The 130,174-nt window shown below is 44.9% G+C and overlaps 1 protein-coding gene and 1 long non-coding RNA gene across 2 annotated transcripts; one reads left to right on the top strand and one right to left on the bottom strand.

The window, feature by feature from the left end:
• The first annotated feature begins 9,612 nt into the window (after positions 1-9,612).
• CREB3L2 (cAMP responsive element binding protein 3 like 2) lies at positions 9,613-115,261 on the top strand. Its single transcript, XM_077828003.1, has 12 exons — positions 9,613-9,752; positions 69,956-70,172; positions 94,404-94,570; positions 96,295-96,382; positions 97,529-97,710; positions 98,414-98,560; positions 99,573-99,631; positions 101,720-101,788; positions 110,107-110,206; positions 111,464-111,590; positions 112,652-112,886; positions 115,115-115,261. The coding sequence occupies exons 1-12, from the start codon at positions 9,651-9,653 to the stop codon at positions 115,188-115,190; spliced, it is 1,569 nt and encodes a 522-aa protein (XP_077684129.1). The 5' UTR covers positions 9,613-9,650; the 3' UTR covers positions 115,191-115,261.
• Positions 77,458-82,494, bottom strand: LOC144270994 (uncharacterized). Its single transcript, XR_013347290.1, has 3 exons — positions 82,405-82,494; positions 80,758-80,973; positions 77,458-78,636 (listed from the first exon to the last, which is right to left on the bottom strand). It is a non-coding gene; the product is annotated as an uncharacterized LOC144270994 (long non-coding RNA).
• Positions 115,262-130,174: the final 14,913 nt, after the last annotated feature.

Here is a 130,174-nt window from a genome sequence, read left to right as displayed (position 1 = left end):
GATGATGATGAGGAGGAGGTTGTAGATAGCTCACAGCAAGCAAGCGGAGAAACCGGTTTTCCCGACAGCCAGGAACTGTTTCTCACCCTGGACCTGGAGCCAGTACCCCCCGAACCCACCCAAGGCTGCCTCCTGGACCCGGCAGACGGAGAAGGGGCCTCCGGTGAGTGTACCTTTTAAAATACTATACATGGTTTAAAAGCAAGCATGTGAAAGGATTAATTTGCCCTGGCATTCGCGGCTCTCCTGGATGTACACCCAAAGCTTTTGCAAAAGGTTTCTGGGGAGGGCAGCCTTATTGCGTCCTCCATGGTAGGACACTTTACCACTCCAGGCCAGTAACACGTACTCGGGAATCATTGTACAACAAAGACTGCAGTGTATGTTTGCTGGCGTTCAAACAACATCCATTCTTTATCTCTCTGTGTTATCCTCAGGAGAGTGAGATATCATTCATGGTCACCTGGTTGAAATAGGGTGCTTTTCTTCAGGGGATACTCAGAGGTGCCCGTTCCTGCTGGGCTGTTTGTCTGTGGCTGAACAGAAATGTTCCCTGTTGTTAGCCACGGGGAGGGGGGAGGGTTGAGGGGGTAGCCATGCGGAGGGGGGAGGCAAAATGTGACCTTGTAATGAAAGCACATGTGCTATGTATGTAATGTTAACAGCAAGGTTTACCCTGAAACAGTGTAGCCACTGTTTTATAAAATGTGTCTTTTTAAATACTGCTGTCCCTTTTTTTTTCTCCACCAGCTGCATGTGTTTCAGCGATCACAGGATCTTCTCCTTCCCAGAGGCTAGTGAAGATTAGAAAGGAAAAAAAAAAACGCACTCGTGATGAAATGTTCTCTGAGCTCATGCTGTCCTCCCACAGTGACAGAGCACAGATGAATGCGCGGAGGCAAATAATGTCAGAGTGCAGGAAAGCACAAAATGACCGGGAGGAGAGGTGGCGGGCTGAAGAGAGTAAGTGGTGGGCTGAAGAGAGTAAGTGGCGGGCTGAAGACATGGTTGAAGCTCAAATGTGGCGGCAGCGTGATGAGAGGAGGCAGGATTCAATGCTGAGGCTGCTGGAGGACCAAACCAGTATGCTCCAGTGTATGGCTGAGCTGCAGCAACGTGTAACCAACCGCCCTCCTCCCCAAGTTCCATAGCCTCCACACCCAGATGCCCAAGGATGCGTTGGGGGGGCCTCCGGCCAACCAACCACTCCACCACAGAGGATTGCCCAAAAAACAGAAGGCTGGCATTCAATAAATTTTAAAGTTGTAAACTTTTAAAGTGCTGTGTGGCATTTTCCTTCCCTCCTCCACCACCCCTCCTGGGCTACCTTGGTAGTCATCCCCCTATTTGTGTGATGAATGAATAAAGAATGCATGAATGTGAAGCAACAATGACTTTATTGCCTCTGCAAGCGGTGATCGAAGGAGGAGGGGAGGGTGGTTAGCTTACAGGGAAGTAGAGTGAACCAAGGGGCGGGGGGTTTCATCAAGGAGAAACAAGCAGAACTTTCACACCGTAGCCTGGCCAGTCATGAAACTGGTTTTCAAAGCTTCTCTGATGCATACCGCGCCCTCCTGTGCTCTTCTAACCGCCCTGGTGTCTGGCTGTGCGTAACCAGCAGCCAGGCGATTTGACTCAACCTCCCACCCCGCCATAAACGTCTCCCCCTTACTCTCACAGATGTTGTGGCATGCACAGCAAGCAGTAATAACAGTGGGAATATTGGTTTCGCTGAGGTCTAAGCGAGTCAGTAAACTGCGCCAGCGCGCCTTTAAACGTCCAAATGCACATTCTACCACCATTCTGCACTTTCTCAGCCTGTAGTTGAACAGCTCCTGATTACTGTGCAGGCTGCCTGTGTACGGCTTCATGAGCCATGGCATTAAGGGGTAGGCTGGGTCCCCAAGGATACATATAGGCATTTCAACATCCCCAACAGTTATTTTCTGGTCTTGGAATAAAGTCCCTTCCTGCAGCTTTTGAAACAGACCAGAGTTCCTGAAGATGCGAGTGTCATGTACCTTTCCTGGCCATCCCACACTGATGTTGGCGATCACCAGAGCTTGCAGCACTATTGAAAAGTACCCCTTGCGGTTTATGTACTCGGCGGCTTGGTGCTCCGGTGCCAAGATAGGGATATGGGTTCCGTCTATGGCCCCACCACAGTTAGGGAATCCCATTGCAGCAAAGCCATCCACTATGACCTGCACATTTCCCAGGGTCACTACCCTTGATATCAGCAGATCTTTGATTGTGTTGGCTACTTGCACCACAGCAGCCCCCACAGTAGATTTGCCCACTCCAAATTGATTCCCAACTGACCGGTAGCTGTCTGGCGTTGCAAGCTTCCACAGGGCTATCGCCACTCGCTTCTCAACTGTGAGGGCTGCTCTCATCTTGGTAGTCATGCGCTTCAGGGCAGGGGAAAGCAAGTCACAAAGTTCCATGAAAGTGCCCTTACGCATGCAAAAGTTTCGCAGCCCCTGGGAATCGTCCCAGACCTGCAACACTTTGCGGTCCCACCAGTCTGTGCTTGTTTCCCGAGCCCAGAATCGGCGTTCCACAGCATGAACCTGTCCCATTAGCACCATGATGCATGCATTGGCAGGGCCCATGCTTTCAGAGAAATCTGTGTCCATGTCCTGATCACTCATGTGACCGCACTGACGTCGCCTCCTCACCTGGTATCGCTCTGCCAGGTTCTGGTGCTGCATATACTGCTGGATAATGCATGTGGTGTTTAATGTGCTCCTAATTGCCAAAGTGAGCTGAGCAGCCTCCATGCTTGCCTTGGTATGGCGTCCACACAGAAAAAAGGCGTGGAACGATTGTCTGCCGTTGCTCTGACGGAGGGAGGGGCAACTGACGACACGGCTTACAGGGTTGGCTTCAGTGAGCTAAAATCAACAAAGGGGGTGGCTTTACATCAAGAAGTATTTCAGGCAGGACTTCACAGAGGGTTCCAATAAGAAATGGTGCACCTAAGTAATTGTTCTTATTGGAACAAGCAGGTTGGTCTGGCCTCTGATTGATACATGGCTAGATTTACTTCGCTGCACCTTTTCTGTGAGTGACTGCAGTGTGACCTAGAGGAATCAGTCCCTTAGATGGGGGAGGGGGGAAGCAAATGAGTACAAAACAAATCTGGTCTATTTCTTGTTTTGATCCACTCCATCTATCTTTGGCTGGCAGCAGACGGTGCAGAAGGACTGCAAGCCATCCACATCTCATGGCTGCTCAGCAGAAGATGGTACAATAGGACTGCTAGCAATCCGTATCGTCTGCCTGCTCACCATGAGATGGTTCAATAGGACTGACTGCAGGACTAAAGAGAATGACCTGGTCAAGTCACTTCTAATGTAGTCCCTGCACCCATGTCTGCCCAGGCGCTCCTGGCTGATGTGGCCAGGAGCACCTCGGACATGACGATGACGGCTACCAGTCCTATTGTACCGTCTGCTGCCACAAGGCAATGGGTTGCTGCTGCTGTGTAGCAATGCAGTACCACGTCTGCCAGCACCCAGGAGACATACGGTGATGGTTACCTGAGCGGGCTCCATGCTTGCCGTGGTATGGCGTCTGCACAGATAACTCAAGAAAAAAGGAGCGAAACGATTGTCTGCTGCTGCTTTCACGGAGGGAGGGAGGGAGGGAGGGAACGGGGGCCTGACGATATGTACCCAGAACCACCCGCGACAATGTTTTAGCCCCATCAGGCATTGGGATCTCAACCCAGAATTCCAATGGGCAGCGGAGACTGCAGGAACTGTGGGATAGCTACCCACAGTGCAACACTCCGGAAGTCGACGCTTGCCTCGGTACTGTGGAAGCACTCCGCCGAGTTAATGCACTTAATGCACTTAGAGCATTTTCTGTGGGGACACACACACTCGAATATATAAAACCGATTTCTAAAAAAAGACTTCTATAAATTCGACCTAATTTCGTAGTGTAGACATACCCTTAGACCTGAGCCTACAGAAATAAGAGGCTAGTGAATAACTAATCCACTGCTCCACCTAGCATTTCAGTTTTTGTGCAGCTAATTCAACTTAACCTTTACATGACTGAAATGTGCTTTATTATTTTTGTATTATCATCATGCCGAGAACACCAACCAGGGATCCCATTGTGCTAGGTGCTGTACAAATACAACAGAAAGACAGTCCTTGCCCCATTGGGCTTATACTCTAAGTATAAAATGAGACAGATGGATACAGAAATATGATTTAGACTAAATACTGAGTCAGATGTTTTTCTCTACTTCTGTCAGAAAATTCTTAATTTCTATACGTTGATAGGCTAAGGCAGTGGTTTTCAATCTTTTTTCATTTGTGGGCCCCTAAAATATTTCAAATGGAGGTGCGGACCCCTTTGGAAATCTTAGTCTGCAGACACCCAGGTTGAAAGACACTGTTCTATGGTAATGACAACCTTGTGTGGACCCCTTAGACAGTCTGTGGACCCTCAGGTTGAAAACCGCTGGGCTAAGTGTACACTAATGAGCAACTAATTGCATGCCTAGTTGCTGTTAAATAGTAGATATCATTTAATTAGAAACATTTGGTATCAACATCTGACACAATAGCCATTTTTGTTCTAGGCTTCACTTGCTGTGTAATCTGTTGATAATGGGCAATTGAAAAGTTGCTCATTTTATAGTGTCCTACTTTCACTTTTTAAAAAGTGAAATAATTTTGGTGAAAAATGACAGATTGGATAATCTAATCCATCTCTAAATTCTATGACTCAGTCTCTAGGCCAGTGCAGAAATATTCCCTATAGAACAGGGGTAGGCAACCTGTGGCACACGAGATGATTTTCAGTGGCACTCACACTGCCCAGGTCCTGGCCACCGGTCCGGGGGGGCTCTGCATTTTAATTTAATTTTAAATGAAGTTTCTTAAACATTTTTTAAAACCTTATTTACTTTACATACAACAATAGTTTAGTTCTATATTATAGACTTATAGAAAGAGACCATCTAAAAACGTTAAAATGTATTATTGGCACGCGAAACCTTAAATTAGAGTGAATAAATGAAGACTTGGCACACCACTTCTGACAGGTTGCTGACCCCTGCTATAGAACATAGTCCTCTGATGTTCTGCCCACAGGACAGGTATGGTACAAGCAGTGGCAGTGCAAATTCACCCATATGTCCCCTCTTATTGTGCTTCAGCTTTGTTCTCGGGAGTTAGTTCAACTGCTAGGCTCATTCAGTTCTTGGCCTCTCTCTGGCTACCAACTAGGATCAATAAATAGGATTGAAATAATCAATGAATTTCATGCAGGCCACAGAACAATTGTCAGATGCCAATGACTCAGTCTCTACCACCTTTGCCCTAGAGGAAGACTGCTTCCTATTATTACCAGTGCTGTAAAACAAACTGCCTCCACTTTGACCTCTACTTCAGATCCCTTTTGTTTTTCATACGATATCACCAAAACTTCATAGTTTAACTGTATTTATACCTCCTACTGTATTTTCCACTCCATGTATCTGAGGAAGTGGGTTTTAGCCCACAAGAGCTTATGCTCAAATAAATTTGTTAGTCTCTAAGGTGCCACAAGGACTCCTCATTGTTTTTGCTGATACAGACTAACATGGCTACCCCTCTGAAACAGTTTAACTTGTCACTGCTCTGTGTAGCTGCTTATGTCACAGAACTCCCTCCTGATGTACAGGACTTATGTTTTATATTCCAGGGATTTATAATTCACCCATCAGTACTCTCCTTTTCTCTCATGCAACAGTATTTGCTTTTGCTATTAAATGCAGAAAGCGTCATCTGTACTCTGAGGTAAATCACTAAGCTAACAGCCAAGACAGTATGCCTAAATAAACAGTCATCTGTTAATGTAAAGGCTGCTCTCATTCTTAAACTTAATTTATTTGTTTTCCTTCTTCCCCTCCCAGTGCTATTTGCTGGGTGGAGTATGAATGTGGGAGATCCTGGGGCATAATTGCCCATAAGGATCTCTGACAGGAAGAAAAGTAATTTATTGGTTTGTTACTGCAAACACTCTTCAGTTCATGCCTTAAGCCATTTTGCGTTTGGGTGACAGTGAAAATTTAGGTTCATGACATCAATTATAAAATACCACCCAGGTGTGTGTGCACGAGAGAAGGGAAGAGAAAGGCAGGGATCTTGAAGTCTAGAGATGTAAGTTTAGCAGAAGTACCAGCTGCTGCTGCAAGACAGGAGTTAAAGTTAGTATACAAGGTGGGGGTAATTGAAGTGCTACAGGACAGTGTATTTCTACATTTCATATTTATAGGGCAGTAGCATGCAGAAACTCATGAGGATCAGGCCACATTGTGTTTGGTACTGTACAAATGCAAAGCCAATCACTTACCTGACCAGTTTGCAACTGAAGATGAGTGACACATGAAAGGTGTCAGGGGAGGGATACAATAAAATGTAAGCAGGTTATATATACACACATTTATGATTTTAAAAAAAATCAAAGTGCTTCATGCCCTCAACCTAGCAAACATTAATTATCTAATTTCTTATAGACTTCATGACAGAGGGTGGGCTGTGGAGGAGGGAAAGTGGCGGGCAGGGGGCTTATGGATCAGTGCAGAGAGGATGTTTTGTGTGGAAGAAAACCTCAGACCATGTGTATGAGAAGCTGACAGATGAGGTTGGCATCTCTAATGGCTGGGGTTAAGGAGAAGTAGTACTCCGGAGGTTGGGGGTGGGGAATTCTGCACACAATATTTTAAAATTCTGCATATTTTATTTGTCAAAACAACAATATAATCATGCCAGTTTTAATTATGTTGGTAATTTATTTCAAAATACCTGTCAGCAAGTAATACCTGTAACAATGCGGACAACAAAAAATGTTCAGGAAATGTTTTTGACAAATAGATTCCTTACTAGACATATTAATACAGAACTTTGAGTAATAAGTCATTTAAACTACAATACAGATACTTATTTTCCACACCCCTCAGAAACAGGGCAAAGGCTTGGGGGAGTCAGAGGTAATGGAGGAGCTGAGGGAGAGGGAAGTAATTGGTGGGAGTGAACTTGGAGGGTGGTTGGGGGTGGAGGGGAGAAGTATGGATCAGGTTTTTTGGGGGGAATTGTTAGCGAGTTGGGAAGCCTCCCCCATGCAGACCCTGGCTGACCCCTAGCCTCTCCCATTCAGTCAGGAATATTTGTCCAGTCCCTGTCTTTCCCAGCATCCCCTCCTCCTCTCCTCATATGTCCCTGCACCCCCTCCCATTCAGCTCCTGGCTCAATGCTGTTGCCCCATTAGTTCCTGTGCCACCACCCCAGTTTGTCCCCCTCAATAGCCTTTCTGAACCCCAGTCTACATGACTCCCCTCAGCAGCCCAATATGCCTCACTCTGTCCATCCCCCCTATATACGCCATCCCCCCCTCACCTGGCCCCACAAGCAGGATACTGTGAGAAAAAGCAGCCTACGGTCTCCCTCTCTGTGGCAGGCCACCTTCGCTTTTGGCACTACAGCAGCCCCTGCTGGGCAAACAGTGTAATTGCACCACCTCTCCAATAGAATGTATTTTTCTGCAGAGAAAAAAATATCTGCAGGGGGATATGAATGCTGCACAGGTGCATAATTCCCTCAGGAGTAGAACAGACACAGTGACAAACGGCCCTGCACATAAAGGCAAATACTATAAACTAGTTTGCCTGTAGAGCTGGTTAGAAATGGCATCTCTGCTCTGCAGCAAACTTTGGCATTTCAAAACTTGCCATTCCACAGCTGAATGAAAAGTCTAGATTTCCCACAACTTGAAATGTTTGAAATATTTTATTTTAGAAATCTTGAAACTATCTTTTTGAACTGTTTTGACTTTTACATTACTTTATAAATTATATTATAACAAAGTTGTAACTTCCCCTTAAATGTTATGAAATCAATACCTTTCCACAGAAAAATCTGATTTAGCTGATTCAGCATTTTTCCACTAGGAGACTGTTTCATCAGAAACTTTTTGACCAGCTCCAGTTGTATGCTGGTGGACCAACTCACTGGCCTAGGAGCAATCGATGCCACACAGTAGAGTCTGTTTTAGGCTATTATCTCAAAGCACAATTTATTGGTTAAACAGAAAACATAAGCAAAGTAAAGGAGCTCCTCTGCCTACCATGGAGCCACAATTCCCCAGAGGCTTTGCCCTCACCTTTCTCAGCCCCTCTGGGTCCTTGACCCAACTGTATGAGTCTACCTAGTCCCTGCAGTGCTTGCTCTCCAGCAAGTTTGCTTAAGAGTCTCTAAATAGCCAAGTTCTTTCCACTAGTTCAGCTTCTACCACAAACCCTCCTAATAGTTCTCCAGCCCAATTGGCCACTTGCTGGCCTTTATAAGAGCCAAGTGCTCTTCAGTCTATCACTTGACATCTAGCCCCATAGCCTCACCTGGGACACAGCTGATCAGACACAGGTGGGGCTGGCCCATGTCCTCTTAAAGGGGCCAGTCACCCTGTGAAATGTAATTTCACATCATTTGAATGTTTAAAAACTTATAGCAAATCTGGGATTTAGGGTTCTATCTTACAAAGTGCAGAGCACCCTGCCGGCCCTGACCCAGCACAGCACTAAAGCATGGGCTTAGTTTTAAGCACGTGAGTAATCCCAGTGTGACCTGTGCCAGTACCTGGCAGATTAGAAAGCAGGGCAATCAATCAGAGCAAGGGATTGGGACTACATAAACAGTTTCAACCTAGCCTTTCAGAGCAAAATAGTTGTGACAACTGGAAGGAGATTGCAGGTGCCTCATGGAAGCGCACAGCAAACTCTTGTGTGTTGTAAGATGGCTTTAGGCTAACTGCGGAATGAGACACAGAACTGCCAGGTCCGGGGAAGGCCTCCAGCCTGCCTGTTTCCCCAGCTGTGTGTATTCTCACTGCACTCACTGTTTTGATTTTCGCTTCTTAAGCGCGGGCGGGGCTTTCCCCAGGCTGTATTCTTGTCGCTATTGCATTGGCTAAAGCAACTGTCAGTCCCACAGTTTTGCTGGGCCAGCGGCGCAGCTGGGAGGGTGGGGGCAGGTTCTATTGGCCAAAGGAAAGCAAATCCATAGGCCACGGTGGGGCATGGGAGGGGCCTCCCCACTGGTGGAAGCAGGCCAGGGAACCCCCGCCCACATTCCACAGCTGGAGAGGTGTGGGAAATAGTGCAGTCCGGAGGCTAGTTCCTTAATTCTGATTGGGCAGAGTCTTTGAAACCAGCCAGCTTCCCTTCAGTGATTGGCAGTTTTCATGGAGGGGGAGCCAGCATCTGAAGCGGGTGGGGAAGAAAGGCTGCTGGTGTCAGTCTGAGTCTCGACTCTGAGCAGCTGTGGGGAGGGTCTCCAGCTGATAGAGGAAACTCACTACCTATTAAACACACACACATTCTAATGCAGAGCAACTGTGTGCAAACAATACGGGTATTGCAGCTCTGAGCACTGGAGAAAAGAGAGTAGGGCTTGTTCTAGAAATTTGTCTCAACTTAAATTGATATAGTTATAGCGTTTGAGGGATTATTAAGTACAAAGAGAGTGAGGAGAAGGAGAGCTTTGGTCATATGGAATAAGGCTGCTGCGTGTGAGCAGAGTACCAATAGTGAAGTGTGCCCAAATACACATACCCTATCTCCCTTGGCTTTATTGTGGTTCTAATTGATCATGGAAGTATTGGAAAATGGGGAGCAGAACCTGTTGCACTGGGATCGAAAGCTGAGTGAGCTGTCAGAACTGGTGGACTCCGATTCCCTGCTAAACAATACGGTGAGAAACAGCAGTGTTGGGCTGTTTGTCTGTCTTCTGTACGGACACTAACGTGTGTTCGTCTTGTCAAAGCGGGAGGGTGTGTAGTAATTCTAATGTGGGGGACAGCCCCTCTCTTTGGGGGTGGAGGAGCAGGAGTTGGGCTAGCACCCATCTGCCTGGAGTTAAGCTGCTGTGTTATCAGGAGTTCTTGTGAATACTCCGTGTAGGAGGTGTTCAGAAGTCTTCTTTATGAAATTATGAATGTGCCTGAAAAGTATGAGTCATACCCTTTTCCTTCCCTTTAAGCCTAGCTTTTCTTTGTCATTCCAGCTGGGTGGCTGAAGAAACCCAGAGTAGAGCTGGGCCCCATTTGGGTTATGTATTTGGGGGAAGCCCTAAAATGGCTTTACAGTTAATAATGAAGGGGGGAGGGAGTCTGGCGTTTGGAATTTTAATTGGGGTGGTAACTAGAAAAATAGATGCAACCAGGACATTACTGAAATGCATTTTCATTTCTTCACATCCTTCCAAATGAGAGTGACTGTGAGCATACAGAGAGAACCCTTAGAGTGCATTAAGGTGCTGTTGGATCCTAAGCCATTTTAAAAATGACTGAAATTTCATATTTGATTTAAACTGTAGGGGCAGCCATGGGTGTGTAACTTTGTAGTTTGCATTCCTCCTCTTCCCCTCCCCCCCCCCCCCCGTGTAAATTTAAGAGGTTTGTAAAGGTTTAACTTAAAGTATCAGTAAGAAAATAACAGACTTCAGGACTTTACCATAGTGGGTTTATTCTGCAATTGGATGAAATCCAAGACTTTGAAATTCTGAGGAACTGGTTCCTGTGTTTCTGCAGTCTACCACCATCATTAGAGGTTATGCTTGAAAGGGAGTTGGAGCCCTACCTCCTACAAGATTTTTGTGGTGGATTGGGGGTATAAGGAGAGAAAGAACACTTCATCCCCATCTGAAAAATGCACTAACTGTTATCAAAGGCACAGCTGCAGCCAGATGTATGATTTACTGCAGTGTGCAAAAAAAGCCACTACACCCAAAATAAGGCCAAAAGTGGGTTTTCCCAGGGCATCACGCGAAAGGGGGGAAATGAAGTTCCTCCAGGCAAACAATGCAGAATACTATGCAGTCTTCCATAGCCAGGTCAGAGGAAAAAGTATATTCTACTGAAGATCTTAATTTTTTATAGTGGCTGACAACTCTTGTTGGTGGAAATGGGCCAACCTTTGACTGAATTCTACAAAATATTGAAGAAAAATTGGTTTGTGTGTTTAGTGTACCAAGTGATTGAATTCTACCATGGTGCAGATTACATTATTTTACTAGTTGCTGTAAAGCTGAGAATTTGGAATTGACTCTCTGTTTAGTAGGCTTTTAGTTTATTGGGATGCAGAGTTGTGGCTGTGTTGGTCCTAGGATATTTGAGAGACAAGGTGGGTGAAATAATATATTTTATTGGACCACTACAAAAAAGTTTATTTGGACATAGGATAGGGAGGCATATAAATAACTGTTCAGTGCAACAGTTCATAGCTTCTGGCTACAGAAACCCTCACTATAAGCATGCGTCTAACCCTGGCATGTGAAATGCTTTACAGGGACTTTCCTATGGCATGGCTAAGCGATCCCTCTGGTAAGTTCTTCCTCATAGGCTGTCTGTCTTAAGGGGGGAAAAAGGTGTGTTAATTGGCATGTTAAAACTACAATTACACTAAAATCCCTATGTAAACAAGGTATTAAAATCCTAATGTAGACAAAGATAGTGGTAGTACTAGTGTGCTAGTTAACCCATCTTTTTTCCCTGGTGTGAACATGGCCTTTGATTAGTTTAAAATTGAACTTGAATCCTCAGATTCCAGTTTACTTGCTTTTGGTAGCAGCTGTTGGTGAAGCTGTAGGCATGTTTGTCTCTGTTCTTCCCTGGAAGTACATTGTATAATCTCTGGACTGAAGTCATGAGCCCCACTCTTCACCACTGCCTACCGTAACAGTTATGGCAACTTTATTTTTGGCTGGGGCTCCCTTTCCCTTTGGAGACCATCAGTGGGGCTTAACATATCAAAGGGGCTGTGGTTCTGTCGCAAGGATCTTTTGTCTTTCTCCCCTCCAACTCTGATCTTGTCCTGCAAAGGCAAAATGTTTGATCACTTCCTATCAGTCCTGGCAACCTGAGATGAAGATCATTAGCTGTACTCTTTTTTTTCTCTTCCATGGAAATGCAGAGTCCCAGCATTAGGTTACCATGCTGGTTTCCAATATTAACCGCCTTTCTATGGTGGGAAATTACTGTTGCAGCTATCTTATGCCTTTAAAAAACAAAGATGCAAAGTCCTCGGGGGAATAGCTATAAAGGGCCAACAAATATCTGAAATTTAACTCTATTTGCCAACCTCTGTCTCTTTCTACCACCTATCTTAAAAACAACAAAAAGCAAAACAAGAAGAAAAGAAAACCCCAGCCTCAACCAAACCAGTGTTAGGCCTCCAGCTGTTACTTGTCTCTAACACAGGAGGTGTTTTGTGGGCATGGGCTGGCCTTTCAGGCCTGCAGACCTTAGTCTCTGATCTCAAGAAAACATTACTCATTTTCACCTAAGTGTGTGGGTGGAGAGGGTGCATTCAAGTCCAATGTGTGTGCACAGCGTAAAGTAATAACAGTTGACAATGGTGAATCTCTGCTCAGGAGAAGTCCAAGATTGTAATTCCAGGGACTACTGGAGGTGAGGGGTGAGGTGTGCTGGCAGAGCTGTATGAGGAAGCTTGCTCAGCATTTACCTGTGCTATGCCTGGCTCAGTTTAGGCAGTCTTATCTGTGCCTCACTTTTGTGAGTACTAATATACCCAGGTAAATAAATAAAGGGAATAAAAGGTTTTCATCTGTGAACTTTGACATACCATAGTGCCCCTGTGCAGTGTCATAATTCTGCATCATAGCAAAGATCTTGTGTTAATCTATGTGCAGAAACATGAATAACCATATAAGGCCTAACTTGCTGTGTGCTGGGCAGTGTGGTCTTAGGGTCCTAGGAAGCATGCCTGTTGCAAGTTCCGAAGTTTAATGCAACTAGAAGGCAGGCTGTCAGTTACATACTGTAACTGTGTTTCTTTAACTATCCCGTTTAACTGCTTTGTCATTGAAATTTCTTATGCCTTGCACAATTTATATCTTCAGATAGCTCTGGGGGGAAAGCAATCCTATGTTAGATTTCTTTAATGAGCTGGTAGGAGCTTTAGTGACAGGAAGCTCTGCACTGTTCTGTTGAAGGGTGCGCACACGCTCGCATGCTCTGTTTTTAAAAAAAAAAAAAAATTAAAAGAAATGTCCCTTGTTTCAATCAGAACCCCTCTGAGAATATTCTGTTGGATTTTATAGCTGTGTTTGGGATGTTACTTCCAGTTACTGTTTGGATCTTCATCGGTGACAAAGGTTGAATTGCCATTCTAATTCATACTGTCAACCAGAAGTATTTCCCTAATTAAAGCCCAGAGCTTGGGTGAGAAATTGTGGCCACCCAACATACATGTGTTTTTCCCAGTAGGGTGACCAGATGTCCTGATTTTATAGGGACAGTCTTGATATTCAGGGCTTTTTCTTATATAGGCGTCTATCCCTCCTCTCCCCCCCCCCCCCCAGTCCTGAATTTTCACACTTTGCTATCTTTGGTCACCCTATTTCCGAATCCAGTTACTGGCTACTTGAAATGTATATAGCTTGCAAAATAAATGACATTCTGGAGGCCCAGTGGTCAGAAACAGTGCTCCTGCGTCTGCTGTGTTGTGTGGCAACTAATCCTACTTAGGCATTGACTCTTAGGAGCATGTAGGAAGAGGCCTTTGAAGGGACCCAAACAGAGGCAAGAAATTGATATGTTTGTTTGGAAGAATTCTGAGTGAAGCCACCAATAGAAGGAGAAACAAAAGCGACCAATAGTATGAATGATGAAGTTGGTTTATTTCAAAAAGAGAGGATGGTATGATTATTTTTGACTATTTATATTTTGCACAGTAATCCCTCACAGGGAAAGAAAAACATCTATTCCTACAGTCGCCCGCACTATTTGCAAAGTACAGTTTCTGTGGAGGAATATGTTGTGCCTGCTGTAATGAAGTACAAACTCCCCAACTACCTTTCACAGAGCTTCTCAACTGAGTAAAAAAATTAGCTTTTCCCTGGTTCAGACTTCAGATTCTGTAGGATTCATTCGCTTAGCTGCTTCTGCAAGTTTTTTTGCTTGGTGTGTCCGTAAATAGCAACGGGAGTGCACAGTGAGGAGTCTGTAGTGCCCCTGTAGACCTGCGGCTGTCAGATTTACATGCTTTCAGCTGTTTGTCTGCTTAGTGGGATGATCACCACAGATATATTTGCTTGATCACTTCTCTCTCAAATGATATGCTGACCCTCCCATGTTCCCTAGTGAAGTGCTAGTGTCATGTCACTGTCTTGTTGGCAGCCAATGGCATGCAGATTGAGTCTTCCTCTGGGTTTTGCCTATTCTTGTCTGGGCACATAGCTGTGATTTAAATGTAAAAAAGCTGGTAATACAGTCCCATTAGAGCCATCTCAGAAGATGGACATGCACCATTATAAAAGCTTCTTATAAATCCCAATCTTCAGCAGACACCTCTGTGCTAGTGAAACTGGTATCCCACCTTGTGAATAGGCATCCTGTCCTCTAAGCAGAAAGACATATGTATGCATTTAGGAAAGATGTGAACAGCCTTTGTGCCTATTCAAAACCCCTCTCAATCTTCTATTAATGTGTAATAGACAAAATAAAAAAACTGATAGGAAAACTTATGGGCAGGAGGAAGGATCTACTTTCCTTCCGCAGTCAAATATGTGGTGTATGTATATATAAAAAAACGAAATTTGTCACTGAAATATTGCCTGAGACAGCTGCCTTTATATAGTTAAAAATGCTTTAACCATACGCCCCCAAAGCAGTTCAAGATTCAAATTATTAATTGGAGCTGTGTAGACAAAGCGTAATTGTACAAATACATTTAAACACATAACTATTTAAAATCAAGGCTCTACTGTAGTTAAATTGCCCATGGCCAGATTCAGCTCCCTGGGACTTCTGTGGTTTTTTTTCTTCTTGTCATAGCTGGAGATCTCAGCAGTGCCTAAAGCACCATAAGGAACGCTGTTCCCCACTCCACTGTATCTGTTGGTGACATCCTCTGAAACAGAGCCCTGAGGAGCTGCATGCAGGTCTTGGTGGGCAGCAGATCTTTTAGGTAACTGTTCAAAAGACAGTGTAACAGTGGAATTCAAGTCTGCATAAGCTGACCTGCAGTTGATGCCACCCCAGCAGGGCTGTGTGCCTCCGTGACAAATACCAGGTCCTGATACAGATGGATAAATCTGTTGACGAAATGCTCTGTCAGATGCCAACTACCTGTTCCATTTCTAGAAGGCAGTCAAAAGGCAAATGGTTCTTTGTAAAGAACTTTTAAATGTCAAAAGCGTATCCAATTCCGATGAGGCAATCTCGTTCCCATTTTGTTGTTTTTACCTATTTATTACTTGATTCTGCTTCTGTATGGCAGCAGAATGCAGCTGGATTTAATATCAGTATTGATCTAGAACATCAGCGTTCTAAAGGTGATGCATGGGGAGCAGAATTGGAGGTGTGTTTGGCCATTTGGAGAAGGTATGTTGGACATAGTTTACTTAAATATTTTAGGCCTAAATTTTCAGAAGTGACCAGTGAATTTGGGTATCTGAATTCTTGAGTACTCAACTTGAGACACTTCAGAGGGGCCCAATTTCTGAAAGTGCTGAGTATTTGCCTTCTGAAAATGGAGGCTTTGAAAGGGCTGCAAGTTGGGCATCTAAAAATTTGAAATGGTCCAAATCTCTAGCCATTTCTGAAAATTTAGGCCTGAATGTAGGCTTCAGCATACCATTTGCATGAGCTATGTAAATCCATGAGGACACTACAGTTGATGCCATGGATGCTTCAAGTTCTGAACACCTGCAGAGTGTGGGCCTGTAGGGTGTATGCAGTCAGTTTGCATGTGCAAAGGATTGTATTGTCCGCTCTGGAGTCTCAACAGGATGATCATGCTTTCCTTGTTTGATGCACCTGAACAAAAATAAAACCAAACTTAAAGTTCAATGATGTCAGAGTTCAGAAGTGTCCCCTAAGAAGAGTTGGGGAAACTTTGAGCTGTTCTTATCTCTTCAGATAAATTGTCCATTACAGGCTAATGAATCTCACCAGGAATTTGCAGTGACTCATTTTCTCTGTCTCACAAACACCCTGATGGCTGTCATCTGCTTAGTATTCTGTTGACTTCTGTAGAAAGAGTACATCTGAATGGGCTTTCTTGGATTGCCTGTGTTTTTCAATGTGTGGCACTTGGGGCTATATTTCATTTGTTAATTATATCTGATATGATGCTTAATTTTACATACACACTGCAAAATTCAATGTTTCCACAGCATGTGTACCTGGGCCTGGAGTGTGCTTTGTTGATTTAATATATTTTTTGGCAGGGTAGCCAAGTTATGGTTTCTGTGAAAAACATAACTGTGTTGTCTTAAATGCCTGTAAAATCCTGGGTTAATGTAACCTTTTATTTAATTTTTTTTTGATTTTTTGAGAGTGCTCGTACATTTATTTAAAAGTGCAATTCACCATATTGCACATTTAGTTTTAACTCTGCCTGCTTAAGGAGTTGACTAAAGACTCATCTGTCATTGCTTCTCATCTGTAACTGGGCATGGAAGGCAATTCTGCAGCTTTGTAGCCTAATGTGACATCACTAATCAGGTCATCTAAAGAATTGGCCCATGCTCCCCAGTAAGGAGAAAAGTGAAGATATACATTTAAATAAACAACTTGGAGACAGTCTTTATAAATTATGAAGGAGCTGAATAACTTTTGAAACAAACAAACTACTTATGCTCTACACTTCCCATTTAAAGCCATGTTTTTGTTAAAAAAAAAAAAGAGGAACACAGTTATTTACAAGAGATTTGCTGAATATTTGAACTATCTCTGATCTAAAAGATGACTGAGAGAAGCACATGGTGCTTTGAAACTTTACCCTTACCATCATATTTCCTGCCAGTTAAATTTAGAAAAATAAGGGTATTGGATTTTCTCCAGCTGGGCTGCTTTTGACTGACGTGTAACTGTACATTTTAAGGTGCTGAATCTGTGGTGATGATTGAGGTAGAGAAGAGCGATCTGTTCTGAGAATGACATTGGGACATGTGTGATAGCAAGTGTGCCCATGTAGCACAGAAAACACAATTTTTGGTACCTTGTGGAAGCCTGTAGTCAACAATATTCCAGCTAAATGTTTCTCAAGACTTAGAAGGATCCTGTTGACAATATGTAAAAGTATATTGCTAATCAAGGAAGTGGGTAGTGTGTGATAGTCTGGACAAATGAATGTATCATTCATGTTGTTACTCAAACTGGGTTGTCCTACAGCTGGGAACCGAGAGCTTTTCATTTGGCTAAGCTGTGGGAAGAGAGTACAGTCTTAAAATTCCTCACAGATCTCTATACCATACTTTAAAGAGATCTTTTCAGGCCTAGCCTAGAAAAGGTGGCAACTGTGCAAGCCTTGTACTATCCTTTTCAAATAGATTTTTGGAATAAAACTGGGTTCTTCTCAATCTTTCTTTTTATGAGCATCAATATCTTCCATAGCAGTAACGATAGGCTACCAGGCAGATGACAGTCCCCAACCCACATTTGGGATAGTTTAACTTCATTCTGCTGTTTTCTGGCTGTCACTTCCTCATTGATATTCTTGCAGCAGTTATATTCTGTCTGTCTCCTCTTCCTCTCCAAATAGAGCCTCCTAGCTCTTGATTATCTTGTCTAGGATTTCTTTGGCTTCAGACAAGCAAAAAAGTTTACCGTTGTTCTCAAGATATTAAAATAGGGCCTGTGACCAAATCCCTCTTGCCTCCTCCTTGTCTTTTAGCTTCTCTTGTTTGCCTGCTGCAACCTGATGGCAGCACAACTCACTGGGATAGGACTCCTGTGCCCAAGCCCATTGACCAAGACTTTGGAAGTGGAGTAACTTATTCTGGAATAGAATCCCTTTTATTCCAGAATAGCATATCCACACGGGTGTTACACCAGCATAGCTAATAGAATATTCTGCCATAGCTATACTGGGAAATTTCCCTGTGTAGATAAGTGCTTACACTTCTCATGAGCTAAACTAGATGAGGCATTCTCAGTTTAACTTAAGCAAGAGAAAGGAAAGTGAAGAGCTTGCATGCCATGAAGGCAGTCGTCCTTTCTGACTACCTTAGTCAGCCTGTTAGCATCACACATCGGTTAGATACCAATTCAGCTTGTGCTTCCAGAGATCTTTTATTGGGGCCTGCTTCCCACCCTGGATCCAGGGCCATAATCTCCACTTTTCAAATCTGACTTCTCCTGTTACCTGAACACACTAGGATATGGATTTGCTGCTTTCCCTAGGAGGGCAAAAGGCCCTTTAATGGTTAATAGCCACCTTTCAAAGGCTTAACCTGGCTCCAATATCAACTCCTTGGCTGCTATTATCTAGTTTGTAAGGCCCAGTGTTAAAATCCCATAAACAATTAGTCCTTTGCCAAGAAATGTGAATAATGAACTGGTCCCCAGGGCTTCTGTCACAACATAGCTCTGGACAAGCTTTCACAATTCAGGGGAGAAAGCCCTGTCTTTGCCTTCCCTCTGGGGCCTCTCTCTCATTCATTACCATGTAGAAGAGTGAAACAGAAGTCAGTCTCTCTAGACAGAGACCCCTTTACTGGCAGAGGTAACCATGACACTCCGAGTAGCAGGGACTGAGAAAATCAGCTTAAGTCTTTCAGTGATAGGGGCTTTTGATTGTCTCTTGCAGTCTCAGATCTCATTTAGAGCTGCCTTAGTCTTCCAAATATATATATTGGGAACTTAGGTCCTGTACTATGGCTCTAGTTCTCTATTGGGAAAGGCTTCCTCCATAGCACCTCACTACTTTGTGGGAGGCAGGTGGCATGCAGTGGAGAGAGTCCAGGTGACCTACTGGTTGCCCCCTGTAACTGCTCTAAAGTAAATGCTGTTGTATTGAAATTGCAAGTTGAGAGAGAGAAAATATAGCGGAAGGGTAGGTTTCCGAGTAGCAGCCGTGTTAGTCTGTATCCGCAAAAAGAAAAGGGGTACTTGAGGCACCTTAGAGACTAACAAATTTGTTTGAGTATAGTGGAAGAGTGTAAACAGCATTCCTCCTTGGTTAGGAGCAAATTATTAAATACTATTGGGGTTAGGCATGTTCTGTTTAAGCTGCAGATGAGGGACTGAGGCAAATATACGGGATGCATAATAATAGATTTAGTCTTGTGGAGCCTTTTTTTGGCAGCAAACCTTACCTTTTTGCAGTTGATTCAACATTTCTGACCTAAGTAATGCACAATAACGAAGGCTGGAGGAAAAAGATCAGATGGTAAATACATAAAATATAGCAAATGAATGTAAAATATATTTTTGTTCTCTTCCCTTCCCCCAGCTTTTGTGTGTTGCTTGTTGTCTTAAACCCTACATCCTTTAGGGTAGAGACTATATTTGCTTCTGTGTCTGTACGGTGACTAACAGCATGAAGCCCTGATTCAACCAGGAGCCTCTGGGCTATACTAAATACAAACATTAAACATGAGGGGAATGGAGGCTAACGTCCCTCTAGAATGAGGGACACTGTTCATCAGGAGGCCAAGTTGAGGGGTTGGAAAGGCACTGAGAGGAAAGAAACAGCATAAATAAAGGATGGGATATCCGATGAAGTGAGCTGTAGCTCACGAAAGCTTATGCTCAAATTTGTTAGTCTCTAAGGTGCCACAAGTACTGCTTTTCTTTTAGCTAGATAGGATGGACTTATGTAAATAGAGCAGTCTCTGCAGCTGCCTTGATCCAAGTGAGTTACTGTGAAGATGCCGGTGACCAACCTGAGCCTGAGAAGGAGCCAGAATTTACCAGTGTACATTGCCAAAGAGCCACAGTATACATCAGGAGCCCCATCAGCCCCCCCGCCCCAGCACCTCCTGCCCACCGGCAGCCCTGCCTATCAGCCTCTCCCTCTCTCTCCCCGTGCCTCCTGCCCACCGCAATCAGCTGTTTCGCAGTATATGGGAGACTCTGGGATGGAGGGGGGAGGAACAAGGATGCAACAGGCTCAGGGGAGGGGGCAGGAAGGGGCGGGAGCCTTGGGGTAAGGGGTGGAGTGGGAGCAGAGCCTGGAGTTGAGCAGTGGAAAGTTGGCACCTGTAGCTTCAGCTCCAGAGTCAGCACCTATGCAAGGAGCTGCATATTAACTTCTGAAGAGCTGCATGTGGCTCTGCATTGGGCAGGGCAGGGGCAAACTAACATGCCTAGCAGGTGGCTGTTGAGGGGTCATGGCACGTGTCTGTGCTGCTGGCCCTCTTCTCCTCCTCCTCGCACTCTTCCTGTGGCTGGGCTTGAGCTGCGGTACATGCCCTGCGGCGAACCGCAGTCTGTCTGTCGCTCCATTGCTGGCACCCAGGAGTTGGAGGTATGTGTATTCCCATGTCTGAGTGCTGGGAATGCCCCCATCCCAGCCTTATACCCCTTGTAGCTCTCTCCCACCCATCCTCTCCACCTCCCAGAGCTGCCACCCTCATGTCCTTCACTCCCTGCACCCCATTCACCTCCATACACTGCTGCACTTCCATTATGTCCATATACACGCCTGTGCCTCCTGCCTCTCCCTGAATCTCCATCCACCCTACGTACCACCCCACCCCTCCTCTCTCCTTCACTGCCCCCTCTCTCACCCCCACCCTGCTCTCATCCTTGGCCTCTTTCCTCCTCCCTCCTTGGCTGGGTGTGCCTGTGTAGGCAAGTATGTGCATACATGCATTGTATGTGTGTAAGAGACTGTGTATCTTTGTGTAGGGAGGTGTGCATATACCTGTATGAATAAAATTTGGAGTCTAACTCTGACTTATTCCTCTTTCTGTCTTACACACAAAAAACTTGATGACCTAAAAGGTGTGTTCATATTGTAACAAATCTTTAAAAGAAAAGGGAACTCTAAAAGAATGTATTATTTCTTAAAAAGTGAATATTGTTGACTAGTAATTGAAGAAGAGCCAATGTATCATACATTTTCCCCCACCTTTGTGTAGCTACATTATCAGCTCTTTGTTGCAGGCTCTCTTTATGTATCTGTCCAGCACCTACCACCTTGGAGCCCTGATCTTAGCTGGGGTCCCGAGGCAATAAACAACAATTGTAAAAATAAATAATGTGGAAGTATATGTGTTTGTGCATGCTAGATGTGTACACATGGATATATGTGTGTATCTGCATGTAGGTGTGGGAGTCCGTTTCTACAGATTTATTTATATAGGTATAGGGACAGGTGTGCATTTCTGTGGTTGTGCTCTATGGATTTCTATTTGGGCTTCAGGAGTGGGCCTTTAGCGGACCCATTGCAGCTGGGATAACGTATGGTCCTTATTCCCCGCACAAAATTACAGTAACTTTAGTGAACAAAAAACATGGAGCTGATTATGAAAAATGGGAGGAGGGGCGGGAAAGAATCATGAAAATCTTTCTTTGAAATTTTTTTTTAATTACCCTTTTGGACTATTTTGCTGCCAGCTCTAGTGTCCTGTAACAAATAAAACCTGAAATTGGCATAATACATCTGTCAAAACAATAAATATGCCTGTTTGGGCCTTGCAGTGAAAATGAGCACGAGAACGAGGGTGGAGGAGAGCAAGCGATGGAGGGAGGGAGGATGGAGTGAGTGGGGCCGGGGGCTTGGGAAGGGGTGGGGCAGTGGGCGGGACAAGGGTGTTCAGTTTTCTGGAACTGGAAAGTTGGCATTCCTAGTTCAGGTGTATATCCTGGACTTTTTCCTCTTCCAAGATCCTTGGATACCCATTCTAAACCACAGGCACTGCTTCTGAACTAGCCAATAATGCAGAATGCTAGAAGTTTGGCAGATGTTAGCTAATGCACTTCATGACCATTTTCATTTTAATTTGGTAGCCTTTTGAGATTCCCTAGCGGTGGTCTCTTATTCTTTATAGAAACCACATGATCAGGCACTAAATTCCTTGAGTCTCACATTGGTTGTAACTCTTGCTGACCTTGGTAGGACTGATGATGAAATCCAAATAGAATCCTGGTTAGTCTTCCTACTCAGGGGTGTTTGGAAGCTGCAATGGAAGGCCTCATAGGAGAGGAGAGAGCAAAAAGGAGAACAGTAGTACAGGATTCAGCGGATCTTGTCTGTTTTGGCCTCATTTTGGACAGATGTGGGTGTGGAAAACGCTTTCTCTGTAGTCATTTTCATCTCAGGAGTTTTCAGTGCCCAGTGAAAAATTGATTTAATTTTCAATATTTTTTTTGTCTACACACAGAACTAAAACTAAGCAAGTTCAAGAAAACAATGGCTGATTAGGAGCTCTACTCCTACTTGAGAACAGAAGTAATCACTGCGTGTGATATATGAAAATTACTCTGGAGAGGATAGTGACATACATTACAGGCAGGATTATAACTTCATGTGAGGAACTGGCATTAGGAAGGAGACACTTTTAAAGCACCTGGCTTTCATGCAGATGTTCTTACTAATACAGAATGAAGGCAGGGGAAATTGACTTCTGTATTGTACATTTTTCAGTGAGAAGTTACTCTATAGGAGACAGTTGCTGGCTTCCTGCCGAATATATGTCCCTCATCTTGATAATTCTGGCTGGCTGGGCTAGTCACAAGTATTGATTGTATATCTCTCTTTCAGTTTCTTACAGCTAGAGTTTCCTTCATCTGCCCCCGCCCCCTTCCTCCTTGCAATTCTCTCACACAGCTGTGTTGAGTGATTCTGGCTCTTACATTTTTGGGGTGTGTGTGTTTAGGGGTGGGGGTTGTAAGCTTAGTTTTTTCAGACCATAGAAAGACTTCTGTATAAAATGTAGGGCTGGTGGCTAATCTCTCTTCTGCTTTCTTTGTGAAAGATCGAAGTGGGTAGGAAGAACTATGTTAAGGATGTATGTTTTTAGTGGCTGTATTCCATTTACCCTTCCCCCCTCAATGTCACTCATGGAAACAAACTCTTCTCTCAAACTCTTGAGAACAAAGCTTGCATTTCCTCTGGCCCTTCTCATTCCAGTTGCTCCCTATCCCTTAAGGGAGAAGAACATCAGAAACAGATTCGAAGGGTTCATGAGCACAGTTAACAAATGACAAAGACACTTTAGTTGAGCAAGAGAGGGAGCGAGCTGGAGCCTGCAGAAGGCCTGCAGATGTGAGATTTCATTATGTGTTAACCCTGCCCCTGGGATGCCCAGCCAGCTCACTTTGCTGATAGCTGGCAGGCTTTGCTCCTTCATAACTCCCTAAAGGAAAAACCACTGCAGAAAGTAACTTTGGCATTTTGTTAGAAAATGAATGGGGAATTTGTCTTGCTGCTTTGGAATTTTGTTCATATTCCATCCTATTGTTCCTTGCTTCCTTCAATGGATGCTTAATGCTGAAGCAGATAGGATGATGTGTGCACCCAGAACTAGGAAAAGAAACGAAGTAAATTTACCTTCATCCTAATGCTGTATGACTTGTACATATTCCTTCTACTGAATAGCTCTTCCAGCTGAAAGAGCTCTTAGGGCATCTGCTAGTCAGTTTCCCCTGTTTGTATGGATCTTTCACACAGTGCCAGGGGAGAGAGAAACATTAGACTATTTTTTAAATAAGAAAATGTGACTATGAAACCTGAAAAAGTGCCAGGGCCAATATAGTACCTAAACTTTTTTTTAACTCCTTTATAGAAATTAACTAGATTTAAAATCAAGAGTGTCCCTTTAACTCTTTGTTTAAAGATCTGGAAGACAGGTATGGGGGGAAAGAAATCAGCACACTAATTACATTTACAGATACCCTGAGGGCAAAAAAGTTCAGAATAAGGCAAGAAATAAGAGATGAATTGTGGAAAACTTGCAATGCTTAAGGCAACAGAAGGAAAAATAATTGAAATAGTTATTCTGTGAGAGAGACTTGGAAAGCCGAAGGTGATTCAAAAGAAAAGCCAGAGGTGATTGTGGATGGCAAATTAAACATGCAGTTGCAATGGCAAAAAGTACAGTTTTGGGGAAGCATACACAAAGGTCATGGGCTTGAAGGCTTGCTAATCCCACTTGGTGCTGCTGTGACTGCACTTCGAGTATGTGTTTTGATTTTGGCACCTGAACACCTGTGAGAGATTAACTTGAGGCAATTCAAAGAGGAGCAACAAAAATGAAGTGGTTGGAGGGACTGGTTTATGAGGAAAGTTTAAAGCATTCAACATGCATTGCTTTGGCAGGTATTTTGAAGGGGGTGTGGAGATGACATGATCATAACTGCTTGTGTTTTTTTTTTTTTTTTCTAAACACTATGGTGATGAGCTGGAAGGCTTTTTCTCAGTTTCATGTTAATTATAATTTTTTTTTCAGTATTGATACAAGAATAGACAGTCTGAGGCATTGCTGAAACTCTGGTTTCTTCTGCAGTCTTTATAATATTACAAAGAGAACAAATGATTCATATTTACAATAAAACATAAATCTTTGAATTAGTCTTTTAACAATTGCCATTTTAATCTCTAATGAATCTTGAATACTAGCACCATCCCACATATAGAAAATATTGTCACTGCTCATGAAGAGGCTTTTGAATCCAGAGGACCAATTTTTGACTGTCTTCAGAAAAATAAGTTCTCCCTTCTGATAGCCGTAACCCAAGTAGAGAATAGCACTTGTGGGAGGAAAAAAGGGGAAATGGATAGCAGTCAATATAAATTAGAAGTTATAAGGTGCAGGAAAAACAAGGGAAGTTAAAGACCTCAAGGGAAAATCCAGGGCTAAGGACAATCAGGGGTTTAAGTGCATTAGGAACAAAAGAAATCGTAGCAATGGTATAGGCCCATTACTGGATGGAGATGATTAAAATTTGTAATGATGCACAAAAGGCAGAAGTGTTCAATAAATATTTTTGTTCTGTATTTGGAAAGAAGCAGGATGATGCACTTGTATCATAGTTAACACAAATAAGTACTTTCCTCTCCACTAGTAACCAATGAGGATGTCACACATCATCTTCTAGGGATGAAAACTTCTAAATCAGCAGCCCCTGGTAACTTGCACCCAAGAGTCCTGTTGCATTAGCTGAGGAGAATTTCACTTGCTAATGTTAGATTTTTAATCAATCTCAGAATATTGGGGAAATTCCAAGAGATTGGAAAAGTGAAGATGTTGTGCCAGTATTTAAAAAGGGCATACAGGATGACCCAGGTAACTATATAGGCCAGTTGGTTTGACATCAATCCAGGATAAAATAATTGAAAAATAGATACAGGAGTCACTTAATAAAGGATTAAAGATGGAAATACAATTAATATCAGTCAGTGTAGTTTTATGAAAATAGCTCTTGTTGAAGAAACCTGATTTCATTCTTTGAGACTGCAGATTTGGTTGATAAAGGTAACTGAATAGATGTAATACACTTAGGCTTAAGTAAGGCGTTTGATTTAATAGCACATGACATTGTGATAAAATGAGTACTATACAATTTCAATAAAACCCATTAAATGGACTGAGAATTACCTAAATGACATCTCACAGTAGTAGTCAATGGGTATGTTTCTGTTGGGCTTTCACAGGGATTGGTACTGAGTCTGGTGCTATTCAACATTTTTATCAACGATTTGGAAGTACATGTAAAATCACTGCAGATAAAACTTGCAGATTGCACAAAGATTGGCAGATTGGTAATTACCAATGAGGTTAGGGAAGTCATACAGAGCAGGCTGGATTGTCTGGTAATCTGGGCCCATTCAGTTTTATTAAAATATTTTGTTTGTGTCATACAGGAAGTCAGAAGTTGATCTAATGGTCCCTTCTGGCCTTAAACTTTCTGAATTTGCTCCTGCACCTGGTGGTTCCTTAATAGGCCTGCTAGGGCAGTGGAGTGAAACTAACTAACTAGGGATTTAAGCAACTCCTTAAATCTACACCTGTTCAGAAAAGCAATTAAACATGCACTTAAGACGCATTGATTCAATGTGTAATCAGGTGCTTAAGTTCTTTGATGAACTGGAGTCTGGGATTATATTCATGGAGAGAGAATTCATATACACAATGCTGGAAGGTTGCAATGTAACTATACATTATTTCTTAAAATTCAGAACCTTAACACACACAAACTCCAAAACAGAGAAAAAGAAAGCAGGCTGCTCCCTATGGGAGCAAGGAACAACTCTCTCCAGTTTATTTTAAACTGGCTCTTTCCAGACTGAGTCAGATTACATACTTTGCTACCAGCTCCCTGCTGCAAGCAGGACCAGGAATCTCAGTACCCTCCCTCCCTCCCCAGTGCTTAAAGTGATAGAGGATATTCTTGTGGCATATTCAAGTTGTTTCAATCTGCTGCTGTTCTTGTTGCTACCTCTGAGCACATGCACAACACTGTTATGTGGCAATAAGTGGGGAAGCAGACACAAAGAGAAGAGGAAATGGAGAGGGTAAGACTAGAAGCATTAGGGGACTGGCCCTGCAATATAAAGACAGTATAACTGAGTTCAGAGCCAAGTTTGGTAGGTTCTGCACTGTACATTGATGTCTGGGAGAAATGCCAAGCATGCTCTGCCTCCGGGGTGACAAGTACTGCATTGATCTTCAGCAACTGATTAGAGTAGAGTAGCATCAACAGTCCCTAGTGAGAGCAACCACCAGATATCCTCAGCTAGAGGACCATGTGCTGCAACATGAGCTAGAGGAGGAGGAAGAGAAGAATGCAGATACAACTTTAAAATGAGGGATGAGAAAAGCAAAAAGTGAGTGGCGGGGGGTGTGTGTGTAATATGGGGGAAGGAGGTGGGAGAAGTGGCCTGCTTTAATATCAGGATAAGGGAGATTGTTTTTGTTTTACTCCTTTGTTACCAGTCTAGTCGACTCGCTCAGAAATTGAACCATCTTCCCCACCCCAATTTTACAACAATATGAGCTTCTCCTCTTCTTTCCTCGCCCTCAAATGACACTAAACCTCTGAGACGGTGCCTTGCACCATGAACACCTACAGCACGCTGCTCCGCACTCCACTGCTTGTCATAGGCCATTGCACTTGCTGTTCGTTCGTTCTCTCTCTCTCTCTCTCTCTCTCTGGTTATGTACACACTACAGCTTAAGTCGGTATAAGTTACATCGCTCAGAAGTGTGAATAAACCACCCCCTGAGTGATGTAAGTTATACTGACCTAAGCGCTGGTGTGCACAGTGCTATGTTAGCAGGAGAGCTTTTCCCACCGACATAGCTACCTCCTCTGGCGTGAGCTGGAGTAGCTAAGCCCTCTCCTGCTGCTATAGAGTGTCTGCTGCTGCATTGGTGCCCTTTTTTTGGTAACCTAGATTCAGCCACTGTGTAGCCCATATGGGGGACAACCTGTATGGCAAAGCGTGACTGGGGTTAGAGAGAGAAAGGGACGTGTGCACTGGAGATGAGAAGTAGAACGTTGACATTCAGGAAGGAAGGGTACTTTCTTTTCTTGACATGCTTCATATTCAGGAGCTGGTCAGATAAGTAACTTCCTCCCCACCCCCAACTCCGAGTCTCTGAAGGAAGAATACTTTGAAGTTTAAGCTTCCTTGGACAGCATAGCCGAAGGGATGGGTGCTGAATCTGTATACAGCTCAGAAGTGCTCATAATCTGTTTTAAACCATTTATATTTCATGTGGAGAGGGGGTGATTTGAGGTATCTGCTGCAGCTGCATCAAATGAGTTCACAGGTGGTTAATACCATTCCATGTTCTGCTGTAGGTATCCTAATAATTTTTTGGGGGTTATGGTAGATACAGAGTAATTCTGCCATCTACTCAGTGTCTGTCCTGAGGAAACTGTCTTTTGAGACTTTTCTCTAAATCTTCTTTCCGCACCCCCTGCACCCCAAACAGTGACCCTGGGTCAGACCAAAGATCCATCTAGCCCAGTATCCTGCCTTCCAACAGTGGCCAGTGCCAGGTGCCCCAGAGGGAATGAACAGAACAGGTAATCATCAAGTGATCCATCTCCTGTCGCCCATTTCCCAGCTTCTGGCAAACGGAGCCTAGGGACACCATTCCTGTCCAATCTGGCTAATAGCTATTGATGGACGTATCCTCCATATTTAGTTCTTCTTTGAACCCTGTTATAGTCTTGGCCTTCACAATATACCCTGGCAAGGAGTTCCACAGGCTGACACTGCATTGTGTGAAGAAATACTTCCTTTTGTTTGTTTTTAAACCTGCTGCCTATTAATTTCATTTGGTGACCCCTAGTTCTTGTGTTAGTAGTAAATAACGCTTCCTTATTTACTTTCTGCACACCAGTCATGATTTTTTAGACCTCTACCATATCCCTCCTTAGTCGTCTCTATTCCTGCCCTTTGTTTCCTATCTTTTAACTAGTTAAAATCCATGAGAGGACCATCCATCTTATCCCATGACCGCTTACTTTGCTTAAGAGTCTTTGAGGGACCTTGTCAAAGGCTTTCTGAAAATCTAAGTACACCTTCTATTGTCTGGGGTCCCCTGCTTCTTAGCTACTTTAACAAATAAGCATGAGTGCACACTTAGGACATATGCTGAATATGTGAATCTTAGAAAAGAGAAGACTTGGCCTTGTCTGTTTGAGGGTCAACATGCTTCCACCAGCTGTACAAAGAGGAAATTTTCTTTGCAGTGTGTGCATTTTAAATTTCTCTCAATTGTTTTTATCCCTGGAAATTTGTTGTGGGCAGAAAGATGGCTTCCTTTTAAGTGATGTGCCTAATGCAGGCTAGAACATGAGACATGTTACTTGAAAGATGCTCTGAAAGCTCTTTTGAAAGCGGCAGTTCCAAAAGGCATATTCAGCCGCTCTAAAGCAAAGCTCCTCCTTTGTGCTGTTTGAGACCCTCATTGTTGAGTGCTTGGGGTATGTGCACCATGCTGGTGTGTGGGAGATCTACATTCAGGAACTTGTCTCATTATCCCACCCTGCCCTCAACACCCTCAAAGCTGCATACAGCGTACTCTAGAAGTAATTGAGACAGGCCTTAGTGAGTTGGTTGGGATTCAAGCTGTTTAAATTGCTGCTCCCTGTAGCTGAGTTGTGATTGACATGCAGTAGGCACACATTCCTGGAAAGCTTCCTCATCGTTAACCTCATTTCTGTCTATAATATCTGGGTAGCTGAGCATCTCACAATCTTCAGCGTACTTACCCTCACAAACTAAGTAGCATTGTCCTCAATGTGCAGCTGAGGAACTGAGGCACAAAGAGGGTAAGTGACTTGCCCAAGGTCTCATAGGAAGTTTGTGGTGGAGCAGGGGCTTGGACTCAGGTTTCCTTTGTCCTAGATTTGTGCCTTAGTCTCCAGACCATCCTTCTCAAAAGGGAACTGATGCCCCCACAGTGGCAATGGAAACTGTAGGATTGGGGAATCCAATATAAAAGTAGAAGGAAAAAGACAAATATTAAGATTTTTCAAAAGTAGATAGTCATTTCAGATATCCAACTTGAAACACCTTAAAGGGGCCCTGTTTTCAGAAGGTGAGTACTTGGTTTCAGAAAATCGGGCCCCTTTAAGATGTTTCAAGCTGGACATCCAAAATTAAGGCCCTCCAAAATCACTAGTTACTTTAGAAAGTCAGGCCAGATGTAGAAGCCTAAATAAGGACTTAAAAACTGAACTTTTGACAAGCAGTCTTATGTCTTAGCCACATAGACTAAACAAGGCAGTTTAGTCTAGCAGTGGTAGCAGAATGTGTGTCAAAGCCCATGCAGAGGTAAGGAAACAGATGTCCGAGAAGATGAGACAAACAGGGATGTGAAGAATCCTAGATAGAAATGAGGCACAGAAGTCTGGATGCCTACCTGAGGAAAGGCTTCCATGCTTTAGATTTGCAAAAATACAGAAAATAACTTTCTCTGCGCAAAAAGAAAAGGAGTACTTGTGGCACGGTAGAGACTAACCAATTAAATTGGTTAGTCTCTAGGGTTCCACAATTTACTCCTTTTTCTTTTTGCGAATACAGACTAACACGGCTGCTACTCTGAAACCTCTCTGTGCAGTGATGCTCAAAACTCTAAGCTGGTCCCAGAATTCAGACTCCAATAGACTCTGAAATGACTGTGAGCTGGAAGCACGCAGTGTAGTTGTAGCTCTGTTGGTCCCAGGATATTAGAGACAAGGTGGGTGAGGTAATATCTTTCATTGGGCCAACTTCTGCTGGTGAGAGAGCCAAGCTTTTGAGCCACACACAGAGCTCTTCTTCAGGTCTGGGAAAGGTACTCCCCGTGTCACAGATAAATTCAAGGTGGAACAGATTGTTTAGCATAAGTAGTTAGCACATGTTCTAAGGGATCATTCAAGGTAGAGTGGCCTGTTAACACTTCTGTGGTCCTAGGACGAAAAAATGGTGGGGAGGGCTTCAACAATTATACCTCATTAACCCTAGTGGATTACCTTTCCCAAACCTGAAGAGCTCTGTGTACCTCTAAAAGCTTGTTTCTGTCACCAACAGAAGTTGATGCAATTAAAGAGATTACCTCACCCACTATGTCTCTGGGTATGTCTACGATACCCGCCAGATTGGCGGGCAGCGCTTGATCCAGTGAGGGTCAACTTACCGCATCTAGTCTAGATGCAATAAATCGACCTCCGAGCGCTCTCCTGTCGACTCCTGTACTCCAGCTCTGCGAGAGGCACAGGCGGAGTCAACGGGGGAGCGGCAGCACAGTGAAGACACCACGGTAAGTCGATCTAAGTACGTCAACTTCAGCTACGTTATTCACATACCTGAAGTTGCGTAATTTAGATCGATTTCTCCCCTGCAGTGTAGACCAGGCCTCTCTTGTGAGCCATGGAAGAGCTTTTAGGGTATTAATATTAATACAAGCTGACCAAAATCAAATTGCTTCAAAATTCCTGTCTGGCACTGTTGCAAGTAGCAGCTCTCAAACTGGAGCAGGGTTTATTTGGGTCAGGTACACACCTCTGGACATATTTCTCCCTGTTGGGGCTCATTGGCTCGGTGAAGTGATAGGACTTGGGTTCAGATAAAGCTAGGTGTATTGACTCAGATCAATAAAATAAAGCTAAACTTGATCTATTTGGTGATGTGATATCACTGGTTGTCTTAAGTTTTTTAAAAAAGAAGCTGCTAACCCTCTAACCATAGACCCAAGCGATCGCTGCTGTGATCCAAAGAAACATCCAGGCCCCAGCTTTGAGGACAAATGATTTCACTTTGGCCAGAACACGTTGCCGGTTAGGTCAATCAAGGATACTGTAACTTAGAATCATTCCTTGATTTTCTTTTCCTTTTTTTTTTTGGGTGCAGGGCATGTGATTGCATCACTCATCCAAGTATTTTCTTGGAAACTGCATGCAAAACCCTGTTTCCAGTTAGTGATGCAATTCTTTGGGGAGACTGGGCCAAGCCAAACAGAAGTGTTTTCTTCCTTTGTGGTGGATGCGCGGAGTCCCTGGACAGTGACCTTGAAAGCAATATAGGCATATACATTTGATCTTTTCAGAAACTTTAATTTACTTTTAAAAACAAGCGGTACTGCTCTTTTGGTGGGCGGTGTTCATTTAAAAAGTGAACTTTTCCATGTATCTGTGCCAATAATGGAAAGCAAGGACAAAATGTAGAGCTCTACTGCATTATGTGAGGTGCAGCTGGGGCCCCTTTTCTATTTCCTCCTCCTTCCCTTTCCTCACTGCTTTTAAAGTACAGCCTCTGAAAACTGTGATCAGGCTTGTTCAGAAATGGCCAAGTGTAAGAGCTCCAGAGATTTTATTATATTTAAGTTGGCAGTGGGGAGGCTCTGATAACAGACTCCTTACCAGCTGGCCCTGTGCAGTGGTTGTGTTGGAGCATAGTAATCTTATCTCACGATTTGGTGCTGAATCCAGCTTGCCTTACTTATGTGAGCAGTCCCAGCAAAGCCAAGGGAACTTCCGATAGTGTGAATAAGATACACAACGCACAGTCAACCTGTGGAACTCTTTGCCAAAGGATGTTGTGAAGGTTAAGAGTATAACTGGGTTCAAAAAAGAATTAGATAAATTCACAGAGGATAGGTTCATCAATAGCTATTAACCAAGCTGGGCAGGGATGGTGTCTCTAGCCTCTGTTTGCCAGAGGCCCTGCCCTTGGGGGAGGGGTTGGAGTGCAGGCAGGGCCTGGGGCAGAGCTGGGGGTCGAGCATCCCCCAGCATGTTGGAAAGTCTGCACCTGTGTTAATTAGCCAGGGTAATAAATGCATTAAAGAGAGAAAATAAGAGGGCCTAGAAAATCCAGGCTTGACTTTCCCAGAGGCTTTGAAAAGTTTCTCTAATTTCTCCACAGGTTTCTGTTTCTGATCACTAATGGCCTACGCTTTTTGTGTTCAGTGTCTTGTAGCAACAGTGCACCTCCATCTAGGGTCCCTGGCCTTCCGAGGCCCTGTGCTTTCAATAAGCCTGTTGCATTACAGGTCTCCAGAATGCTGGAGGGTCCCAATTAGCTGGAAATTCTAATAGCATCTTCCATTAGAAAAAACTGACCAGTGACCAGGCTATATAACAGAGTTCAAAAAAGAACTCGGTAAGTTCATGGAGGATAGGTCCATCAATGGTTATTAGCCAGGATGGACAGGGATGGTGCCCTAACCTCTGTTTGCCAGAAGCTGGGATTGGGCAACAGGGAACGAATCACTTGATGATTACCTGTTCTGTTCATTCCCTCTGGGACACCTGGCATTAGCCACTGTCGGAACACAGGATGCTGGGCTAGATAGGCCTTTGGTCTGACCCAGTATGGCCTTTCTTATGTTCTTATTACATTTGCTCTTGTTTATTAAAATGTATGTATAATCTGACCCATCCATATTTGCAAAGTATATACTTGCTACCATCTGAAATGTTTAAATAGTGCAACACCTTCCATCTGCATATGCTGACCTGGGAGAGCTTTATAGATGGGACAAAACTAGGGGGAGGAGAGCATTTAAAATTTTATTTGAAGGAAGGAAAAATTAGCCTGTATGAATAGTTTATAAATAAAAATTCAAGTACAATTAATTGGGCCGTTCAGGAGGAGTGAGAGGACGCAGAGTGGATGACTGGAATCTTGTAGCATGGGGTGCCAGAACCAGTGAGCGAGGCCAGACTCCTGTTTCCAGGGGTAAGTATTATGAAGTAACAACTGTGACACCATAGTAAAAGTTATACTGGGCTTTTCACACCAAGCTCTATTTGTAAATTGCATTTCCCCTTTTCTCTCTCCTTTTGCAAACTTCATGCAGTTGTACATATAGGTGCCATTTTGGAAAGTGTGACCTACCTGTAATACTGGGGGAGGCAGCCTGAGCAACATGCCTTCCTTTGTTTGGTCAATGATTAGCTGATAAAATTTAACCCAAACTGGCTCAGCCAGTTATTCTGGTTAAGAAGCTGTCTAGTGGGGGATGAAAAGGATTAGGACATATAAGGGAAGATAGGAGTGCCCTTGCCATCCTGGCCTAAAAGTGATGTGAACAGCAGAGCAGACATGCAGAGACTATTTGGTGTATTCTTGGAGGGTTCAGGAACTGAACACACCCATCAATCACTAGAAATCTTGCTCTGTCAGTTTTTGGAACCATGGGAAAAACTGGTATGTTTAGCTATCTTTTTTTTTTTTTTTTTTTTTTTTTTTGAAGTTCATTTGTGTAACAGGATAGGGGAGGTGGCCCAAGGCAAAACATCATTTGAGTGTGTTTTACTGTTGAATAAAAAAAATAGATAACGAAGAACTGTTTAAAATGGTATTTTACATTGCTTTAGGAAACAGCAAGAGTAGCAAAGGAGATGCATCTTCGGGTGGTAGTGTAGCACACGAAGGACACAACAGCACAGACTGAATTTTGAGATTATTGACATCAGAGCTTTTTTTGTTCCCCTAAGAAAATGCCTACTGAGGTTTTCAAGTGAATCTTTTCTGTTGCCCATGTCACCTTTGGCTTGTTTGGTGTAATACTGTTGTCTGATGATATGTCTAACTTGTTTGTTTTTAAGTTTTAGTGTCATTTGATGCCAGATGAGTGGGCAGATTTGGTGTTTATGCATTGCCTTCCCCCTTGAGGGACTTGTGCATAAGAATGAGTGAAGATAGGCAGCCTTACTAAAGGGACAAAAATTAGCACATTGTGGGGTCCCACTAAATGGAACTTCTTATGAACAGGAAGAGAAGGATGTGGAAATGTTTAAAGGTCTGGGATTTCTCTATATATACTCCTGTAAAATACTTAATACAAGGTGAAAAAGCTTTTTTTTCCTTTTCTAAGATTTACATTCCCCAGTCTTGGTTAACAGAAGTCGCAAACTAGCTCCTTCATTCTAACATTAATGCTGACGTGTAAGTGCACTGCTGTCCAATGTTAGCTGGAATCTACACTGCTTGTCTGTGCTTTCCAAGATCTCTGTTGCTAGCAGAGGTTTCCTTTTTAGCTCAAGAGGAAGAGATCTCTGTTTTGGAGCAGGAGGACCTGAGTTCTAAGTGAGCTGTGTGGCTGTGAAGGTCCATGCTGTGGGAATGCTGTGCACCAGAGTGACAGCACTTGCTGTGCAAATAATGAGAAAAATGACTTGTGACTACTGGAAGTACTTGCAGTTGGGGTTGTTACAGACATGATTGCTGTGCACGGAGAGGCTCACAGAGTATTGTATGTTATGATCAGAACTGTGTCTTACGGGAGATTAAGAAAAAACTGGACTAGTCAGGCTACCTGGCAAGAGAACTCCTACCCTTCTTTTCAACACCCTCAGGATGTCTGGAAGCACTGTGATGCGTCACTTCTGGAGCACGAAATGTGCCAGGTGCTATCTGGGTGGCCTATGGCAAACTGGAGACTAGTAGGCCACTAGCCCTTCCCCTTCACAGATGTCTGATGTGTGTTTTTTTTTTATTAAGTGTCTGCTTAAGTGTACATGCTAGGAGCATGGACTAAAAGCATATGGTCCCCACAGCAGCAGGACTTGAGTGCCCTCTGCTTTTGGAAGGAGAACCATAAGTGCCCTCTTTCTAAGGCTCAGGAGTGGTGGCTTAAGGGAGGACAGGCAACAGCATTACACTCATGGAAAGTGAGAGACAGTCTAGAACAAAGCATAATGTAGCCGGGTCTATACAAGTATCTTCACTCAGCTCAGGCAAGGTTTCTTAATTCTGACCTGCAATACTCTCTTCTAGTCAGCCCTAGGACTTCTCTAGAGCAGACAGAGTCTTAGACATGTACAATGTCCACCTCCAGTATGGAGCACTGAACCCACATGGCAAAGCTCAAGCCAATTTTCCCTTGGAATGTAGAAGGAATTCTTCCATAGTGGGGATCTTCACATTTCTATTCTTGCACTGCCAGCTTTGCTATTTCTTCTCAGGCTAAGGGAGGGGGGAGGCTAGTTTGGTGATGTGAACCAGCCCTGGCAAAGCCTTCCCAAAAGTGTGTGGGACAGGGCAGGGGCCCCTGTCCCTTCTGCCTGAAACCCTGCACCCAGCCAAGCTGGAAGCCGGAGCAGGCTGGGAGTCATGGATCCACCACCTGCCTGGGCTGGGGGGGCCAAGAGCAGCCCCTGGCCCATTTCCCCAACCCTTGGGACCCTGCCCAGAGTAGGTGGAGGATTTGTGGCTCCCCGCAGCAGCTTGTGCGGCTCTTACCCCGACCTCGCTCCAGCGTGGGGATGGGGGCCTTGGAGCCGCAGCCCGGCTATGGTAAGAGCCATGAGGCCAGGCAGCTGTGAGGAGCCATGGACCCTCCATCTGCCCTGGTTGGGGGACCCAGGGGTGGGGAAATGGGCATGGGGCTGCCCTCAGGTCTCCCACCATCCCAGGCAGGTGTGGGGTCCGTGGCGCAGCGCCCCCCACTGCCTGGGCTCCCTGGCTGGGCTCCAGCCACCAACCTGGCTCAGGGGCAGGGGGGAAAGGTGGGGCCTTGGGGGAAGAGAAGGGGGGCCTGTGGCAAGGGCCATGGTCCCCTTGTGCACGCTCCCCTCCCTCCCCCCTTTTTCTGGCACCATTGATCCTGGGAACCAGGAATTCTTTAATTCTAGTTTTGCTTCTGATACCAACTCCCACTGTAGCTTTGATTCCTAGATTATAAGGCCACAAGAGACCATTGTGATCATCTCATCTGCCTTATGTATAACTATGTTCCAGACTATGGAACATCCCTGAATTAACTTGTGTGAACTAGAGCATCCATACGTTGTGCAAAGCACTGTACTATAGAGTCACATCACAATGAATAGTAAACACAACACACAAGTCATTGGCCAGCAATCTTTCTCCCCGTTTGAGGTCTTCACACAGCCTTGAGAAGCACTTCGTATATCATCCTGCCCTGTCAGTCACCTTGTCAAAACTCATTTGCCATGAGTGCTTCCTGTCCATAACAGCTGGCACCCATACCTGCAAAACTTACTTCAGCAATCTCCCTCCATTCATCCTCCCACATCACTCTTAGGGGAATTCTGCACCAAAAAATTAAAATTCTGTGTACAATATTTCAAAATTCTGCAAATTTTATTTTCCAAAATAACACTATATAATCATGCAAATTTCAATTATTATTTTGGTAATTTATTTCAAAATATCTGCCAGCAAGTATGTCTATAATACTACAGACACAAAACCAAAAATCCCCCTAGGAGTAGGGAGTTAAAGAAACCCCTAGGTCAGCCTGGTTCCTACTTCTCTGCCCCCTCCCATTCAGAGCCCAGGTGGGGGGCCAGACACTCACATCCTCTACCCCTCAGGGATCTAGAGGGAGAAACAGCCTAACGCTGCATCCCAGGCTTGCACAGTTTCCTGCGCGCCGCCACCTCTCTCTTTCAGGGTGTGCTGGGAACTGCAGCTGCCGGAAATGCTCCAGCTCCTTCCCCCTCCCTCTGGCAGTGTCTTCTGTTTGTGAGTTGGGCTCTGATGGGTCCTGCAGTTCCTAGTGGTGGCTGCTAACATTTCTGCAGCCCGTTTCTGGGGGAGGAGAAAGGAAATTCTGCATGCACAACGTTAATTTATACAAAATTCTGCATTGCTCAGTGGTGCAGAATTCACCTAGGAGTACCATATATCCAGCAAACTCAAGTTTTCTTCATCTGATTGTTTTGATATCCGATTATGCTGTAGACTCAGGCAATCCCTTCCAAATTAGTCATGACAAGACAAATAGTAGAGGACTGAGACTCATGCAGTTCGTGATTTGAAATGACTTCATATTAAACAGTATCTTGTTCAAGCACTAATTGTCAAGGCAATTGACTCGGACTTTCCAGATTTGCAGACTCGCAGTCAGTCTGACTCCTTCATGATCTCAAAGAGATGGTGTTCTAATATGATGGTGAGTTGATCCTTCATGAAGGCTGACATAGTAGCCAATCAGAACTTAGTAATAGCCAACATAAAGGCCAAACTGTGAAACAAGAAATGACCAGCAAGTAACTTTAGAATCTGTTACAAAGTCAACTGAAAGTCTGTGAAACACAAGTGAAAGTCAAGAAGACGATTGAACAAAAGTTGCAAGCTCCTGACCTCTCCATGGGGAGCGTAGATCAAATAGAGTACAAAATCTCTGGCTACATTAGAGAGACCATAGATGAACTCCTGTGCAAACGTATCCTAAAGAAGAAACCTTGGATCATGAAGATTATCGAGTTATGTGAAGGAAGCTGAGAGCACAAAGGAAGATGGATGAAACCCCAAGAGAGCTATATTCCTGTGTGACACAAGAAATAGAAGCCTTGATTAAAGTGGGAAAAGAAGATTGGCTTGAACAATAGTGCATCAATACACACACTCTTTTGCAGCAAATTTCACTAATAAGGCCTACCAAACCATCAAGACTTTCAAAAGGTTTCTCTGGCAGGAAAAATACCATTTCACCCAACACTTTGGGTAAGTATTGCCGAGAAATGAATTACTAGCTGGACCTGAAGGAGGCAGAGGAGGTCTAGAAGCTCAACATTTCCTGGTGAACCATCACATATGGTCGATGGAGTTGAGGATGCAAAACGGACTCTGAAAAGTTTAGTCTCTGGAGTGGATAACGTAGAAGCAGAACGACTTAAGAGGTCGAGAGAGACTCATTTGGGCATGCCATTAGCTTGTCAATTAGAGCATAATTTTTAGAAACATCTAATCTTTGACTGAAAAATTTCCAACGATGGAGAATACACCTCAACTCTTTAAGTTGTTCCAATGCGTTAATTACTCTCATGTTCAAAATGTATCCCCTTATTTCTAGTCTGAATTTGTTTAACTTCAGCTGTTGGTTCTTGCTATACCTTGTTTGCTACACTGAAGAGACCTCTATTATCAAATTTCTTTTCCCCGTGTATTTAGACTGTGATCAAGTCCGCGTTTAACTTTCTCTCTGTTAAACCGCTTGAGTAAGTCAACCTCTGATTCATTTTCCCCCTCTGGAAAATAGGGATAATACTTACATGCCTCATGGGTATGTTTGTGTGGATTAATTATTGAAGATACAAAGGCCTAGTAGTGTTACAATGGAGTTTCTGCTACAGTATGTGTCTCATAGCTTTTGTTTTTATTGGCTGTGGAAAAACCAACACAAATGAAATTTAATGGAGGCCCATATAACTGTGCCTGGCCAGGATGAATTAAGTGTTGCTGTAATGGGAAATTCGGCACCATTTATAGAACAAACAAAGGGAAAAGGATTATGCACAATGTGTTTGTTATAACTCTAGTCACTGTTGTAGATACAGAATTAAAGTAATTGCTACTGGGTGGGGAGCTGCTATGAGATTCCTCCCCCTCTGCTAATTTTATGGCACCTATTCTGTGACTTAAATGTTCACCTTGCAAATAATGCTGTAATGAGTGGATCCCTGAGTTGGCGGATGGCAAAGATTGAATAGACTGACCTGCCACTCCCTAGATGAAGAAAGCCTCGTCTGGTTAGAAAGCTGGGTGCAGAAAGGAAGCTCACGCTGCCAGTCTGTGCTATATTTGGTTTGTTTGTGAATCAAGCTTCAGTTTTCCATGCTTCCCATCCAACGCTTGAACATGTTTTACCCATCTCAGTGTTTGCTTGTGTTTGCAGCACTCTCTGTGGAAGCGCCGCACTTTTGTGATTGCAATATGCAGGGATCTGGAAGCTTTCCCACTATATTTATCGGGAAATTTGTAGGTGCCGAAGTCTGGAGGGGCATTGCAGCTGAAGTGGAAACTTCAGATGCAATTGTAGTGCGAGAGCCAGTCTCTGGCGAAAAGGCCGTTCGGAAACAATCCAGTTGTGGTTTTTTTGTTTTTTTTTTTTTAATTTAAAAGAGAGAAGATCTAGAGAGGGGCATTGGAGGACATGAAGCTTCAATTTCCCCTGCAAAGTTGGTTTTTGGTTTTTAATCCACTTTAACACCGCCCCTCCACCCCCGCAAGGCTGCAGAACAGCTGGAAGGAAGTGATGGAACCACATAGGGTACATCGTTTGGTTCCTTAAACAGAGTATGTCCTGATTGACTATAAAGGCCAGAGATGCAGTGCAAAGGCTATCCCTGAGGGGAAAAGCAAGCAAGCAAGAACTATAACAAAAGCTATATCTATACTAGGGAATTTTACCCCAAAGTTCCTATCAGTGCACTAGCTGTGCTAATTATAGCACCATCGAGGATTTTGTTGGCAAAATTGCTGGGAAAGACCAAAGGCTGGTTGCTGTCTGCAGGGCTGTGCAAGCCCAGTGACTAGACTCTCTTGAAACAATTAAGGGCTGGCTAATAGTATGACTAGAGGATTAGTTTTAGGGTGAGAAACTACATTTATAACCCTGACTTGAGAGCTGAAGTTTTGTGTCTGTATGTTGTATTTTGGTTTTGTTAAGCTGTATTTTTATTACGAAACTCAATCCAATTCAATTGAAGAATTCCAGATGCAACCTTACCCTGGGTGCATTAGCCACCAAGACATACTCTCACCCATTGCAGTCAGACAGCTTTGGCTTCTTGAGCCCTAAAGGAGACGTTGCCGAAGTATTTTTCATAACTTGGCAGACTCTCTCGTTGTTTGTTATAACCTCTTGGAACTTTAAAATTGAAAGCTGTTTTTTTCCCTCCATTTTTTGTTCCTTCAGTCTTGCTCGCATTGATTTATTGAGTTACTTGTGAGCACTAAGCTCTTAGTCGTTCTAGAAAAATAGTGTTGAAACTTCTAATATATTTAAAAAAAAGACTTTTTTCCAAAATATGTTTTTTGTATAAAGCAGATGGTAAGATAACTAAGATTTTTGGGTCCTCCCATCTTGAAGGTGTCCCTTCACAGCCCACAATCTCCAAGTTGGACTTGGACACGAGTCTGGGAGTGCTTCATTATAAAAGCCTGCTTTCATAGCTGTACCCCACCCCAGCATGTACCTTACAATTAAAAGATAGAGATGGGCTGAGACAGTGGAATCAAAAGTGTGCACTCCTAGGGAGATGTGTGCGCTCAGTCCCAGGCATTCCTTTTTGCTGGAGAATACAGAGTGGTGTTTTGAACACCACCTGGAACTCTGCCAGCTCTCCCGCCCCATGGAATGCATTCTGTCTGGGCGTCTCAGCAATCAGGGAACCAGGGAGGGGAAGGTGGAGGCAGGCAAGCGTTCCAGGGCTTTGGGTCCATTGCTTTTCTTTCACCATGAGGAAGAGAAGTTACTTTCCAGATTCCTAGTCTTTAGTTTCCACTGTCCCTTGTTACTGACCCAAGTTCTTCTTTTATCTCCTACAAACCTGGTGTAAGTAAACACGCTTGTTCCCAGTAACTTTTCTGGTTTGTTCTGTTTTTTTTAAAACAGCGTATAGAAATGTCTCACTTTTTGTCACCTAGCTTGTTTATCTTGGAAAGGCTGAATTAATGAAAAGAGAGTTTCAGAAATTGTTCATGAAAAGAAAATTAACCACACCTTAAATGGGAGCTTGTTGGGCCCCAAACTTGACCTAGCTCTCTCTCGCTGTATAATCTGCATGCACAGTCTATTCTTTGTGTGGGAGGGATGTTTTTAAAATAAATTCTTCAGTATTTCCTTTGGGATGGGGGAGAGAGGAGAAGAGCTGGGTTGAAGCCAGCAGCCCAACTCTTGAGACCCTATTAAAATAAAATTTGTGAGAATAATATTAAATTAAAACTGCCAGAGAAATGGATTTTGGTTTAATCCTGCCAAGGGGCTGTTATAAATCTAGGCATTGTTAATGCACATATCATCACAGGGTGGATCTTAAATGGTGACAGTGGTATGAATGGGGCTAGTACGGTACTGGGTTAGGTCTGTAGCTGTATTGCAATTAATTGTGGGAAATACCATAGACACTCTTCCCCCTTTCCCCTCCCCCCCCAAGGTCTTGGAGTAACTGCAGAGAAAACATGTTGCAGATGTAGTTACTTTAAAGCCAGCCTGTGTGCATATCTGACTGGTTTCTTTTCACCAGGCTTCAGGCTCCTTACCTACAGAATACAGCTTCTTCTAGTGGTGTCATTGGGATAAGAAAAGCTGTATTTGCTTAGCTTTATTTATATAAATAAATAAAAACATTCAACAGCCATAAGATGCCATTCTTGATGCATGCTTTGGCTGTGGTAAAAATACATATTAGGTTTAGGAGATTACTTGGAGGTTCTTTGAGATATGTGGTCCCTATCTGTATTCCACTGTTCCTCCTTATCTGATGGAGTGGAGCGTGGATGATGCTGCCTGGAACGCTCAGTCACTGCTTGGACCACAGGAGAGTTGGGAGGAGAGTGTGAGAACGGAAACGTAGACCCCTTAGCAGGCACATAATACGGTCTTTCAGACTCCTTGGAAGTGTGTGCCAAACTCTCCTGGACAGCTCGAGTATAGCATTGTTGATGGGTAGTGTTACTCTACCTGGTGCCGATGAATGCAGGATGTCCAGGACATGGTGTTTGGGTATCTTGTACCTCCTCCAGTGGGATGCGATGCCATCAGGGGGTGAAGGGAATGCCAAACCAAGTGCCGCATCTGGAGAAAAAGATAGAAACCTCTCCTGCTCAGTCGGTGCCATCGGAGTTGGGCTGAGCAGTTCTTTCTCTATTGCTGCTTCTGAGCATCTGCTGGAAGGCGCACGGGACAGTGAAATGGGAGAAGTCTCCCTTGCTGAATGTGCAGGTTCTGTCGGTGGGTATTTTGGCCAAGGACCCCAATATGGCCATCATGATGGATCCAGAGGGTATTGCGGAGGACCCCAGGGCGTAGGAAACCAATGGCTTTGTAGCAGCTGCAACTGAGGATAGTGCCACAGTGTAGGTGGCTTCCTGTAGTAGTCCTGGTGGCGGCATGTGATGGATGGACCCTGCCCTTCATCCGACTCATCTGAAGACGAGAACTCGAAGGCGGGTTCCATAGGCAGTATTGTCTGAACTGGTGGAAGTGTGGGGCGCCCGAGCAGGAGGTGAATGATAAGCTAAGTGTGGCATATCTATAGGGGGAGGTACAATCTCCCTAGAAATGAAGGGTCTGGACAAGTGTGGAGAGGTTGGGTCTCCCTGAGCAAACACGTCCTGGGGTTCTGGCACCCTCCCCAGTCTCCCAGAAGTTAAGGGCACCCTCTTCATACTTGGTACCAGCACCAGAGTGGTGGACTTCCCCATAGTGGAAAGGTTGCTTCTCTCATGAGGTGTCAGTTCTATCCCTGGTACTGGCAGATCCATCCTCTTGTGGGGACTCTTCTCATGCTTATGAGGCTTGGCACAAGCTCTCTCACTGTGTGACTGGAGGTAGTGGAAGGAGTCTTAGCCATGCTTCCTGGCCTCCCGACTAGGCCCTGGTGCGGTGTCCATAGTGGTAGTATCATCAGTGGTGGATTCGGACTCCGTAGCCTGAGGGGCACTCTTGGCTGTTTCAGGCCAATGCACGGGAGGTCCCCTGCCTGGATCCGAATGAGGCCTCATGCAACTTTCATGAGATGTCTCTTGAGGTCAAGAGCCCAACCTTCTCTGGGGAAGGACTGGCAGATGCTGCACCTGGATGTGACGTAGCCCTCCCCCAAGCAGTTGAGACCACACTGGTGTTCACCACTGACCGAGATAGAACGTGGGCAGGAGGCACAGATTTTAAAGCCGGGGATCTTCAGCATAGTTCAGTATCTGTGCACAGGTACTAATGGGGGGAGTAGGGAAGAGGACTAGAGGCAAAAACAGCCCCCAAACTAACTATTCTACTCTCAAACTACTGGAAATTATCTAAAAGCAGTAAAAGTATGTATAAACTATATACAAGGTTCTGATGCAGACCATGTGGCAGTGCAAAGGAATTGGAGACCTGGTCGGTCCGCCCTGCCCTTTTTATCACCTCACACAAAACCATGAGGCGAGTTCAGGGCACATGCACGGACCAATGGAGGCTACAACTTTTAACTTCTCCAGCTTCCGACACATGATGCCCATGCATCAACCCCTCCGTGGAATACAGTAGGGACCATAACTGGAAGAAGCAGAGACGCATAGACTTTAAGGTCAGAAGGAATCCTCATAATCATGTAGTCTGACTTCCTGCACATTGCAGGCCACAGAACCTCACCCACCCACTCCTGTAATAGACCTCTAATCTCTGGTTGAGTTACTGAAGTCCTCAAGTCATGACTCAGAGTCTCCGCTGTTTACAGTAGTTTAAACCTGTAAGTGACCCGTGCCCCATGCTAAGTGGCCATGAGTTAAAGTGGACGTTTGCTTACTCTGTTTTCAGTTGTCTGTCTGTCTGGGTGGTTGGTAACCTGTGAAAAATGAGCTTGGTTACGTCTGCCCTGCTCTCAGTGAACATGCATCCATATGACTAAGACCACCATCATAATTACCACCACTCTGGGCATTCTCAGCAGGGAGTGACTGGACAAGAAACCTGAAGTACCTGTCTGCTCCTACCGATTATCCCTACAAGGTGAATTTGGATACATCGTCGCGGAAGCTTGCCTTGTTTCTGGCTCTGCTCTTTGATCACATGGATAGTTTCAGTTTCCAGGGATGGGAATCCAGCTACTTTCATGAGCACTAAAGATTGAGGGAAGGGAGAATGGACAGACCTGTCCCCCTTACTCTTTTTGTACTAATGTCTTTGGTGTATCCCTCATTTTGGGGGGTCTCTGCCACAGAGTTCTTAGCAGGTCATTCTCTGCCACCACCTTCAGTGCTATAGCTGTCCTGAGTGCTGCCTAGGAGCCTCTCTGCATTTCCTTTTAACAGTTAATTACTTTGCTAAATAAAAACAAACTTCATAGTGCATAAACAGACCCTTTGGATCTGCATAACGATTTATTTCAATGTGGCATTCCTCATGGGACAGACAGAGGTATGAAATGCCTATGGTCTATAGTCCATTTGCTTATTTATTCCATTGTAGCCATTATGGTATATGATGTCAGTGTTGACTAATAATAGGACACTTTGTCTACAATGGTGCCATTGAGGGGACAGTATGAAAAATCCCTTTGGGCTCTCTTCCCACAGCTACAGTTCCATGCACCATCCCCAGTGAGTGCTTTTTGTTAGTGTCAAATGTAGGATCCTGCCCATGCATAAGTGCCATCTTTCTAATACTCATCTCCCTTCCTTGATTTTTTTTCAGAAGTGTTTATTTGCAGACCTGCTTTAAAAATGAGTCTGGAGCACTACATTTTTAATACCATACAAGGCTACCCTCATTATTATTATTATTTTTTATTTTATTTTTAAAAGGGACTCTAATTTGAATTGCAGTTTATAGGGAAGGGACATCCCATTTGAACTAATATTCCAGGTTCCATTCTGACCTTTTCTGGTTGGCTTACATACCACTTGCAAGGGGAGTAAACAATGAGATACAGACTTAACTTTAGCTACCGCATCATGAAACAGATATTGGAACAGTTTAGGAAGGGGTCACCAGTAATATCTCCCACCTCTACTCCCACACTTGCAGCTAGTAAAATGCTGTAGAGAGTGGTTATGTTGCGTAGTGGATGGGCTGTTTAACTCCTTTTCTCTCCATCTGTTAGTAGACATTTCAAAGCCACATTGCGTGTCCCCATAAGCTTAGATTGGAGAAGGCTTGTGTAACAAGATTTTTTTGTATATTATTCTTGTTTGGGATCCCTCCATAAAATGGGTCACTTTTATGTAACCTCTATTGATCTTACATAGTGTAACATGCATCCACTGAAGTGAGCTGTAGCTCACGAAAACTTATGCTCAAATAAATTGGTTAGTCTGTAAGGTGCCACAAGTACTCCTCTGCTAATGTTTCCATAAGAGGAAATACTGTTCTTCCTCACTCTCCACTCCTTTCCTTGGATCTCAGGCACTGGCGTTTCAGATCTAGGCATACCAGTGAGCAGGCAGCACAGGTAGGCCTGGGTCATGGAAACCCAAGACATGCTGCATTCTGCATGAGGAAATACATCTTCACACAAAGCACAGTCAGCCTGTGGAACTCGTTGCCAGGGGATGTTGTGAAGGCCAAACGAGTGAATGGGCTCAAAGGAGAACTAGATAAGTTCATGGAGGGCAATTCTATCAATGGCTGTTAGCCAAGATGGTCAGGGAAGCAACCCCATGCTCTGGATGTCCCTAAATCTCCGATTACCAGAAGTGGGGACTGGACAACAGGGAATGGATCAATCAATAGTTGCCCTATTCTTTTCATTTCCTCTGAAGCATTTGGCACCATCCACTGTTAGAAGCCAGGATACTGGGCTAGATGGACCATTGTTCTGACCCAATATGGCCATTCTTATGAGACTGGTCCAGACTAAGTCCAGTCACCCTACTCTTACTAAACGCCTGGTGGGTTTTTTTCCCCTCTAGGGATGCTGAGCCACTTCTAATGCCAGTATAAATCAATGGGAGTTGTGGGTGCTCAGCATCTGTGAAAATCAGACCTTAGGAGTCAGAATATCATGAATTCACAACATACGGAGAAGGAAAAGTTAATTTGATCTTTGGTTTACAAAATCCACATTATCTTTTAAAGGCTGCCTGTGAAATGACCAAAGTAATGATAATGCTCAGGTATGCAGGAGTCCTTTCAGCCAGAAGGATCCTGACGTGCTTTACAAACTAAACACAGGAATCACTTGCAGGCATTGCTTTCAGTTTTTGTTAACTGACTTGATGGAAAAAGCAGAGTTTGATGGTGGGATTTTCAAAGATGACCAATTGCTGTTGAAATTCAGTGGGAGTTGGGCACCTCCCTCCCTTCAGCTCCTTTGAAAAATCCCAAACGAAAGCTATAATTTTCTAATATTCTATACTGCTGCATTCTGTGAACCTATTTCTTACAGTTCTGAATTTCAGTGGTTTGTGGTCACTGCTACCAGTCTTCTCTATTTTCAGGCAGTTCCGTCCCTGTCAGTAAGTAGCAGTTTCAGGATCACTTCTCTGCTTGGATTCTTTGCTTTCTGGATGTTTAGTTTTTCTCTTGTAAATGAAAGAGCCTTCTTGATACATTTGCCTGTATACCTTACATAAGTTTTCTGGGTAAAGTCCCTGGTGAATTTCATGTATCTCAGGAGTCCTGTAATGTTTCGTTTCTTTTCCAGTCCAGATGGTCTGTAGCAGATGGCTGCAGAACAGTTACTGTGTGTGTGTGTGTGTACACACACACGTATAAAAAGATCTGTAGTAATTGTAAAGTGATTGGAGAGAGACACAGCATGCACAGTGGCACGGCACGTTTCTCCTGCACTATCTTGGCAACATGCCTTAGCCTTTACCTAGAGCCAAACACACGTAAGGCTTGTTGCATACTGATCTATAGGGATATAAATTGCGGAGAGCTCTAACTGCTCGTGTAGACTCTGCCGCTGCGAATTAAAAGGTGCCTAGAGTGCTTTAATGTTGTCTTGTTTGAAACAGGATTACATCAGTGCTAACTAATTGCTTCAGTCTCATTCAATCCTGAATCTTTCAGTTCCAAAAACCACTCCCTTCTCCCACCCTGGCAGGCACTCTTCCACCTGTCCCGACAGATTTGTTGTGTCTCCTCCATCAGATGTGACTCTGATCTCCTGGGGAAATGATTGTTGAAGATAATGGTGCTGGGTGCTACACCAGCTGGATGATGATCCATCAGGGATTCGTACATTTATCTATTGTCGCTGGTTTGCAATGTCAATTTGGTAACCAAACTGGTGGTGGAAAATCATTCCTTTTTTGTATTTAACATCTCTGTGGTTCAGTCACCATTCCTTCAGTGAGGAAAGACTTCATGGGAAATTATCTGGGATTTATTAGAGCTAGTCCCTGTTGTCCCTTAATTTCCTAGAGTTTGATGTTTCTGTTCAGTCCCTTTCTCCACCTTGATGCCTAAGTGCTCTGCTTTCACGGAACTCCCAGCCCTGGTGCTAGGGAACAAGAGGCCAAGATGAAGAATCTAACTCTAGTTGCCATCTTGAGTGGTCATGTAACTCCTGTTACTGTAGTCTCTGAGCACCTCACAATCTTCAGTGTATTTCTCCTTGAAACACCTCTGTGAGATTGGGAAATATTATCATCCCTGTGTTACAGATGGGGAACACACAGATGAGGCACAAAGACTCAATGCTTGCCCAAGGTCACACAGGAAGTCTGTGGTGGAGCATAGACTTGTACCTAGCTCTCCTGAGTCCCAGGCTAGGACCATAACCACTAGACCATATTACTTCTTACAGTTATTCCACTGAGCTAATGGAAACAATGGTTATCTTTTTTTAAAGTCTGGCAGGGTGATAGCACAAGTCCCAGCAAATGGCTGGCTTCTAATGAAGACGTGTCTGTTATGGCATCACAGTATGGACCCAGAAGCAGACATGGTGTGAGGGTTTCAGTGACAAAGGATATGAATAGAGAGGAGGAAGCCTGTTAGAACTGGGGCTAGATCTTTCAGAGGGGCTTGGCACCCATAGTTTAATTAGATCTGCGGGTGCTCAGCATTCATGGAAGTGGAGATCGTAATGCAGAGAATAAGGTGAAAATAGAATTTGTATGCATTGCAAGATCTCTTAAAAATACAACTGCTGTTGTTGTCATGTTTCACAATGACCTAATTATCTCCTCCCCCACCTCGTATCTCCTTTCTCTCCTTCCGGCTCCCTCCCTAGGCACTCAGTCAGAGCACGAGCAGCCTTTAACTGTGGCTTCCCGAGTCTGGATTTTCATTGCTCTGGGTAATGTGGGTGGTTATATGTGCATGTGCTTATGCAGTGTTTGCAACTTCTTCCCTCCCCTTCTCTGTTGTCACTACTAACCCAGTAAATTTTTTTGGTCATCTCGAGACCATCCTTGCTTCAGTAGATAAGATTAGTTTAATAACAAAGCTCTAAGTGCCAGGGAAATAAGAGGGGTTGGGGGTGTGCGTGTGTGTAACTTTGTATGTGTCAGCTGGGGTGAAATTGTGCTTTCTCAGCACTACAGACCTACTCTGCCTTCTGGAGGCTGAAACTCCCTTACCTGTGCTATATGCCTCCCCTCATTCCTATTGAATAATGTGGCTTGTTTTGACAATTCCACCCTAATATATAAAAATAAGGAGCTTTTCACACTAAAGCAAAATAAGGTTTATTTTTTAAATTCGTTAGCTAATCTTGTGTGTGTTTTAGTAAGAGTTCTCTTGCTTGTTACTTCAAGGGTGTATTAAATCTTTTATTATGATCTCTGTCATAGAAATCTTTCTGATTCTGCAAACTCAACATCATGACTTCACTTTTAGGGGTTTGATGTGCTGTGGAGATGGGGGGAGGGAAGCCGTGACAAATGCTGGTTTGGGGATTAGCAAGCTTGGTAAGAGAAACTATGAAATACGTGACTGATAAATGGGTTCTTTATTTGAAAGTTGTCCCTTGGTATGAAAGTATCTCATGATTTCTCTTGGCCTTGTAGGGAATCTCCCATTACTGCCAAAATCTGTGCTCCACACACAGTGTATACTTAATTTAGAAACTGAATACACAATGGCCCCCTGGTGGGGTCTTGGTCATGTGTGTGTATTTGGGCTTCTGCCTAACTGCAATTTCTCCTCTGTTCCTCATAAGGAAATGAAGAATATCAAATATGGGAAAGGGAGTAGCTTGTGTTTTATGGCTTTTTTGATCCCTTTCTTGGTACCCTCTGAACCTCAGAAATAGACTTTGGGATCTCCCACCATACTTTCTCCTTTCTGGATCCCTTTGAGCTATTTATTGAGTCACAGCCATCAGTCAAACAGAACATGACAGAGGCGTTCCTGTGGAGCATTGCTCTTTCAACAGCTGATCGGGAACACTCCTTAGTGACATACCTAAGCTCTTACCTTCCCCAGGGGGCTAGGAGCACTCCACAGCATTTTCAGCCTTTAATGCCAGGCTGGGCAGTGAGAGACTTGAAATGAAACCCATGTGGCCTCTGATAGCACAGAGCCCCAACAAATAGGCGCAGGGCCTGGTCCTTAAAAAAAATAAAATAAAACAAAAAGAGCAGACCTTTCCTAATGGATTATTCCTGGAGCATTTGCCTGCTCATGCTGTTGACTTCAACTGTAGGGTTTATTTGCCAGTTACTCCATTCAGAGCCTTATGGGAAGTGTATGGGTTGCTATGTGTACACATGAGCAACCTTTGGCTGCAAACCTTGATCCTTGAACTGTGCTCCCTGCGTGGGATTTCTGATAAGGACATCAAAAAAGCTGTTGAATTGGAATGAGAAGCAGAATCAGCTAGTTTCCCAGCTCTGAGGTGTACAGGAGTCTCCACAACACACTGCTGGTCACATGGGCAGCCTCTGCTTGTTACTTAGAGGCAATCTTGATCCAGTTTTCTGTGGGGCTGGCTTGAGGGGCCTGACTAATAGCAGAGGCTGGGCTACAGTGAGCTGGAGGAAATGAATATACTTAATGTGGTTTGTTGCAGAAGGAAGTTGGGAGGTGGAGGGGGCATCAGGTTTTTATTCTTATCAACTGTCACTCTTCATATTCCTCCTTATCTTCCTCCAATATCAAATACCATTATGGGATTCTGCCAGTGTTTCTCTCAACGCCTCCCTCCCAAAATTCTTCCTTAGCCAAAGCCTGACCGAGAGTTTAAAACCAGCTGTTTTTAATATTTAAAAAAATGTCGAATACTCCCTCCATGTATGCTGCACTCCAGCATGTGTGATGTTGCAATTGTGAGGTATGGAGGAGGGGAAGCTATGGCTTAGCAGGGGGGTGGGGGGTAGCTTTTTTCCTTTTCTTCCTTCTCCCTCTCTTCCCCCTCCCCTCCCCATTCCCATTCCCTGCCCTTCCAAAGGAAACTCTGGCTGCATGTATGGGAGTGTGCTTATTTTTGGTCAGTCATAATAGGGCAAATTAGAATATGCTCTTCAGAATCTTCCATGTGACCCCTCACTGTGACACGTGTTGACTTCCATTGGTTTAGGGAAGCAGGAATCTAAATCCCTCGGCCTCTGTGTCTTTTCCCCCACTCCCCGTTGTGGCTAGAAAAAGAGGAGTGTGATTTAAGTTAGATAGGCTAGAATGAAAAGTTCTTGCAGCTTTAATCCTGCAGTTGCTACAGATTGACTCCATAATAAGTGGCACTAATTACAGGATATAATGCACTGACACTTACTTGGCAAAAACATCTATTTGGGAATGGAATAGATGCTTTCATAATCTTTGCATGCCGCTCATCTCTTCTACCCCCCCCATGGTGTTTTTCTCCATTGCTGTTGCTTTCACAGCTTTGCCTTCTAGTCTCTTCTCTCATGGTGCCAACTCTGCTCCCACATGTTTTTCTCAAGGCACCAGTGGTACAAAGTGGCCACAGTGCAGGGGTGAATTTCCCCTCGTAATTGTTACAGTGATGTGCAAGGATAAACAGCGGGGGAAACGCAGAGAAAGAGCAAATGGTCATATCACTCACTAAATTATCTAAGGAGATGTGCTAGTGGAACACTAAGCTTCATAGGGAAGATCTAACTTTCAGCTTTGTGGTCAGAAGTGTCTCTCCCCTGTGCTTGCCCTGTCCTGTGATGGAAAGGTTCCCACCTGCCCCATTGCTCTCTGGAAATTAATGGCTGTTCTTCTGGGGCCTGAGCCTTCACTTGTTAACCTTCTGCTCTGTAAAGTTGACTAAACAAGTAGTAGTATTTCCTGAGATTGTAACTTTCTGTTAGTCCCAGGAAACTGGAATGCAGGCTCTAAAAATGGGGGTGGGGGTGGAGGGGGAGAAACCCTTAAAACAAAACTTAGGCAAACAGTATACATGCTTTTCCTTATATGCAGTATAGTTGTAGCAATAGGTGCTGACTCTGTGGGTGCTTCAGGACTGGAGCACCCATGGGGAAAAAAATTAGTGGGTGCTTAGCACCCACTGGCAGCTAGTTCCTTCCCCTCCCTCCCTCCCAGCGCCTCCCACCCACCGTGGATCAGCTGTTCCATGGCATGCAGGAGGTGCTGCGGGGAGGGGAGGAGCAGGAATGGGGCGTGCTCTGGGGAGGGGGTGGAACTGGGTGGGAAGAGGCCATCGGTCCCAGGATATTAGAGAGACCAGGTGGGTGAGGTGATTCCTTTTATTGACAAGCTCCCTCAGAACACCATCCTCACTGCCATGGATGTCCCTTCTCTATACATCAACATCCCTCACAATAAAGGCATAGCTGCCTGCCTCAAATATTTACAAGACAATGGACAAGCCTCAGATGTCTACACCAAACTCATCCATTTCATCCTCCCCCGTAACAATTTTACATTCAACAATAAACACTTGCCCAAACCATGGGAACAGCCAGGGCTACTGAGATGGTTCCCCAATGTGCCAACCTCTTTGTGAGTCACCTTGAAGAATTTCTGGACAAATGCACCATAAAACCACTGATATGCATGGATGATATTTTCATCCTCTTGCCAGATGGCTTAAACTTCCCTATAGATTTCCACCGCAACTTCTTAAACTACCACACATCCATTAAACTCTCTCTGGAAGACTCACTCCCACACTTACATCAACTTCCTAGACACCGCAATCAGCTTCAAAGCAGAACCCTACAGACAACCATATATAAGAAAGTGACTGATCACCACACCTACCTTCATAGATCCAGTAACCACCCCAAACACACCAAGAAATCTGTTCTCTACAGCCAGGCACTCAGATACCATAGAATATGCTCTGGGGAGAAAGTCCAAGATATACACCTGAACACATTTAAAAGTGCCTTCACCAAACAGATCTACCAGAGAAGCAGATCGCATCATGGAACAGACCACCCGGATACCTTCAGAACCTGATTAAACACAGAAATAGAATTCCCTCCAACCACACACCCCTAGTTGTCACCTAGCTCCCCACAGTGGAGCCCAATACAGGGTGTCATCACACTACTACAACCCATACGCGATGGGGACCCCATCCTGAGAGAGAGCTTTCCTGAACCCCCACTTCTGGCCTTCAAATAACCCCCTTGACTTCTCAAAGCTCAACACTAGAAGCAAACTCCGCTCAGACCAAGACACACCAACTCAAAGTGACACCAGGTCCTGCCAGAACAACAGATGCAAAACCTGTGGACCTATCTCCACTGCTACAATGATCCATACATCACACATGTCAAGATCCATGGATCCTACACATGCCTATCACATGTGGCATATACTTCATCCAGTGCACTAAATGCCCCAGTAACAACTATGTGGGTGAAACCAGACAACCACTACACTCGAATGAACACTCACAGGAAAATAAGACACCAACAACCTATCACCTGTGAGTGAACACTTTTTTTTTTTTTTTTACAAAGCGATCACTGACTTCTGTCCTCATCCTCAAATGAAACCTGAACAAGGCTTTCAAAAAATGAGTGTTGAATTCATGACTCTGCTAGATACTAAAAATTGTGGATTGAACAGACACTGGATTTATGGTTTATTAGAACAATCTGTAATCCACGAACTCCCCTTTTTGTCCTATGACTGCAGAGGTGTTAGTGGGCCACTGTAGCATAAGTAGTTATCACACATTCTAAGGGACCATTTAAGGTAAACAATCTGTTCCATCTTGCATTTAGTTGTGATGCTCAGGAGTATCTTTTCCAGACCTGAAGAAGAACTCTGTGTGGCTCAAAAGCTTCTCTCTCACCAACACAAATTACTTGTAAAAGTGAAAAGGGATTACCTCACCCATCTTGCTTTTCACTGGACATTTATTTGCCTGGTCTTATTCCCCATTCCCTCTTTTGGGCCTCTGTGACCATAAGGATGTTTCCTTTGTGAACTTTTACCAATTTACAAAACTTAAAGTACTTGACCTAGACAAAAGTAACACCTATTTCAATTAATGGTTTCTTCCCCAGGTGGATTAAGACAGTGTGCCTATTCTAAGGGAGAAAGCATTATAGGGATGTTGATTTCATGAAATTGGTGTATTGCATTGTTTGCCTATCACATCTTTTAGGGGAGAACCTCTTTCATGCACTGGCATACAACATGCTGTACAGCTTTGGCTGTACCAGTGCATTCTGGGATTCTTAAAGTACCTATCCCATAGTGCTCAGCACTGTTTCTGGGAGCCAAAGGCTTTTGGGTCATTTCCAAACATAGGGCACTTCATGGTGGGATGGAATTAGGAGGACCAGCTGAATTGATAAAGTTGCAGTGCTTATGAATTCCTGCCCAAATTGGGGGGGGGGGAGAGTTTATATACTCAGTCCTGAGATAAAGGCATTGTTCCAGGTATTGCAATAGATTAGTACAACCACTCCACTGTTCCTAAGATTCTTGGAACAGCTGTAGTTTGAACACAAGGCTGAACAAAATTGCAAGCTCAGAACACTTATCCAATGGTTTGGGGTTGGTGATGGTGGGCGGTTGGTAGTGAGGGACCAGTATCATTGGCTGGCAGGTATCATACGCTGTGGGAGCCTCTCTCTCCCCAAATGGCATGGTGTGGCCCTATCCACGCTCCACCCCCAGACCACCTCCTGCAGTTCACTGGCTGGGGCTGGCCGGCCTGCCGCAGGGACTTGGGGCACTGGGCGCTCGGGCCATGCTGCCTGCCTCGCGCACTGGGGCTGGAGTCTGTGGTGGGAGTGTTCTGGGATCCTGCAGGGGAAGGGGGGAGAAGCAGGGCCTTGGGCACAAGGGGAGGGGCTGGGGGCTAGCCTCCCACAACGGCTGGGTGACCAGCCGCTCATGCTGGTATTCATCAAAACAGTGGGCTTCATGTGAAGATGACAGATGTCCGTGTTAGTGCTGGCTGGGAGGATGGGGCATCTGTCTTGGATCACAAGCAGTGTGAACCTTTGTGTTGCGAGCAAGGGAAACCATAAGGTACTTATTTACTGAGAAATTGAAAGGGTTCTTGATTGTGCGTTTTTTTGGGGGGGGGGTTCCATCTGCCTAGTTAGATTACATATAGGTGATCGTGTGATCCAAAAACCAGCCACGCTCCTTAGTGAATGATACTGAAGTTGTAATGCCCATCTCAGCATTTGAACACAAAGTCCTGTCAATGTTCTTTCTCCCTGCACCTAGATAATGGATATCTCCCTGATAGAGAGGGCAACAGTTTACACTGGGCAGGTCATAAAACCCATGGCTGATGAGATCATCATCCCTAGGCCATTTGATCCTTGAGCTCTGATGAAGGCTATGGGCTATTGTCCAACATGAGGTGTCATGCCTGTGGATTGCTTCACACACACACACACACACACACACACCCCCGTTAGGCTATGGACACACTACCACTTACCTTGCTCAGGGGTGCGAATAAGCCACCCCCCGAGTGATGTAAGTTCCACTGCCCTAAGCACCAGTGTGGACAGCGCTGTGTTGGTGAGAGTTGCTCCCACTGACAGCTCCCGCCGCTTGCGGGGGCTGGAATAATTAAGTCGACAGGAGAGCTCTACCCCGTTGTCTTAGAACATCGACAGTAGTGTAGCCAGAGCCTTAGACTACTCTTTTCTTGCCTCTTCCCTCAACACCTTCACTGCCTGCTACTCAATGAAGTGACTGTTCATCTATTTGGAGGGTGAGGGGGTGTGTGGACTTTTATTTTATACACCAACTGTTTTGATCAGTGTGCATAATTATGATACTCGGGCAACATTTCTGACATCTGGCTCAAGGCACTTAGATAAGTGGCCTCACTTTTGAAAAGCGTAGAGCACTTAAATAAGGATTTAGGAGCCTAATTTTAGGTGCCCATTTTTGAAAATCTTAACCTTGGTATTTTTAAATGAGTACAGAAAATATAATTGCAAAGCAAAGGCTAGTAAGTCCTAGTGAAATAAAAAATAAATGCGAAACCTTTCCTTTAACCGTTTGGATCTAAAAACAAAATCTTAGCTATTTTAGAATACCTGGGCAACTGAATTACAGGACTCTACAGTTCCACGGAGGATGTCTAGTTATAAGTGACGGGAGTAAAGTTAAAGCCACTAGACATCTCAAGATGAACAGTAGCGCCCATAAATCAGATTTGCTATTTCAATATTGAAACAACAATGAAGAGTTTTAATTCTTAAATATGGAAAGAAATAAGCACTCTTTAAAAAGATTTTAAAATGTCCTATCCGTCATCAAAACAGCAGGCAACAGTACAGAAATTCTACAGCTGGAGCAAATATCAAACAGTGCTTCCTACCTACTCTGTTCAACATCTTTTGTCTGAGGATCTGGCCACAATACTCCTAGTACCTTCTGCACAGGAATGGTGTGAGGCTCGCTCACTGTTTGCAAAGCAATTCTCTGGGCCTTTCATCCAGCGCTATGCTGTATTACATGCAAGGGCTGAAATTAACTTTTTCGGGCTGTAGTTTTGTGGGGATGAGGAAAAGGAAACAGTGCCAGTCCTAGCCATCATCAAATTAAGTACTGAATACATCTGTCTTGTCAACCATTACTGTAGTAGTAAAATCCACATACACACAGGAGGATATTAGAATAATCGAGTGGCAATAACTGATGCCAATTATGCAGCTACAAAACATTTTGTTCTTCCTGCCTAGGGCAACAAACAAGCCATTAAAAGCAGACTAGTGAGCCACAAAGCTGTGGGTGAGAGAGTTTAACTTTTTAAAAACTCATTGTTTATCCAGGGGTTAGCTAAAAGCTGTTATCTGAAAGTGCAGCTGAAGGATCCTCATGTGTTTTTTAAATGCAGGTTCCTTCCCTGCAGATGTAACAATTTACAGACTTCAACAAATTCTCATCCCAGATCAAATATTTCTTGCTGGCTTCATGCTCACGTAGTATGGCTGGGAAGAGAATAGCTGCTTCTATCCCTTCCTTATTGTAGGTCACTTTTTTTTTTTTAAAACTGGTATAAGTGAGCAATGCTTTGCCTGGCTGCCTGTTATCAGTAGAGAGACCACTAACCGAGTGGGATGGAGGCTGAACTGCTTTCTGTCTGGGATGAGTCATGTTGGCGGGAGATGGTGTTGGGAAGTTTGCATGGCTGTTGCCTGTTCTGAGGCTAATAAAGACTCAGTCTCCAGAGCTGTCAATCCAGCACACTTCGCAAGCAGTAAAATCACTCTTAATAAAAAGTTATGACGATAGTGTAACTAGAGATGGGGGTGGCGTGCTGGAGAAGAGTGCAGGCAATATTAATCTGGCTTCTCAGGCTGAGAGCATAAGAGCAGCTTTATGAAAAGAACGAGGTGTATTCCAGTTAGCCTGGTGTACAGGAATAGGGGGCAAACAATAGTAGCTGGGATAAGAGAACAAATGTTGTCTGCCCAGTGACGTAATCCAGTCACTGGGTTCTAACCTAGCAGACCTAAAACCAAATTGAGATCTGTGTAGGACCCTGATGTGGTTCTTCCTGGAGGGCTTCCAGCCAACTGACTCATGGCTGTGGAGCTCAGGCCTGGATGACTCATTTGTTCACAATCCCTGATTTTATAGGAAGAGGGCGGGAGGTAACAGAATATATGCACAACCCGTTTAAAGCGAGATTAGACTCAAGAGTCCTGCACAGGTTGTGGGGTTCTTGATTTATGATTCTAGGTGGCTGGGAACCAGCGGTGCCACCCATTTCCCTGCATAGGAAGATGATCCCATATAGAGGGATGTCTCTGCACAATAGGGTGGGGAGAGGGCACAATTTGGTTCATGTATTCTCCTGATGCAAGGACTCAAGTCTAGTGCAGACAGCAACATTTAGCTTCCCCAAAGTGGGTGGGGTGGGACTGTGACCCAACCTGTCCCTCCACAGCAGCCCACAAAGTTGTTCCCAGGTCAGAGCTCCAGGAGCCTTTGTGCCTGCGTTAGACTCAGGGCCTGAGAGAGCTCTCACTGGAGCAGCGTGCCTCTTCACTGCATCCTCTTTAAACCCTGAATGATTATGGTTTTGGGAGGGAAAAATGGCCCCTAAGGTCTTGTTTTCTTGGAGCTGGTAAAAGCATGTAATCAGAGCCCTCACTTTCTGGAGGGGGAGAGGGCAATGAACCAATATGCTAATTTAAGAATCCCTGTATTACTTCATCAGAGGTGGGTTGGAAACTAGACCATACATCTAGTCAATAGCTGATTTTAGTGTTTTCCATGGAATTATTTGTATGGATTTGTGCAGTATAGAGCTGCATTGTGAGATTTACCCAGCATGGACTTCGACATTTCTAGCTGTGTAAACGGAGTGAGTTGGGAAGATGTGAACGCTGAGCTATCATGTGAATCTATCAGCTCTGACTTTCCTGGCATTTGTTTGCCAGCTGCTGACACAACCAAAATGTAACTTGTTTGTTGGATTTTTCTTGATACATCCAATTTTATTACTAAATGTTAGAATTAGTAAATACTGGTGTGAAGTCTGCATTAACAGGCCTGGTTAAGTAATCCAGATTGTTCTAATGCATTCCTCCATACAGGTTCAAGAGCCAACTCCATACTGTGCTTTATACACCCCTGCAAAGAAGGACATTTCAAGTCAGCCGACTGCCTGATAACAAATTTCATAATAGAGTAAAATGTAATGGCAGGTGATTATCTTGTTTTTGTACATTGGTTTTAGTTTGAATTTAGCACTGGTAGAAGGTGCCAGACTGACAGGCCGGAAAATTGAGATCCTCTCCATCCTCAGAGTGGATCTGTGAGCCATGGCAGTGCAAGCCTCCTTATGCTGTCCCACCAATATCCTTCAAACCTAACCTGACCTGGAAGGACATCGTCCAAGGACCTGTCCCTGGGCTATATTGTCTGCCATATTAGGAAACAAATCTTCCACGCTGTTTTAAAAAGCTTGTGCAGCTAATGCAGCTCCACTACCAATGTGAGCTTTGTTTCAGCTAAAGGTGAGAAGATAGTTGAGTCTCCATGCCTGCTGGCTCCTTGGCACGGCTGTTCACGTTCGAGGTGGTGGCAGCTTTTGTGATGAGTGCAACTGTCTACTAGTAATGCCAAGTCTCAGTTTACGTAAGTCCCAGAATGGCCATTGGAGGGCAAAAAGTGGTTGTTTAAAAATCATATCTTAAGAAAATAAAACAATGTAATTTAGGGGCCAACTTCTGAGCATTTTGGAAGGGGATATGGTTCCTGCCATTGCACCCCTGTATAACAGACCAGAATCATGCTGTTTCTAGAATTAAGATGGGCTTTACTTATGAGTGCAGGGTGTATATAACGTGTGTCCCAGCACTCACGTGAGCAGTTGATTGTGTGGCAGATTTACTCCCGAGGAGGGTAGGCAGTGGTCCCACTACCATGGTCCCTCAGGGAAGCAATTGAACTCCATCTAGGATATATGCTGAATAATGCTTTTTCTGGATGTCCTGGCTCAGACCCCTCTCCCCCCCTAAAAAAAAAAGGGGGGGGGCAGGACATATACACTGAGCTGGAGAACAAAGGGGAAATGGTGCTAGGCTGCCCTTGGGAGGGACTTGGGAGCTCTCACCTGGGTGGACGAAGGGGCAAGAGAGGGAGTCCATCAGAGCTTGGCTGGCTCATCGGGCCACTGGTTTAACTTGTGCCTCTGTGCCAACTAAGGACTTTCAGATTCTGTAGGCCAGTGACTAATAAATCGTTGCCTTGTTCTGAAAAGGCTGCCTATGTCATTATAAATGCTCAATGAGAACATTGCACCCTGAAGGGACACAGTACAAGCCTCCAGCAAGAGTCTAGCTTGGCTAGATTCTCTTCAAGGAGCCTCGGAGAGAGACAGGAATTGTTGGTGCCGAAGGTCCAGTTTGGGAATTGTGGAGGCCACGGGCTTGCCCCTGCAGAACTGTGTGGGTTCTTGGGCCCACCACGCTAAGGTGTTACTCCCAAGAGCTTGGTTATAGGCTGGGGCATAGACCAGACCTTGTGACTCCGTGACAAAGGTCTATCTAAAGTTCCATGCATTCCTGGATCTGTTTGCTTACCACAGGCGATGTCTTTAGGAGTTCTGTACTCCCAGCAACCACTGGGGACATAGGCAAGAACAGATCAAAGCAAATGTCCTGAACTGTTTTAGAACAACAGCAGTGGGGTTGTAATTCTCCCTGTTTATAAATTTGAAAATTGTAAGCATCCTTTACTACATTTGTTTAAATAAAGAAAAATAAAGTTAAACTTGTTCTCATTCAGCAACTTTTATCAAGGTGAAAAGAAAACAAAAATCCACAAGAAAAATATAAAAGGAGATCCTTTTTAATATGCAGGGAAGACAGTTTAATCCTACAAGTTTCAGAGTAGCAGCCATGTTAGCCTGTATTCGCAAAAAGAACAAGAGTACTTGTGGCACCTTAGAGACTAACAAATTTATTAGAGCATAAGCTTTCGTGGGCTACAGACTAGGGTGACCAGATAGCAAGTGTGAAAAATCATGATGGGAGTGAGGAGGTAATAAGCACCTATATAAGAAAAAGCCCTGAATATTGGGACTGGCCCTATAAAATTGGGACATCTGGTCACCCTAAACTGGATGGACTCCATGAACTCATTTCATACAAGCATTATAAGGGGGAGGGTTTCAGAAGCCCAAAGTGCAGTTAAGTGGTTGTCCATGGAAGTTGGTCGCCTAATCACCCTTTGTGCCTTTCGAAAGTCTCCCCCATAATTGTTGCTGAAATGCCTTTGTTTTTTGATTCTGTAGAAATGCAAGTGTTGAGTGAGGACTTTAGTTTCCTTTAAAAAGAATTCAAGTTGCTCTTTAACAAGTGTTCCATGTGGCAGTGATTTAAATTGGACCAAAAGTATCAGTAGTTTGAGTGCAAATGCTTTTGTGCTCGCTCAGACTGAGGAGAGACCCAGTTCTCTCCAGTTGTCTCTCTGGATTCTGAATTATGTGATCTAAACCTTGGCAGCTTGGTGACTGAGGATCCACAGCTGACCAGCATTCTGGATTATATCACAAAACCATACAGAACAAGATTAATACAATTGTAACAAAGTTACAGAATTTTTTTTAAACCTAAATGCCATATATTGTGTATGCAATATTCCTGCTTTTGGTACTAATGCCTCGTTTCCCAAGAACCTGCTGATTGCTTGCACTCCAGCTGTCAGTGAAAGTTAAAAGCCTAAATTAAGAGAAGCACGTTAAATTTCCCCTCTCCACTGCAGGGTTTGTGTTCTTTCTCTCTCCCTCATTTTGTGATGTGAAATGCTGTTCCTTCTTTCTTCCTCCAGTTTTCTTAAAGGGGAATTTCCCTGGACCACTTAAAGAAAGAAAGTGTCAGATTTGAAGCAAATGAAGTGAAATAGCATCTACAAAGCTGCTGTGATTCCACAATATCCTAGAACCTCAGGAGGTCATCCCCAGGACCTGAGGCAGAACCCAATAAATCTAGACCAGGGGCGGCCAACCTAAGCCTGAGAAGGAGCCAGAATTTACCAATGTACGTTGCCAAAGAGCAGGGCCGGCTCCAGGCACCAGCGTTCCAAGCAGGTGCTTGGGGTGGCAGTGTTGCTGCGGCGGTGGCAATTCGGCGGCAGCTTCTCTCTTCCGCGGCGGCAATTTGGCGGTGACATGGTTTCCCCCCCACTGCTTGGGGCAGCAAAAACAGTAGAGCCGGCCCGGTCAAAGAGCCACATTAATATGTCATCGGCCCCCCACTCCAACCTGCAGTGCCTCCTGCCCGGCAGCCCCATCAGTCAATGCCTCCCACGCCTCCTGCCTATCGTGATCAGCTGTTATGTGGTGAACAGGAGGCTCTGGTGGGGGGAGTGAGGGCACAGCAGGCTCAGGGGAAGGGGTGGAGTGGGGGCAGGGCCTGGGGCAGAGAAGGGGGTTGAGCAGTGAGCACCCCCCAGCACATTGGAAAGTTGGCATCTGTAGCTCCAGCCCTGGAGTCTGTGCCTATGCAAGGAGCCGCATATTAACTTATGAAGAGCTGCATGCGGCTCCAAGCCACAGGTTGGCCACCCCTGATCTAGACCATCCCTGACAGGTGTTTGTCTAACCTGTTCTTAACAACCGCCATGCCAAAGAACATTCTTCTTCCTAGCATATGCGCAACGTGCCTCAGATGGCACATGACCCAGATTCATTGCTGAACTGGTCCACTGGTTGGATCATGAATAGACTTGCTCAGACTCCTGAGATGGGGCTAGCCTTGGGGTTGCTTTAATATTTCAAGTGGCCAATTGGTCTGCAGCCATATTGCATTGGGCTTTCATCCTGGTAATTTTGATTTGGTCTCACCTTACCTGGATGTCATACTTGGAAGGGATACCCTCAAGCATGTCTTTCTATAGTTGCTGTGATGAGATGGTGATTCAATAGATGCTTCTCTTCCCAGGGTTGTATGAATAGAAGTCAGGGTGCAAAGGGCACTGTACTGCTGGAGGAAGCCATCTCATGGATGAGATGTGAACCCAAAGACCTGGATGGTTGCAAAGAGCCAACTGGGATCTTTGACTGCAAGCGTAGAACACTTAACCTTGGTTCTTTTGGCTAAATTCCAATCCAGCTAATTACATTCTGCCTCCCTAAATTCTCCTTGTACAGTAACTCCTCACTTAATGTTATGTTCCTGAAAAATGTGACTTTAAGTGAAACGATGTTAAGCAAATCCAATTTCCCCATAAGAATTAATGTAAGTAGGGTGGGGGGGGTTAGGTTCCAGGGAAATTTTTTTCACCAGTCAAAAGACTGGTTTCAGAGTAACAGCCGTGTTAGTCTGTATTCGCAAAAAGAAAAGGAGTACTTGTGGCACCTTAGAGACTAACCAATTTATTTGAGCATAAGCTTTCGTGAGCTACAGCTCACTTCATCGGATGCATACTGTGGAAAGTGTAGAAGATCTTTTTATACACACAAAGCATAAAAAAATACCTCCCCCCACCCCACTCTCCTGCTGGTAATAGCTCATCCAAACTGACCACTCTCCTTACAATGCGTATGATCAAGGTGGGCCATTTCCAGCACAAATCCAGGGTTTAACAAGAACATCTGTGGGGAGGGGGTAGGAAAAAACAAGGTGAAACAGGTTACCTTGCATAATGATTTAGCCACTCCCAGTCTCTATTCAAGCCTAAGTTAATTGTATCCAATCTGCAAATGAATTCCAATTCAGCAGTCTCTCGCTGGAGTCTGGATTTGAAGTTTTTTTTGTTGTAATATCGCAACTTTCATGTCTGTAATCGCGTGACCAGAGATTGAAGTGTTCTCCGACTGGTTTATGAATGTTATAATTCTTGACATCTGATTTGTGTCCATTTATTCTTTTACGTAGAGACTGTCCAGTTTGACCAATGTACATGGCAGAGGGGCATTGCTGGCACATGATGGCATATATCACATTGGTGGATGTGCAGGTGAACGACCCTCTGATAGTGTGGCTGATGTTGTTAGGCCCTGTGATGGTGTCCCCTGAATAGATATGTGGGCACAGTTGGCAACGGGCTTTGTTGCAAGGATAGGTTCCTGGGTTAGTGGTTCTGTTGTGTGGTATGTGGTTGCTGGTGAGTATTTGCTTCAGGTTGGGGGGCTGTCTGTAGGCAAGGACTGGCCTGTCTCCCAAGATTTGTGAGAGCGTTGGGTCATCCTTCAGGGTAGGTTGTAGATCCTTAATAATGCGTTGGAGGGGTTTTAGTTGGGGGCTGAAGGTGACGGCTAGTGGCGTTCTGTTATTTTTCTTTGTTAGGCCTGTCCTGTAGTAGGTGACTTCTGGGAACTCTTCTGGCTCTATCAACCTGTTTCTTCACTTCCGCAGGTGGGTATTGTAGTTGTAAGAATGCTTGATAGAGATCTTGTAGGTGTTTGTCTCTGTCTGAGGGGTTGGAGCAAATGCGGTTGTATTGCAGAGCTTGGCTGTAGACAATGGATCGTGTGGTGTGGTCAGGGTGAAAGCTGGAGGCATGTAGGTAGGAATAGCTGTCAGTAGGTTTCCGGTATAGGGTAGTGTTTGTGACCATTATGTGACTGGACACTACAGTGCTAATAAACGATGATCACATAAACACCACCCTATACCGGAAACCTACTGACAGCTAATCATCCTGCTGATCCACCCTGGTTCCAAGCCCCCACCAGCTAGCTGCAATGGGCTGCTCTTCCTGCAAGCAATGGACAAAGCAGGCGGCTGCCAAACGACATTATAAGGGAGCATTGCGCCACTTTAAATGAGCATGTTCCCTAACTGATCAGTAACAAAACAATGTTAACTGGGCCGACTTTAAGTGAGGCGTTACTGTACAGTTGGATGCAATATCCTTTTCTGCCTTCTGTCCTAAAGTGTTACCTTGGACCGTTACATGCATGGTGGCTTCACTTCAGAGGTGGATTAAATCAGCGGTTCTCAACCCTGTCAGGATTATGATTACCCTCCCAGTCTGGCCTCAAGGCGTCTTGGCTGAGGCATCTCCCTGGGCTGGGTCCTCTGCCCAGGGTCCCCCTCGCTCTCCCCAGCTGCTCACCGCACCTGGCTAAGGACTGCTCTAGCCCCAGCTCCTGCCTCAGGGCTGCTGCTGCTCTGCCTCCAGCTCTCTGGGCTGCTTTTCTGGCCCCTCTGGCTCTGGTTGCTGCAGCTCTGCTCCCAGGACAGGTCTGCTCTGTGCGCTGCTTCTGTGACTCTGCTCCCAGCACTGACCTGCTTCCTGGGCTGCTTCTCTGGCTCTTGTTGCTGTGACTCTGCTCCCTGGACTGCCTCTCAGGTTCTCTGTCTGGCACAGCCCTTGCTCCATTGCCAGCTTTTCATGCTGTAAATAAAGCAACCCACTTTCACAATAAGCCAAAAACACAAACTAATCCCTAAAAGAACCCCAACACTCTATGTGATGGGATCTCTGGGGTGCAGTCTCGGACTGTGGGACTGCTGTGGCCCCCTGAACTCTCTCCAGTCTGGGCTTTCTCTCAAATGCCTTGCTAGTTGCTAGTGAATGTAGCTCCCTTGCTGAACAAAGGTAGTTGTTAACTTGTTTGACACCCTGCCTGGGTGTTGGTTACTTTCCTTGCTGTTGTGTCTGGGGAGCTAATTATCTGGACACAATTCTCATAACTTCATATGCATTAATGATATACATATACGGATAGAGAAATGACTTCCAGTAGATCATAACCTTTCCCCGGATACCTCACAAGGCACGCTTTATAGGTAAGATCACAATTCTATAAAAATGAGGAATATGTGAGTTCCAGGATGCTCCCCCAAGGTATAAAATGTCACACTCTACGTCTGTGGTGCACAATTCTGCGCGCACAATCATTTGTATACGAAACAGTCTGATAAGGAGGCCAAACTGAGGTTCCTTTAAAAATATGGCCCTTTATGCCTAAATTTAGGGAACACTTAATATAATGTTGCCTAGAGATTAGACCCCAAAGTGCTGCTCTATCTCTGTCTGTGCCACTGATTCATTGGGTTTCCTTAGGCAAGTCATTTAATCTCCGAGCCAAATTCACTGTGTTCTAGCTAATCCCCATCCCTCTGCCAATTTCCCACTGTTCCTGCCCATCTCTGCTGACCCACCAGCCAGGGTCCAGTTTTCCCCCATCAGCCCAGCTCTGCCCCCCAGTGGTCTTGTGCCTGGCTCTGCCACTGCCCAGCTCTGCTTCTCCCCAGCCCAGTTTCTCTGCCACCCCCCAAAATTCCATGCCCGGCTCCACCCCACCGAGCTCGGCTCCCTCCACTCTATTACCAGCCCAGCTACCCCCAGTGCCCTGCCTGCAGGTGACGGAGCAGCTGGAGGCAAATGCCAATCATCATTCAAGCTTTCTGATTAGCCAATCAACAACCACAAGCTACTTTAAAAGCCCTAACAAGTCCAAATACCGTACTAGCCAACCCACAGCACACAAGCCAACTAAGCCTAAAACAAGCCTAATTTCTGCTTATTTTCCACGGGTTTGGTATCACGAGTCAACCCCTCTCTCTCTCTCTCTCTGTCTCTTTGTCTCTCTCTGGCAGCTCCAGCTCACACAGAGGATGGGACCCCTCTGGCCTCCTGCCTCCCTCATTCGCTTGCCTGCCCTGTCAATCAGGCTGACCTGGAGCATTGGCCCTGGGGCAGCTTTTCTCAAATGCGACCACCAGGGGCTTTTCTTGTGGCCGCAGTGATTGTGGTGGGGGCGGCGGCAAGCAGTGGTCCCTCCCCGAAAGCCACCAGCAGGGGTTGGAACCTGCCCTCCTCTGGAGAGACAAATGCTGGAGGAGGAGGCAGCTAGTGAGTTCCCCACCTTCCTGGGGATGTAGAGTTGGGCTCCAGTCCTGGGGGGTGGGCAGCAGGCTCTGGCCACGGGGCTCCAACCGCCGGCTGTGGGGCTCACCCCTGACCCCCGCTGCCTCCACTGGCCTATCATACATTTCCCCCCATCCCCCACTTCCTGATCTCCCCATCCAAGACTTAATTTGTCCCCTGGCTTGCCAGGACTGAGTAAGTCTGCTGCTGTGAAAAGTGATATTTGTATGTTTGTTAATATCACTTTTTCACAGCAGCAGACTTACTAGCTAGCAAGTCTTGTCTTTTTTGTTGTTGCTTCCTTTTCCTTTTCTTGGTTGCTTTAAAAAAACAACCAACCAACTCGCAGAGCACCTTATTTGTGTTTCTATTCTGTCTAGGGTCCTGTAAAGAAGAGACACAACTGTATATGATTTTTATTATTGAGTCTGCAAAAAGATTCAATAAATTACAATGATTTGGACGTGTGTGTATATATATTTGTTTTTCCTAAAGTTAAGTAAATATTTTAGGAAAAATTGTCAGCACGGCCCCCAGCAAGAGTTGGTGGCCGCACTTTGAGGCCACCAAAAATTTTGTTTTTGAGAACCCCTGCCCTGGGGACTGTAAGTCTCAGGGTCCTGATTTCCCATCAACCCTTCCTCTTGCTTTCTTTTTGGTATTGGGAGCAAGCCAAACCAAAAAAACCCCACTCACTGTGTTTTAATAAGGGGCCAACAGTCCCCTTGCCCAGGGCCACAGGGGAGCCCTGTGTAACTGCTCTGCTTGCTACCCCCTAACTCTGGCCCTGGCTTTTAATCTCCTGAAAAACAGTTTGCAAAAAGAAAGAGTACTTGTGGCACCTTAGAGACTAACAAATTTATTTGAGCATAAGCTTTCGTGAGCTACAGCTCACTTCATCGGATGCATTCAGTGGAAAATACAGTGGGGAGATTTATATACACAGAGAACATGAAACAATGGGTGTTATCATACACACTGTAAGGAGAGTGATCACTTATGATGAGCTAATACCAGCCGGGGCGGGGTGTGGGGGTGGACATTTTGTAGTGATAATCAAGATGGCCATTACGAGCAGTTGACAAGAAAGTCTGAGGAACGGAGAGGGGGGGGAAATAAACATGGGGAAATAGTTTTACTTTGTGTAATGACCCATCCACTCCCAGTCTCTATTCAAGCCTAAGTTTAATTGTATCTGGTTTGCAAATTAATTCCAATTCAGCAGTCTCTCATTGGAGTCTGTTTTTGAAGTCTTTTTGTTGTAATATTGCGACTTTTAGGTCTGTAATCGCGTGACCAGAGAGATTGAAGTGTTCTCCGACTGGTTTATGAATGTTATAATTCTTGACAACTGATTTGTGTCCATTTATTCTTTTACGTAGAGACTGTCCAGTTAGACCAATGTACATGGCAGAGGGGCATTGCTGGCACATGATGGCATATATCACATTGGTAGATGTGCAGTTGAACGAGACTCTGTTAGTGTGGCTGATGTGATTAGGCTGATGTGATGTGTATGATAACACTCATTGTTTCATGTTCTCTGTGTGTATAAATCTCCCCACTGTATTTTCCACTGAATGCATCCGATGAAGTGAGCTGTAGCTCACGAAAGCTTATGCTCAAATAAATTTGTTAGTCTCTAAAGTGCCACAAGTACTCCTTTTCTTTTTGCGGATACAGACTAACACGGCTGCTACTCTAAAACCTGAAAAACAGTTGTGGCACATGTGGGCCGTGGAATTTATGTAGCATGTTGGCAGGGGGCTCAGAAGGGAAAAAGGTTGAGAACCTCTGGATTAAATGATCCCTGGCATATTTGTTTAAGGTAGCAAATCACATTTTAGGATCCTTTGGGATGGAAAGTGTTAGTAATTTTTTTAAAATAATAATGGAATAGATGATATGGGGTCAGAAATGGGAGATGGTGATTGGGATGCTTGTTTTGTATCTTCATGACTAAAGAATCAGAATAAGCACACACAAATATTTTAGAGAGAAAAATGTTCTGAGCCTGCCCTATAAAACTGAAAACAAATATGACTGATGCGCTCCATGGGCATGGAGGAAAAGGAAGCAATACGTACTGTGGAAAATCCATCTTTAAGAACAGTACTGCTTATCACATGATTGGCCATGCTTGTGTCTTGCACTTGTTCGAACAGCACTTTCTGTCCTTGTTTACAGTTTGACAATAGTTGAATACCTTGTCTTGTCAATAACAACATTTTGATTTTGACGGAGATAGGATAGGCAAACAAAGGCCTATTTTTCTAGCCTGCTTGTCCAACAGTGAAGAATTATGGTGCATACCTACTATTGCAAATATTTAGAGGCAGCGTGGGAAGTGATGCACTAGTGAGTCCTTGGCTCTATAAATTCATGTAAACAATGGTTTGAAGTGGTCATGATACTCTCTCTTTTTGGGTCAGCCAGTACTAGCCCTGGAGTTTGTTTAGTAGCATTATCATTCGGGGCACTTAAAGATAAGCCTCTGCATGTATTTGTCCCTTTTTAACAGCCTTGTCACTAGCCAGATTCATGACTAGCATAGTCAGTGACCCAATTCCTCCTTTTTTCACTACCATTTAGTCCAGGGGTTCTCAAACTCAGGGTTGGGATCCCTCAGGGGGTTATGAGGTTATTACATGGGGGGTCACGAGCTGTCAGCCTCCACCCCAAACCTCGCTTTGGCTCCAGCATTTATAATGCTATTAAATATATAAACAAGTGTTTTTAATTTATGGGGGGGGGTTGCAGTCAGAGGCTTGTTATGTGAAAGGGGTCACCAGTACAATAGCTTGAGAAACGCTGCTTTAGTCTAATAAAACTTTTTCTTGTCCCCAGTGGCCAGTAGAGTTGACAGGAGTCTGTTAATGCTGACATAAGGCCCAGTCCTGCAAGTTGCTGAGCCTCCCCCGGAAGGTTCTGTGCACTCCAAATTTTCAGTGAGTTTCATGGGATTCAAGACAGTCAGCTCTTCACAGTACAAGGCTTTTAGATGGCAAGCTGTCCTGGAGCTATAAAATGAGGGCATATGTGAGTGTAGCTGCACCATTTCCATTACTTGACTACACATCGCTGACTAGTTAAACTCTTAATTTATGCTCAAGGGAGCCAAATCTTGAATCTGTGTTTCCTTGTGCAGGAGAGAGAATAAAAGCCAAAGTCAGTACTGCCTGTAAAAACAGAGCAAATAAACCAGGGACTTAATTTCCCCTTTCAATATATTATAGCTTAATTAATAAGATTCCTGTATACATTAACTGTTAATGCAGGATGCCTGATTGCTTGGAAGAAGTTACATTTCCATCTTTTTGTTCTGCTTACTTTTTGAAGTATGAAAAGAGAACCCCCTGGATGTGTGTGACTAATGGAAACTGTGTTATGCTCTGTCTGTATATGCAATTACTAAATAAACACACACACACACACACACACACACACACACACACACACACACACACACACACACACACACACACACACACACACACCCCCCCCCCCCCCCCCCCCCCCCGCCCCTCGGAGGAAATATAATAAGAGCTGCAAAGTTTGCATCTTGACTGAAACTACCCCAAAGTTTGGATATTAATCCGATCGGGAGGCTTGGTCCAGGCCCATCTCCAAAAATAGACAGCCTCATGCACCTTAAATGTAACCCTTGCTGTGCACCAGGGAAGGTCTTATTAATGTTGGTAATTCGAACCCCTATTACTGCAGAGTTGAGAACCTGAACTTTAACATTAGCCTCCTGTCAAAAATAATCAACATGCAGCTATTCAGCCTAAATGTAATTCTTTAAACCAAATGTACTAGCGGTTTGTACCAGAACAAACACAGTTCAGGGTTTTGATCCTTTCTCTATGCTAGGGTAAGATGAAGGGAATGTTCCACACCACTAGAATAGGCACACTTGGGCTTAAAAGATTGATTGGTTCACTAAGTACTCCTTTTCTTTTCACTAAATACTGTGGATCTGATCACCCGTTCCCCCCTCCATCCTTTCTCTGTGGCTCAATGAGCCTGTAAACCCCATGGAACAGGTTACATATACATACAAAGGATGTGTTTTGAATATAAATACTTCAGAGTGTTTCCCTGCATGACTGGATGAAATATGCTTTTTCATTAATGCAATACACTCCAAATTGCATCCTGGGAACAAATGGCTTAGCTTCAGAACATGGCAACTGATCTTATTTTCTGCTTTCAGCCCCATGGGCTTTTCTCTGTTTGGCTCCCTATAAATGTCTAAGACAATCACCACAGCAACTAGGCATTTTAAAGGCCCTGCTCATTCACTGGTACACATCAGTACGGATCTCTGCCATCGTCCACCAACTAAGAATCTGGTTCCATGTATATGGTCTGCTTACTTTATTAGCAATCCATAAAGACAGATAATTATAGTTTTCTTTAACAGTTTGCTTCTGATGAGACAGCATAGCTAAATTAACATACATGAGAACCTTTTTGTTCTATCTTCAGTGTGGAGTAGTGATTAAAGCAGGGGATTGGGAGGCAGGACTGCTGGGTTCTGTTCCTAACTGGCACAGATGCATGGTGCAGATACTGCAATTATTTTGGTCAGTTCATCTCTGTTGTTGGCCAGAGACACCCATTAGATAAGAGTTCTTCCCCTTCTGTCTTCCCAGCACTTCACGGAGTTCCTGGATGAGTTTTCACAGGATGTCCTGGGCCAGCTCTTGAATGACCCCTTCATGTCTGAGAAAAATGAGATGATGGAAGTGGAGCTGTCCCCAGTATCCCCAGCTCCCCTCATCCAGGCAGAACACAGCTACTCCCTGTGCGGCGACTCTCGCCCCCAGTCTCCACTGACCCACGTTTCGACTGATGACAGCTTCAATGAAGGTAATGGTGATGTGGATGAGTTGATGCTGACCTTTGTGGAAAAAATCACTGTTGTGTGCATTACTTATGAATGGCACAATATCCTAGCTGTACAAGTCTAGGACGGTAATACTTTTAGTAAAGTAAAATGTGAACATGCACGAGAGTGAATTACAATAACTAAAAATAAATCGGAAGAAGCGTATGGTTTTTAATTTGGTTATAAATCTGCAGACCGCATAAACTAAGATTGTCACCAGGCAGAGAAATTCTACTCAGCTGAAACTACTGATCATGAGCTCCTGGAATTCAACATATTAAAACATGAGCTTATCAAAGGGGAATGAAATTTGAGGGAAGTAGGCTACCAGGTGAGCTCTTATGAGCATAGAAGAAAGTTAGGGAATCATAAACCACCCCATCCAAAAATCTTCAAATTAAGCTGCTTAACGCAAGACTTTTAAATCCAGTGCTGAGCACCTGGAGCTATTCAATCCTCAGCAGCATTGAAGAAATAGCCACCTATTTTGGTGCCTAATTTATTAGGGCTGTCAAGTGATTAAAAAAATTAATTAGGATTAATCATGCAATTGTGCTGTTAAACAATAATAGAATACAATTTATTTAAATATTTTTGGATGCTTTCTATATTTTCAAATATTTATTTCAATTACAACACAGAATACAAAGTGTACAGTGCTCACTTTATATTTAATTTTGTTTACAAATAATTGCACAATAAAAAATAAAAGAAACAGTATTTTTAAATTCACCGAATACAAGTACTGTAGTGTAGTTTCTTTATCTTGAAAGTTGAACTTACAAATGTAGAATTATGTACAAAAAAATAACTGCATTCAAAAATAAAAATATAAAACTTGAGAGCTTATAAGTCCACTCAGTCCTATTTCTTGTTTGTGTGAGCGATGGGCTGAACAAGTTTGGTTCCAATTTGCAGGAGATAATGCTGCCAGCTTCTTGTTTACAATGTCACCTGAAAGTGAGAACAGGCATTTACATGGCATTGTTGTAGCCGGCGTCACAAGATATTTACGTGCCAGATACACTAAACTTCATATGTCCCTTCATGCTTCAACGAGCGTTCCCGAGGACATGCGTTCATGCTGATGACGGGGTCTGCTCAATAACGATCCAAAACAGAGCAGACCGACGCGTGTTCATTGTCTTCATCTGTGTAAGATGCCACCAGCAGAAAGTTGATTTTCTTTTTTGATGGTTCGGGTTCTGTAGTTTTCACATCGGAGTGTTTCTCTTTTAAGACTTCTGAAAGCATGTTCCACACCTGGTCCCCCTCAGTTTTTGGATGGCATTTCAGATTCTTAAACTTTTGAGTGAAGTGCTGTAGCTATTTTTAGAAATCTTACATTGGTACCTTCTCTGTGTTTTGTCAAATCTGCTGTGAAAGTGTTCTTAAAATGAACATGTGCTGGGTCATCATCTGAGACTGCTATAACATGAAATGTGGGTAAAACATAACAAGAGACATAAAATTCTCCCCCAAGGAGTTCAGTCACAAATTTAATTAACACATTTTTTTTAATGGGCATCATCGGCATGGAAGCATGTCCTCTGGAATGGTGACCGAACCATGAAGGGACATAAGAATGTTTAGCATATCTGGCACATACATACCTTGCAATGCCGGCTACAAAAGTGCCATGCAAACACCTGTTCTCACTTTCAGGTGATGTAAATAAGAAGCAGGCAGCATTATCTCCCGTAAATGTAAACAAACTTTTTTGTATTGGCCATTAGCTGAAAAAGATGTAGGACTGAGTGGACTTGTAGGCTCTAATGTTTCACATTGTTTGTTGTTTTTTTTTTTTGAATGAAGTTATGCAACAAAATCTACTTTTGTAAGTTGCACTTTCATGATAGAGAGATTGTACTATGGTACTTGTATGAGGTGAACTGAAATACTATTTCTTTTATCGTTTTTACAGTGCAAATATTTGCAATAAAAATAAGTGAGCTCTGTACACTTTGTATTCTGTGTTGTACTAGAAATCAATATATTTGAAAATGCAGAAAACATCCAAAAATATTTAATAAATTTCAATTGGTGTTCTATTGTTTAACAGTGGGATTAATTTTTTTGAGTTAATCGCGTGAGTTAAGTGTGATTAATCAACAGCCCTATAATGTATGTATTTAGGAATTTAATTGCAGTGACCCAGACTTTCAGACTTGGGCATCTGAAGTTAAAGTTCAACATACTGCTGCCATTCACTGGAAATGGGGTGGGGGTGGGGAAGTGAGACAAGAAGCGTCCAGTGTCATTTCTCTGTGGGGTACTTCTAGATGTAAGAATAGAAAAGAACCTCTCTGGGAAATGAAGGTCAGGGGAAGGAAAATAAACCAAAATGTTAGTTAGCTAAGGATTTCAGGAAAAAGATGAGGTAGCAAAAAAGCAGAATGGGTTAATGCTGGAATGAGGTTGATGTAAGAAGGGCTTCTATAAATATATCTGGGGGGGAAGGAACACTAGAGAGGAAGCAGACTCACTAATAAACAAGGAAGGAGATTCTCAGCGGGTGGACATGGGCATAGCTCTGATAGCTGAGGATCTGGCCCAATGATTCTAAAACAGTTGAGATACTGAATTACTTTTGGAAATTAGGCTCGTAGGGGGGGAAAGAGTTGTGGACAAGTAAAGCAGTAATAGAGACCTTGTGAAGATGATTAGACAGTTGTAAATAGGCACAACTCCTATGGGGTGCTTGGGCATAAGGGGAGGGCTATGGATCAAGGAATGGTGAGCATTAGCAGATTTTCATAGTGGAGTCACTGGCACAGGCACTGATGTGCGGAGCAGGGATATGAGGGGAGGGAGGGAGGAGATTCAGCCCTAGCCTGCCTTTTCTGGTTGGGGAAAGCATATATATGTAAAGATGCCAGCAGATAAGATAGAGCTCTGACAGCCAGTGCCTGGCAAGGAGATATGATAAGACTGTGAATAACTGGTGACTATTGAGAATAAAAGCCTTAACAGACGTTCACTCATAATAACTAGTTTACGTTTCAGGGCTATTTTTGCAATGAAAAGCAGTATAATCATAAGCTGCATTTTTTTTTTAAAAGGGGAGAGACTAGTGCTTAGGTCTATAGTAAAAAGAAAAGGAGTACTTGTGGCACCTTAGAGACTAACCAATTTATTTGAGCATGAGCTTTCGTGAGCTACAGCTCACTTCATCAGATGTATACTGTGGAAACTGCAGCAGACTTTATATATACACAGAGAATATGAAACAATACCTCCTCCCACCCTACTGTCCTGCTGGTAATAGCTTATCTAAAGTAATCGTCAGGTTAGGCCATTTCCAGCACAAATCCAGGTTTTCTCACCCTCCACCCCCCCACACAAATTCACTCTCCTGCTGGTGATAGCCCATCCAAAGTGACAACTCTTTACACAATGTGCATGATAATGAAGTTAGGCCATTTCCTGCACAAATCCAGGTTCTCTCACTCCCTCACCCCCCTCCAAAAACCACCCCCATACACACACAGACTCACTCTCCTGCTGGTAATAGCTCGTCCAAACTGACCACTCTCCAAGTTTAAATCCAAGTTAAACCAGAACATCTGGGGGGAGGGGGGGTAGGAAAAAACAAGAGGAAATAGGCTACCTTGCATAATGACTTAGCCACTCCCAGTCTCTATTTAAGCCTAAATTAATAGTATCCAATTTGCAAATGAATTCCAATTCAGCAGTTTCTCGCTGGAGTCTGGATTTGAAGTTTTTTTGTTTTAAGATAGCGACCTTCATGTCTGTGATTGCGTGACCAGAGAGATTGAAGTGTTCTCCGACTGGTTTATGAATGTTATAATTCTTGACATCTGATTTGTGTCCATTTATTCTTTTACGTAGAGACTGTCCAGTTTGACCAATGTACATGGCAGAGGGGCATTGCTGGCACATGATGGCATAAATCACATTGGTGGATGTGCAGGTGAACGAGCCTCTGATAGTGTGGCTGATGTTATTAGGCCCTGTGATGGTGTCCCCTGAATAGATATGTGGGCACAATTGGCAACGGGCTTTGTTGCAAGGATAAGTTCCTGGGTTAGTGGTTCTGTTGTGTGGTATGTGGTTGTTGGTGAGTATTTGCTTCAGGTTGCGGGGCTGTCTGTAGGCAAGGACTGGCCTGTCTCCCAAGATTTGTGAGAGTGTTGGGTCATCCTTTAGGATAGGTTGTAGATCCTTAATAATGCGTTGGAGGGGTTTTAGTTGGGGGCTGAAGGTGACGGCTAGTGGCGTTCTGTTATTTTCTTTGTTAGGCCTGTCCTGTAGTAGGTAACTTCTGGGAACTCTTCTGGCCCTATCAATCTGTTTCTTTACTTCCGCAGGTGGGTATTGTAGTTGTAAGAAAGCTTGACAGAGATCTTGTAGGTGTTTGTCTCTGTCTGAGGGGTTGGAGCAAATGCAGTTGTATCGCAGAGCTTGGCTGTAGACGATGGATCGTGTGGTGTGGTCAGGGTGAAAGCTGGAGGCATGCAGGTAGGAATAGCGGTCAGTAGGTTTCCGGTATAGGGTGGTGTTTATGTGACCATTGTTTATTAGCACTGTAGTGTCCAGGAAGTGGATCTCTTGTGTGGACTGGACCAGGCTGAGGTTGATGGTGGGATGGAAATTGTTGAAATCATGGTGGAATTCCTCAAGGGCTTCTTTTCCATGGGTCCAGATGATGAAGATGTCATCAATATAGCGCAAGTAGAGTAGGGGCTTTAGGGGATGAGAGCTGAGGAAGCGTTGTTCTAAATCAGCCATAAAAATGTTGGCATATTGTGGGGCCATGCGGGTACCCATAGCAGTGCCGCTGATCTGAAGGTATACATTGTTCCCAAATGTGAAATAGTTATGGGTAAGGACAAAGTCACAAAGTTCAGCCACCAGGTTAGCCGTGACATTATCGGGGATAGTGTTCCTGACGGCTTGTCGTCCATCTTTGTGTGGAATGTTGGTGTAGAGGGCTTCTACATCCATAGTGACCAGGATGGTGTTATCAGGAAGATCACCGATGGATTGAAGTTTCCTCAGGAAGTCAGTGGTGTCTCGAAGGTAGCTGGGAGTGCTGGTAGCGTAGGGCCTGAGGAGGGAGTCTACATATATAGGTCTATAGTATTAGCAGTCTAAGTTGTTCATAACGATCACCAAAAACCTGAGTTTCCAAAGATTCTAGTTTTATGGTACTTAACTCTAAAATAACCCAACCACGCTTTCTAAAAATCACTCAAAGGCACTGGCTCTCACTGAGGACAACTGAATGAAACCAATGAGTTTCTGGGTGAAACAGTTTTGTGAAATAATCCAAAAATGTTACATAACAAAAAGCTCCAATTTCACTCATGTTTCCAGGCTGCCTTGTCTGATTATCTTCACGCTCTCTTTATGTGGGAAAACTTCTCTTATGGCTAGAGAACATGCACAAGAAAATTCAGATAGAAAGCGTGGTGTTTTTTTTCTTTTCTTTTTTTTTTTTTTTTGGAAGAAGTTGTGATGAAGGAAGAGGTCTGGGCTTTGTTAGCTACCTTTATGGACAAGTCCAATGAAATTCAATAGGGGTGAAACACCAGAAGTTAAATAGGGTTCAGAATGTTTTCTAAAAATCTATAGAATTTAATAGACATTCTTTCTATGTAATTCAATAGATGGGTTTAAAAATAGAAAATTAGAAAGCTTTTCATCTGTTAAATTATATAGAACATTCCCATAAGAGCTGTTAAGATCATAACTCTGGAGTGGAGTCACTAGCATGGCTCCATAGTAGCTGTTAAAACAAAAACAGATTGGAGAATACTTGGAGGAAAACTTCTTGCGTTTATGGCTGCAAGATGTAACACTCGGGGGTGTTAAATACATTGACTAAGTGTTGAACTAATTGTCCTGATGACTTTTAGAGGGGGAAAAAATCTAGAGAACTGTGGAAGTACTGGAGGATATGGGGATAAGAACTGAATTTGTCTCCTATCTTCAATGAAGTGAGGTGGGGATGGAGCACAAGTGCTGATAATTCCTGTCCAATTTTAACTTCAGTCCTTGGGGGACTAATGGGACAAATACTAACAGAGCATCTGCATACGACTAACAGATAACAGGACTAGGATCAGGGGTGAAAGTAACTTAACCGACTTACCTGTATGCAGGGCAGCCGGGGTCCTGGGCAAGGTGGGGTGGGGGTTGGCTCTGGGCCCCCGGAAGGGGAGGGGCCTCAGGCAGAAGGGCCAGGCTGGGGCCAGACTTCCCCAGCCAGCCCTTCAGTGCTGCCTGGACCACGACATCGGGGCTCCGGTAGTGATTTAAAGGGCTGGGGGCTCCAGCCACTGGTGTGGTAGCAGCAGCCTCGGCTGGGAGTCCCGGGCCCTTTAAATCGCTGCGGGAGCCCTGGTCCCTTTTAAATCAGCGGGCCCTGGGTAGCTGCCCCTTTTGCCCTTTTCCCCCTCCCACCCATCAGCAGCCCTGCCGGTACGGTCAGCTGTGTACCGGCGGTCACTTTCTTACCAGTACACCGTACCGGCTTACTTTCACCTCTGACTAGATTTGTCCAATTCCAGAATAGGTGTTATGAAACAATCTTGCATTTTTCAGGAGAGGCCATAGGTACTTGAAATGTGTGTGGGGGAAATCAAGAGATGAGGCCAGATAAGAGGCTGAGTGTAAAGAATATGTAAAAGAATCTCATACTCTAAAATATTAGCCCACTGAGCAGATGGCTTGACTCCTACTGCTGTATATTTTCATTCACTCCAGGGAGATGAGTTGTGATCTTACTAACAAGGGAGAAAATTCTGCAGGAGGGGAGCAGAAGCAGGCTAGATAAAAGGCTTCTGCATATACATGCAGAGGGAATCCATAATGAGGAAAAGAGAGCTAAGAAAAAAGTAGTACAGGCCAATTGGATCAGATTTTGATATAATTTAAGGATCCAACCCTGTAGAACGGGGCCTTTATTTTATAAGACTTCACGTGGGGCAGCGTGACACTCTCCTCAGGAAACCCAGAACTGTAAGCCACCGTGTAGCCCGTGTGCCTCAGCAAGTGAGAGCTTTGCTGCTGCTAAACTGTGTCAGCTTTCTGACGCTCCAGCCTGTCTGCCTCGCCAGCAAACTCCTCCAGTCTCTGCCAGGCAAACCCTTGCCTTGCAGGTAACAATCAGTGAACCCCAGTTCCAGAGTTTCCCCAGAGACGTCTCCCTGCAGTGTCCGGTCCCCCTCACTGGGACGCTCACAGAAATTACGAAGGTGGCTGCCTCCAAAGAGAGAGAGCACATACCAACCTGTTAGCGTAGCTGAGGACTCCCACTTTACTTCAGTATAACAGCTCTGAGATGTTTTTGTAATCAAACAAGAATACATTTATTAATACAGAACACAGATTTAATATCGGGCAAGAATAAAAGATAGAAAAGGGTTACAAAGAAAACAAAAATAACACGTTTTCTAGTGCCTAAAACTTAATTTGAGCAAGCTATAGCTTTGCCTAAAACAGTTTCTCACAGCAAATTTTCAGCAGCTCCCGCCTTTCAGGCCAAGAGGATCTACTGTTCACAAGCTCAGAGGGTGCTGTTCTCAATGTCCCCTAAGTGATGAACATATGTATAGCCATACTGGGTCAGACCAAAGGCCCATCTAGCCCAGTATCCTGTCTTCTGACAGCGGCCAATGCCAGGTGCTTCAGAGGGAATGAACAGGACAGATAATCATCCAGTGGTCCATCCCGTCGCCCATTCCCAGCATCTGGCAAACAGAGGCTTGGGACACCATCCCCATCCGTATCATATCCCCCTTTAGTTGTCTCTTTTCCAACCTGAAAAGTCCCAGTCTTATTAATTTCTGTTTATATGATCCATCTAGTGATGGATCACTAGACTGTTTGTGCCCCCCCTTATGTTTCCCAAAGTCCATTGTCTTGGCCTCGAGCCAGGAAGACTTCCTGGCGATGCAGGTTATCCCCTGATGTGCTTACTAAGCTGTTTCCTCAGCTGCTTGGTAGCTTAATTGCTTGATTTACCTTTGTGTAAATGTACATTCATTGTCTATGGCTTACAAAGAGTGATCCAGACAGGTAAATACACATTCCTTTGTCTATGACAGGCTTGTTTATCAAGTCTGCCCCCAAAACATATTTTAGGAACAGATTTCTAGCACACATACATAAAGATCTACACTTTCCACAGTATGCATCCGATGAAGTGAACTGTAGCTCACGAAAGCTTATGCTCAAATAAATTGGTTAGTCTCTAAGGTGCCACAAGTACTTCTTTTCTTTACACATCATCCATCCATCACGCAGTGATATTCATAACCAGCGTGTCACCAGTTTTTGTGATATCTTACTCGATACACTTTTACAGTACAATAATATTGTATACAATCAGTTGATTCAATTGGTTGTTCTTTGGAATTCACACCTTCTTTTCCACTCTGGGGTGTCTGGACCATGATGTGTCTTACAGATGCTTTTCTGTTTTGTGGGTGAAGACAATAACTTAGCATGCTTTTTTTAAAAAACCAAAAAAAACCCCCCCAAAAACCCTTTAATACGCTGTCCTAGCAATAAGCATTTACGGCTCAACCCTGCAAGGTGCTGAGTGCCTTCTACTCCTGCTGAAGTCAGCGTTTGCTGACTGCGGGGAGAGGAGTAGGAACATTGTTGGATGAGACCCTTAGCCTGTAACACTAAGGGTACGTCTATGCTGCACAACCTTTACGGCAGTGTGTGGGGTACATATGCTGCATGCTCCCTAGCACAGGTATAGATAGCAGTGTAGATGGTGAGGCACAGCTTAGGTGAATAAAGACATGCCCGAACCCTTAAGGTATGTACCCAACACAGCTCTCTACATACCCAAGTAGTGCCTCTCCCCTCTATGTTGCTATTTCTAGATATGTAGTGTCCTGCTGCCAGGGCAGTTCCCCTCCTGGAATGGGTTACCTAGGCAGGTGGTGGAATCTCCTTCCTTAGATTTTTAAGGCCTGGCTTGACAAAGCCCTGGCTGGGATGATTTGGTTGGCGTTGATCCTGCTTTGAGCAGGGGCTTGGACTAGATGACCTCCTGAGGTCCCTTCCAACCCTGATATTATGATTCCTCAGGGGAATGTTCTGACAAGAGGGAAGCAGTGGGGAAAAGCCACCGGCACCACCCTGCCACTGGAGCTTTTCCCCGCTGCCTCCCTGCCAAACAGAACCATTTCCCCATTGCTGTGTGTAGCTACACACTACAGCCTAGATGCAGCCTGCTTTTCACTGGGGGGCATAGCTGCATGTACCCTGCACACTGCTGCCAGTGGTGTGCAGTGTCGATGTAGCCTAAGGGAAAGTATCCTATCAGCTACAGTCATTGCACTACAAGTAACCATCTGAAATGTAAGCGGGGGAATAGTCCTGCTATTGTGGGGAACTTTCCTGGCTTCTGCACTACCCCAGTGAAGTGGGAACGCGAAAGGATCCGAGTCCTCGCTCCCACTTCCTTTACCCAGTGGCCTCCCTGCCCTTGAGGACTCCCCTTCCACTCTCCTGTCTGGCAGAGTCATAGAATCATAGAATAACAGGGTTGGAAGGGACCTCTGGAGGCCATCTAGTCCAACCCCCTGCCCAGAGCAGGACCAATCCCAACTAAATCATCCCAGCCAGGGCTTTGTCAAGCCTGACCTTAAAAACTTCTAAGGAAGAGGATTCCACCACCTCCCTAGGTAACGCATTCCAGTGTTTCACCACCCTCCTAGTGAAAAAGTTTTTCCTAATATCCAACCTAAACCTCCCCCACTGCAACTTGAGACCATTACTCCTTGTCCTGTCATCTGCTATCACTGAGAATAGTCTAGATCCATCCTCTTTCGATCCACCTTTCAGGTAGTTAAAAGCAGCTATCAAATCCCCCCTCATTCTTCTCTTCCGTAGACTAAACAATCCCAGTTCCCTCAGCCTCTCCTCATAAGTCATGTGTTCCAGTCCCCTAATCATTTTTGTTGCCCTTCGCTGGACTCTTTCCAATTTCTCCATCCTTCTTGTAGTGTGGGGCCCAAAACTGGACACAATACTCCAGATGAGGCCTCACCAATGTCGAATAGAGGGGAACGATCACGTCCCTCGATCTGCTGGCAGTGCCCCTACTTATACACCCCAAAATGCCATTGGCCTTCTTAGCAACAAGGGCACACTGACTCAATCCAGCTTCTCGTCCACTGTCGCCCCTGTGTTCTTCTCTGCAGAACTGCTGCCTAGCCATTCGGTCCCTAGTCTGTAGCGGTGCACTGGATTCTTCCGTCCTAAGTGCAGGACTCTGCACTTGTCCTTGTTGAACCTCATCAGATTTCTTTTGGCCCAATCCTCCAATTTGTCTAGGTCCCTCTGTATCCTATCCCTACCCTCCAGCGTATCTACCACTCCTTCCAGTTTAGTGTCATCTGCAAACTTGCTAGGGTGCAATCCACACCATCCTCCAGATCATTAATGAAGATATTGAACAAAACCGGCCCCAGGACTGACCCTTGGGGCTCTCTGCTAGATTCTGGCTGCCAACTAGACATGGAGCCATTGATCACTACCCGTTGAGCCCGACAATCTAGCCAACTTTCTACCCACCTTGTAGGGCATCCATCCAGCCCATACTTCTTTAACTTGCTGACAAGAATGCTGTGGGAGACCGTGTCCTAAAGTCGAGGAATAACACGTCCTCGTAACCCCAAAAAGGCTGGGCCCAGGATTCCTGGGGGGCTTGACCTCCAACCCTGCTGTTGTCCCCTAGGACAGGGGCTAGGGTGTCCTCACTCCGGCATACTCTCTCTGCACTGGGCACTTCTGACCCATTGACCATTACATACAAGATAAAGCAAATGCAAGTTATTTAATCAACAATTAATTTTAAAAAGAATAAGGAAAAATGGAAAAGGTGAAAGGAAACACATCAACCTGCTCTATGGCAGGGAACATCACAAACAGTGTCTCTGGAAGGTCCGGGAAGTTCAGTCTCCTCCTTGTAAGTCCCCAGCCTTTTTCTCAGGCCCTGACTCTGCTGCAGGGATGCTGTGGGCTGGACACTTGCTCTGGTGGTGGCCACACGCTCTCAGGCTCTAAGTGGTAGGACCCTTCTTCCCAGTGTTGCCCCCGCCCTGTCGGGGTTACGATCCAAGCCTGGCCTGCAGAGCCTCTTGGCTGAGGCATCTCTGTGCTGGGCCTGCTGCCCAGGGTCCCCCTCGCTCTCCCCAGCTGCTCACCGCACCCAGCCCCGGACTGCTCTAGCCCCAGCTCCACCACTCTGTCTCTGCTGCTCTGCCTCCAGCTCCCTAGGCTGCTTCTCTGGCTCCTCTGGCTCCGGTTGCTGCAGCTCTGCTCCCAGGACAGGTCTGCTCTGCAGGCTGCTTCTGTGATTCTGCTCCCAGCACTGACTTGCTTCGTGGGCTGCTCTTCTGGCCCCTCTGGCTCTGGTTGCTGCAGCTCTGCTCCCAGGACAGGGTCTGCTCTCTCTGGATCTGGAACAGCTCTGCTCCCCAGCTCAGCTCGGGCCCCTGCTTTCTCCTTAGCTCAGCCCCACTCTGTCTGACCCGGGCAATTCCAGCTCACACGGAGGACGGGACTTCCCTGGCCTCCTGACTCTCTGATTAGCCTGCCCACCCTGTCATTCAGGCTGACCTGGAGCATTGGCCTCTCCCCATTGTTCCTGGGGACTATCAGTCTCAGGGTCCTGATTTCCCATAGATCCTTCCCCTTTTAGTACTAGGAGCTAGCAACTAAAACACCCCCACTGAATGTTAGTAAGGGGGCAACAGTCCCTTACATATGGCTCATGCCTTGCCACGCATTACTTTACCAAGGATGCTTATTAAATTACCATATATACTTGATCATAAGCCGGTTAGTTTGTAAGCCGACCCTCCCCCAAGATGGATAAGTAAAAATGGCAAATTTTTATGACCCATTCATAAGCCGACCCTATAATTCAGGGATCGGCAAACTTTGGGTCCCAGCCCATCAGGATAAGCCGCTGGCAGGCCAGGATGGTTGGTTTACCTCAAGCATCCGCAGGCACAGAGGTAATCCGAAGTAAACAAAATGTCCCGGCCCACCAGCGGCTTACCCTGATGGGCTGGAACAGCAACTGGTGGGGAAACATTTTTGGGGGGAAAAGCTGGGGGTCAGGGGAGTAACCCCTGTGACCACCCCCGACATGACCCTTCCCTGTGTAACCCCTCCCTGCCCTGGCCCGGAACCCCCCCACTCTCCCCTTCCCACCTTGGGCCGGGGAGGATCTCTGTCCTGGCTGGAGCTTTTCTGGCTGGCCGGGTGGCATGGCCGCAGCTTGCTCTGGTGGGTGGGGCTGGGTGGCGCAGCTGCTTTGGAGGCTGGGGGGAGAGCAGCACTGCCAGAAGCGGAGAGACTCTGGCCCCGCCTCTTCCCTTCTGGCTCTGTTGGCTGTGCTGCCTCTCCTTGCCCCCTCTTGTTGGTGAGGGCGGGGGAGGGAGGGTGCTGTGTCCCACCTCCCCCTCTCTGTATCCGTTCATAAGCTGACCCCCTTCTCTGGTGCTTCCCTTTTTTACTAAAAAAAATTCTGCTTATGAACAAGTATATACGGTAAATGTTCTGATATATATTTGGCTGTAAACTAACTTCCTGAGCTTCTTTTTATTTAGTTGTTTTTAACTTCATGTATTTTAATTATGTAATTCTAGTGGATCTGCTACTTAACATTCCGTTACCACTTATGTATTATTTTTACTTGAATTGGGAGTGGGCAGGTGACTGTTAAATCCCTTGCTGAAGGCCCCCAGCCTTATGGTGAATCATAGCTCTGGTGAATCATTAAATATAATGTAGCTGCTCCATGGGAGGACACCTGCATAAAAGGCATGGTGGGGGTGGTGGAGGTGGAGAGGTTAAGCCACGATGTAGAGGGTTTTTTTTTTTTCTTTCCCCACATCCAATTTCCTAAAGGATAAAGTTGCCTTTTTTAAATATCCTTGGGAATTGAAGCTTGTTGCCCTAGTAACAGAGATTCTAATTTAATTTCACTGGAAGTCGTGTTGCCGTTCTAGCAGCAAGTGACAAACTCTGAATAGAGAAGGAGTGAAGAGGAGGAAGCCCCCTCTGCCCACCCACGTGGGGAGAGGGTGGTAGAGTTCATATTGAGTTTCTGTTGGAGGGAATCCCTCCATCCGGCTATCAAAGAGCCTTTGGTGATTGGCCTCTCCAATTTGAGGCAGGGTCCCTGGTAAGTGTAGTACACAGGGAGGGACTTACGTGCAGAGGTTTCTGCTTCACTCTGTGTATCAGTTCAGGACCACTAGGTTTATGTCTATGAACCCCAAATGGGGACAGAACCAAACTGAGCTCAAACATGCTGCTTTAGAGCCTAAGGTATGAATCCAAAAGTTCTTGTTCTGTGAACAGATTACGCAGATATATCAGAAATGTTTCTCATAGGGAGTAGTGATGATATAACACCTAGCTCTTACATAACAGGTTTCATCCATAGCTCTCAAAGGGTTTTACAAAGGAGATTATTATTATTGTACGTGTAATAATATTTATTACATGGGGCCAATTCATTTCTGATATGAGTCCAACAAAGTGGCACACACCAGGGATGTATTTGGCCCACTATTAGGAGTATTTAAAAATATTTCTATGACTTAAATTAAGACCTGCAACTATAATTTATATGGATAGATCTTCAAGAAGTTCTAAGTTTTAAATAACCTCCAAATTTAGACCCCACTGCTGCAAGCACTTAAGGACATACTTAACTTCACTTATGTGAGTAGTCCTATTGACTTCACATGAGTAAAGTTAAGCATAGGTTTAGCTGTTTGCAGGATCAGGGCCTTATTCAACACTGCATTTTCCTCTTTCATAATTCTTTAAAAGTTCACTCTATGCAAAATATAATAATTTCTTTCCAGAACCTTTTCTGTATATTTGTAGGTTATCTACAAAACTGCATGTTCTTTGAAAGCTTCAATCCAAAAAGGTCTAGTAATATGAGTGCAACACATAGTGTAGCTATTTTGCAGCATATGTGCGAGGGATGCCTGGTGTCTGTTGGAATTTTCAGAATCTGTGATGGAATTAAATTCTGCATAAAAGTTGTAAACTACACTGAGCATCTTCAGGGCGAATCTGTAAAAATAATTTTTTATGTATAGATCTGTGAACCATTTACTTAACCTTTGCTGACTGTATTCTGGTGCTTTTCTAAGTTGATGAATAAGGAGCAAAGCATAAGAACCTGCTGCATTCCACCTAGACAGAGCACACATGTGCCTGGGGAGATATGTAGACAATAGCATGAAAATAGCAGCTATGTTCCAGGAGTTGATGAGCTTATGCCAAAGTGTTGGCTTCCTGCATTGCAGTTTATTTCAACCTTAACCATGAGCCCTGGGTTTGGGGAACTGTTACAGAGGCTTCCCATGAAGGTAGGATTCTGAATAATTTCTAAGCAGAGTCTGACGTTCCTGTGTGGGGCATGTGGATAGAGGCTCTCACAGCATATTAAAATCTTAGTCATAGACTTTAAGGTCAGAAGGGACCATTATGATAGTCTAGTCTGACCTCCTGCACAATGTAGGCCACAGAATCTCACCCACCCACTCCTGTAATAAATCCCTAACCTATGTCTGAGCTATTGAAGTCCTCAAATCATGGTTTAAAGACTTCAAGGTGCAGAGAATCCTCCAGCAAATGACCCATGCCCCACACTGCAGAGGAAGGCGAAAACCCCCCATGGCCTCTGCCAATCTGCCCTGGAGGAAAATTCCTTCATGACCCCAAATATAACAATCAGCTAAACCCAAGCATGTGTGCAAGACTCACCAGCGAGCCACCAGGAAAGAATTCTCTGTAGTCACTCAGATCCCACCCACCCCATCTAACATCCCATCACAGGCCATTGGTCATATTTACCGCTAATAGTCAAAGATCAATTAATTGGCAAAATTAGGCTATCCTATCATACCATCCCCTCCATAAACTTATCTAGCTTAGTCTTGAAGCCAGATATGTCTTTTGCTCCCACTGCTCCCCTTGGAAGGCTGTTCCAGAACTTCACTCCTCTGATGGTTAGAAACTTTTATCTAATTTCAAGTCTAAACTTCCTGATGGCCAGTTTATATCCATTTGTTCTTGTGTCCACATTGGTACTGAGCTTAAATAATTCCTCTCCCTCCCTGGTATTTATCCCTCTGATATATTTATAGAGAGCAATCATATCTCCCCTCAGCCTTCTTTTAGTTAGGCTAAACAAACCAAGCTCTTTGAGTCTCCTTTCATAAGACAGGTTTTCCATGCCTCAGATCATTCTAGTAGCCCTTCTCTGTACCTGTTCCAGTTTGAATTCATCCTTCTTAAACACGGGAGACCAGAACTGTACACAATATTCCAGATGAGGTCTCACCAGTGCCTTGTATAACGGTACTAACACCTCCTTATCTCTACTGGAAATACCTCGCCTGATGCATCCCAAGACCGCATTAACTTTTTTCACAGCCATATCACATTGGTGGCTCATAGCATCATCTTCTGGGGAGTTAGGTCCTCTTTGAGAGTTTTAAACATCAAGAAAAGGCCTTATTTGCTACTACAGCTAGATGGGGGGGGGGGAAATATCTCCCAACCCTTCCCAAAAAGTAGTAGGAGATAGAAACGCAAGATTGAGAGGCACCATGGACCAGTGAATAGTGCAGCAGACTAGGAGATGGGAAAGACCTGGGTTCTATTCCTGACTCTATCACTGACCTGCAATGGGGCAAATCTCTCTCCATCTCCTTCCCCTCCTGCCCTTTTTCTATCTTGTTTGCTTCGATTGTGAACCCCTTCGGGGAAGATGCTGTCTCTTACCATGTTTTCTACCAACAGCACCTAGTACAGTGGGGCCCTGATCTTAACCGGGGCCTGTGGGTGCTAATGTAATACAAATAGCCACACTAAAAGAGAGCAGCGTATAGCAGGAACCTGGAGGCTGAGGCCTTTATACCTTGCGGGAGTTTTATGACCCCCGAGGAAAATGAAATACTTTGTTGTCAGACTCCACCTTGGGAGCCTCCTGGGGGGGTGTGAAGGGAGAAGTGAAGGCAGCACAGGGATCAGCTAACTAGCTGTTCATTTGATAAACTGTGGCCAGGTGGCCGTACATTCTTTCCCCTAATCCCTGAACAGCCGTGCATCTGAGATTATCCTTGGTGCGCACCTGCCTTCTTCCCTGTGCTTCTGTACCCAGGAATGCTTTGTGCTTGCTCCTGGACTTGAAGCAACTTGCCTTGACTAAAAGTGAGACTTGGCATTTGTGGCAAAAACCATCTTGCAATTTTCTAGTTAGAGAGGCTGAAGTTGGGTTGCCTCAAAATAATATCCATCCTGTTTTTACCAAGGCAGTGTTATTCTCTAATGGGCTCTTTAAAAACAAACAAACCAAAACAAAACTATGTGGAGACACCTGTAAAATCAAAGCCCAAGTTAATCTCTATATGTCATTAAATACTGAATTAATGAAATGAAGGCTGCATAAAATGGGGCTAATTCTGCACTGTCATAGACCTGGTCCATTCCTATTAATTCAGAGCAAAATGTTGTTTGTGAAAAGAAGTCCTTTCCCACTTCAACACTCCAAAATAAATGCTTCACTGCTCACTTCTCAGAGATGGAGAGGGAACTCTGTCGCAGTGGTGCAGTGCTTTAATCATCCTAGATCAGTGGTCTCCAACCTTTTTATGCCCAAGATCACTTTTTGAATTTAAGGGCAACCCAGGATCTACCTCTCCCCTCACTCCATGCCCCCCTCTCTGTTGCTCACTCTCCCCCCACCCTCACTCATTCTCACTGGGTTGGGGTTGGGGTTCGGGAGGGGGTGTGGGCTCTGGGCTGGGGACGAGTGGTTTGCAGTGTGGGAGGGGGCTCTGGGCTGAGCCTGGGGCAGAGGGTTGGGGTGCAAGCTCTGGGAGGGAGTTTGGGTGCCGGAGGGGTCTCTGGGCTAGGGCAGAGTGTTGGGGTGTGGGCTCTGGGAGGGGGGGTCAGGGCTGGAGCAGGGGGTTGGGGCGGCAGGTCGGGTACAGGGTGTGGACTCTGGGAGGAAGGTCAGGGCTGGGGTGCAGAAGGGGGCTCAGGATGTGGGAGGAGGGTCAGGGCTCAGGGTGCAGGAGGGGGGTTTGCACCCAAATTCTATCCTAGAGCCCCCTCCTGCATCCCAGATCTCTTCCAGAGCTTGCCCCCTCCCACACTCTGAAACCCTCAGCCCCACCCCAGCGCCCACACCTCCTCCCAGCCCCCTGCCCCAGCCTGGTAAAAGTGAGGGAGGGGGAATGGAGTGAGTGGGGTGGGGTCTTGGAAGGGGTGGGGTAGGAGCAAGGCAAGAGTGTTTGGGTTTGTGTGATTAGACAGTTGGCAACCTTAATTCTGTAGTGCAGGGATAATCAATTATTTTTTTGACAAGGTCCAAATTTCTTGGTCAAGGTATAGTCAAGGTCAAGACTCCAAAGAAAATAAGTAAATAAAAACATTTTGGGCTCCGTTCAAAAGCATCTGGCAGTCCAGGTTTGGCTTGCAGTGTGCTTATTGACTTCCCCAGCTGTAGTGTGATCACTGTACTTTTGTCACTCCCCCACCCTCTATTAAATTTTGCCAGTCTGAAAAGTACCCCAGAGTTTGATTACCAAACAGTGCCTCCTTTGTCAGGACTGCTTCAGTGGCTTTGGTTTCATTATCTTTGGTGGTAGCAGTGGGAGGTGGGTGGGAAAACCATCTGCAAGTCTGTAAAAGAAACTATTTGTTGATGAATGCAGCCTCTCACCTGATGGGGGTGGGGTAGAGGGTGGTGAGGTTGACATCGAACATTACAGACTTAATAAACGGGGCTTGTGTCTGCCTCTGGGTGTGCTGAGTGGGGGTGGCAGGAGTAATGCTGAGCAACCAGGGCTTGTGAGGTGGGGGAGGAACAGGGAGCACAAGGAAACAGTTATTCATACAGACAGGGGCCAGCTACCTTTCAGAGGCTGGAAAAGAGTGTGTAAATCAGACCACTGAGTTAGGATATTGTACTCTGCTATGAGTGCTGCCTTCAGCAGCATGTGAGGGTTTTTAAACAGGCACGAGCTCTTTATCGAGTAAAGGGCACTGCTTGGTTCACAGCGGAGTGGGTTCTCATTTTCTTTCGGTGGAGATGGGGGTGGTGTTTTTCCTATAAAGCTTTGAGTCCGCTACAGTATGAGCTTCATCTCCTGCTATTTGCTGGCACTCAGGCTGCAACGTCACTTGTCAGATGTCCTCAGCCTTCATTATTTATTTATTTTTTTTTTTTTAAGTGACGGTACATTTGAATGCGGAGGATTGTAGTACTCAGGCAAGTACCGAGCAGCGTACAGCTCTGCAAACATATCGGTCCGGCCTTTTAGCACCATCTTGCTGTTCCAGTGGTAGTGGCCCCGCCTACCTCTGCCAATGCACCTAAAGTCTGAACAGCATTGCTTAAAACCACCCTATTGAGACACAGTGGGGGGTGGTTTTAAGAAATGGACAAATGTCCACCAGAGGCGAGGTTAAAAATTACATGGCTTTACTAATGACTTTAAGTCCATGTGTAAAATTAAGTCTCCAGAAGAAGAAAAAATTTAGGCTAGGAGGTATAATGTGCACTTAGGTTCATTACTGCTCAATATCAATCTATGGTGGGCTGGAAGGATCCATTGAGGGCCCATTGTTGGAATCCTTGGTGCAGCTGAGGCATAATGGAACGCTGGTGTGTCAATGAACACTGCTAGCTCGCGAGAGTGCTAGCAGCCAACAGAGAAGGGGCTAGCAGCAATACTCTCAGTATAACGCGGTCCTCTGGAGCCAGGGTTTGGAAGTCTTAGGAAGAGATTTTGTAGCAAAGATGACAATGAAATGTTTTAAGCAGTGGTGAAAGTAAGTCAGAGGTCTTACCGGTATGCCGGAGTCCTGAGCAATGGGCGTGGCCTTAACCGGAAGTGGCAGGGCCTTAAATCCCTGGGCCCTTTAAATCTTGATTTAAAGGGCCAGGGCTCCAGCTGCGGTAGTGGAGGCTGGGAGCCTGGGGCCCTTTAAATCACTCCCGACCTACCAGCTGCAGAGGCGGCTGGGAACCCTGGGACTCGGGGGCGATTTAAAGGGCCCAGGGCTCCAGCTGTCGCTACCGCAGCGGAGCCCCAGGCCCTTTAAATCACTGAGGAGCCTTGGGGCTCCCGGATGCCACCACTACCCCGGGGCTCTGCTCTGGTAGCAGCTGCCAGAGCCCCAAGCCCTTTAAATCTCTTCCTGAGCCCTGCTGCCCGAGCCCTGGGGTAGCGGCAGCCAGGCTCTGTTGGGGATTTAAAGGGCTCCAGGGCTCCAGTCGCCGCTACCGCCCCAGCCCTTTAAATCCACTCCAGAGCCCAGCCACTGCTACCCCAGGGCTTTGGCAGCAGGGCTCCGGCAGGGATTTAAAGGCCCGGGGCGGTACCGGGGCCCTTTAAATTCCCGCCACTGCTACCCCAGGGCTTTAAATTGCCCTCTGGGAAAGCCGGTCCCGGTACGGCACACCGGCTCTTACCGATACGCCGTAACAGGGCGTACCGGCTTACTTTCGCCTCTGGTTTTAAGATACACTGATGCACTCTGCTCTGGAGTGGTGGGGGACAGGGGAGGAGAATACCTGTAGCTTTCTGAGATATGATGTAATAGAGGGGAGATCAGGTGGGTGCATTTTCAGTTCCACACTTTTTCAAAAGAATTCCCTATGTGTATATATGAGATGATTGTCAAGAAAAGAGCTAGAGAAAGTTCCTTATAATAATTTCCTGGTTAAATATAGTACGTCAATGCTAAACTATCCATGCCCTGATGAGTGTTTGACTGGTTAAACTGGCTTTTCAGGTCTAGAATAATTCCAAATAACTTCTGCAGAACTAAGTGGTTGTTACTGAGGCCTCTGGAGATTCCAGTGCAGCAAAACGATGATTTTTAAGAATGATAAATGTCTCTTTCTGTCATGGCAGCCAAGCCCTTGTGAAATCAGTGATTTAGAATTGTTAATAATCACCAAGTACAGCCTAGAGGGCAGGGCCTCCTGGTTATGTGATGTGCTATGTCTCAGAAGAACACTCAAGGCTGCTGCTTCAGTTCATTATGAATGTAAATTAACAGAGTGCTTTTCCTCCCAAAGGATCCTGAAGTGGTTTACACCCTACAGCACTAAAATGTGGCCACAATAGCTGAGGGGAGGGAACATTTTGGCAGAATTCATACGAAAAGATTTGCTTTGGTGAAAAGTGCCACAGGATATTGTGACAAAGTTCCTCCTCTACCTTGGTGGGTTTTGCACTTTTGGGCGGATTTGCTCGCCTTGGAGATTCACGGCAGCCCTCAGTTTTGCCGTTTTCATGAACCCACAGACCAGGTCAACTACTCCTGTATCTGATCAGGAGTTGGGAGGAGGCCCTGGGGAAGTAGCCCAGGGAGTTGTAGCTGTTGCACAGCTGTTCCAGGAGGCACTCTAGACAGCTGCATTCCACAGGGCCCTGGGCTGGAACCTGGAGTAGAGGGCGGGCCCAGGTTCCCTCAAACCTCCCAACACCTTCTTTATCCTCACCATAGGACCTTCCTCCTGGTGTCTGATGATGCTTGTACTCCTCAATCCTCCAACAGTACACATTCTCACTCTCAGCTCCCAATGCCTCTTGCTCCCAGCTCCTTATACGTGCACCACAAACTGAAGTGAGCTCCTTTTTAAACCCAGGTGCCCTGATTAGCCTGCCTTAATTGATTCAAGCAGCTTCTTGATTGGCTGCAGGTGTTCTAATCGGCCTGTCTGCCTTAATTATTTCCAGAAAGTTCCTCATTGTTCTGGAACCTTCCCTGTTACCTGACCCAGGGAAAAGGGACCTACTTAACCTGGGGCTAATATATCTGCCTTCTATCATGGATCCCCCTCTTAGGCTGGGGGTGGGCTTCGCCTGCCCACTTCCTGGATCCCAAGAGGATCATTCACCAGAGTGAGGAGGTTGGCCGATGGAGTCTCCTGTGACTGTGGGGCCTATTTCCGATCCTCCGTCCGTTCACATATCCGGGCAGAGTTCCTCTGGGCGGCATCCACTGACTCCCTTGATGCCTTTGAGGAGCAGCGGGCGCTGTCCGGGGTTCTCTGCTCGGTGTCCCCATTCAGTTCCCTTCGTTTGACCCTTTGACCACGCCCCTGTCCCTGTTATTTCATTAGTTGTTCCCCATGTTTATTTGGTGTCCAGGTCCTGTGGATCCCCCTCTTAGGCTAGGGGGATCCTTTAGCAGTGCGTGGGCTTTGCCCGCCCACTTCCCGGATTCCAATAGGTTCATTCTCCTGTAGCCATTTGGCCCGACCCTGTCACAATATTTAAGGTCCAGACAAAGCAGAGAATATTGTTTTAAGAATCTGAATCATCCACACACACTAAACTGAAGGGAACTCTGTTTCAGCACAATAGAAATTTTCATTGTGGTGGGGAAGGCTGTGGACGGGGGAAAGGGGAGAGTGTGTCAGGGGAAGGGCTGAGAAAGCAGAGTGTCCTTTATCCTGAGTTGAAATTTCGACAAATTGCCTTTTTCTCTAAATGTATGTATGTTTGTTTGTTTATGTCTGAAGTCTTCGGGGCAGCTTAAAATATAGACATTTAAAAAAAAATGTCTTCACTCTCTCTATAGTTACTCTTCCTCGCAGAGCTGGGGTGGCTGTTTGTTTGAAGTTTCTGATTACAGGATATATGTTTTCATTTTTAACCCCCTCGGTGTTTTTCTTCAAATTACATCTCTTGCTTTCCAGCAGTGTAAGTTAGGTTACACCACAAAGTAATGACTAGTATCAAAACTGTATGTTGTCTCCCTCCTTCCAGTTACTCAATTGCCAGCAACATTGTGTGCAGTCTTGATACCAGCGGGCGAAATGAAGATGGAGACTGCCCATTTGTGGCTGAACTCCAGTAACTTTGTTCTGCCTAAATATATTCCCCTCCCTCCCACTCCCAGTTCAGATGTATAAGCTGTTTGTCACTGTTGTATTGCATGATTCTAGCTCAGAAAGGCTGTGTTTCAGTCCCTGGTGAAGTGATACTGCCTTCACAGTACTTGTGAGTGGCATGCTATAAATAGAGCCCTACCAAATTCACAGTCTATTTTAGTCAATTTCATAGTCATAGGATTTTAGAAATCATAAATGTCATGATTTCAGCTATTTAAATCTGAAATTTCACAGTGTTGTAATTGTAGGGGTCCTGACCCTAAAAGGGGTGGGTGGGGGTGTGTGTGGTGGGGGGGGGTGTCACAAGGTTATTGTAGGAGGGGTTGCGGTACTGCTGCACTTAATCCTGTGCTGCTGCTGGCAGTGGCTCTGCCTTCAGAGCTGGGCAGCTGGAGAGCGGTGGCTGCTGGCTGGGGGCCTAGCTCTGAAGGCAGAGCTGCCGCCAGCAGCAGCGCAGCAGTAAGGATGACCTGGTGTGGTATTGCCACCCTTACTTCTGCGCTGCTGCCTGCAGAGCTGGGCCCTCTGTCAGCAGCCGCCACTCTCCAGCCGTCCAGCTCTGAAGGCAGCAGTGCAGAGGTAAGGGTGGCATGGTATGATATTGCCACCCTTACTTCTGCACTGCTGCTGGCGGGGTGCTGCCTTCAGAGCTGGGCGCTCGGCCAACAGCCGCCACTCTCCTGCCACCCAGCTCTGAAGGCCGCACAGAATTAAGGATGGCAATACCGCAACCTGCCCCTAAAGTAATCTTGCAACACCCTTGCACCTCCCTTTTGGTCAGGACCCCCAATTTGAGAAATGCTGGACACCCACATAAAATCTGTATAGTATAAGGTAAAAGCACACAAAAGACCAGATTTCACGGTCCATGACGTGTTTTCCATAGCCATGAGTTTGGTAGGGCCCTAGCTATAAATCAATCCATTACAAATTGAGCTTCCGTGGTGCATCAATATATAGGCATGCAAAGGCTTTTTGCTTTTCCTGTTGCTTCTATATGTGTAATGAGCGTGTGTGTGTGTGGAGTCGGGCTAGGGAAGCAGCAGAAAGAGCAAAATCCTTTGCCTGGATAGATATCCATGCTACCCAGCTCAGTTTTTAACTGGTTGATTTAGCTAGCGTGACTCTCACAAGTACTGTTATCCCACCACTGAAATGCAGCCACTCTGAACCAGAAACATGGCACAGGGGGGATGAATAGCTTACACAGCGGAACACCAGTGGTAATTTCTTTGGGCAGGATGCAATGATAAGAATTCATAGATATATGTGGTGGTAGTAGCGTGGTTGTTTTGGGCTCTTGATGGGCTTGTGTTAAAAGTGGGAATCCTCCTGACGTATCATCCTTACACTCATGACTCTAGAGCAGGCTAACTCGTTCTTTAGACCAAGGCAAGCAGAGCATGGCTCTCTGCCCAAATGCTCTGATTCACCACATGCATTGACCAGAGTGTTACTGAAGTAGAGATACTGCCACCCCCACCAAGTCCTGGCCCTCAGTGCAAAGAATCCAGCTTGGCCAGCTGAATACCATTGAGTTTCCCTTGATGGCCAAGCTTTCAATAAACTGGGCCTTATTATAGCTCTGCCAACACATGATGTACATTTAATTGCTGCCAGTCAAAGTGCACATCTTATGCTGTGACTCCCAGCTGCTCTGGGGAGGAAGCTGAGATAATCATGATGTCACCAATACTCCTATGAAATCATTAAAGCTATTATCCCCTTTTATGCTAATTAAATAAAACACTGGGGAAGAGAAATTTCATTTTGGAAGAGCAAAAGCTTCTTGGTTCCCAAAAATGTCATTCAGTCTCTGCAGTTGTGTAATGACTACAAGCACCAGGGTGAGCAAAAGTCTGCCCAGACGCAGGCACTGTGTGAGAAGGAACAAAACTGACATTAGCCTGTGTAGAACGCTACTCCTGGGCTGCTTTATCTGATGGCTTGTTTAGTCTTGTTCTACCATGTGTTAGCAGCCTTCAGCAATATATGGTGATGATTACCCGCTCTCTGTCATCTCACCACTTATCCCCATATCCCAAGGCTAAGGTTAGGTTACAGTTATGAAATGGCCCAGTTGTCTGCATGGAACAATAAGCTGAAAATAGGTACAGGGTTCTGTTAATAACAATGAGCTAAATGCCTCCTTTTCTGGTTTTCTTTTGTCAGGGACAGGTGGAGCTGGTTTCATTTTTGATTTGTTTTTATGTTCTATCTCTGATCTAAATGTGTGGTGGTCGCTTTCTTTCCCTGCCAGCTGACCTGGAAAATGAGGAATGGTGTCTGGGTGCGGAATTGACTTCAGCAACAATAAAAACTGAACCCGTGCTGTGTGAGGCGCCAGGCCTTACCCCCTCTGTCAGTCTCACCATCACACCTGTGCCCCTGGAAGGCGAAGAACCCCAGCTGCAATCTGATGCCATGGTACTTGCATATTTTCTATTCTTTTGCCTGTCCAGATAGATGCAGGTTCCCATAAAGCTTTGCACTGCAGTGTAGTCTTTCTGGTGTGAAGGTCTGAGAATTCCAGACATGCAATACATTATGGGTTGGTGTCGTCTCTTGTTTGCCAGTCTCCAACAATAATGTAAGTGCCCATTTTTCAAATGATGTCTCTCTAATTCAGCCTCTGGTACTATTGTCTACCGGCTGCACCATTTGCTTTTCTATACTTACAGCCTCTTCTGGACAGGGTCAAAGCCTGGGGTTCACGCATCTCTAGAACATCTAGTCTCTGATGAATCAGTCCCACTTAGAATCGCTAACCAGTTAACCCCATGGAATCTGTGGCAAGATGCACATCATCCGTTATCCACAATGATTTTGCCTCAAGGCTGTTTAAACTCACCCTAACCCAAAGGAGAACACCTATGTGGGGTGGCCAGCGCTTGTAGTGAGAACTTCCATACCACTGTAAGGTCAGCTGTGCCACTTACCTGGGTTTTCAGTGTATTCAGCTTTTACAACACTTTGGCCTGCTGCTGCCTCCAGCCCAGCAGGCCTAGTAAGGAGCACTCCTGATACATTTGTGACCACAGGTTCAACAGGCAAAGAATGTTCACCAGGGCTTAGTTTGAATATGCTTCAGTCAATGAAAATAAGTTACAAGAATTATTGATCAGCCAGAACTCTGCTTTAAAGGCCTATTCTTTCAGCTCCTCCCTTCTCGCCCCTGTGGTGGTGGAGGGTGTCCAATCCATCAGGATGATGTAATTCCAGCTGCAGTGTGGGCAGGCCATGTTCACAACCAGGCTTTCATTGCTTGGTGGCTTATCAGAAGTGCTTGTGTGCAAATTAATTCACTTCACAGGAAGCTGAAAGATTGAAGACTGTCATAACCATCTTGTAGTTTGTGTGAATTCGTAGTCTCCAGCATGTGCCACTACTATAGTTGGGTGCCACAATATCACAAGCAAGACCAGGACCACATTACTCTAAAAACTCACTGGGTCCTGATTTTTTACTTTTGCTTTGGGCCAGAAAGTTACACAGTAAGATTCTGGCTGTATTGGCTACTCCAATGAGCATGACTGACTCACTCAGGTCAGGAATTACAGGATCACAAAGCAGGTCTCACTCTAGCCCTGCGCTCAGCTGTGGGGGCTCCATCTCTCTCAGTATCCCCTTCCAATTCTGGCCTATAACTTTCTTTGCTTGTTCCTTCTCCACTTTGTAAAATGAATTTAGGCCCCATATCCCAGCTCATCCTGACAAGAACCCTGATGCCCCTTCCGGATGGTAACTCTCCTGACATCCTCTCAATTGTGCCAAACCCTCCTCCCACCAAAAAGAATACTTCTTTTTTTGCAGAAACCCTGCTCAAAGCCTTTGCACGTTGGTCCAGCAAATGCTTGGGCCAGCTCTGTTTCCAAGAGAAGTAATTTGAGTGCAATGCACATTACCTGTCGGTCTGAAACGTCGTCCTGAGACGTAATCTCTTATTTAACTAATTATATCAGTAAGAGAAGCCCCAGCAGCTGTTTTTCAGGGTAATGGTCTCATTGACCTGAGTTAATAAGTTACAGAGAAGCAGTAAAAAAAAAAAAAAAATCTTGGAGTAGAAGGGCGGGAAAGAGGTCTGGTCACTTACAGAGAAGCTTCCCTTGTTTCCTTATACTCAAATTTTATTTTTTTAATTCCTTCTGTAGATGAAACCATTGGGCCAGAAGGTTCTTCCTGAGATAAAATTGGAGCCACATGAAGTAGATCAGTTCCTGAACCTGTCTTCTAAGGAAGGTTTGTTAATTACCAACCCAACATGATCATAGTGTGCTCTGTTGAACTATTTGGCTTTCTAGCCACCTTTGCTAATCTCCAGAGCATGGCTGCTGTCTTCTAGGGATTTGATTCAGGCTGCTAAAGAAACCAGCCTCTTTGACCCACTTATAAATTTTGTTTTTCATAAAGAAAATGATCCCTTCCATCTATCACATATTACTGATTGCACAGTTAACTGCATAGAAGTAGAATCCTTGAGACCTAGGATTACTTTGCCTGGAAAAGAGGCAAACTTGAGGGGACTTGATTGAGGTGTTTGGAATTATGAAGAGCATAGCAGAAACTGACTCTTCCTACTTTGTATCTTAAGAACAAAAGAATAGCCATACTGGGTCAGGCCAATGGGCCATCTAGCCCAGTGCCCTGTCTTCTGACAGTGTGGCTGGCACTGTGTGGGACAAGTTTATATTGCTGTTACCTGTGCTGTACTACTCTGGATGAATAAAAAATGTCAGTGATGAGGGTTATCTATTTGGTGCCTTCCAGTAGCACTAGACTACTAAACCCTCCAAACAATCTGCTGTTAAACTGTCAACTTCTTCAGGGCAGGGACTGGCTCTTTCCTCCCTGTTCATACAGTGCCTGTTGTGGATGCCCCTGGGAACAAAGAACAAATAGTTGTTGTTAATGCACAGTGAAGTTAGAACTGAATTAGTAAGAAAAACAGATGGTATTCTGCTGGCTTAGCGGAGTTTAAACACTGGCTGGACGCTGTCTCCATTAATAGTGCTTCGTGAGTGAAGGAGATATCACGTATTGGAGGAGTGTACTTTGTACCACAGAGCATTTGGGGAGGAAGTAGAAATCCTCAGACCTGGTACTCTTTTTAACCCTGCTCCTTAAGAGGGGTGAGCTATTGGGAAAGGTCACTTCATACGTTTCAAACCCGTAATTAAGTGCTGTACAACTGGAAGGCTGGGGCAGCTGCACATTTACAAGTCTCCCCATGAGAATCTCTCTCACTCCAGGGCCTTCAGAACAAGTTGTTCTCCGTGCTAACTCGCCTCTAGTTTTAAAGCCGCTTTGATTTGTTGGTTCTCCTGGAGCTTCCAAATGCTTTCATTAGGATAAACACTTCCTGTTTTGTTTCTCCCATCCCATTAGCAATGGATCCCCTGCACCTGCCTCCAACCCCTCCCAGCAGCCATGGCAGTGACTCTGAGGGAGGGCAAAGCCCAACCAGGTTCCTCCCACCTTCAAGCCCTGTCCAACTACAAGCCACAGCTAAAGTGACATCACGCATGGCTTCAGCACTCTCCAATTCGCCTCTCCTGACAGCACCACATGTAAGTTGTGGTGACTTTTTTTCCCAACTTTTTTTGTTACCTGGTGTTTTACTTTTTCTGTACTTCTAGTTTGTTGTTGCTCCTTTTAGGGAGCCTCCCAGACTCTGGCTGAAACTCCAAATCAAGTAGTTGGGCTTCGGCTTCCCCACTGATTGTCTGGAGCTGGAGTCTGCAGTGAAAAGATGTGTCTTATGTAACAAGAAGAAAAGGAGTACTTGTGGCACCGTAGAGACTAACCAATTTATTAGCTCACGAAAGCTTATGCTCAAATAAATGGGTTAGTCTCTAAGGTGCCACAAGTACTCCTTTTCTTTTTGCGAATACAGACTAACACGGCTGTTACTCTGAAACCTGTCATTGTGTAACAAGCTTTTCCTTTATACTTTCTTGCAGCTACTACTCTGCTCTGATAGATTAATGACCCATGTGATCACCTGCATCACAGTGGATGTCTTGCCACTTTGTCTTTAGGCAGTAGGTGATCAACTCTAGGGTGGGATTTTCATAAATACTCATCATTGGTCAGTTCTCCAATCATGGGTTGGGACCCCAGAGTGGGTCACAACTCCATTTTAATGGGGTCACCAGGGCTGGCGTTAAACTTGCTGGGACTGATGCCTTACAGCACAGCTGTGCTGGGATCCACTAATCTGGATGAATTTCCTGTTTTCTTTGCCTCTCCCCACCCCTTTGGTACATGTAGAAGCTGCAGGGGACTGGTCCACTGATCTTGACGGAGGAAGAGAAGAGGACGTTGATAGCTGAGGGGTACCCTATTCCTACAAAACTGCCCCTGACAAAGGCAGAGGAAAAAGCACTGAAGAAAATCCGCAGGAAAATAAAGAACAAGGTAATTTTAAGATGCAGCTCTGCTGAATGGTCCCCTCTCATGTCTCATACAATAAGGCTACATCAGTTCTATAAAAACGGTCCATAATGCTGTAGGATACTGTTATCTTTTAATAAAGATACTCTTCCTTCTATCCCCTGCTACTTACCACTTAAATTACCCTTCTAGTCAGTACCTATCTGTCTGTCCAGGTACTTGTTTTGCTCATCACCATAGCATCTGAGTAGCAATTAAAGCTAACACAATTGTAAAAATATTAATATATGCCTATACTAGGTGCTAGTGGTGTAGGAAATCATGTCAGCTAATTCCATTTAAGGAAAGCCACCCCTTTTTTCCCTTGTCTAGACAAAGCCTCTGTGTCCCCTCTACCTGGTGAAGGAGACTTCTACCCACCATTTTCATGCTTCTAAATCCTCTGTGCACCATTGTGCCATACTCTACATGCAGTACAATTCCAGGGCCTTAAATTAGCTATTTTATGCCAGGACTCTCTGAAATATTCTAAGTGCCTTGCTTTTCCTTTAGCAAGGGAAATGGCTGGCTAGAGGGCAAGTTTTCTAACCTGACCACCTAAATTGTCCTTGTACAGATCTTGCACACCCTCAGGTATTTTGCAGGTGCGGTTGCACAGGGGCTTGTATTAGTTATCCAGCGTTAAAAATGGAGCCTGGTGTGTTTGTAAACCCCTGTCCCATCCCTCCCGCTGAATTTCTTCTCTAAGAGAAGTCTGAGTGGTGATGTAGTGTAGAAGGTAAAGAGAATTAGAGTTATTAATTAGAATTAGAGAATTAGGGAAGTGACTTTACTGCTTTTATTTAGACTGTATTTGCACTAGGATAGGGAATTGGCAAAGAAATTCTAGGGCTGATTGCCAAGGGGGAAAAAAATAAAGAGCGGCAAACAGGCTTGGATTTAATAATGCCAATGTTTTAAATCAGTTTATTGATTTACCTGTGGCTTCCTTTTTGCTATAAAGATGTTTTGTGTGGTGGTTTCCCGTCCCTCTTAGATCTCTGCCCAGGAAAGTAGGAGAAAGAAGAAAGAATACATGGACAGCCTGGAAAAAAAGTAAGCCAGCCTTCCTCCCCTTTCAAATAAACCAATGACACAGTTGTTGAGATGGGAGGGTTGATACTGTGAGCGTTTCCTGCACAATGTGTTTCAGTTGCCACCTAGTGGTGACTAAAGGCAGAATTTATCTCCAGGAAAGAGGCCGGGGGTTTTTTGGGTCCTACAGATAAAAGTGTATATATGGTTAATGTTTGGCAAATACTATTGTGTCAACACTTGGTACTTTGTAGTAGGTCTTCTGATGTTAACATAGCATTGAGGAAACTGGTTCCTACTTTCTGAGGTTGGCTATGCTCCCCTTCCTGTTGTACAGCTGCCTCGCTACTTTTGTGCGAAACCTTCTTTTTACACCTTCCTCCAACTATTTGTGAACGAGCGAACGCAAAAAGGGCCCTGGCCAAATCCTGGTACCATGCTAACAGATCTAATTAGTTGGATTTTAAATAAGCCAAGGCAAAATAATATACGTCCATGGCTGCGTTTCAGTAGTTGGTATGTGATGTGGATACATAGCATGATTTTCATGGTTCGTTTGGCAGGCGGTGTCGAGGCCAAGTTGGGCTCTGAATGAATAAATTCCTTTTCTTAAGAAGGTGGGGACCCAGAGGCAGGAATAGGTGTAAAGGTGGAGTTGAGATAGGTGGTGGAGAAGGAGCACGTTAGCAGGCAGTCTGCTTTAGCAAGAAGCATCAAATCCTCCTACAGAGACTTGTGCCCCAAATTAGTCCCTCTCCCAAGTATCCTGAATCTTTCCTTATCTCTCCTTGTGCCCTTGGCCAGATGGGCCTGACCCACATCTGCTAAACTCCTTCCTCCTTTGGGGAAGCCCCCATCTCAATTTTCCCCTGCTCTTTCTGTCTCCTGCTGAAAGTCTTGCACTCCCAGGGCAAACCCCTGAAAGCCTCTTTCCCATCCACCCCCGTCCCACGCCCAAACACATGGCAAAGCTCTCCCATGTGCACCTTCCCGCTCCACGAAGAGACTGAGATGGGAGTCTGGTTTGTTCTCTTGAGAGTCTGGTCACCTTACTCGCACTACGAAATATGATGCAATGTGGTCTCTTTGGTGATCTCTAATGGCAGCTTGGAAAGGACCAATGTTCTTTGGACATAAATCTCATGGTTTATTCACATTGTGAAGGTGAGAGACATGGGCTCTGTGATCTTTCAGGGGTGTCTATGCTATCAGGGACACAGTGTCAGAGATATGGTTTGCATGAAACGGATGTCTGTCTCATCCTTGCAATCAGAGCTGCGGCACATCATTTAAAATGAATAGGGAGAAGATGGGGGACAAGACTTCAAGTCTTGCCCCTGGGGGTGAAATGCGGGGGTCTCGGGTCCTGCCTCTGGGGCATAGGAAGCCCTCAGAAGAGAGTCAGGATTGTCCGTTTTGCCTCTGGGTAGTGGTAGGCCTTGTGGGGGGGCGGTTGCATAGTGAACCTGTCCCGCACTCACCGCACAGCGGCTCCAATCCCACAGGGGAGGCCCTGCTCTGATCTGCTGGCTCTTGCCATGCTTGCAGACGGGGCCCCTCCCTGTCACTTCCTGGTCCTTGTGCCACTGAATTGCCTGCCGCGCGTTGAGCTGTGGCTGCCTCGGCCACAGAAATGTATGCATGTAGCAGCAGTGTTTGTCAGAGCTGTTGTGGCAGGGCCATAAACCACACGCCTTAGAATACCGATATTTATTGGCACCTGCTCTACATCATTGTTCCTGGAAAGAAAGGCTTCTGGGAATTTTCAGACATGGAGCCCTGCATGGTGGGATGGAACTAGGAGGCTCATCAGGACATCCTGTCTATGCCAGGAAGAAATAACTGTAGCCAGTACTGAATGAGCTGGACCTAAGCTAAGAACGCCTCCCAAACATTACAACTAGCAGAGCTCTCCAATACTTGTAAAATGCCTGGGGTAGCAGTTGCAGGGTTTGTGTGAGGTCAAATACGTCAAGATTTGCAAAGGTTTGCAGCAATGCTTTTCCACCTAGTATAGACAGGACCTTAGAACTCGGATTTTACCCCCTTTGTTGAATATAATGGATGCCTGGTTTTAAATTTGCCTTTCTTTCTTTGTGCCTTTCTCAGGGTTGAGTCCTGTTCAAATGAAAATAGTGAGCTGCGTAAGAAAGTGGAAGTCCTGGAGAACACAAACAGGTAGGATCTGAAAGGACAACTGGAACATGCTTCCAAAATGAAAAGTGGGAAATCTGGAAAAGAAGGGATCAAATACTAGAGCAGTGGACAATGACTCTTAAGAAATGGATCCATCTGACCTGGTTAATGACACAGATGGGGGAGGTTAAATATGTAAAAAGACTGGCACAGTGGCTCAGTGCTCAATATAATATGAGAGAGCTTGGGTTTGATGTTTAGTTATGGGTGCTCTCCCTAAGCTGGTAAGAGTTGCGAGTTCTTCATGTCACTCTTCATTAAGCATCTGGACTGATCTCTGAATGATACGGATGGGCTAGAAAAGAAGTCTCATCAAGCTCTCTTCGACTAGTGGAAGATTGGTCTGATGGGAGACCTTGGAGAGGAGAGGCCCTAACCTGGAGTGTAAGGCTGCAGTGGAGTCCTGATGCCTAGATCTAGAGGCCCTTAGTAGTCAGTTCTTCTGGGACTGCTACTTACCATTCTAACTACCAAAGTTCTTTCTAAGGCACCTCTCACCGTAGCATCTATCAGTGTAGCAGTGCCATTTCTTTTGAGAGAGAACCAATTTCTCACCTTTCTCTGCTCATTTAGAAACAGTTGTAGGTGAATCCAAGTGGTTTACTCAAAAGACCAACAGCTGAGACCATTCCACCGTTTAGCTCTTAAGGGAATGTCAGATAAAAGGAAGACCGATATTTATTTAAAAGATTCGGCCCCATGTTCATCATGATTTAAAGGTTATAAGACTTGAGCTCAACCTGATCTCTGGTGCTGGCAGATTCCACTGAGAATATTGTGTCCCATTTGAATAGATCCAGATGAGCGTGGCGCATGTGTATATACCTACACAGACACATAGCTGTGGCACTGAAGTGTGGAGGGAGGTGGTCACTGAAATAGCTGAGCTTTAAAGATCAGGCCTAGGACCTAGAAAAGGACCTAGAATTTGTCTGGCAGCCAATGTATTGTTCATTGAGTGGCATGTGGTGTTTCTAATCTTCGGATCCAATCTCTAATTTCATGGAGACAGACCCCGTATCACTGTAATTTGCTGGAGAATGTCTCCCACACACTGCTCGTGCATAAAGACATCTGCTGCTTGTTTGGAGAGAGCCAAGCCGTTTCTCCCGCCTCCTTTGCTCATCTCCCCACTCTGCCTCACACATGAGAATGTTGGCATTGCTGTATAAGATCAGAACAGGTCCATCTAATCCAGAATCTCTTTCTGATGGGCTGATACCAGCTGTTTCAGAGGAAGGTGCAAGAACCAGGAAGTAGGCAGTTACAGACTCTGCTCCCCTTAACAACCCACTGAAAAGATTCTCACCGAGTAGCCCTTGTCCCCAGGGAAGGTAGTTTTACATGTAAGCACAGCCTTCCCCAATGTTAGACACAGCAGGCTTTCCAAAAGTCTTGCTCATGTATCTGTCCCTCACGCCCAAGGTTGCCTTGTGAAATAATGAAAAGAAGCTCTATTTTTAATAAAACTCTTAACGTTTTCCCAAGTTTTGGATGCTCTTAATTCTGATACTAAATCCTGAAACAGCATGTTTATTTAGGTGATGTTATCCCCAAATCCTTTACATCCCAGATATGCAGAATTAGTTGCATAGTTTCCCTTCATCAGTCATGGCGGTGTTTGGCTAGGTCTACACTGCACATCACTGGTGACCGCATGTAGGGTAGGTGTGAAAAGCAGGGTGGGTCCATGCTGCGGCTTGTAGTAACGCATGTCAGTGAAAGGCTCTGGCAGTGGAGAAAACTGTCAAAGTCTTTCTTTGCTGCCTCCCCCTCCAGAGCCTTTTCTACACGGAGGGAGCCTTTGCCTGTGGCCCATGCAACCTTCATTCTACCCCTGGAGCATGTTCATCATGGTACAGTCTCTTTAATTAGATGATCATATTGCCTATATAGTTACAGGACCCCTGCCTCATTCAGTGAATGAGTAGTTATTCAATATTTCTTTATCTTCCTCATACAATGTGTGGCCCCCAGGTCTTTATTTAATGCACACTGTGTAAACCCTGGACTAATAATTTCCTCATGGGTGTTTCTATGGTGCCCTCAATGTAGTATCCGAGTCCACAACATTAATTACACCTCATCTCTGCGGGAAGATAGTAGTATTATTCCAGGAAACTAAGGCACAGAGATTTATTTGTATTACTGTAGCATCTAGAAGCTTCTGTCGTGGGCCAGGACCTCCTGGGGCTAGTTGTGCAGACACAGAACAAAACGATGGTCACAGCCCCAAAGAGTTTACAATCTAAGTATAAGACCAGAGACAACGGATGGATACAGACGGATGGGGAAGTACAAGTGAGACAGTATTGATCTGCATGGTAGGCAGTAATCTAAGTATGTCAGCAGCCTACCTGTTCGGGTTTTTTTGTAGGCCTTCTGGTGGAGATGAGTTTTGAGGAGGGATTTGAAGGTGGATAATGAGGCAGCTTTGCAGATGTTTACAGGGAGAATTGCTCAAGTGCATGGGGCAGCACAGGAGAAAAATACTTGTTTGAAAATGTAACAAGTGGGTGATGGAAGCTGGCATCGACAGCTCAGTAGCAAATGAGGGATGATACGTAGGGTGGGGATAGGCCAGGAAGGTTTAAGAAGGAATTAAGAGCATCAGAAAGTTGAGAGTGAAGACCAGTAGCTTATGTTTGATGTAATAGAAAAGCAGGAGCCAGTGGAGGAATTCAAAGGCGGGAGTGGTAATGGTCAAAGCGACGGGCTAGGGAAACCATCTTTGCAGCAGCATTGTGAATAGATCTGAGCAAGGCAAGATTGTGTTTGTCAAGGCTAGAGAGAAAGATGTTGCAGGAATTGAGGCACGAGATGATGAGAGCTTGGACAAGACTTTTAGCTATGTGGATGAATAGGAAAGGATGTATAGTAGAGATGTTACAGAGAAAGAATAGGCAAGATTTAGACACAACCTGGATGTGAAGGCCTAGAGAGAGGTCAGGATCAAAGATGACACCCAGGTTATGGGCCTGACCGACGGGCAGGATAGTGGTGTTGTCCACGATGATTGAAAAAGGAGGTTGTGGGGGAAGATTAGGAGCTCTGTTTTAACCATGCTTAGCTTAAGCTGGCAGTTAGACATCCTCAAGGAGATGTTTGAGACACAGGCTAAGATTTTAATTTGGACAGAAGGAAGCAGGTCGGTGGTAGGGATGTAAAATATTAAACAGTTAACTGGTAAGTATTAGTCTAACCCCTGTGCGTGGGTCTCGAACCAATTCTCCTCCCTGAGCTGCCCTGGGCCCTACCGACCCCGGCGGCTTCTCAGGGGATGGCCAGCCGGGCAGGGGGTGCACATTTAGGCCGGGGTGGGCGGGCAGGGTCTGCGGGCCCCATTGGCGGGGTAAAGTAGTTCCTGGCCTCCCCCTGTGCCACTGGAAGGGGGTTTGGCTGCGGAAGTGCACGGTGCACTGGGAGGGGAAGCTGCTGCTGGGGTGGCATGGAGTGTCTGTGGAGGCCGCATCGGGACAAACTAAGTACCTGGGGGCCCTCTCCCTTTAATCATTTAACCAGTTAAATGATATAATTTTTAATAGTTTAAATGGTATTTACATCCCTAATCTGTGGAAGAGAGGTAGATCTGTGAGTGGTTAGCATAGACATGGTAGTCTAATTTGTGTTTACGGATGAGGATACAGAGGGAGAAGAGAAGGGGACGAAGGACAGAGCCTTATGGAGCCCCCTCGGAAAGCTGATGAAGGATCCTACAAAAGACCTGCTGAAGGAGGAATTGGATAGGTAGGAGGAGAACAAGGATAGCACAGAGTTATGGAAGTCAAGGGAGAGCAGGATTCCACTGTGTTAGGCACGGTACAAAGTAAGAGATGGTCCTAGTGCCAAGAGCTTCAATAGACAAGTCAAAGGATGGGAGAGGAAACAGGCATAAGGATGGTGTGGGAGAAGCGACTGGCTTAAAGTCACACAGGAGGCCAGTAACTGAGCTGGGAATAGAATCCCATAGACTATGATGCCTCCCCTACACCAGCATGCTGTCAGACTGGAGGACACAGATATCTGGGGTTAGAGAGTATTGAAAAAATAGGATGTACCTGTATTAGATGAGAGAAGAAATAGGATATTTATTTCTGATTATTTTCCCAGAAAAGTAATAGAAATTGGATCCTATTTAAAATGCACCTCACCAGTTGTATGGATTACTTTTGTGCTGTGTGTGCAAACGGAACAAGGAAACTCTGACAGTACACAAACTGGTTATCACAACCTCATGGCTTATACATGGATCAGGAATGATAGGATGGCCAGGAGAAACAACAGAAAGCAAGCTGTGCTGCTTTCCAACCTGAGATCACTGCGGAAGGTCGTGGTTTTATAAAATAAAATCTGGTTGCTCTTTGTTGGATGCTAAGAAAATAGTCCATTGAGGCCCTGCTTCTGCTCCCACTGAGGTCAGTGGTAAAACTTCCATTGACTTCCAAGGGGCAGTGTCAGGTGAGTGTGTGAGATCAGGGGCATTGCAAGAGTTGAAACAGCAATAGGGTCGCCAAGTCTCCTTGATCTGCATGGTAATTCCTTCAACTGGGATTAGTAAACTTATTTTACAGTGCGTCCTGTGGGTGACGGAGGATTTGGCTTTGTTTTTCAATGGGACATTTTAAAAATCTTTCTTCTTTGAAATCTCTCTCTCTAAAATTGACACTGCTTGAGAGCCTTGGAATTGTTTTTAACAGAGCAGGTCAATGTTTTTGCACCGAAACGTGGTGTTTTTTTTGGTGTTGGGGTGATGGGGGTGGAAAAAATGGCTTCTTGACCTAAATTTTCCACAGACATTTTCCTTTTCCTTTTGGTTGAAACTTTCTGGTTATTGATGGAAAAACTGCAAAGAGTCACTTTTGGTTTTTTCCACTTCCGACAGGAGAAAGGGGGTGTGTGGAAATGGAGAATAGTGGAGGACCACAAGTTTTTCCAAAAAATGAAAACAGAAAACTGTTTTCGTTTTGTCAAAAATAGGAGAAATTCTATGAAAAACTTGCAAACAGTTTTTGTTTTGCTGAAAGTATATAGCACGCTGTGAGCAGTGCTAGCTTTTGAATGTGAGGGACGGATTCCAAACCTGCCAGGCAGGGAGATCCTGCAGTGACCCAGATTTCATGCTCACGCCCAGCAGCAACTCTTGTTCAGGCGAGGTTGGTGATGAAGCCTTGGATTGCACCCATCCTCTGTTGTTAAAAGAACCCTTTGGAAAGTAACCTACCTATATAAAAACACAAATTAGACATCACAGGCTGGAGTGGATTTTCCAGCAAGACTAGAAGGGAGAGGGAATCCCTTAATTACTTTACAGCTTTCCTGTGAGGCACTTCCATTGGCAAGGAAAGCGTGAAAGCACATTCACACCTCCTACCAGGAGGTGACCCTCTAATTGAATATCATCAGGAAATGTGTCAGACAGAGTGAGATTAATCCCAGGGTGCAACCCCGTGATCTACACTGCCTCAAGATTTAATTTTCTCCTGTTAAAATTCAGCCATAGGCAATATGTTTCACTAAAAGCATTCTTGACCTTCCTTCAGATGTTCAGCAGAGGCCTCTTGGTATAAAATGCTCTTGTTCTTAAAGTTGCTCTTTATCCCCTTCTCCAGTTTTCGTTAGCACATCTCACCCCAACAATAATATTGAAGGCAACTTTTCTATGGGAGAGGAGGCATTTTGACCTTCAACTAACGCTTCCAGTTTTTTGGACCGAACTATAGAAAAGAAGTATGGAAGAGTGTTCTATTTGGGGGCAAGAGGGATAACCATGTTGTCTCCAAACAAACGAACTTCCAGCCTTCTCTTGCCTCAGTTCCTGGTTCTTAGCTTGAAAACGCATCCTGAGTATTTTAACTCCCAACATTGAATCCTTTACTGTGGTGAAAGAGACAGTGGCCTTGATTCGCTACTCACACCATAGTAAATAGGGAGTCACTTCGCTAACTTCAAAAAGGCTACTTCTGTTTTCCTCAGTGTAAATGAGGCCCAGTTTAGAGATGTTTGAAGATTTGTGTTATGTGGTGGAACTTATAAGTACTTGTTTACTTTCAGTACAAAGTACCCACACCTTGTGTCGTTAGTAAATACCTTGGAGCAAATCTTACTCCCCACTTCCTTGGCCATGAAGGGCCCAAGATATAGTGGAACCGGTATAGTTACACTGCTGAGGGGGGAGAAAATACAGATTTGAGGAGCATAGCATCTTGGAATCCAGGTCTTTGGGGGCTCTCTGCACAGCAAGGCTTGGGCTGGACAAGGAGGGCAGAGAGGAGAAATTTTAGTGGATATGCCACTACGCAGATCCACCTGCCATTTCTTTCATAACACCCATCTCCAACTCCTCCCCCAAATCCCCCAGAGCAGCAAGAGCTGTTGCTATCTCAAGGCTTTTTGTTGCTATTTCAAAACTGCAGTAGCAGGCCCAGAGCTGGAAGGAAAATTTATTTCCGAAACTCCTCTGGAACCCTGGTGCATAAAGGTGAGCTACTCTGTCTTGGTACATGGGGAGGATTTGGTCTCCTGTCACTACAGTGATTGTACATGCCAAGGTTCAAAAAACCTTCCCATGAAATGTGTACACTGGTTTAGAAGATGGGAATAGCCATGCACAGTATGTATTTACCTTTTAAGGAAAGCTGCTTGTGTGACGCGCACACATGCTGTGTAACAATATTATTGAGTAGTTGGTGTGGCCTATTTCATCTGAATTGAAATGGCTCTCCCACATAACTGCCCGGCGCTGCTCCTACTGTACATAAGGAACCAGAAGGAGGATAACCAATTTTTATTTTACACCCAGATGTGTAACAAACCATATTTCCAGCTGCATATTAGACACCCTTGTGAAAGTTGGGAAGGATCTGCTGGCCCAGATAAATCTGTGCTGGGAGTATTCCTTGTACTAATTTCAGACTCCACTTCTGAAGTCCTTGAAATCATTCTACCTTAATTAACAATGATCATTGATTAAAAAAAGTCTATAATAGGCAGGTGAGTGTATATTGAGCTGTAAAGGCACCTCTGGGTCTGTCCTACAATTGGCTTTTAAGAACTTGGTTTTAAAATAATGCTTTTCCATCTCTCTTGCTCCAGCATTTTTGACATCCCAGCCTTTAAAGCTGTTGTGGGTTGCCATGTATATTTGTCATGAGGCCTCAAGTTCTCTTATAGGTGAAATGAAACGTAGAAATGGGATTGAGCTGCAAAGTTAGGATCCAGGTACAAACTTCCCCAGGGGTTTTTGCGTGTGTTTGAAGTAGGGCATTTGGTTAAATGCTTTTCAAAAGAGTTGGATTAGTCAGAACAAAATGGGAACAGTTTGGAGAGACCCAAATCAGTAATGGAACGTGATTGAGCAGGCTTAAAAATAGACATTTAAGTGTAGTTTGAGATCAGTTCCTAGTTCACTTTTAAACGGCTAGTACTCAGATTCATGGACTGTTGTCCCTGCAGCAGTTGATCATACCTTTTCCACTAAGCAGAGAGCCACGAGGGTAGAAAGTGCTGTTCTTGGTTGGGATTCTTATGTTTGTCCAGCACAACAGGGCCTCCGTTGTGGTTGGGACCTCTGAGAATGATTGTAATAATAGCAGCATAGGGGTCTGTGATTTCATCAGCTCTTGGAGGATGGAAGAGTTAATAGGTAACCTTAGGAAGAAGTAACATTAAATATTTAATTTAAAACAAATGTATGAGAAGAGAAGTCTGAACATATTACAGGTTTTGAGATCTAAAGGCATTTTATTTACAAAAGCTTTCCAGTTTACCTTAAGGGCCAGATTTTCAGAAATGTGTGCGCACAGCTACACAATTGATTAGGGTAATTGTGGACCTGATCCTGCACCCGTTAGTCAATGGCAAAATTCCTGTTGCAATCATGACACAAGATCCAATCAGATGTGCAGCTGGTCATCTGTGAATGTAACTGTTGTGACTGCATGTATATATATGGTAATCCTGCTCCCATTCTTCTGAAAAGCTGATCCTTCCTGGATGAACAAGTAGGAGCCTCAAAAGTAGGAAGTAAAATAGTTGGTGGGAATGTTTGGGGAAGAATGAAACTGACATCAGTTGTGGAAAAACAAAGTCTAATGTGATTGTGCACAATATTTTGGAAAATTAGGACAGCCATTCCTTGCCTCTAACTTTTAAGGCGAGGATTTTAACTCGATGCACCTGCATGTAAATGTTTACTGTTAGTAGGGCACAGAGATCAAGGTGAAAAGCTGTATGATCATATGGTCTGAGGTATGTAAATCTCCTGGTTAATATTGATGGCTGTGTTACTCTTCACATTCCAGAACTCTTCTGCAGCAGTTACAGAGACTCCAAGCCATGGTTGCTGGCAAAGTATCCCGTTCCTGTAAAGCAGCCAGCACGCAGACAGGGACTTGTCTCATGGTGAGTGACTCGGAAGTTGGGGACCACAAGCAGCAGTTGCTAAAACCACTGTTCCCCCTGGCTCAGCTCATGTCTGGCTCCCAACTCCCTTGGATAATGGCACTGCAGGGTTGGAAAAAGCGGTGGGAGCAGCAGTCAGTTTCCTGCTAGCAGCTGGAAGCTTTGGGAAATCATGAATGCTGAGGCAGCCTGGGATATGTGTGGATTTTTGTTGCTGAAGGGTACTCTACCCATTCTGTTCAGCCCATCAGCCTGAAAGCCCACAGGGTGGGAAGCGTCTCTCGTCAAGAATGAAGTGTTTTCTGGGGCGGGAGGGGCCCTTTCCTTTGGAATGTACTCATGTCCGAACTGGGGCTGCAAGAGCACAAGACTGTTGACTTTCAAGGCCCGCTACAAAGTCTATCTGTTTGAGCAGGCATTGGCAAGGGGTGTGAGGATAGGATTGCTGTCTGCTGGCAGTATGTGGTTTGGGGGAGGTAAACTGTCTCAGGGTGTTTTCTGATGATTAGATGAAAGGTCCAGGGGTAAGGGAAGGAGAAGTGCTGCTGCGTTGGTTGATTTTTGTTACACTTAAATATACAAAATTAGAGGAGGTACATCAAAGGGCACCCAGAGCTATGAAATGGGAGCCCTTTAGGTGCTTGGTTCTTTTAGATCAAAATAATACATTAATTCATTAAAATAAAAATAACCCAGAGGCTGTAAATCTACTTGTTTAATGCTCAGGGTAAAAGAACTGTTAGAAAGGCTTTACTTCTAAATTTAGCAACCAAATTCCCTTTATGTTGGTGCTATAGCTGGATGGAAACTGGTCTCTAGTCCGACATTGAGCCTTCAGGCTGGTATAGCTTCTTCGTTTGTCACTTTTAAGTAAGATTGTGTCCAAAAGCAGGTTTAGAAATGCCTGATACAAGTTAAGCAACATGAATCTTTAAATGCATGTCTGAGTTTAGTCCAGTTAAGTTGTGCTTCTAGCCTTTCCAACTTCCAAATAAAGAAGTTCAACAGAATAAAATGGCTGCAGGTCTTTAAAATAGACTCTTGCATTGAAATCTGTCCTTTTAAATATTGAATTGTTATTGTCCATGCACGTTTGATTAGGGGCATCATATATATTGACCAAAAAATAGCCTTGAATCAATATTTTTTTAAAAATTACAGCAGTTGTGTGACTTGCCATTGCTTTAACCTTAATTCCCATGTATTTGGGCTCAAAGAGTGAGATCGCTTTTATTTTTTGCTTTCTGCCTTGTCCAGGTGGTGGTGCTGTGCTTCGCCGGAATTTTCGGCAGCTTCTCTCAGAGTTACGGGCCCTATCCTTCTGCCACAAAGATGGTGCTGCCCAGCCAGCATTCCACACCAGAGTCGTACACTGCCTCCATCGGTAAGCTAACTCAGCGCTGCCATTTGCTTGATGACTCACTCCCCCGCCAGACCCCCTTTGCATTTTTGAGGGAGTCAAGAGTAGGCAGCCTGCACTGCCCTTCCCAGTAGCTGTGTTTTAGTGCCACCCCCACATTGTGGTTGTCATTTTTCTGGCTGAGGGCTGGATGGGAATTCTCCTTTGGAGCCTCTCAACATATCTTCTTGCGCAACCTGGAAAAGGGCACTGCTGACCATCAGGAAATGTTCCTTTCTCCCCCGCCTCTTTTGAGGATGAGACCTGCGGACTCCCACGCACCAGCTTCTTGTCTCTCTCCAGGGCCGCATCCAAAACTATAATAAAGCCCAACCTCTAGTGGTTTTGAGGTGTTGGTGTTTTGGCATTATAGAAATGCCAGTGTATTGAGTGGGATGAGAAAGTTCAATGGCTGGGTTACCCATGCTGTTGGTGAAACGTACCGTGAAGGAATGGAGGAGTCTGTTGCTCCCCAGCCTACTTGATAGTTCCAGTTAGGCTTCTGTGTGTCAGCCGCAGGCATCAGACTCGTAACTCCCGAAAGATTCCAGGTGAGCGTGGCCTTAGTTCTCTTCCAAGTGGCCAAGTATTCACGTTGCTAAAAAACCTCCAACATAGCTGATATCGATTGCCTTTCTATTGGCCATGTCAGAGGCCCAGGATTGAGTGGGGCACCAGGATGGAAGTAGATGCTAGCTGTGTCCAATAACTATCGTGTTAAAATGGAGCCTGTCACCATGGTATCTGAGTGTTCACCCCAGAAGTCATCCCTCCAGTTCCGGCCGGTGGCTGGATTAGTGGGGAAGGGCCCTTGAATGACCAGTGCTCATATTGCACTTGCTGTGGGCATACGTGGAGGGCTGTCAGTGCAGCATCTTTTCCTAGCTCCAAAATTAGTAGTTAATCTCCATGAGTAGCAAAATCCTGTGCAGCTAGATTTACTGTGTTTATATTTGTCCACCTTCAATTCCCGACATGTCCAGTGCCCATATATCTGGGCTCACTGTGTTTCTCATTTAGTTTCTGCCTCCCCTATTTGTACACAGTACGGTCAAGAAGCCTGCTAATTTACGAAGAGCCTCGCCCACTGGAGGAGCAGTACACTTCAATCTCCTTTGCAGATCGCGGTGATGCCTGGGATAGGCGCATGGATGCCTCCAAACACACAGCACTACCTCTGGAATCTGTGCCGGGGGTGCAGCAGGACAAAGTGTCCCACTTCACAATAACCAACGAGACAAGGCTAGAGAAATCAGTGTTGCTGGGGCTGCAGCCACACAGGTGAGTGCAGAGGAAGCAGGCCTAAGCATGAGCTGCATGAAATTCCTTGTTGCATGTTTCCTGGACAGTTATTTGTATTACTGTTGTGCACAGAGGCCTGCAGTCAAGATCAGGGCCCCATTGTGCTAGGCACTGAACGAACACATAGTGAGAGACAATCCCTGCCCTGAAGTGCTTACAGCCTAGATAGACCAGACTAAGAGTGGGGAAGGGAAACTGAGGCAAGGAGAGGTAAAATGACTTGCCCCAAATCACACAGCAAGTCAGTAGCGGAGCCAAAATTAGAACCTTGTTCTCCTGACTCCCAATCCTATGTCCTATCCACTGGGCTATGTTTCCTATGCAAGACCATGTGCTTGGAAAGCAGGTAGTTATGGGGTTCCTGCTAAGCCTGGTGTGGGTTCCTTTGACGTATACTAGCTAAAGGATGGTAGTCTTCTCAAACAATAGTAGTATAGATGTCATTTAAGACTGTTTGTTTGTTTCTCTGCCTGTATTAATAAGAGCTCCCTATAGGATGGTTTAGTGATGACACTGACTACAGCCTCACAAGACTTTGTGTAATCCACCCTGTCATGGTTCAGGGCATCTGCACCTGTATTGCCCCCTCGCTGGTTCACCAAGGGCATCAATGCATAGGCTTCTGGCTCCATCTCTTGGGTGGAGACCTGTGTCTCTCTCCCTCCTGACCAGTGTATTTCCAGGCCGCACAGTTCTGTGCATACTCTGTGAATTCCCTGGCAAAGTCAGACTGCCTAAGGAGGCCTGCTTTACTTTTCTCCTCAGATGGTGAACAGTGTAATGACCACAGTTAAGTTACCACAAAGTTCTTTCTAAGCAAGCACATTTATTCTTAAGGTACAAGCATGGCAGAGAAAACATATTAAAAACAATAAAAGAACCTATATACATGTCAATAAGCTTACCAGAGGTCATCCCAACTCCAAGACGAGTGAGTGAACAGTCCTTCAAACCCCACCCAGGGGTTTTTCCTGTGGCTAACAAGTTCATAATTCCTTTTGCTCAGAACAAGAACACTCATGAATCTGTGAGTTACTCGTTTATGCCATTTGGGCATTTTGATCCTGGGAATAGGTCATTTGTAGACAAAAGTCCCTTCCCCAGGGTGAAGCTTCAAAAGAACGGGTCTGGAGGTTGGCATTTGCATTTTGCCCCCCCACCCCCCCCAACCAAGCATGTCCTAGGAACCCTACTCAACTAACAGTTCATACTTGACTTAGCCTGTTTAAAAGAGTTCTTGGAAGTATTATGAGCTTCCAAGCACATATATTAGTCTTACCCCTAGAGAGCTTGCATACTATCCCACAGTAACACACAAACATTTGTACTGTTGATACAGTGAGCTCCTAAGACACTGAAACTTAATTCAGTAAGGTTTAACTTAATTCAGAAAGATTTTGTGGGAAACTGTCATCCGTCAGACATCCATGTTTGTGTCTGATGTGCGTGCACATATATACACACACATGTATGGCGTTATACAAATAATTTTTTGGGAGAGGAAATACCAGTAAAATATCACCCAGAGGGAGCTGCATTGCCTACATGCTGACAGCTAAGGGGAAATATGCATCATCAAACAATCTAAAAATATGCAGGCCATGGGGCATTGCCATTTGAATGACATGAACTTGTGGATTGCTAAGATGTCTAACCAGGTGGGTAATGAGGAACTGGGTGCCTTTTGCACTCAAGATTGCTTTGTACCCTGGGCCCTGTTAGTTTGCTGCAGGGCAGAGCTGGGAAGGTGAAGCATGTATTGCAAGAAGGGTCACCTTGAGAAAGTTGCATGGAATTCCTTGTTAAATTCTTTCCTTTAAATAATGTGAGATTTGGTGCTCCTGGAAAATGAGACTCTCTCTGGTTTGAAGAACTGATGTCTTTTCCGTCACTCTACTTCTGCATGCCCTGCCATCACCCTACCTGGAACTCTTCAACAGACCTTTCTGTTGTGCCAAATGGGTTTTTACTTGGATATGTGTCTCTTAAAGCACTAGGATGAGACACGTTGCCCCTGCCCCATCCCTACTCCAGCATATCTATCTTAGGGTGAAGAGGTGACTAATTTGATGTGTTACCAAGTTCCAACCAGTGAGCTCCTGGTAAATAATAGGCACTGTATCAGCAGTAACCAGTTTCAGTGGGGTGTGTGCTTTTTTGCATGATTGCATTCAGGTATAACATTCCCTTTTTTTTTCTCCTCACAGGGTCAGCTCAGAGCTGGAAGTGAATGAAACACTGAAAATAATTGAAATTGATAGACGAGTCAATGCTACTTCTTAAAAAAGAGGCCTTTCCTCCCCCTCATTATCCTGCCTTCTTTCCAGCCCAAGCCCCACCCCTTCCCCCAGACTCATCACCATCAGGGAACTAAAGGGCAAAAGAGAGAGTCTGCCAACTTCTGATTTGGCTGAAGAAGCTGTGACTTTAGTCAGCAGCAGTTGTCCTCATGCTGTCCCTTCCTCCATGCGCACAAACCTGCTTCTGCTTTTACTGCTGTCCCTGACTGGTAGTACAAAGGAGGGTTTGAAACCTAAAAGCAGCTGGTGCCAGCAGTGTACAGCTGGTTGGTTTGTGTGTGTACCCTAATCAAATGTAACTCACGGGGGAACATTTGTGGTAGGTCACATGGGAGAAGGAAACTAAAAGGTACAGTGTGACACTGCTCAGGATTTAGCCACAGCTCCATGCCCATCACTCTGGCACACTGGAGCTTTATGCGGGGAGAAATGTGTTCACGGTTCCCATCCCGCCCACTGAGGGCAGAGAACAGACGCTAGTCCTGTTGAGCCAATGGCACAGACAGGAGAGTCTGTTCAATGGCAGTATTGATATATTTTTTTTCTTCTTCCTGCTCTCTCGCGCTCTCTCTCTCTTTTTTTCCTTTTCCTGCCCCTTTATCACATGGTGGGTGAAGTTTCCCTACTGTTGCCATCCTTATGAAGGATCCAGGCAAAGTTCAGTCAGCCCCTGTGTCTTCTCAGGCCTTGTCTACAATTGCACCAATTTAACTAAATTGGTTTAGAAACTGATTGAGTTTAATCTGTGTGACTCCCTTGTGTGGAAATTTTTAAATAAGATTATGACTAGTATATTGTATTCATTTATCTTAAGTTGATTCCTTACTGGCGTAAACTAAATCAATACTAGGCTCTCTTAAACCAAAATAAGAGCGTCCACATTAGGGGATTGCATGGATTTAATTAAATTAGTTTCTAAATCCATTTAGATACATCAGTGCAGTTTTCTGAGGTAGACAAGGCCTCAGATTGCTCTAGGTTGTTGTTCTCCACCCCCATCCCCCCTCCCAGCCTCCTGTTACTGTTGTAAATAGTATTTATTAGCTTTCCAAAATTTCCCTCTGGCAGCCAGACTAGAGAGCCAAGCTCCCAAGACCATGCAGCTGTTCTTGGTGAACTTTGAAATCAAGATGGAAAAAATATTCTTTTTTAAAATAAAACTTAGCTCCCTACAATGATTTTTAGAATGTAATCAGGCTCCCCTTCCTCCTCCCTTTTCCTAAAAGTACATGGAATTAAAGCAACCACTTAGGAAAAAAATGTGTTTTGTATTCCCAATTAGAAACAGTTCAGGTCACAGTGCTGATGGTCTCCCTCTCTAGTTATTATTACAAAACTACCTAGAAGACCAAACCAAGGTCAGGTCCCCATTGTGCGAGGCACTGTACACGCACATGGTGAGAGACTGTCCCTGTCCTGAAGCCCCTATCCTAGATAGACAAGACCAAAAAAGGATGGGAGGGGGAATACATACACGGAGAGGGGAAATGCCTTGCCCAAGGTCACACAGCTGGTCATCGGTAGAGCCAGGAATAGAATCCAGGTATCCCACCTCTTAGTGCAGTACCCTATCCACTAGACCATAGTGATTCTAAAGCACCATGCTGATGCATCTAATGCACACTGCCTCCCGTGCGGTGATTCTCCCTCTCTCAGTACCCAGATTGTGCCAATGGCAGGGCTGCCCTTTCTACTCATAACCGTCCTTTCCGTGATCCAGCCAGCCCACCAGTGATTGTTTCCGGATTTTATTTGGTTATTACAAAGGGGTGCTCAGAGTTCCCAGTGATGGCATTAGCCGAAAAGCCTAAATAGGACAGAACAGTATGGCTACTTTTGCAATTTACCAGGAAAACTCAATTAAAAAAATATGAAAACTTTAAAAAAAAAAAAAAAAAAAAAAAATAACCACACCAAAAACCAACCCTCTCCTTTTTCACATAAATAAGGAGACTAGCGTAGCCTTGTGTTTTATACCATGTACAGTAACTCTTTCCTCCAGGTATTCTATTTTGTAAAATATTTTTAAAGAAAAATTGTATTTGTTTTTGTATTTTAGTATAGCCTCTGCAATGCTTCATCCTTCCTTGTTTGGATTTTTCCTTTTTTTAAGTCTCCCTTCCTTTGTTTGCTATCCCATCTGTTCACTGTGGGCCTGATCCAAAACCCAGTGAAGCTAATGGAAAGAATCCATTTGGCTTGAGTAGGCTCCAGATCAGTCCCCATTGTACCATGATCAGAAACAACATTCAAATTGTCAAGAGTGGGACATGTGCCGCAGTTCCACTAGCAGATAATAGAATTTGGTGTGTATATCACTTTCTAGGTCAAACCCCATTTGTCTGTCCAGGTGCCTTTTAAAAAAATAAATAAATAATTGGTGGCAATGAGAGAGAAATGCCATTGTGAGCATAGTCACAGTCGATCCTTTGTCAGTGTGGGTCAGTACCACCCCTAAGGCAGCAAATACCCTCTTATTAGGGGTCAGCCCCAACAGCCATGATAATTCTCTCAGGCTCTCTGGATTGCTCTAGTGCATGCAGACAACCATCACACAGCTCTCTCTTTGGGAGCCCACATTGTAACTGCACGATGGAAAGAGGAAGGAGAAGGTGGGTGTGAGCTGGGGAGTGTTTGAACTGAGACACAAATGGTGTCTGCATTATTTTAGCCACCTGAGGTCAGCGAAGGGAAGGGGAAAATGTATGACCCAATAGATTTACTATATTGGCTATCGCAGGGCATCCAAATGCAACCAGGTAGGCATGAGTCAGGGATGAGCAAATTCACGAAGGACCCGGTTTACAGAGCATCCCCAGGTCCCCTTGACTTTGAGGGAAACAGTGGGGGCTCAGCGTTCCTGCAAAACAGGCCCAAAATTTCTGTGTGTCTTGGATTATTTATATAGCTGTGTATGGAATAGGTGGAGGCTGATCTGTCTAATCTCTCTTGTGCCCATTACCCTACTTAATGCACGAGTGCATTTGCTCCCAGTAAAGAGACACTATTAATGGTACTAATTTTTTTTAATTTGAATTCTGTCCCTGTGTTCCTTATCATGATTTACACTATTAAAATGGAGAATTTCCCTAAATCATTGCTAATCACCATTAAAGCTGTTTGCTTTTTGCAATTCACTCAGCTAGGATACACCAAACCATTATGGGGGTTTTACTTCTTCATTGGTAAGGGCTGCTGTCTGTGTCAGGCTACTGGACTAGATGGTCTGATCTATGTATGGATAATATGGAGTACTGCAATTTCTGTGTTCCTATGACCACAAAAATAGCTTCTCTCTGTAGCCCCAATATGTTTGATGCTTAAAATGAATTTTAGCTGTTTTTTGTGGATCTCCTAAACTAGCACAATGTTTGGGTTGAAGTCACTGCTGGGGAATATTATTCCTTTAAAATCAACTATTTCTATTGAACCTGAGAGTGTCCATCTAATGCTAATGAAACGGGTTTCTTCTGTAAGTTCTTTTTCTAGCAATCAGTCACTTGTTCACTCTGGGGTGAAATTTGCTCCTGGACACAGAGTCAGCACAAGTCATGCACCACTTAAGTCCCAAGAAACGGTTGAAGTCCCACTTTAGCGGTCCCGGGCCTAGGGGCTTATGCAGTATATAGCCTTTGTGCTGGTCCTCTGCACAGGCATGAACTCCACCCTGAAAGCTGTCGACATGGAACTCCATTGCCTAACCAATGGTTTAGCACACCAGTAAAACCTTGCTTGTCCCCTATTACCTTCAGACATTCCCTGAGCTGTCAGTCTTTGAGTCTAGGAAGTTAAGCTATGAAGGAAAGTAGGGCATTATTTTTTTTAAATATAAATATATATTTATGGAAATCAGGCCCAGGCCATGTGACTGTTCTAATCATGTTAGCATGGGGAGTGGGGGGGAGGAGGAAGAGAGAGGTTGGTATGCTATTTATAGTTCTATGTTAGTTTCATGTGTGTTCACTATTTGTACTGTGCAGACTAATATTTTCATACACCAAGGTTCATAGGCCACATCTCAGCTGGCAGAGTTTCCATTTACACAATTTACATGGAGTAGCTCTGATTTATACCATCTGAGGAGCTGGATCCTGTCGCTGGGCTGGGCTGGGCTTCTCCCCAGCTCCAAAGTATGCGCTGCCATGCCCAGTCTCTTTCAAGGAGGTTTATTTTCTTAATAAACCCAGGTAAACAAACAGAAAAAAGAGGCTTAACTCAGTCCTGGCTTTCAGGTTCCAGCTCCACCCCTCTCAGGGATTTCTGGCAGGTTCCCAGTTCTGGCCAGTTCTGCTCCCTCTTGGGGGAAGCAGCCTCAGGGCTGTCTCCATCAGCCACTGGCCCCCTTGCTCCAGGGGCCCCACCACTGGAGTTTGCTCCACTCTGGTGTGATTTTACCTCTTCCAAGGCACAGCCTGTCTCAATCAATTTGTCCTCCAGCTGCCCAGTTAGCAGCCCTTTATAGACCTAGGTGTAGCTCAGCCCTCTTTAATTGCCTGGATTGGACTCATTGGCTCTGGTCCAGGGGTGCAGGGCTCAGTCTATCCATAGGGACCAGCTATCCTGTGACACCCCATAGCTTTATCTGCATCAAAATATATTTTTAGACTAAAATTTAACTCTGTCTGCCCTTCTCTCCCCCCTCCCTTTTTTTTTTGGTAACTCCTATAAAAACTGACTTTCAGCAGTGGACATTGTCTAGACACAGTTACAGTGTAGGTCAAATAAATGAGTAATATTAATTGCCCCATCAAGAGGGATTTCCACAGAGTATTCGGACTCTAGATTCTAGCTAGTGCCAACAGGCCGTTGTACAAAACCCCCACGCATAAGGACAGAAATATAGTTAGTATTTTTATAGTCTGTGACTAAAATATTTCATTCTCAAAGCACTAATTAAAAAGGGAATGTTTTGCCTTTTGAAGGTGAAACAGTAGGTCATTGTTTTGGTGATTGGGAATAAAGCAGTATATTTTAGCGGTGCTTTGTTTAACTACTCTATTCCTCCCATAACTATTCAGCTTTGCACTGTAGCTGCACTTACTATTTATCAGTGTTAAGGACAAATGACTGTTGGGAGTGTGGGGATAAACAGGCCACACAGAAGTGCATTATATACATCAAGAAATGTGTACAGGTTCTGTCAGTGCATGCCCAATAATCTTAAAAGCCAGCAGATGCACCATGGACATTCAGTCTTACATTGTGGGTGAGATCCAGGTTAACTGCCTTGCCTCAGTGATAAATTGTATTCAGAGGGACCCTAGATGTGAGACAGGAATTTGTTTTTCCATATACATATCACATATCTGCTTTTCTTTATAAAAACACAGATGTGGTTTTGCCACCTATTTTCTAAGCCTGTGTTGCTTTGGGTCTTGCAAGAAACTCTCATGAGATGGAAATGGGCCTGTGTTTTGGTTTAGTTACTGCCACCAGTCTCTGCTCTGACCTACAGCCGACTTCCAACCCATCCCTCAAAGAGTAAAATGTGGAGATACGGAGTAAGGGAAAGCTGGATTTCCAAAATTGCCTCAAAGGGGGTGGAATAGTTCTGAGATGGAGGGACTCCAGCAGCAAAGAGAATTTCTTCAAGCCAAGAAGGAAAATCTTTATTTGGATAGATCGACCCCCCCGCTCCTCCCCAAATCTTACCTTCTCTCCTTCCTTACCTTTTTAATTAAATAGCCCTGTGCATGAAGAATAATGGGGGAGACCTTTTCAGTGGATTCCACTTTCTCATGCAACATGGGTAAAATAAATGTGATCTTATTGTTCATATAATGGGGTGAGTAAGGACAGAAAAGAGGAGCACAATGAGACTTCTGTTTTAAAATGTGTTCATATCTGACCATAGCTGATTCTGGTACAGTGATGCTGAAATAATGGAATCCCATCTTCTAGACTGATATAGTTAACAATACTCTGTGTGTGTGTATTGAGTGATTTTTAAAGACACATGCTGGAGTTTTCTTAAAATAAGAATCCACTCTAAATAAAGGCTTTTATTCATCTATACATAATCATTTATGCATTTATCTGAACAGCTGGCACACATTCTACTTGGTTCAATAGAAAGTTCTATCTGAACCCCAGTGCAAATGGGATTAGCAGTGATATTTGCGATCTGAAAGCTGTCCAGTCACCTTCTGTAAGTGTTATCTTGTACTCTGTATGAAGATGTATGTCAGTAGAGCCTGGATTGAACACCAACCCTGCTGTAGACAGCTCTGGATAAGTACAGGGAAATGTACCTGGTTTTACCCTAATTAGCCTTTGGGTGTCACTTTTGTTTCATGGAATTACAGCTTCAGCCCCTTTTTTTAGGGCTGTAAATTAGAAGGCCATAAGATGGGAAGTCTGGGAGTGACAGTTCAAGGAATACAATTTAGTCTTCTGGTACAAGAGCTAAAGGATCCTCCTTTCCCATGAACATACCCTCTTAACCATGTTAGGCTCAATAAAAAATGAATGCAAAGAATTTTGTTGGGCATATAAAGGGCCATGCAGCGATTGAAATTTATATCAAATTCAAATTGCGGGTATATTCCAGTCCCCCTGAGTGTTCCAGAGGACAAATCATCTGGAGTCCTCTCCTCTAAAATGAAATACTTCCCTGTGGAGGGTCAGATATGATGTTTCAGGCCATCCAAACCAATGTTAAACCCTGCAGGGTATATCCCTATATCATTTCAGTTATTCTCTCTGTATGTGTGCAAATACAGATAACATACATGTTTGGTTTGCCCATATGCATATTAAACAAAACTATCCATTGTGAAAAAGATGGCAGTTATTTGGGACTCTGCAAGAACAAAACCCACCAAACCTCTCAGTAAACTCTAACAGAGCCTCCTTTGACTTTGCTAACATCTATGTTCTTTTGCCAAACGTATGTTTAACTGTGTGTGCGTGTTGGTTAATATTCTCTCTCTTTGTAATGATTTCTATACATGCACTGCTCATCTGGATACATTCCCACCTGGTTGTTCACACTGCAAACATGTCTCTTGGTGTAAAGAAATTGTTTTTTTGTAGAATTCAGCAAACAATTATTGGAATAAAACTAAATGCTTTTGTAGGATTATATATATGTAGTTAAGTAAAAACTAAAGTATGTTATGCCTTTTCATTCTTGCAAATAAATATTTTACGTAGAAAAAAAGCAAAAATAGCTCCTTTCTTTCCATTTACTTAAAATCTGATCTCCTCTTGTATTTTGCAAGCACAAGACTATGTGCTATCTGACTTTTTTTTTTTTTTTTTTAAATTTACCTGATTATCTAACATGTCACTGAATTGGAAGAAGATTAAAAGCCGTGATGTGTGTATATGTTTTACAGTAACTGTCTGCCCCTTTCTCTTACCAAGATTGCTGAAACTGTGGAATTGCTTTTGTTAATCATGGTGGAGGTGGGATGGTAACATTTTTGTAATATTAATAGCATTTTTATGGAATGATGCAACTTAGCTCTGTTAATCCTAAATTCATAGATGTATTTTAAAAAAAATCTACATTCTGGTAATATTGACTGACTGGCCTCTTGACTTTGGGGATCAGATCTTCCCTGTGTGTAAGCTGACAGAGCTCCCTTGGTCTGCCCTGATTTACAAGAGCTAAGGATCTGCCCTTGAATATACATTGCCTCTGGGATGAATGCTCAAAATCCAGGTTAATACTTTGGCTTTGACATATTCTGTGTTTGAGTGGGTGGATGGATCAAGAACTCCACTGCCTGATCTATGAGGGAGACTAAAGCATCCTTGAAAAAAATCTAGATGACATTGCAGATAAGTCATGGGCACATAGGCCAGAGATACACTGCCCTTCTCCAGTTTCCAAGGGTCCTCCCCAGCTTGAAGTCTAGTCTGACACACATGATATGTACAGGGGAAAATGCGCTTTGTTCCTGTGGTGGTTTCCACCACCATTTTCAAATGGAGGCTGCCGTTTTGTTTTAAAAGTTATTGCCTGATGTAAGGAACATTCTTTCCCTTCCAAAAGGCCCCAGGCAGGAGCCCCATGGCAAGTAGCAGCATCCAGCCAGAAGCCTGGTACAAATCAATCAGTATTGCTCTATAGTGAGAGAGGATCACACTGTAGTATAAGTTTCCATTTCTCCTCTCCCAGTTGAGAGCCTCGCTATGGTGACATGGCCAATACATGGAGCTTGGGAATAGACGTGTATCATTCAAATATGAAATTAACATTTCCAGGGAGGTCTTGCCATTGATACTTATGATACTAGTTCCCAACCAAGATCAGGGTACATGCTGTGAACCCAAAGAACTTACTATTTAACTAGGGAAGACAGACAAAAGGTGGAAGAACAGAAGTTATAACCCTCATTTTACAGATGGGAAACAGAAGCAGAGACAACTGGATTTTGTATGGCTCTGTTTTGGGAGACCCATCTTGACACCTTAAGAGTCTGATTTTCAGAGTGTGGGTGCTTGTAGCTGTCCTGTCTGGCAACTACTATCTAAACACTTCTGAAAATCTTGGCTAGAGAGATGAAATGACTTGCTCAAGGTCATGCAGGCAGTCTGTGGCAAGAATTGGGAAAAGAACGAGGCCATCCTTGTTTGGGTTGGGTACTCCACTGGATCAAATGAAAAAGTAACGTTGCTTGACATACATTTCTTTTCCCTCCAGTCTTTGGATACCGTTCATATCTCATGGTACAGCAGACTAGCTCTTCTAGACTAAGCATCCATGGGGTCGCAGCAGCTGCTCCCTTGCCCCAGATTGTACCAAGCACATGTGTACACTCCTAGTAGCATGAAAGCACTTCATTGAACAGCCTGGCTGCTACAGCCGGGGATTGGAGACCTCTGTCAGAAGTGCCTTTAATCAAGGGGCATGAGAGCAGCTAAGGTGACGACAGGAACCCACCTGAAATTTGGGCTTATGCCTGCCTGACTGGCCACTGCGTTTGAAATAAATATCTAGTTCTGTCTTCCCTGAGAAGGGGGATATACCATCTCCTTGTGGGAGTCCTAGGCATCCCACTCATTCTTCTCTGCTTTCACCACTCTGAGACCATGTTGCAACGACCATCCTTCCTTGACTGCCACAGCAGTCCTAGTTCTCTGCCTAGAGAATATCAGAGGCCAGAGCTATCAATCCAGATACATTTTACTAGCATGAAATGGAGCAGAAAAATCTTAACGGAAAATCATCTGGGGGTGACCAATTATGGCCATTATCTTTCTGTCATAAGTAGTTATCGCTGAAAAAAAATGCAAGGTCGCTATTAACAATATTGAATTAAGCAACAATGGTCACCATAGTTATGACCCGTAGAGCAGCATGAGATAAATGGTAATGCATGCAGTTTGTGATTACATCAGATAGCTACATCATAGAAGTAAATGCTGGGCCATGAGACTTTCATGTTCACACCTTGTCACCTCCAGTACATACTGTCTTTTGGAAAATCTGTTACTATTTTTACTCGGGGCCAGATCCTGATACCTCTATTCACATTGAGTAACACTATGCACCATTGAAGCCTTCAGAATAGGACTTCAGTGACACTAATATAGTACAAAGACTTTTTCCTGGCCCTCTGTACAGGGATGAATTTAATCCTGTCTGAGCATTTCCTGTTTCATTCATACCATCCACCCAGCTCTTCAAGCCAGGCATTGCAGCCATGAGCCTAGTCTAAAAGAAGACTTAACATAGCACCTGCTGAAGCCCATCAATGCTCCCAAACCAGCCAGAGGAGTCACTGCAAAATGATGCAAGGTACTTCCTTTATCCCAAAGCCTGATCTTCTTTATCACTGCCAACCTGTGAACTGTGATACCCGCTGTTGGAATCCAGCACCTTTTGCCAGGACAACACTCCCAGATGTTGTCAAAGCCTGGTAAGGTTCTATTCTTGTGTACTAATCTCTTCCAGTTTAGCCTAGCCATAGGGAATGAAGTCTACGTAGAAATCTATGAATAAATCTGATATTTTCAGGAAGTTTCTGCTATGTTTCTTTAAATATTGACATGTTTCAGTTGCAATTGTGTGAGCAAGGCCTTACCTTACTAGACTTCAGATTCACTCATCATTGCTAATATAAAGCAGAATGTACTGGAAGCTTATTTATCACCATATGTTGCAAATTAGTCATGCAAATTTCAGCAGCAATAGCAAAAATAGGTGATCCCATAATATAGTATAGACATGGGCAGGGGCAATTCTTTCCCCTGGCAGTCTCAGCATAGGGGAAGTGCAAGTTGCCTCCCCTCTGTCCCTAAACTGCCCCAAGCTCTGGTTCAGGGATGAATTCCCTGCAGTGTCCTGCCCTGGCCCCCTCCAATTATACCCATAGGATAGTTAGCGGCACTGTTCTGATTCAAAGTAACACGGTGGAGCATTGCAAGAGGAGTCTTTGGGGTAACTAGGCTCTATAGCATTATGGGTTTGTAGAGCATAACAAGCACACTGAATTTTACCCAAAAATGAAGTGCAAGGCAGTGGAGTGAGTGTGTGTGTGTATGTATGTATATAATATATATGTGTGTGTACGTATATATACATACACACGCTGTCTAGCAGTAATAAGCTCTCACCAGTTTGCCCTTCTTACAAGGTGGGCAGCCACAGTCAGCACTAACTGAAGTTTCTAAATGGCCCTTAAGGATCACCTCAGCTCGAGTGCATTGCAAAAGTCTCCATCACACATTGTGATTTTTATACAGTAAGTGATCCTAAATTATTCTCTTTGGATTTTCTTTGTTAGAATAAAAGTATTGCTCATCCTAGTTTTCAACAAGCACCTAGTTTTCAGCGTCCAGACTCCAAAGCCAATGTGAGAAAACAGCCCCCCCCCCCCAAAAAAAAAAAATCCCTATCACACACACCACAAAAACACATCCATAAGAAGATTTTTTTGGGGGGGCGGGGCGGAGACTGTTTTGTCACATTGGCTTTGGAGTCTGGACGCTGAAAACTAGGTGCTTGTTGGGTATATTCCTCTGGGATTTCTTCAGAGCCCCGCCTTTAACCTTTATATTCTTAAATTTAATATTATTGTCACTATTATCCCAGGTGTTTAAACAGTCCCATGTTGTGACTTTTTCTTGCACTGTGGCTGGCCAACAAAAGGGTGAGGCAGGGAACAAACGGGAGGGGGGATTTCATTTGTTAATAGGTTCTGTGCTAGAGCCAGGTGTTTGATTCAGTAGTGTACTAAAAACAGACTGCATGGGGGAAAAATTGGAAGAGATTAATGCATAAACAAACAGTCTGAGAGGATTAGGGCAGCATCTGATTCTCTTGGCCACTTGACCTACCTCTCATGAAGGTATTTTTAATCACACTAGGAATAAATGAGACAAGGTTAAGGCAGGCAAGAGTCACAAGCTGCATCGCCAATTAATTTTGTAGATGTAGCTAAAGAAGACTTGCTAGAAGTGTGTTTGATCCTTTTTTCCAAGGGTGCAATATATTATTTTAAGTGCTGTTTTTATTTCTGCTAGTGCAGGGACAATATGATACTCTGCTACGTGTGGATCTGAGTTCAGGGCCCAACCTCAGTCCCTTGCTTTCCAAACTAGCACTGGGAATACTATACTGTACAAGGAGGTGGGCATGTCAGAAGAACCTCCTGGATGTGTCTATGGCCAGTACTGTGAGCGGCATTGGTTTATGTTGGAAGAACATCCAACAATTTTTGGTCAGAAGGAAGATCCAAAATGGGGTTGTCGCAGGGCAGGGCATCTCCCGAACTTAGCAAGTACTCACTGCCAAGCCTAGTCTCCTTTAAGAAGGTTTACTGTGCAATGAGAAACAAATAAAATTTGCTCACCTTTTGTTCTAGTGTTTCATAGGGCGACCTTCCCCTCTTGCTCTAGGGACCCACTACAGGCATTAGCTCTATCTCTCTGTTCCCCCAGACACAGCCTATCCCAATACTCCCTGTCCTCTGTCAGCTCTTTATAACCCTAAGTGTAGCCTTGCCCCCTTTAATTGGTTCAAATGGGCCCACCTGCTCTGACACAGGGCACTGGCTCTGGTCTACTGTCAGGGACTGGCTGGTTGGAGGTGCTTTGTCTCCCAGGAGGAAAAAAATACACACAACCACATGCCCACACCCAAAATAATTGGGGACAGGGATTTAGTGCCCCCTGAATCTTGGGATCCACCCTGATTGCCTGTCCACTTGCCTCTAAGGTCAGCCGTGAGTATCCTATTGTCATTGTCCAAGTGCTTTTGCTTTTGGACTATTCCTGTTGAATAATATAGTATTTGTTTAAAAGACAAGAAGACAGGGAATGAAGAGCAGATTATGAAGGGGCATCCTGGAGGTACTCAAAGGTACCTGGTAGGTACAGTTGTTGAAGGATCAACATTGTGAAGAAACCAGACATATTTATTACTATTTGTGTAGTGTCCAGGAATGTGCTAGACACTTCACAATACAAATAGAAAGACGGGGTCCCTGTCTGAAGAATTTGCAAACTAAAGTTCCAATGCTGCACACACTTACACATGATGTGTACATTTATGCACATGAGCATTCTCGTATGTGTCAGTGTTTACAGCACTGGGCCAAACTTTTAGATGAAAAATACTGGTTGAGAGGTGAGGAAGAGTGAGGAGAACAGCAGTAAGCTTTTGCAGTTGTCCAGGAGACATGTGCAGTTCTTTATTTTATTTTAACATGGAAGAATATACTTGTGTATTAAATCCATTTGTTGGGGGCTGGGAAGTCAAGGCTGCTCTTATGGCTTGAGGTTTCTTCAATAACATTTTTTCCATAATCCACTGAACTATGTGGAGGGATGGCTGATGTCTCTGGAATTGTCTGTTCTTTGTCACATATTTAAGATGCAACCATGTAAGCAGTATTTACTTACTGTGTCCAATCACTAATGTTTTCTGTTGAAGTTTTCCTAACTATGTTCTCCTTAGTTGTGAAAGTGCCTATTAACTGCTTCCTCCCACATATCTGTTCAGATTTCCTTTCCTTTCCCCTACCTTGGTATAATTTCATTGGGTCTCTCATTAGGGCTGGTGCATTAATACCTCCTGTCTGCCGCCCTCTCCAGCTTTCCTACTCCTGTAACCACCTGGACAATTTCCCCCTGGTTTTAAATTTTTACAGATTAAACTCAGTTTAATCGAAGCAGAATCAGGTTTGGTTGTAATGTCTTACAAACAAAAGACAAGAGTCAATATCCTGTGGAGAATAAAGGTGAAAGCCTGGCCGTCTCTAGAAAGTCTAATATAGCCCCCAAGGTAAATAAAAAGCAACGGTTCGATGGAGAACATATTTAATTCATTGCTGCTCTGTACCTCCCCTGCCCTCACAACTCCAACACCTTGTAAGGGAGGAAGGCTGTTTTTATGTATAGGGTTTTCATTTAAAATATGGCACGGCTGCCAGTTCTCGGGCAGCCTTCTCTCTCCCTCTCTGTAACGAATGTGATTGATAGATGAGAGACCATTCCAGCAGGACGTGTGCCCAAAGCAGCTGTCAGAAACCTCTTGGAGGAGCTGGGGCTCCGTGTGTGTGTGCGCGCGCGCGCAGGGGGAGCAGAGCTAGTTAATCAGCAGCTGTAGCCGTGACCCTCCCGTCTTCCTTCCCTCGTCTAAACGCTCCAGCAGGCTCCCCTGTTCCCCAGTTGCTTTCTCCCCTCCCCTCCCCCTCCATCGTCCTATAATTTTCAGAGGGGACCCTAACTCCCCCATATCTCTCCAGAGCTCCCCCTCCCATTGACACCCCTCTTCCCTCCCTGGCTCCTGGGAAAAAAAAAGCGCCCCCACCCCGTAATATTGTCCTGACGCCTCCCGGGCCCATTCCCCTGAGAGCGATGAAACGCCTCGCGGCTCCCGAGCCGCGTCCGCCACCCGCTCCCGGGCCCCGCGCCCCCGGCCCGGCTGGAGGCGATGCTGCCGCTCCCGTCTTAGGAGGGAGTGGCAGGAGCAGCAGCAGGAGGAGGCGGGCGCTGATTGGCCCGGGAGGAGGGGGAGGCAGAGAGTTTCCCACAATGCCCCGCTGCAGGGCAGCCGCCGATGGATGCTGCGGGAAGGTGCTGCCATTTGCAGCCTCCTCGGCGAGCGGCTCCAGCTGCAGCAGCCGTCCCGTCCCTGGCCCTGGCCCCCCACCTCAGCGGCTGCAGCCGCCGCCGCCGCCGGCCCCGCGCCTGCTCCCTGCTGCTCAGGCCCCTGGGGGCTGCTGTCCTTCCCGCCCCGCAATGAACCCCCCGTCGGCAGCCGGTGAGGACAAGGGGGCTGCAGGCAGCGGCAGCTGCTGCCGAGGAGCCGAGGGCGGCGGGGACACGAGGAGCGCGGCGGCCGCCGCCGAGGAGGAGATGGGAGTCGCCGGCCAGAAGGAAGAGTCCCTGGAAGAAAAGCTGAGGAACTTAACCTTCAGGAAGCAGGTGTCCTACAGGTGGGTGAGGGCGGGGGAGAGGGGCTCCCGAGCCCAGACACGCGCCCCTCGCACCAGCCTCGGGGGATGAGATGAGATGAGATGGGATGGGGGGGACTCCTGGAGCCGCAGGAAAAGGGTTCCAGCCTTGGAAGTTTCCCTGGTAGCTGCAAGCTCCCCGCTTCCGCGCTGCATTCTTGCCACCCTGGAAATAGCTGAGAGGAGGCACCAAGTTGGTAGCTTGAACCACTCCAGCAGGTAGGAATAGGCCAGTGGGGGAGCTCAGGCTGAGATGCGGGGACCCCCAATAGCCCACTGAACTGGCTCTGGTGGTCTCCAGGAGCAGACAGACAGCTTTGAGGAAGGTGGTGGTGGGGTTTGGGAGGGAGAGAGATTCCACAAGAGAGACTCTTACTCAGTGGGCTACAATATAGAGAAAGTGCCATAGGAAATAATCTTTTGGTCAAGTTAATGTCAAAAAATTTGTATATAAATAATGTGTGTGTGTGTGTGTATGCATATACGTGTTTTATATATATGCATATATATGTGTGTGTAGGTATATTAGTATGCTTGTCCATGAAACATGCTA

The sequence above is a fragment of the Eretmochelys imbricata genome, chromosome 1, assembly GCF_965152235.1.
Source record: "Eretmochelys imbricata isolate rEreImb1 chromosome 1, rEreImb1.hap1, whole genome shotgun sequence".
Classification (NCBI taxonomy): Eukaryota; Metazoa; Chordata; order Testudines; family Cheloniidae; genus Eretmochelys; species Eretmochelys imbricata.
Note: the sequence above shows the minus strand (reverse complement) of the source record. Positions and strands in the feature narration are given on the sequence as shown.

Excerpts from the sequence above, each read along its gene's own strand:
- CREB3L2 (XM_077828003.1), top strand. The coding sequence starts at position 9,651 with ATGGAAGTATTGGAAAATGGGGAGCAGAACCTGTTGCACTGGGATCGA. Across the intron at positions 99,632-101,719 it reads ATGGACAGCCTGGAAAAAAA|GGTTGAGTCCTGTTCAAATG; the intron begins GTAAGCCAGCCT and ends TGCCTTTCTCAG. Across the intron at positions 112,887-115,114 it reads CTGGGGCTGCAGCCACACAG|GGTCAGCTCAGAGCTGGAAG; the intron begins GTGAGTGCAGAG and ends TTCTCCTCACAG.